Source organism: Phoca vitulina, unplaced genomic scaffold, assembly GCF_004348235.1.
Source record: "Phoca vitulina isolate PV1807 unplaced genomic scaffold, GSC_HSeal_1.0 scaffold28, whole genome shotgun sequence".
In the NCBI taxonomy this organism is placed as follows: Eukaryota; Metazoa; Chordata; class Mammalia; order Carnivora; family Phocidae; genus Phoca; species Phoca vitulina.
This window is the reverse complement of record NW_022589731.1, coordinates 7,580,157-7,702,052: the sequence shown is the minus strand read 5'-3', so window position 1 is coordinate 7,702,052 and position 121,896 is coordinate 7,580,157. Positions and strand designations below refer to the sequence as shown.

Here is a 121,896-nt window from a genome sequence, read left to right as displayed (position 1 = left end):
GGTGATAAGCACTATGGAAAAAATACAGCAGGGTAAAGGGGATTAGGAGTGGGAGTGGAGTTGCATTTTAAATAGGGTGGTCAGAGAAGGTCTCTTTGAGAAGGTGGTATATAAGGCGCCTGTGTGGCTCAGTTGGTTAAGCGTCTTCCTTCAGCTCAGGTCATGATCTCAGGGTGTTGGGATGGAGCCTCGCATCGGGCTCCCTGCTCAACGGGGAGTCTGCTTCTCCCTCTGCCCCTCTCCCTGCTTGTTCTCTCTCAAATAAATAAATAATTTTTTTTTTAATTTTAAAGAGGGAAGGTGATGTGTAAGCAAAGACTCAAAGGAAAGGTGAGAGAAAGGTGAGGAAGACAGCCCTAATATTTGCAGGAAGAGCAAGTCCAAAGGCCCTGGGGCGAGTGTGCCTGGTTTTTCCAAGGATAGCAAGGAGGCTAGTTTAGCTGGAGCAGAGTGAACAAGGTGAGAAAAGAAGGAAGTGAGGTTAGGGGCAGATCGAGCAGAGCTTTTGGCTTGAGTGACACGAGGAACCATCAGAAGGGCTCAGCAGAGTAGCAACAGGATCCCAGAGCTGACAGGGCTGGCGCGGCTGCAGCGTTCAGGCGAGACTGTGCAGCGCCGCCCGCAGTAGGGAGGCCGGTGAAATCAATCATACAAGTGCGCCAGACCAGAATAGGGGCTGTTGGGGGCCGGGGGGTGAGAGGGGTCGGATTAGGGATTTATTTTAAAAACAGGTCAACACGATTTTCTGACCGACCAGATGCGGTGTTTGAACGAAGAGGGCAGGGATGACTCCAAGATTTTGGCCTAAGCATCCTGAAAGAATGGAGTAGCCACTGACTGGGATGGCCAAGACTGGTGGAGCAGTTTTGTTTTGTTGCTTTGGGCCGGGAGCGCGGTTCAGACATGTTAAGTTTGAAGGGCTTGTTAGCTCTCCAAGTGGAGTGGCCAGCTGGATTTGGACGTTGCCTGGGGAAGTGATTTTGAGGGACATCTCTAAAGCCTCAGGAAGTGAGACCCTGCTGAAGTACTATCAGAACTGGCTTCGTCTCTCTCCTCTCTGCCCTCCTCAAGGCCGGAACCTCCCTGGAGGGCAGCTCTTCGGGCCACAGCCCTTTCAGCCGGCAAAGGCCCTTTTTGCTCTTTGGGGAACAGTGAGAAAAATCAACAGAAATGGTGCGCCGCGGCACGACCTCCACCCCTTAACTCGCGGCAGGGAAAGAGGCAAAGCCTGCTGGGGTGGAAAGCAGACCCGCCTGCTGCTTCCCGCCTCCCTGACGACCCCCCGGGAGCGCCGCGCTGGTGGGCGGGGCCTGCGGGTGGGCGGGGCCGCGGCGCGAGCGCACGCCGCAGAAGGGGGCGTGGCCGCTCGGCTCGCGCGCTTGTAGCGTGCGCGCCGGCCTCGCTCCTTCCTGCTCTTCCCAGGGTGATCAGCTGGTCTGCGCTCCCCTGACGTGGGTCGGGGCACGTCACCGCCGAATGGCAGCCTCCAGAAAGGCACCGCGAGTAAGGTGAGGGACTCTGCCGGGGAGCCGGCTTCTGGGTAGTGCGCGATCCCTGGGGCCCGGACGAGCATGTTGCACCCCGGAGGGCAGGAACGAGAGGGGGAGAAGCGGCAGGCGGCCCATCACAGTCTGGAGAGGGCTCCGGCTTGCGGGAGCCGCCTGAGCGGGAGCCCCCTGAGCGGGAGCAGGGGGAGGGGGCCATGCAGCCGGGCAAGTTCCGGTTCGTTTCAGGAGGGCCGCGGGCATCCTCTGGCAGCCCGATCCCGGCCCCCGGATGCGTGTGCCCGCCGAGCTGCCGCGCTCAGCCCGAGGGGCGGTGGCCGTGTCCCACTTCTCCCCCTGGCCTGGCAGGAAGGCCCCCGCTGTTGCAGGAAGTTGGCCCCTCCAGGCGCCTCCGGTTGTCCGGGGAAGTGGGTGAGCCCCTGCCCTCGCCCCTCTTCCCGTGGAATATAATATTCAGATTACAACCTTGACAATACACCAGCAGTTCGCCTTATTGATCTGCCATGGCCAGGAAGATAGGCACCTGCGGGCCCATCCCCACCCACATGGTTTCAGAGGCTGTCTATAAGGGAATACTTTGGCATAATCTCTAGAAAGATCCCACCAGTAACCTGTCCTGGGCTCTCCCTGGGGGTAGGGAGGTGGGAAGGATAATCTCCTGGTCTCAAACACATTTCAGCCTATACTCCCCCCACAACTAGGGTGTACTTATTACAGTAGCTAACAAAGTGGGAGACTGAGAAATGTTTGGAGATCACAAAGGCTGGAAGCCAGAATCCCTGGCGATCCGCATGGGATCAGGGATCCGCATGGGATCAGGGATCTCACCCCGTTGAGATTTGAATGAATATACTTGGCAGCATGGCCAGACTCCCTTGCTGAACACAGACCATGGCTTGTACTTGTGATTGTGAGTGGACAGATTCCAAGCTGACCTTGACCTGGCCTTGGCCTTGCTATGTCAGGTTGGGGATGAGTAGAGAACCAGACCTATCTTGGTGTAAGGATGTGGGGAGGTGTGGCAAACCTAGTGTGGAAGGAGTTGCCCCTATGTTAAGTGCTGGCAATGGGGTTAGGCAAGTGGATAATGATGAATTAGGTCCTAGGCACATGAGTAGCTTTGAGGACCAAGATTAGATTTATAGAATCACAACATTTTGGGGGCAGAAGGGTCTTTTGGCATCAACTGCAGAGCCTCCTTATCCCGCACAGAAGGCAACTGAGAGGCTGAGAAGGGCCATTTGCCCCAGGCCCTTCCCCTAGTGGCAGAATTTAAGTGCTATTCAGTGTAAACATGAGAACTTATTGCAGTTCAGGTAAAATTGACTTAGGTAAAAAGGGGTTGAGCTGGCTTCTAGTGCAACTGAGTCCAGGAGACCAACACTGGCATCAGACTTGGCCTCTTTTTTTGCATCTCTTGGCTCTGATTTCTTAAGGCTTCGTTCTAAGGCAGACTTTCCTTCTGGGAGGTATGACCATTCTGTGCTGACAGCCCCAGCAGAAATAGAGCCCTCTTAACTAATGGTTGGAGCACAAATCCCAGATCTGATTTCCAGTGGGCTGACTTGACCTTATATTTATTCCCGAACCAGTCGTGGCCACAGGGATAGATTGGGTCCCAGAACTTGGTGGGTTAGGGGATGAGATTCATCCCAACTCTGTGGACTGAAAATGGAGACAAGACAGTCTCAGATGGAAACCATTGTGCTTTGACCAAAAGAGGGAGGGATAGATTTGGGGTGGGAAAAGACCACATTTCCCACTACACCCTATAACTTGTTTCAGTCTACCCTTATCTGAACTCCTGAGGTGTGATTGAGCAACGTGGTCCTTGTTTTGCCCTGTCCCGAGTGATAGATGTGTATGTTTCTCATCATGGACCAGGGAAAGGGGGATGATAAGCACAACCCTGCTGGGATTTCTTTAAAAAGAGAGACAGAGAAAGATGTGCCCTTCCCATCTTATGCAAGGATTGAACAGGAAGTTCTCTGCATGCTTCTTACCCCTGACCCACCTCCTGGCACATGGCACATCATGACGTTGAGAAGGTGTAGGCTGAAGAAGTCCTGGAAGGGGGAAGAGCACTGTGCTGGCAGTTGGGAGGCCTGGACTGTAGTTCTAGACTAGCTCTGTCACCAGCTAGCTGTGAGGCTTCCAGCAAGTTGTTTGATCTGTTTCTGTTTCTTTGTCTAGAGGAGGGAGTTGAGTTGGATGGTCCCTAAGGTACATTGTAGGTCTAACATTTAAATGGTAGTCCTGCTTCAACTGAGAGCCTGAGAATGTATCTGTTCAAGTAAGTGAAGGGCGGCTGGATCTTGGATTCTGCAGAGACCAGGGTAGGACCGGAGCGGAACAACTATAATGTTTAGCTGCTTCATGGCCCCTTTGATCTTGATAGGAAGGTAGAGGTAGTGATGCTAAGGGAGAGAGCTTGAATTCAAATTCTCCCATGAGCATCACATGTCAGACCTGATTTCTTGTCTTGGCTTTGCAGCTGAGGTGTATGGCTTGTGGCGTCATCTTTGTTCTCTTGTAAAGTGAATGAATAGAGCTACTTCTGAATAATTTCCCTCCAGCTGTCTTGCCTGTGTCTTAATTAGTCACTGGGACCAGTTAACTCCGAACATATAGAGAAACTGACTTCCTTGGCTTACCATCTTGTCAACAGGTATATGAAGTCAAAGGAAAGCCGGTGACAATGTTACATGGATCTCTGTCCAAAAAAAAGAGGTTTCTTACTTTGTAAATATTACAACAGCTTTCTTAAGATATAATTCATGTACCACACAATTCACCTTTTTAAAACATACATTTCAGTGGCTTTTAGAGTATTTGTTAGAGTTGTACAACCATCACCACCGTCAGTTTTCAGAACATCTTTATCCCCCTGCCAAAAGAAACCCTGTACACGTTAGCAGTCACTCCTCATTTCCCCCCAGCTTCACTCTAGCTCTAGGCAATGGCTAGTTAACTTTCTGTCTCTATGGATTTGCCTCTTCTGGACATTGCATGTAGATTCATACAATATATGGTTTTCTGTGACTGGCTTTTTTCATTTAGCATAAAATGTTTTCAGAGTTCGCTATATTGTAGCATGTTATCATTACTTGATTCCTTTTTATTGCCAAATAATATTCTATTGTATGGATAGGCCACTTATTTATCCATTCATCAGTTGATGAACATTTGGGATGTTTCTACTTTTTGGATATTATGAATAAGCTATGAACATGTGTATATAAGTTTTTTTTTTTTTTTTTTAAAGATTTTATTTATTTATTTGAGAGAGAGAGAGAATGAGAGACAGAGAGCATGAGAAGGAGGAGGGTCAGAGGGAGAAGCAGACTCCCTGCCAAGCAGGGAGCCCGATGTGGGACTCGATCCCGGGACTCCAGGATCATGACCTGAGCCGAAGGCAGTCGCTTAACCAACTGAGCCACCCATGCGCCCTGTATATAAGTTTTTATGTGGACTTAATGTTTTAAATTTCCCATACCTAGTGGAATTTCTGGGTCATAGGATAATTCTTTATTTAACGTTTTGAGGAACGCTGGATTATTTTCCAAAGTCACTACACCATTTTATATTCCCACCAGCAATGTTTGACGGTTCCACTTTTTTCCACATCCTTACCCATACTTGTTATTGTCTGTTTTTTTTTTTTATTATAACTTTCCTAGTGGATGTGAAATTATATCTCATTGTGGTTTTGATTTGCATTTCCCTAATGGATAAAGATGTTGAAAATCTTTTCATGTGCTCATTGGCCATTTGTTTATCTTCTTTGGAGAAATGTCTATTCAGAAATGTCTATTCAGATGCCCTTGACCATTTTAAAATTGGGTGGTCTTTTTATTGTTGAGTTGTAATAGCTTTTGATATACTCTGGATGTTAGACTCTTACCAGATACGAGTTGCAAACATTTTCTCTCATTTTTTTGTTGTCTTTTCACTTTTTTGATGGTATCCTTTGAAGTACAGAAGTCTATTTTTTTTTTTTTTTTAAAGATTTTATTTATTTATATGTCAGAGAAATAGAGAGCACAAGCAGGGGGAGTGGCAGGCAGAAGGAGAGGGAGAAGCAGGCTCCCCGCTGAGCCAGGAGCCGGACGTGGGGCTTGATCCCAGGACCCTGGGATCATGACCTGACGCTCAACCATCTGAGCCACCCAGGCGCCCCTCACACTGTCTTGATTACTGTAGTTTTATTAGTTTTGACGTCAGGAAGGATGAATCCTCCAACTTCGTTCTTTTTCAAGATTGATTTGGCTATTCTGGATTGCATTTTCATGTGAATTTTAGGATCTGCTTGTCAATTTCTGCATATACAAGCTAGCTGAAATTTGATAGGGATTGCCTCCAGATTATTTTGGGGAGTACTGCCATTTTAACAATATTGAGTCTTCTAATCAATGAACATGGACTGTCTTTCCATTTATTTAGGTCTTCTTTAATTTCTTTCAACAATGTTTTGTAGTTTTCAGAATATAAGTTTTGCATCTATTTTGTTAAATTTATTCCTAGGTACTTATTCTTTTGATGCTATTGTAAGTGAACTTTTCTTAATTTCATTTTTGGATTGTTCATTTTAAGTATATAGAAAAACAATTTATAGTATATATTGATTTTGTATCCTGCAGTTTTGATGAGCTTGTTGGTTCTAATTTTTTGGTGCAGATTCTTTAAGATTTTCTATACTGAAGATAATGCCCTTTGCAAGTAGAGGTAATTTTACTTCTTTTCTAATCTAGATGCCTTCTATTTCAATTTTTGCCTAATTGCCCTGGATAGAACCTCCAGTACAATGTTGACTGAAGTAGCAAGATTGGACACCTCTGTCTTGTTCTTGATCTTAGGGAGAAAACATTCAGCCTTTTAACATTAAAGATGATGTTAGCTGGGGATTTTTGTAGTATTCTTGATCAGGTTGAGGAATTTCTCTTCTGGTTTACGGAGTTCTTTTATCATGAAGAGGTGTTGGATTTTGTCAAAGTGCCTTTTCTCTGTCTGTTGAGGTGGTCATGTAGTTTTTATTCTTTATTCTATTGATAATTGTGTACTACATTAATTTTTGTATGTTGAACCAATCTTGCATTCCTGGGATAAGTCCCATTTGGTGATGGTGTATGATCCTTTTTATATGTTACTGGATTCAGTTTTGCTAGTATTTTCTTGAGGATATTTGCACTTAATTTATAAGAAATATTGATATGTCTTACTTTTTAATGAAAGAATATATGATTCCCTCAGTAAAGAACATCCCATTCTGTCCAACAAAATTAAATTCTCCCTCTGAGAATAGGCCTGGAGTGATTAGTGAAAATGTCTGGTCTTCTGGTTCTCTGTGTGGTAGACTGAGCTAATGCGTGCTCTTCTCCCTCTACTAACACATAAAAATGTGGTAAAATTATAACAGAATTACTTTTAAGTTCATAACTGAATAAAATCCAAACCCTTTGTATAACCTATTACAGGCTCCTTGTTGCCTCTCTGATCTTGTCTGCTAACCACGTATCTCCCCACCTGCCAACACACTGGCTCCTTGCTTTCTCTGATGTATACCAGGCATACTCCTGCCTTAGGGCCTTTGCACTTAAAATTCCCCCTTTCTGGAACGTTCTTTTCTTAGACATTCACATGGCTTGATCCCTCACTTTTTTTTTTGGGACTCTGCCAAAATATCATCTGTTAGCAAAGAGACTAATTTTCATACATAAAGTAGTCTCTACTGAAGATAAGCTCTTAATAAAAGATTACAAAACAAATAAGGAATAACTTACTGAGGGGGAGCCAGCAGACCCAGCAAACTTGAAGATTACTATCCCAAGACCTTCTAATGGGAAGTCTGAAATGAATTTTAAAATAAAGGCCCCAAATAATTAAAACTAAGAGAAGGAATAGAAACCATAGTGAAAGAATGGGACACCGTGAAGAAAGAGCAGGCAGATTTAAAAAGAACCAAAAGAATTTATACATGTGAAAAATACAGTCATTGCAAATAAAATCTTTTTAGACTAGTTAGGAGATTAGACATAGCTGAAGAGAATTCAAGAATTAGAGGTTAGATCTGAGAAGGTTTGCCTACCATGGTGCTGTTTTAGCTGCAAGTTTTATCTGAAACTTTTACTTATTTCGTTATGATACTGGGGTGAGAGTCCTTCTGAGTCACGAAGGAAAATTGCTAAGTCAAGTAGATATACTTGCTAACTAAGCCTTGCCACGTTTCCTATGGTCAAAGTCTGCAATATCCTCTTCTTTCTCTTCTTAAGGGCGAATCATCAGGATTTTCAGCTGAAAAATTTAAGAATAATTGAGCCTAACGAGGTGACACACTCAGGAGACCCAGGTATGGAAAGAGGTAATATTTTGCTTATTAATTAGATGGAATGTCTCAAAAGAATTTTAGGTTCCTGTACCCTAACCCCAAGTTGGGAGAGAATAGAGGGTAAAGGATTAATAATTGCTCATGGCTGGGACTAAGGGGACATGTATCTGGAAATTAAAGACCACTTTATCCTTTAGGTTCTGGGTAGTTGGTTACTCTTTGTATATTTACCACTTTTTTTAGGTAGTAAGTTAGAGAACTGTAATTTTTGTATGTCCTATTTCTGGGGCTTGGGCAGTGGTGGTGGAGGAGATAGGTTATTACTGAAAATGCCCTATTCTAGGGTCTAGGGGTTGCCTGGGTGGCTCAGTCGGTTAAGTTTCCCACTCTTGATTTTGACTCAGGTCATGATCTCAGGCTTGTGAGATCAAGCCCTGCGTCAGACTCCAGGCTTAAGAGTCTCTCTCTCCTTCTCCCCCCTCATGCACACGCTACCCACCCCCCCAAAAGCCCAATTCTAGTTTTTCTCATCTCTAATGTAAACTTTTATTGATTACCTTAGAGGTTGGCTTTCAATTTTTGTCATAAGATTTTGAAAAGAGAAAAGTTAAGAGTATATTACTCTGCTGTATAAATTATGCATTCAGGAAAATCTTTTTTGGGAAAATTTCTGGAACCATGCTCTCTTCCCAGAACTGGTTATTTGTATTGCTGGGTTGCCAGAAACCTGTATTCTGAAAAGTGGTATATTACTGTATTTCTATCCCTTGAAAGCTAGTGCTTTTCTGTAGGCCACCCAGGAGAACCAGAGCATTTTCTTTTAGTTGACTAAAAAAATTGATTACCTGAAGTTTATAAATCATGACTGGTCTCTCTTTGGAAGAATAATGCTATAATTGCATGCAATTAGGTGTCTTTTCTTTAAAAATACAGATATCCAACATATTGTGGGCCATATTAGGAGGGAGGAGAGGAAGAAGGAAGAAGGAAGGGGAAAAAAAGTAAGGAAAGGTAAACAGTGATAGAATTATCAAATGTAGAATTTAAAGAGAACTTCTGTTTAGTTTGTATGAAGAAATAGAGGTTCAGGGTACATCAGTTGTCTGAGGTTGCAGATCCAGCTGGAAAGTGGAGTCCACTTGTTTTGAGTCCATTGGTCTTGGGATATTTTAAGAGAGCCTCTGTCATGTCCTCTAGATCATATGGTATAATAGAGCATAGACTTGGGAGTTGGATAGATATTGGGTCCTGGTGCTTGATAATCCAGTTGGCTGGGGCGAGTATTTAACTCTTGTTTCTTTATCTGTAAAATGGGAATACTGAAACCTCCCTTGGGAGGGTTATTTTGAGAATTAACCACTAATGTGTGTAAAGCCCTTGGTCCTCGCTCAGCAGTGAGAGAGAGAACCAAACCACTGTCCCTAAAGCTATTGTTGCTGGAAGAGCAGCCTGGCATCTATGTGTGTGTTAAGATGCTGAAATTGGAGTAAACCAGCCCCTTCTAGGCTTATAACAAGGCACGTTAGAAACCCAGCTGGTGCTGCAGATCCAGATTCAAATAATATTTCTTGAGCTTTTATATGTACCAGATGCTGTGCATGGTGCTTTCACACATGTTGTTTCAAATTGAATTCTCCTGCCCACCCAGTGAGGTAAATACGGTGTGCTTTTCATGCACTTGTAAGCAGTGAAAAGTTTTGTTTATGATAAAGGCTGAAGGTTTCGGAACTTATTTCTGAAAGCAGGCCCACATATGCAAGAGACTTTGAAATGAGTCATTCTCTTTAAAGCATGATTTAAAAATACCTGGCAGCGTATGGGCTAATGTTACATCATGGACTAGGCTTGTTGCTCTTGGCCTCCTACTTCCCTGCACACCCTGATTAGCTCTTGGCTGCTTCTAAATTTCTGAAAGTCATGGAATGTGGAATGAGCAGATGCTGTAATACGACGTCGTCTAATATCCTAGCTCTCTTCTTTCACTGAAGAGTCATTACTGTTGATTATATTGAGTCTGAAGAGATCATGACACGAAGGTGGGACATTCCCCCAGTCATCTTTGAGTGAGTATACGTAGGTTTAGGTGGCGGGCTAGATACCTGGATTCAGGAATGAGGATGACATGTCCCTGTCTTAAGGAGAAGCAGTATATATACCTGTTGCACTATTTATCACTTTGCTTTCATGGCTAGTTAATTGTGTATCTAACTCTATGCATTAAACACACATAACATTTCCTATGTGCCAGGCACTGTGTCTAAGTGCTTTGCATATGGTAACCCATTTGATCCTTGTAAGACTCATCTGTCTCTTGGCTGCTGCTTGTAATTGTATCAGCTTTGTCCCCTCCTCAGCTAGCTGCTCACCCAGTCGGTCACTTTCACGGCCTCTTGTGCTTGTGGCTACAGCTGCCCCAGCCATCTTTGGGCGTTGTCGCCACATTGGTGGAAGCTCTCTCCACGGCCACAGCCCATTGCTTTGGCCATTGCCCATCACTGTCTTCTTCACCTTTGCTGTGGATGCTGCTGCCGCTTACCACGTCCTAACTGCAGGTTGTGGTATTGCGAGTTCTTCCTTTGTGTCTGATATGGGCGACAAAGAAGTGGCTGCCTCTGACCCAGGGGGCCAACCAAATGTGAAGGGCATGGAGGAGGAGGGAGCAGGGGCAGTGGTGATGGCAGGCGGCATTGTTTAGGAAAGTGTGAAATGCCACTGTTTAGAGTAAGGCCAGTCAAGAGGAAGAAGGTGATGGTGAGGCAGGAGACGGTGATGAAGGCCAGAATGTGGTGGTGAGGCGGCAGGTTCTGGTGCCCAGGAGCCAGAGGATGCCTTTGACCAGTTCCATTTCACCTTTGATGGTTTTCAGTTTGTAATTGAGGATTTTGTGCTTGCCATTGGTTCTGTTGACTTCATTGATGAAGTCAGTGACTGATAATGTTGATACATACTATAGTCAGTGCTGTAAACACCCAGTCAGTGCCATCGAATTCCTTACGTCAGAATGTGCCCAGATAGAAGCCAAATTCTATAAGGAAATTAATGATCTTGACAGAAAATACATTGGCTTCTATCATATATTTGCTTTTTAAGATTCCACATGCCCAGGCTGTACTCCAGACTAATTAAATTAGAAGTCCCCCAGGTAGTTCTATTTTGTAATCAGGGTTGAAATACTGCTCCAGAGGAAGTCTACATTTTGGCTTGACTCTTTTTTTTAAATTTATTTTTTATTTATTTATTTTATTTTATTTTATTATGTTATGTTAATCACCATACATTACATCATTAGTTTTTGATGTAGTGTTCCATGATTCATTGTTTGTGTATAACACCCAGTGCTCCATGCAGTACGTGCCCTCTTTAATACTGTTAACTTGCTTAGAAATTTGGTTTGAAACCCCTGGAAATGTCCTAAAAAAGTTTCAGATGCTGGCAAGCTTACGAGATCACAATGGGCTTTATTCTGAACCTAGTTGGAGGTGTTGACATATAAACTTAGGTTGGATAAGATAATTGTGATCTCTCTTTCTTAGATGAGAAATTATAGGTTCAGTAGATTAGACAAAAGGAGAGGATGCTCCTCTGTAAAGTATTCAGAAGCAGCTATAATGCAAGGAACATGGGCATGTTTGAATTGTGACTAAGACCCTTTCCCATGACTCTGTCTTTTAAGTACGTCTGTCCTTTGGAGACTCTGAGATGGAGTTCTGAGGCTGGTGGTTGAAGCTACCCTTGCAAATTAAGAATGGGGCACTTTTTCAGTGAGTCCCAAGATCAGTATGGTACCTCATAGGGGAATCTGTGGGAGGTAACCATCATGACTGAGACTTCTGTAGCCCCAGATGCTGGTAATGATGGAGAAGAAGCAGATGAAAATGTTGAAGAGAAAGAAACTTAAAAAGATCCATACCTAGCAGAGTTCAAGCTACAGTGAGTCAGGGTGTCAATCCTTGAAGATAACTGGTAGTGTAATGGCCCCAGTGTAACTCTGTGTTACTTACAGCACTGTATGTTAGCATGCTTTTGGTTAAGTAAAGTATTTTTATTTGTTTAAAAAAATGAGTTGGCAAAATCTGAATGCTGGTGAGGAAGTGGAGCAATAGGACCTGTCATTCATTAATGGTAGGAATGCAGAATGGTGCAGCCACTTTGGAAGACAGTTTGGCAGTTCCTTACAAAACTAAATATATTCTTACCTTATGATCCAGTGGTCATGCTCCTTGGTATTTACCCAAAGGAGTTGAAAACTTACGTCCACACAAAAACCTGCACATGGATGTTTATAGCAGCTTCATACATAATGGCCAAAACTTGGAAGTAACCAAGAAGACCTTCAGTAAATGAATGTATAAATAAACTGTGGTATACCCAGACAATGGACTATTATTCATCACTAAAAAGAAATGAGCTCTCAAGCCATGAAAAGCCACAAAAGAACCTTAAATACATATTGCTTAGTGAAAGAAGCCAATCTGAAAAGGCTGTGTACTTCTGTGATTCCAGCTGTTGGACTTTCTGGAAAAGGCAAAACTATGAAGACAGTAACAAAATTAGTCATTTTCAGGTGTTGGGGACAGTGAGAGGAGGGATAAATAGACTGAGCAGAGAGGATTTTTAGGGCAATGAAAACTATTAAGCTATTTCGTATGATACTATATATTGGATACATGACATTTTGCGATTGTCAGAACCTATGGAATGTGCCACACCAAGAGTGAATCCTAATATGAACTGTGGATTTAGGGGGATAATAACGTGTCAGTGTAGGTTCATCAGTAATAACAAATACACCACTCTGGCGAGGGATCTTTTTTAAATAATTTATTTTATTTTTTTTCAAGTTTTTATTTAAACTCCAGTTAGTTAACATGTAATGTGATATTAGTTTCAGGTGTACAATGCTCATCACAGTAAGTGCACTCCTTAATCCCCATCCCCCATCCCCTCACCCACTTCCCCTCTGGTAACCATCAGTTCTCCGTAGTTACCAGTCTGTTTCTTCGTTTTCCTTTCCTTCCCCACCCTACCCATGTTCGTTTGTTTTATTTCTTAAATTCCACATATGAGTGAAATCATATGGTATTTGTCTTTCTCTGACTGACTTATTTCGCTTAGCGTAATGCTCTCTAGCTACATAGGTGGGGGTCTTGATTGTGGGGAGGCTGTGCGTGTGTTGGGAAAAGGGAGGTATATGGGCACTCTCTGTATTTTCTGCTCAATTTTGCTGTGAATCTGTAACTCTTTTAAAAAAATAAAATCTGTTTAAAAAATGAGCTGGAAAAAGTCATTATTCTACCTGAATTCTAATAGTATAGTTTTGTGCTACTGTATGGGATATAGGAAAATATGTATGGTCACTGTTTTATAATTGGCTTTTTGTGAAGTGTTTTGTTATACACCCATGGGACTATAGCTAGAGATAGTCCTTACGTATTCATTTATCTGTAGTTACCATACAGTATGATTTATCAGAACTGTTCGCTGATATCAATATTTTTTGGAGAAAAGGTTTTTTGAAGAACCAACAAAAATGATTTGAAGGTCAGCTTGCATCATCTGTGCCTTTATCACATAGAAAGTCTTCTGTACTCACTAGGAGGCAATGCTCTTGTTGAGTACATAGAAATTAGTAAAAGTTTAAGAATTTCTAGTAAGACTACATTTATCATTTTCTTTTTAATGATTTTCATATTTCTGTTTCTATTTTGTATTTTCTGGAGCTGGTGACTCTATCCCCAAAAAGTCTAGCTTTATTGGGATAGACTCCTAGGGACCCCTGTGACTTTTTCAGGGCTCAGTCCGAAAACCCTGGATCTACTCTGCTCCCACCATATTTTAGAGTGGTGAACACAGACCACCACTAAGGCCCCGATCCCCTTCTCCTTGAGGTTGCACGCCCTCAGTTGATAGTAGGTATTCACCAGAGCACATGACTTTGACTTTGATTTTTAGTGGATTGACCTTTCTACTCCTAATCAGTGGTTGGCTATTTAACAAAAATGTAAAACACACCTCTTTTAATGCAGTCAAACTTAAGCAGTAAGACACCAGAAAAAGAAAATAAAAATCATTCCAAGGTGCCTGGGTGGCTCAGTCGGTTAAGCGTCTGCCTTCTGCTCAGGTCATGATCCCGGGGTCCTGGAATTGAGCCTCACATTGGGCTCCCTGTTCAGCGGGGAGTCTGTTTCTCCCTCTCCTCCGATCCACACTTGGGTGACTGGCCTTCTAGAAACTTCTCTGTGCATATGCACATACAGAATTTTAAATAAGAATAATCTATATATCTTCTTTTGTAATTTTTTTTTTAAGATTTTATTTATTTGAGAGAGAGAGACAGAGATAACGAGAGAGAACAGAGCAGGGAGGAGATTTATCTTTGTTTATAGTAAAAAAAAAAGTGGGGGGGAATACGTAATTGGGTAAATGAACTTTAATGGATGCAGTAGTACACTACAAAACAATTTATAGGTGATCTCTAGGGCTCCCTTTGAACTAGTCATTGAGTTGCATGGGGCAGGCTGGTTTTGGAACTAACTCTCCTGTTGTTGCAGACGGCGGAATGGCTCCAAAGATCACCTCCGAGCTGCTTCGGCAGCTGAGACAAGCCATGAGGAACACCGAGTATGTGGCAGAACCAATCCAGGCCTACATCATCCCATCGGGAGATGCTCACCAGGTATTGAGTGGAGCTGGGCCGGTGATGGATCTCATCAGCCTTTCATCTGTTTTCATTCTTTTCCCCCATCTCCAGTGTGATTGTATGTGTTTTCATTCTTTTCCCCCATCTCCAGTGTGTCTGTAGGATTCTAGTTGTCAGTCCACAACTAAGCATGTCCTCCAGGGCTTGGCGCAGGGACCTGTGACTAATAGGGTCTTACCGAACGTGTGTTGATTTGTCCCTGGCTTCCTTATTTCTGGGGAATATAGCCAGCTTTCAATAACTTGTGGAAGCATTAATGGACAACTGAAGGAGCAGAGGTCTGGGCCTTTGTGTTGCTGACACACTTTACCCCATCTCTTCTGCCACACCCTGTCCTTACAAGAATTGTCTGTCCAGCCTCCCTTCTTCCCATCCAGACTGTCCCATCCCTCTCACATGGCCGGAGAAACAGCCAGAAAGTTGTCATGGATCTCTACCCCAGCAGATTTTAGGGATAATTCTGAATACCATCCTCTCTTCTCCTTCCACCCACAACCATTACCTTTGATGGAAGCAACTCAGTAAGTGTTGCTTAAGTCACTGAGAAAACACTAGTGACCTAAATATGGAGGAGTCGGGTTTGGAGAGGTGGAGACTGCATGTGATGGGGCCGAAGGGCAGAACGGTGAAAGGATTCTAGTATCTTCTCTTTTAGGTCATTGAGTCAGCAAGTGTTTGAAGGCCTATACCATGGCCATGGGACTGCAGGGTTCCAAAGATGAATTTATGATTGAATTCCTGCCCTCACTATGCTTATGGTTTGATGGAGGGATGAGACAACATAAAAAGTACTATTCTTCCATAGAGTCATCTGTACCTATATATTTTATAGCCTTTGCTTATGTGCAAGGCACTGCCCTGGGTGTGGTGCAGGACAGGAAGATGAGAGTGGTCCTGTTCTCAAGAAGCAGACAGTTGAGTGATGGAGTAAAGACATGTCTGTATTACGAGGTGGAATGTGGAAGTGCCATCAAGAAAATCCGGACAAAGCACTATGGAAGTTTGAGGGTGGGAGGGAAGATGATGGAAGGTTTCATGAGCAGGGGAGACATTTGAACTGGATGTTGAAGAATGGGTAGAGTTGGATAAATAGAGGAAGTGGAAAGGATTGTAGGTGGGAAGGTTAGTAGGGGCAAGGGCGGAGAAGCAGGGAAGGTTGGAGTGCTTTTCAGAAACACCATAGCAAATTCCCCTGGCAGAAGCCCAAGGAGGGCATAAGCAATGGGAAATACAGCTGGCTGGTGCTGTAGGATCCTTTAGTTGCAGGTAATAGAAACCGCCTTGAGATCCTTTGAACAATAAAAAGGCTTTATAAGGGTTTAGGGGCAGGGCCACTGCTTAGGCAGAACTCCAGCTTGTGAATGGTGGTCTCTGGACTTGTGGAATGTCAGGGCCTCAGATTGGGTGTCTCATGGAAACTGAGGGCAGGTGTGCAGCTGGCCCAGAACTACTGGGACGGGAAGGGTTTCAGCTCTCGCCATAGATCTGTTTCTCCATTTTTTAGGCAACAAGGTAGATAGTAAATAGGGGGCCATCCAACAGTTCCCACATTTATATCTCTTGATCTTTTACTTTCAAGATACCAGATTGGGCTAGAACCTTAATCCCAAATCCAGAGTCCTGGGTGAGAACTTGATTAGCACAGTAGCTTGGTGTTTACCCTTGGTCCTGGTGTGTGTGTGTGTGTCTGTCTGTCTGTGTGTGCATATGTGGGATGGCATGTGGTGCAGACATGACTGATGAGGGTCTACCATGATGGAGGGGCGGCATGTAAGAGATTACTGTAAGTTGAGCAGTTGCCAAAAGATGTCCACTTTAACTGGCCTCTTTTCTGCCCCTCCCCAAAGGTGTCAGACCCCATGGTTGTGACAACAGCATTAACCTGGGATAGCAGGAAGATTGGACCCCTGCCTGGAAACAAGATTTCCTGGCCTCAGGAGCAAATGAAGGGCTGAAATGAATAACAAGTTTAACATTCAATTTATCATCTCAACTATTTTTTTTTTTTTTAAAGATTTTGTTTATTTATTTATTTGACAGAGAGAGAGAAACAGCATGAGAGGGGATAGGGTCAGAGGGAGAAGCAGGCTCCCCGCCTAGCCGGGAGCCCGATGTGGGACTCGATCCCAGGACTCCGGGATCATGACCTGAGCCGAAGGCAGTCGCTTAACCAACTGAGCCACCCAGGCGCCCTCAACTATTTTTTTTTAAAGATTTTATTTATTTGAGAGAGCGAGTGAGAGAGAAAAAGCAAACACAAGTGGGGTGGGGTTGTGAGGAGGGGCAGAAGGAGAGGGAGAAGCAGACTTCCCACTGAGCAGGGAGCCCCGGGGAGCCCAACCCGGGGCTCAATCCCAGGACCCTGGGATCATGACCTGAGCTGAAGGCAGACGCTTAACTGACTGAGCCACCCAGGCGCCCCCATCTCGCCTATTTCTAAGTGTACAGTACAATAGTGTTAACTGTGTGCACACTGTTGTGTAATAGATCTCTAAAACTTTTTCATCTCGTAGAACTGAAACTCTATACCCATTGAACACCCCCTACCCTTGCCTCCCACCAATCACCACTCTACGTTCTGTTTCTAAGAGTTTGACTGCTTTATATACCTCATAGAAGTGGAATCATACAATTGTCTTTTTGTGACTGGCTTATTTCACTTAGCAAAATGTCTTTAAGGTTTGTCCATGGTGTAGCTTATGACAGGATTTCCTTTTTAAAGGCTGATAATCCATTGTTTGTATATACCACATTTTTTTTTACATACCACATTTAAAAAAATCTTTTTATGAACATTTAGGTTGCTTTCAGCTCTTGGCTCTTGGGAATAACGCTGCAGTGAACATGGGTGTATAATTGTCTCTTCGAGATCCTGTTTTCAATTATTTTGGATATATACCAGAAGTGGGATTGCTGAATCATGTAGTAATTCAATTTTTTTTTAAGTAAACTCTGCCCCCAATGTGGGGCTCAAACTCAGGACCCCAAGATCAAGAGTTGCATGCTCTATGGACTGAACCAGCCAGGCGCTCCAGTAATTCAATTTTTAATTTTTTGAGGAACCTCCATACTGCTTTCTATGGTAGCCGTACCATTTTACATTCTCACAGCAGTACACAGGGGTTCCAGTTTCTCCACATACTTGCCAACACTTCTTTTTTTTTTTCAATAGTGGAATCCTAACAGATATGAGGTAATATTTCATTGTGGTTTTGATTTCCATTTTCATGATGATTAGTGATATTGAACATCTTTTCATATGCTTGTATGTCTCTTTTGGAGAAATGTCTATTCAAGTCCTTTGCCCTTTTGAGCAAGTTTCTTAACTGCAGGACTTCTCAGGGCCTTTAATGTGCACTGTGCAGCTCTAGGGAGAGGTTGAAGTATTCAGCATTTTCTAGACTTAAATGACCATGGAATTCCCACAGTCCTCTCAGGGGTAGGCTCAGGGACTCAGTGTTCCATGGAATTCCTTGGTCCGTTGATCCACAGCGGTACTTTTCATGCTATGATGGGTCAGAACTTGATCCTCGAAGAGGTGAGAGGAATGGGAGATCCTTGTGAGGAGAGGAGAAGCCACCGAAGACTAGGGTTCTGCATGTAAAAGTGGGTGAAGGGGAGGCGAGAGAGCGCAAGATGTGAGCATTGGAGAAGTAGCAGATCCGGCTGGAGCGGGGTTTGGTGGCATGTGAGGAAGCTATGGTAGTGGGGTGCATTACTGTTAGATTGAATAAGCATGGGGAGGTGGGGGGAGGTGGGTGCGGTTTAGGGTGGGGGTTGATGACAATTCTTCCATTCACCTCTGTTCTCTAGGATAGACGAACAAGATTCACCACCTTCATAGGAATGAAAGTTTCATCTTGGCTGAGGACTAGATGAATAAGTAGGCTGGCCAACACAGCCTGGGCCTGAGTCGTGAGGTCTAGGTAACAGGCACCCAGCATTTAAGAAGGGCAGACTCTAGTCTTGTCCCTGAGGAAATGCCCCCCGTCCCCCCACCCCCGCCGCCCTCCTGTCAGGGCCAGGCTTTAGCCTCTGGGCTTGGGCTTCATGTCGTGTGGATTCTGTGCTGATGTACCAGTGGTGTTTTTAATTTTCTGCCTTTCAAGCATCAGGCAGTTGCCCTGGACTGATTTGATTGCAGCTATTTTATCTCAGTATTGAGCAGGATGGTGGTTCCTGTGGTGGGAGCCCCTTATATGGCAGTTGGTATGGGGTCTTCTGTAAGTCCCTCAGTCTGGGTTCTCCAGAGAGACAGAACCAATAGTATATATAGAGATATCTACGTAGAGAGAGACTTATCCTGAGGGATGGGCTCCCACATTAGCTCCCCTGGTTCTCAGGCCTTTGAGTTTGAACTAGAACTGCACCACCAGCGTTCCTGGCTCTCCAGCTTGCAGACAGCACGGATGGCGTGTGTCCCTGTCTGAGTTAAAGGCCCGAGAAGCAGAAACGGTGATCTCTGAGGACAGAAGACAGATGTCTCAGCTCAAATGAGAGAGCCAATTCGACTTCCCACCATACTTTTGTTCTGTTCAGACCTTCAGTGGATTGGATGCTGAACACATTGGTAGGGCAATCTTCAGTCTGCTGATTCAGATGTGGTCTCTTCCATAAACCACCTCACAGACAGAGCCAGAAATAATGCTTTACCAGCTACCTCTCTGGGGGTGCCTTAACCCCCAAGGTGACGCAGAAAATTCACCATCACAGTCCCCTAGCACTCTGTCGTGTGAAATCGGGTCTCTCCTCCGAGAGGGTCGCCTAGCCTGTTGTAGAGTCCCAGCCAAAGACTCCTTACAGTACTACTACATTTGTGAGCCTTCACCTCCAGGGGAGGCCTCGGTGTAGGAAAGGCTGGACTGTGAATGTTATTTGAATTAGTAGTTGAAAGTTTCTGGTTAAGGGTGGGTTGGGATTTCAGTTTGTATTCTTCTGCCTGGAGTTAGGATACAATCTATATGTTTACTAGTAGGGGATGTCCTTGTAGCCAAGATAAGCCAAGTTTATTTTGATATTCTTGGTTCTGGGTGCTGTTCGTGAGCCATTTTTTTTATTTTTCCCGTCATTATAAAGCTGTTTCTAGTCTGAAACCCTGATTGGGCCTAATATGCCCAAAGCAGTTCCTTGTTAAACTGGGGAATGGCAGTGAGACTGGCCAAACCACAGGTGATATTCCAGGCTCTTCCCAGCTCTTCATCCCCTGCTAATGACCCCAGAATTTTAGAATTGGATGGCTTCTCCCTGGATGAGGAAACCGTGAGTCAGGAATTTAGGTTTTTATCAGATAGTAGGGACCCATTGAGAGCTTTTGAACAAGAGAGTGACATGATTAATCAAAGGAGTAGTGTTTAGTGTGGAATGGAGAAGGGACATACTGGGAACTGAGAAGCCATTGGGAGACCATTGCAGGATCCTGGCGTCAGGGTACGGAGGGCTTGGACTTGGTGCTGGCCTTCGGAGCGGAGAAGAGGGGAAGGATTTGGAGGAGAAGCAGTAGAACATAGATTGAGTATGGACCTACAGGCAGATGGCAGAGGGGCTTGGGGAGGTTGGAACCTGGGAGGGTTTGTGGTGCCATCCAGAGAAACAAATGAGAAGTCCTCAGTTCCTTGTTTCAGTTCCTTTGGCGAGGTGGGGCATAGTTGGGGTGACTGCTAATTGGGACTCTGGGGCCTTGCCAGGACCGTGAGGACAAGGAGCAAGGGTTGGCTTTGTGTGTGACCTGCCGCAGCAGCCTTCTCAGTAATAGAAGCTACTGTTCTCTGTGGCTCTTGTTCCTAATTGTTTCATTTCAGGCTAGATTCAGGGTTGATGGAATTTCTCCTAAGGGTGGGGAAGGGAGGGTGTTGGGGAAGGAAGGGGAATCTTGAATTCTGTCCTTTGTGTACTTTCCAAAACATAAATACACACACCCACACACTGTTCCGTGCTAGCGAGAAAATGCACCCCAAATGCATAATTACGCAAGGCCCGGGCACTCCAGTTGCTGTCCTCTGCAGCTCTAAGGGTTCGTTCTTTGTAAACCCAGAACAAGGGTTGTGGTAACCGTGAGTTTGGGCCCAGGGGCACTTTCACAGTGAGGAATTGTCCATTCTTTCTGGTAATCTGGATGCGTTCGTGTACCATCTAAGTCAAACACCGAGATTCGTCGGGACCACTGGCTCCAGACCGGGAGAACCATTGGTTGGGCCCGAGCTGTACCAGCGCTGCCTTTTGGAAATCCCAGTTCTTTATCCTCCGCATCTTTAAGGCTTCATATTCTGCTCTTGGGCGTAGTGCAATCAGAGGGTCATGTTCTGTCAGAGGTGACTCTGCCAACTTGAGTTTTTGGCTATTTTTATGATTCCTCCTTCTGGAAGACTTGAATCAGATTTTCCTAACCTCTGTCCTACTCCCATTCTTCCTGGAGTTGGCTTCCTGTTTGGTATTTCTTAAACAGGCTCTCTCCTAGGGTGGAGTAGTGATTTTATCCACTGTATTAATTAGAGTATTGCTACTGTGATAACACCTCTCACGGTTTCAGTGGGCTGGTGCTTGTCTCTTGTTTATGTAGTGGTCTGGAGTGGGTGTTCTTGGTGGTGGGTGTCTTTCTTCTACTAGGAAGAGAGTGAATCAGAGATCCAGGCTCTTTCCATCCTCTGATGCCACTATTCCAGCTGGTGGCAGGAGGAGGAGTATGGAGAGGCCACACTGCTTTTTAACTGTCCTGACCGGACATCACTTCGGCCCCACATTCCATTGGTGAGAACTAGTCATGTGACCCCACCTCGCTGCATGGGGACCTGGGAAATGAAGTCCTAGATGGGAATGTAGTTGTTGGCAATAGTAGGAGTTTTGTTTTCATCACCTAAGGTAGGGCATGGATAAATGCCCGTGTGGATGGTCCTGAGAAATTCTGACACATGGGAGTTCTCTGAGTGGAGTGGGAAAGCTTTGTGGAAGAGGGCATGTTTGAGCTGGATTTTGAGAGGTGGCTAAAGCTTTTTTTTTCTTATTTATAGATGTGCTTTATTTGACTGTGTATTATTTACATTGTTTGTATTTGATGCCACCACTTAAAAGTTAGGTGATCTCTCATGAACACACATATATTTAGCTTCTGAAATACTAAGGGGTGGCAACACGTGGCCTGCATTCCAGCATGAAAGGAATCAGAGCTGAGAAGAGCTGCTCTCTGGAAAAGTCTCTTCCTTATCCTGCTTTACTGGTTTACTTTGCTTGCGTGTACCCCAAGACATTTGAATTTGAAACCACAGTTACAATCCCTTCTGGTCTGAATAATATATTATTTCCTACTGCTGCTGTGACAAATTACCACAAACTTAGTGGCTTACAATAACACAAATCTATTATCTTACAGTTCTGGAGCTCTGGAGTCTACAGTGGGTCAGTAGGGCTATGTTTTTTTCTTGAGGCTCCAGGGTCAATCTATTTCATTTCCTTGCCTTTTCCAGTTTCTAGAGGCCACCTGCATTCCTTGGGTTGTAGCCCTTCCTCCATCTTCAAAGAGATGGCTAAGGTTTTAACTAGATAGAGGGAAAAAGGTTCATCTTTTCTTTTTTTTTTTTTTTAAAGATTTTATTTATTTATTTGACAGAGACAACAGCGAGAGAGGGAACACAAGCAGGGGGAGTGGGAGAGGGAGAAGCAGGCTTCCCGCAGAGTAGGGAGCCTGATGTGGGGCTCGATCCCAGGACCCTGGGATCATGACCTGAACTGAAGGCAGACACTTAAAAGACTGAGCCACCCAGGAGGCCCAGGTTCATCTTTCCTTTTGCTTGTTCGTTTATTCAGCAGATATTGGTTGAGGACCAATATGTGTTACCTATGCTGTGATGAGAAGGAGCTAGCCAAGCCACGATCAGAGAGAGCCTCTGATAGGCACAAGAAAGAGCATGTGCAAAGGCCCTGAGGCAGGAACGAGCTTGGGAAGTACAAAGAGCAGAAAGCAGGCGGTGTGGCTTTAATGTCTCGAGTGGCTGGGAGAGTGGAGGAGAGCTCTGAGAGAACAGCAGGGCCTGGTCAGGCAGTGCCTTGGGGACTGGGCTGGGGTTTGGATTTTACCCTAAGTATGATGGGGAGCTATTGGTGGGTTTTGAGCAGGATGCTAACATGGCCTATATAGACATTTGGGAAAGCTCACTCTGAGTGTGTGTGAAGAATGGATTGTTGGGTCCCTGGTCCAGGGGCAGATGATGGAGGCCTGGACTGAGTGCTGGTCTTAGAGATGGAGAGAAATGGTGGTTTTGGAGAAAAAGCCAATAGCTCTGCTTCCTTGTTTCTTTTTCCCGGCATGCTAAGGATTTGGCTTATTTTAGACCTTTTTCTGTTGTCTGGGGAGAATGTTCTTGGGTTTTGCCAGCTTCACAACTGGAGGAAGAGTGGGAGGCCCAGGCCCAGTGCTTGTCTGGACTCTGCCTAGCCCGTTGGTGTGGAGGTGACAGCTTCGGTCAGTGACGGCTTCCTGGCGTGTTGACTACTTAGGTCATGTCTAGACATTCTTGCCCAGACCTTGTCTTGATCCCAAACCAAACACGTTCACCTGCTGTTAATTCCACCTCCCTTTGGAGAAACCTGCCTCCTGCCTTTGCTGATAGGCAGCTCCTTTGAGAGGCCCTGTCCCTGGAGGAGGCAGGAGAGCTGCGTCCCTGCGTGGAAGAGTCTCACTGGGCCAAGATGAGCAGGACCTTCTCTGCCAGCCCTTTGCTGGCATCCTCACTGTATGTCATAGGTGGGTGAGCCCCAAGCAGGGGGACCTCCTCTTCCATCAGGAGTGTCCCCTGTGTCTTCCCCATTGTGTACCCTGAGTTATAGCACGAGAATTATTTTTGTTGACCTCATTTGCCCAGCCTCTTGGTGGCTTTTTCACGCACGATTCAGGAAGAAACTATCTGTTCCATTGCATACATGCCGCATTCTCGGCTTCCTGGTGAGTTGTTCCAAACACTAACTTAGTCTTCCTCATGACAATCCCGGGAGAAGGGTGGGAACTCTCCTCTGCCCTCCATTTTTCTTTAGTCTTGCACCCAGTGATTACTGGGTTATAATCAAATGAGAATTCTGCAGCTCATCAGTGCTGCTGGCGGCCATTTCTTGTTCTTACTGCTAAGATCAAGTGTTCCTCTGTGTTCTGGGGTAAAACATGTACCTGCTCTTGTTCACAGCAGTCTGAGGAGAGCTGTTTTAGATGAGGAACCCAGCCGAGAGGTGCAGTGAGACTTAGCGCAGACCACCTAGCGGGGCCTGCTGGAGGGCAGGGGTCCCCAAGAGCTCTTCCGGCATCTCGTGGGTAGCGGTCCTTTGGCTGCAGCTGCCTCGGTGAAAGGGGCAGGAGTGAGATGTGGGTGCCTTCTCGCCCCTCCTTCATGGTGACCTAAAAGTGCCTTGGTCCGGCAGCGCCATTGTCCATCCTCAGCGTTCCTAACCCTGCCAGGTGCTTTAGCTTGGGAGAAAGCTGCCAGCACTGGAAGGGGCGGCAGCTCTGGTTTCCAGTACATCACATCCGGGCCTGCTCCTGACCTGGGAGTGGGCACGTTGCTTAACGATTCTGGCCTCACCCCTCAGTGTTCTCATTTGCCAGTTGTCTTACCCTGCAGAGTCGTTACAAGGATGAGAGATAATGTGTCCTGTGGGAGCAGCGTGGCGGGGTGCTTCAGAGCCCAAGTTCAAAGCCCGCCGCTGCCACTGTGTGACTTTGGGGAAGTCACTTCACTCTCTGTGCTTCCTGGCTGTTGGCAGAAGTACCCCGTGGCCGTGTACCCTCTGCACGGGAGTGAGGACCGCCTGTGTTCTTCAGTTTCCCAGCCCCTTCCATTTAGAGGGGAGGGATGGCAAAGACCTGGTTTGGGACATGACGTTTGCTTTTGCTGAAGCCTCCTGGATCGGAGGAAGTGTTTCCATTTATTCCATAATAGGAAGGGACAGGGTCTACATGGGAGCGATTGGTGATGCTACCTTGGAGGGGAACGCACACAGGAAGTTCGGAAGCAGGCTCATGCCTAAGGAGATCTCAGAGAATTATTGGCACCTAAAACAGAAATTCAGCCTTTCCTTTCAGAAAAACAACAGATGCCTAAATGTCAGTGGCAAAGGAAGGGGGAAGGCTGTTGGTTTGTTTTTTGAGTAAGATCTCAGTGAGGAAAGAGCAGTTTATTATGTTTTGTCTTGATTTGCTTTGTTCTCTAGAAGAAGAAAGAGAGGCTAGTGGGAATAGCTCTTTAGCCCTTACTTAATTAGGGTCTTCTGCAGTGTGTGCTAATTTTTTTTCATGTGCAGCTTGACTTTTAAGCTAGACTGTTCCTTGAAGGTGCCAAGGCTTCGCCAGCCTCTGTGTCCCTGCTGGGCCTCGCACACAACTGAGCACATGGAGAGCGGTCGGTACGTGACGGGTCCAGGTCCACTTCTTCCTTTTTGTTTTCCAGAGCGAGTACATTGCTCCGTGTGACTGCCGGCGGGCCTTCGTCTCTGGATTTGATGGCTCTGCGGGTGAGTTGCTAAATTCTCTCTCTGTTCTTTCTGTACTTTTGTTTGCTTCCCAAAAATAACTGGGCCAAGTTTCAGGCTGTGAGAGAACCAAAAAGAAAATGTAAACCAGACACTCCCCCCTTGAGCCTCTGCAGAAAGGTGTGAACTCCCAGCATCCCCCAGCTCTCGAAGTTCACCTTTTAGTGGCCCTTTTCTCAGTGCTTTTGCTATTAAAGTTTTATTTATTTTTCTTACTGTTGTTTTTTTTTTTTGCTAGTAATGTTTTAAAACATTTTTATTTAAAAATATTTTGAACTTTTGACTATAGCATACATACAGAAAGCTGTATCAATTAAACTGAAAATACCTGTGTAACTAGCAAGAAATGGGACACTGAGAGCACCCCAGGTCCCCTGCCTTAGCTTGCTGGTCCTGTGTAATTCTCTCAGTGCTTGGCTTTGGGGCTCAGTAATTTCACTTTCAGTTTAAATAACAAAGGTTAACGTCGAGCTACATTGGTGCCCTGCCCTAACTTGTCCAAAACTGTTGTGCTCTTGAGGTTTAGTGTGATTTCCTCCGCCCCTCAGACTCCCATCTGTTGAGCTAGCTAGGCTCGGCAAGAACTGCTTCCTTTCCGATATGTGCTTGTGTTGGTTGGCACCTCAGGATTGCTTTTGGCTGGCACCTCTGCTGAAAGCCCGGGGTTCTGTCAGGCCTGTAGGAACTGGGCAGGTAGGGGTGGGAGGTGTCAGCTCCCTGCTGGTGACCAGTGAGTCCCTGTGAGTACTTAAGAGTCCACTTGGTTTCTCTCAGAAAGGTGAAGCAGTTCCCTTGGGGTATTCGGTGGAGCAGAAGGCTGTGATCACTGTGCGGGAATCATTTTCACCTCTGTCTTGTTGAGTATGAGGCTGTTTGGAGCATAGGTGCACAGTCCCCTGTTCTGCTGGCCTTGACTCGTGCTGTGCAAATGGGGTTCTGGGCTGGGACCGGGCAGCCGGGGCTGCCTGCAGCCTGAGTCCTTCAGAGCTTGACCCACAGCTGGTTCTCAGTGGCATCGTCTTCCCTTGCCTAGAGTTTTTCCTGGAGTCGAAGGCCCATCTGTCCCACTAGAGTGAGTGCTGGTGGGAGGCTGGGCCACACAGGAGCCGGTGCTTCTCACGTGCTTGCTGGCCTGTTGCCGCTGTGTGCAGCTTCCGTGTGGTCGTCAGAAACCTTTCGCTTTCTTTGGCTCCCCTGCTCCAGGCACGGCCATCATCACAGAAGAGCATGCGGCCATGTGGACTGACGGACGCTACTTTCTCCAGGCGGCCAAGCAGATGGACAGCAACTGGACGCTCATGAAGATGGGTGTGTAGAGGCCTATGGCCAGCCCAACCTGAGCTGGCCAGCTTTGGGAAGGGACCCTCGAGGGCCTCAGGGTTTCTGGATCTTAACCTTTTGATGAGGTCAAGGACCCTTTTGAGAATTCAGGGTGGGTTAGTCTGCTCGGGCTGCCATAGCAAAATACCATAGATTAGGTGACCTAAACGACAGAAATTTGTTTTCTCAGCTCTGAAGGCCGGAAGTCGGAGATCAGGGTGCCAGCCTGGTCAGGTTCTGGAGACAGCCCGCCTCCTGATTGACAGACAGCCGCCTTCTCACCTGGCAGAGAGAGAGCTCTCTCTTCTCCTACTTAAAGGGCCACCAGTTCTGTCAGATGAGAACGCCACCCTTATGCCTGCAGCATACGAATTCTGGGGGGACACGATCCAGTTCATGGCCCAAGAAAGCCCTCTTTCTCTCACATATACATGCAGACACACACACAGAGGCAGACATTTGTTACAAATGGACAGGCTGGCGGAGTTTAAACTTTTTGATTGCATGCCTCTGTTAATGGTTCGTGCACCCTCAGCATACATGTGTACTTGTTTATAGGGTTATACACACGTACTGGTGTCCATCTGCATTTCACATGTGAGCAAAGCTTAATTTCTTTATTTTTTAGAAAAAAAATACAAATACACATCTTAATACTTTCTGTTTGCACCCCAGTGGATCATTCAGTGTACCCCTGGGGTGTGGGTATCTCTCTTTGGGGCCCACATCTCCAGCTGTCAGCACTCTGGGGGTCAGAGTGTCAGAGAAGCGAATTCTGTCTGCCTGTTCCTTACATGGCGGCCCCGGGGGACGAGTCCTCCTTCCTTCCAAGTCCCTCTCTACTTCGCTGTGTCTTCCCTAAACCCTCCTTTCCTCAGGCATCTCTCCTGTGTAGGGAAATTCTGGTGGGTTTGGTTGGGGAGTGATTCATCCCTGGGATTTTGCCAGATATCTGTCTGCTAGGAAATAGCATGACTTCATCCTATAAAAGTCATAGTAGGGGCATTAAAAGAAACTTCATTAGTAAGTGGCTTTTTAGCAGTTTGGAAAAAAATAGCAAAGAATCAAATAGCAAAATAACAAGTCAGTGCCAGTTTTTAGGCAGTTTTTTGGAATTGAGATTCATGAGCTCATTTCTTTATAAACCTTTGAACTTCCCCTCTGTGGTTATGTGGTTATCAGCAGTCAGTAGGGAAAACAGTAAAGATAAGTACTGTTTTAGAATATACGAACTTTCACTCTAAATATAGATCTGTTTCACCAAAATGATAACTTTTTAGTAAAAATCTGATCAGTTAAGAAGCATACATCCAAACGTAGAAGGTATTGGCTTAGATTAAAGAAAAACTGGAACATCAAAAATAATTTCAGTTCCTCTGCTGAAGCTTATTTGGTGTCCCAGGACTAGTCTCTTGGAAACGGGAAGGGCTGTTTGCTCTTGGGAATTGGGAAGGCAGGGAGCCATCGTAGAGACGATGGTGACGGGACCTGTGTGGCCCTCTTGTAATCTTTCGAAAGATTTCTTTGCTTCTGAGACTTGTGTTCAGCCATCCAGTCAGGCCTGGTTCAGGGGTGGGCGCCTCCTGTCTGCCACCCACCCTGCCTTCCAGTGAGGGGAGAGCACCGTGGCCCATGTTTCCCTTACCTGGTGTGGGGTGTGAGCGAGGTCCCCAGCTCCCAGCCTTCACCGGTCGCCACCCAAGTGCTCATCAAGTGCCCAGTAGTGGTAAAGTGACCAAAGGCTGAGAGAATGTTCTTTGCAACGACACATGTACCATTGTTGCAGTGATTCTCAGGATGCCATTTTTACCAGGAGTCGAATGAAAATCTTGCCTTTTCTTCCTTTCCTTCTCTTTTTTTTGGTCTTCTTACCCCTATGCTTTTTTTTTTTTTTTTTAAGATTTATTTATTTATTTTAGAAAGAGAGGGGGAGAGCACAAGTGGGAGGGGCAGAGGGAGAGGGAGAGAGAATCTCAAGCAGACTCCATGCTAAACACAGGGCCTGACTCGGGGCTCGATCCCACAAACCTGAGATCATGACCTGAGCCAAAACCAAGAGTTGGATGCTTAACCAGCTGTGCCACCCAGGTGCCCCATCATACGCTTTTAAATATACCATCTTACTCTCCTTGCATGCTTCCAGGATTAAGGAACGTTCAGATTTTTCAAGTGCTGCCAACCCACCTTACAGAAGGTGCTTCATAAGGACCCTGTTATCATGTTGTTGGTGGATTGCATCCTTCTGGGTAGAACTATGAGCTTGGGTCCATTGGGAATTGTTTCTTCTATGTTCTTCCCTCTGTAGGTCTGAAGGACACACCAACTCAGGAAGACTGGCTGGTGAGTGTACTTCCTGAAGGATCCAGGGTTGGTGTGGACCCACTGATCATTCCTACAGGTGAGTGAGCTGGAGTCCTTCCAGCGTGGGTGAGGAAGTGGCTTCTAGATGGTTCTCCATACTCTCTGTTTGCTTGTGGGACTTGGATCATTTGGGGGCTCAGCATGACTTGATGTCATGATAAAGGTCAAGGTGAAGAAAAGAGTTCTGGCAGAGAGGCAGGGGAAGGCTATGGGTGGTGAAGATAACCTTTTTATCGTTCCTCACCCTGCAAACCCAGCACTGGGCCACGGGAGGATCGCCTTTCCGAAGGCACTGCTGCCTGCCTCAGCTGAAATGGCGTTCGGTTCATGCATGGCTGGGCCACGTGTATTTCTCCCCAGATTACTGGAAGAAGATGGCCAAGGTTCTGAGAAGTGCAGGCCACCACCTCATTCCTGTCAAGGAGAACCTCGTGGACAAAATCTGGACAGACCGCCCTGAGCGCCCGTGCAAGCCCCTCCTCACACTGGGTCTGGACTACACAGGTCAGAACCCTGCTGCGCCCATCGGGGGGCTCCCGGCCACCGTCCCCTCCACCTGTCACCGTTCTCCCCATCCCAGTCCTCTGCATCAGAGTTGAGCTTGAGCTGATGGCAGGATTTGGCCCCACCCTGGCACAGTGCGGCATTTGATGAAAGCAGGAGCTTTATTTGTTTCCACAGTAGCCACCTACTTGCCACTTATTTTACATAATTTATTCTTGCCACGCTCTTCTGGGCAGACCTTTGGCTGCTGCTAAGATGGCTTTCTTACCACACTGCCTCTCTAACATATCTGATACTGGAAATGGCCGGGGCAGGGGTGGGTGCGGGTTTCTAGGTTCCATTTCCTTTCCTTCTGCCCACATTTGTAGATCTACCTTCCTAGACCCCCCCCACCCTGCATCTAGTACCTTCTGCTTTAGAGCCTTTGGGCGTGGGTGGGTTTCTTTGGCCTGTGTGATAGTGGTTGGTGAAGAGCGAGCGCTGTGAACTGTTCGTGGGAGCTGAAAGTGTGGATTTATGGAACAGCGAGGGATGCAGAGAGAGGCCAGGGATGTGGGGCTGTAGGGGAGGGAGCCGTGCAGTAGAAACAGAAGAGGAGAGGTGGATGGGGGATGTCTGGAATGCAGGCAGATTGCCCAGAGGGGTCCTGGGAAGAAAGCATTACAGCCCAGACTCTTGCCAAGTTTTAAACAGCATTCCGGAGCTGATCTTCAAAGCGGTGTTGGTTGTGGGGGCAGCCCCCAGCTTGCTTTCCCTATGACGGACGCCCTCACCGGAGGGTAGTGCACACTGAGCGGGATAGGTCCAGTGAGTGGCCCAGGGTCAGCTAAACATTTTCCGTGAGAGTGTTTTGAATTGTTTTTAACTGAATCAGAGGCTTGGACCTATTACTTGTAGGAGAGGGGAGAGCAAATGTTGGGGGTAAGACATTTGTTCAGCAAACATGAGTGCCTACTACGTGCGGGACACTGTGCCAGGTGCTGGGTGAATATGGCAGATGGTTACCCTGTTCCCAGGGGTTGTAACCTGAGTTGTAAGTGCTGTTTCATGGGGGTGGTGGTGGTGGTGGTCATGGTGGTGATGGGGTGAGCTTCTCCAGGGCCACAGTTTCATCTGGAGAGCCATAGGGAGACCCTGGCTGTGACAGGGCAAGTGTGATTTGGAAGCATTAGTCACAGCGAGTCAGATGGCAGGGAGTTCCTAGGTCTTGGCACCAAGACGCAGGAGTCTCTGGGCTCCAAGAATGTGAAGGGGTGGGTGGTATTCCCCTGGCCTCCAAGACCGGCTGAGTTTTCTCTGCCAGGCAGTATGTTCTCATAGCTCCCTGTGCTTCTGCAGCTGCGTCAGTCTTTACACAGAAGTATAGCTATTGCTGGATGAATTGTCTGTCTTACAATCTAGAAGATTCTAGATAGATTGTAAGCCCCATGAGGGTAGGGGCTGGGCATTGCTCAGAGCTGGAACTACAGTGACCAGCACAGCGCCTGGCAGATATCTATGCCTGGGAAGTCTAGATACTTCATACACACTTGTTGGATGAACAGATGCATTAATTTTGTGGGTGAGGCAGTCAGGGCTCCAGAAAGTCAACAGGCTTGGACAGAGGCTTGAATCAGGCCTCCTGTTTGCTCAAGTGATATGCTCTCTCTAGGATGTGGTTCTGGTTAGCAGTGTTCGAGATGGGTTCTTCCACTCGGCTCCCGTGGGTCCCTGGAGCGAGAGTTGCAAGCACGTTTGTTTCTTGCAGGCATCTCCTGGAAGGACAAGGTTGCAGACCTTCGGTTGAAAATGGCTGAGAGGAACATCGTGTGGTTTGTGGTCACTGCCCTGGATGAGATTGCATGTAAGAGCTCTGGCTTTAGTGTTTGGGCATGTTACCCAGTCTCTCCCTGGGTTCTCTGGGAATCTGTGTGTTCAGGCCAATCAGCTTTCTGAGTGGCCAGGGAATAAACAAAAGACTGTGTCACCAAATGGGTATATGATACACCAAATAGGACGGAGAAGGAATTATAGAGAAAGCAGAGAGGAATGTGGCTTTTCCCAGAGTAGTATTACAGCTAGGGGCTGACGTTAAATCAGTGGTGATGCCCACCCCTGGCCAGTCTCTTCAGCACTGTGACACCGCTGAGGAAGGACATTTCTTCCTAACATTTTGAGTCTATCGACATTCATGTGTGTCTCTATTTGTAGAAGTGGCATCATAGAAGATTATTTTTTTCTCTACACTTTTCCTCTAGTTCCCTAAGTTCTTTACAGTGAGAATGTTCTAGAAATACTTCTACGTCAGAAAACTCAGGAACTAAAAATTCTTCACCAACCTTTTTGATACAGTAGCAGTTTGTGAATCTTTATGTAACCCTTATGTAATTGTTTAGTACCTTGTCGTCCTCCAGAACCTGAAGGAGTCTGGTTGAACCTTCCTATCCTGTCTTCTGTTTTCTGATTGGATTTGACCCAGGGTTAACTGAGAATGGGCACTACCTTATCTTTTTATTTTCTCACTAGAGAAAGAGACCCTACTACACAGTGTCCTATCTTTCCAATCCCCAGCCCCAAAACTTTGTCAGATATGAGTGATGCTTGACAGGTGTGTCGTGTATCAGTGATTGATATCCTTAATTAATTAACAACCTTGACATTAGAGAAAATAGCATATATAAAGTTAATTTCTCCCTTTGATTTTAAGAAAACGCATTCCTGTTGTGGAAAACCTGGAAAATGTAGAGGAAGTAAAAAGAAGAAAAAAATCACCTATAATTTTGTTACCCAGAGATAGTCACTGTTAATATTCTGTGCGTATATAGATTTTATAGCTTGATTTTTCCAATGTATCAGCGTACTCTAAGCATATATAATCATAATTTAAGTTAATATAAATATCCTATCATCTGGTTATACCATAATTTATTTAACCATTACCCTAAGGATGACCATTGAGTTATTTCTGATTTTCCCATGATCTTATTATGATGCTACCATCAAAATCTTAGTGCATCAAAATCTGTGTCTTGGTTTCCGATGATTTTCTTCTGTTTGTGGCTGGCTTTTAGGGGTGGTATTACGGTATTAGAGGGTGTGTGCGTGGTAGTGCTTTGGACCCATCTTGCCATTTACCTGCCAGAAATGTTTACGGTGGATATGAATATGCCTGTCCTGCCACACCTTCCCAGTCCCAGGTACTGTCGTTTTTAAAAAGTGCTAGTCTGATAGGTAAAAGAAGTTGCATTGCTTTACTGTGAGAAGCCATTATTCTAAAATGGAAGCAGTACTTTTCTCACCAGGGTCTTTTTTATACTGTGTTCTTCAGGAGAGCAAGCATCAGGCTGTGCTTTCTGCTGGCCCCCGTAGTTTTTTAAACATGCAGTGACCTCCCCAAACCCCCCTTGACACTGGCTGTAGGCGGGTCCCCCACCCTGGTTCGGTACCACGGCCTGCCCTTGGGTGGGCTCGGATTTGGGTTTCATTCATGGGCCTAAGCCCTGCTGACTCACTGCTTTTGTTCCTGTGTTGGAAGCTCCGCCTCCATGGGGCTCCTTGACTCTTAGCCAGAGGGCCTTATTTGGGTTCCCTCATCGTGGGTGGGTCTCAGTTTTTCTGCCCTAGTCGTTTGCTTCAGAAGGGAGAGGGCGCTTGGCTCTTTTCCCTTCACTTGGGAGTGCCAGAGGTTTTCCCCGCGGCAAGGCCAGGCCCGGCAGGTCACCACCGGGTGGACCGTTTCAACTCTTTGTTTGGAGGGTAATTCTCAAGTTTTTGCCTAACCTCCACTCTGTTCCCGGGACAGTGATGTGGCAGCTTGAGAAACAGTTCTGGTGCCATCATTTGGTGGACATGAGCAACTGCAGCTCAGTGGGGGAACCAGGAAGTCAGGTTTCCTGCTTTTCTGAGAGATGCCGCCGAATCCTTCCATGGAAGCCTTCCACGGATGCCAGAGTGCTTCCCTCCCCCTCTAATCTACCTGTTAAAATCTCAAGTCAGGCAGGTGACAGGGTCTTTTTTTTTTTTTTTTTTTTTTAAGGGCTGTTCAATCTCCGAGGGTCAGATGTGGAGCACAATCCGGTGTTTTTCTCCTATGCAATCATAGGATTGGAGACGATCATGTGAGTGTTTGCCCCACACCGGAAAGTCCTTCCTTCCTCGAAGCTCCTCAGATGGCCTGTCTCCCCTTCCTTGCTGGTCAACCCCATCACTGCCTGAGGTCCTCCTGGTGTGCTGCTTTTCTTCTGCCTTTCCCCTTTGCTGCCTCTCTCTTCCTTTCCCTCTGGTCTTCCTAAACACTAGGTATTTTTTACATCCTGCCTCTCTCTTAATTCCCAAATGACTTGAAATCTATGGAAGTATCTCTAGTACTAGGAGATTAAAAAAAATAAGTAGGCAGGAACATCAGAACAAATACCAGAATGAGGTTAGTTCACAAAATTTCTGCTGCAAGGTCTTGGTCAGGCCACGTTTGATTTTGTTTTGTAGCAGCCCGTGCAAAGCGATATACAGGCTCCATTATTCAGTCCTGGGTCCACAATTCACATAAACCCAGGCATTTCGAAGGTCAGAAATGACACAGGAAAACCCCCTCAGTTGTGCTTTGTCGAACTGTCTATCTGTTAAAGAATTGCTGTGGCCTTCCTGTGGTTGCTCTTTGATTTGGATGGCTCTCTTTATTCTGATAACGTTTATTAAGTGGCTAGGGTCTCTATTGGGTGCCAGGACGAATGAGGCAGGCAGGGTCCTGGGCTAGAGTTGGGGAGATGAGTGTCTCTTCAGGGGATTCAGGCATGTAAGTGGGCACTGACTTGACAGTGGGATGGGTACGGGTATTATCGGAGGGGCCTAGCCCACACTGGCGGGGGGTGTTCCGAAGAGACTGACAAGTTATATTGAAGCAGAGATCAAGGGCACATGTGAGTTGGCTGGGTGAATGGGGAGCAAAGGGAATGGTGATCTGAGCAGAGGGAACAGCATTGGCGGTGGCTCTGGGCAGGAGAGAGCACAGTGCCTGCAGAGGGCCTGGAGTGGTTCAGTGCAGTTGGAACGTGGAGTGTGAGGCCGGAGCGTGAGCAGGGGCCACGTAAAGGAAGGCCTGTGAGCCAAGTCTGGGAGCTCGGACCTTTATTCTGAGGACACGGGGGAGCTATTGAATGGATTTTTCACAAGGAACCACAGGATCAGGTTGGCAAGTCATAAAGAATACTGTGGCTGTGCAAATGGGATGGCTGGGGGCAGGACTGGGTGCAGGGAGACCAGCTAGGAGGCCGTGGCACTAATCCGGTGGAGAGTTGGTGCAGCCCGACTGGGGAGGGCTGGAGGCAAAGCTGGACAGCTTTGATGGGGGTTTAGACTGTAGGTCCAGAGATCTTAGTGGAGGGAAGGAAGGACATCAGGGACAGTGCCCAGGTCCTGGCTGGGGGAATGAGGTGGACGGTGATAACATATACAGGGATAGGGACACAAGTTGGAGAGCAGGATTTGGGAAAGGCATGGGGAGGAAGGAGAAGCTGCTTGGTTTTGATGGCTAGAAGATGGAGCTGGTTGTGTATCTGTGGGTCCGTGTTCCCCCAGCGCTCGCTCACATGCTCTCCTTTCTCTGTCACCTTACCTCTCGCCCCTCTGCAGGCTCTTCATTGATGGTGACCGCATAGATGCCCCCAGTGTGAAGGAGCACCTGCTTTTTGACTTGGGCCTGGAAGCAGAATACAGGATCCAGGTGCTTCCCTACAGATCCATCCTGAGCGAGCTCAAGGCTCTTTGTGCCAATCTGTCTCCAAGGGAGAAGGTGTGGGTCAGCGACAAAGCCAGCTATGCTGTGAGCGAGGCCATCCCCAAGGTTGGTAGCCCTGCTGAGGCCCATGCCCATTCAAAGCCTGCCACATTCCAACTGCCAGCCCCTTCCCAGTTCCAGCATCCTGCAGCTTTGTCTTTGAAACAGAGGCTGTTCTGGAAGATCTCTGGGACTAGCTGTCAGATCAGAGATGCCCCCTCCCTAGAAGAGCCCTTTGGGCTGGAGCCATATTCAGAGTCTGAGGGCCCTTAGAACTCATGGAGTCCTCTGTGTTTTCCAGAGTGTGGCATGAGAGTTGATTTTAGGTGGTATACATGCAAACTTAGGTTTATTTAAATGTTTTCTGTTTTAAAAGCAATTTAGTCTATACTAGAAAACACATTTCTAGCATTTGAGACCATGAGGTTATAAAAATTATTTCTTGAGACAGGGTTTAACAGACTAAGTTGATCTAAAGATGGTCTAAAGAAAAGTATTAAGTAAATAGAGGTCGAGAGGGTAGGCAGCCAGGGTACGAGCTGCGTAGGTGGTAGGAGAGTGCCTGAAGTCTGGGAAACACTTCGCGTGCCCCCTCCCCACCACATTTTACAGCTGAGGAGACTGGAGGCCCAGAGGGGCTTGGGAAGTTGGGGACTTGTCGGGGGTCAAATGACAGTGATAGCCTTGCCCTTTCCTGAGCCCCTGCTGGGTGGTGCTAAGCAGTGGACACCTGTCTCCTCATTTTAACTAGGGCTCAGGGCAGGACTGGAATCCAAGCCACCTTGGATGTAGCCTTTTCGACTGTCCTGCCCTGGGCCTCTGGCTGCCAAGGGGATATCCAAGCCCAGGGGTATCCTCTCTTCTCCGTCCTGGGAAGAGCCTAGGCCTGGCCCACTGGCCCTTCCACTCTCATGCTGCGTGACCCTCAGTTACTCAGAGATTTGCTTCCTTGACCTGAGTTAGGGGATCATGCCTGCCTTCTCAGTTTCGTGAGGGATATGCATGTGAGAGCGAGGGAATAGGAGAGTGGAGAGAATGAGTACCTTTCGACAAGCTCTGTGCAAGTGCAGGGTCATCCTGAATCCCCCTCTCGTAATGCAGGGTGGGGTTCTAACTTGTTCTTAAATCGGGAAGGGTCTTCCTTAGCCCTTTATGATCAGACCATGAAGAGTACGTGATGTGTGATTCCTGAGCAAGATGGAGGAAGGAGTGGGAGCCCTTCCCTCATCGGTCATGTGTGTCCCCAGACTATGGGAAAAAGCCTCCTTTGTGCGGCAAGGAAGGGGTTATTTCGGTCAGGCTTTGATCGTTAGTGAACTCTGACCATGACCATGGAGGCTTGAAAAGCAGTACCTTCCTGACGGCTGGTGGCCAGCAGTGTCAAAGAGCTGAGGACGTGGGGGGGAGAAGAGAAACACCTTGTTTGACGTACTCTATCTTTCTGGAAGAGCCCCAGCCCCTCTCGTCATGCTCAGAGTCATCAACCAAAAGGCACAGCTGGGGGTCCTGAGAGGGAGCTCTTTAGATGATTTGTCCTAAGTGCGATGTGCCCGGTGAAGAGGTGATTGCCTTGGTCTTGGGTGTGTGGAGCCAGGCTCGATTTCCCATAGTACCCCTTTTGCCCCTAGGATCGTCGATGCTGTATGCCTTACACCCCCATCTGCATCGCCAAAGCTGTGAAGAATTCTGCCGAATCAGAAGGCATGAGGCGAGCTCACGTGAGTCAAGCAGCCTGTGCAGAGGAGGGGTGTATGGTGGTCGGAAGGCCCAGGCCCTCGCGTGCTGGGTGGCTTTGAGCCTGGCACAAGATGGGAAATTCTTTGAGCCTTTCAGCGTTAATGAGAGCATGAAATAGAATACTCAATAGGCTAGATCTTTACGAAGTATAGCATACCCCCCCAAAAAAGGTGATGATGATGATGCTTCTTAAATGGCCCAGAGTATGTTTCAAGGCCAGCAGTGGGTCTGGACAGATGTGAGGCCCACAGATGGCTTTTGCCAGCGGCTTGCCTTCCTGCTTCTGGAGGGCGGGAGTGAACCCGCTGAGGGATTTGCCCCTGCTCTCCGGTAGGCCCTTTCCTGGTTGTGCCTGAGCTCCTCAACAGCCGAGGAGCCCTGTCCCTGCTGGTGGGGACTGCTGCAGACGTGTTTACAGGGCGTGCCTGCGTGGGGAGCCCTGATTGCCGGTGGTCGTGCCCCGCGGCTCCAGCCGTCCCAGTCCCATGTTGGGGCTGGGCTCTGAATTTGCCCAGCTGATTTTCAGTAATAACTTTTTAAAAAATGTCTCCGTTGTTTGCACAGATTAAAGATGCTGTTGCCCTCTGTGAACTCTTTAACTGGCTGGAGAAAGAGGTTGGTTCTTAGTCTTTGTTTAACACGTGGATTTCGGTTATTCAGAAACTGTCAACATGTGATTCTAACCGTGGCCCCTTCCGTGCTCTGGAGACCATGAGGTCCAAGGTCTTGATCTAATTTTAGGACTCTTCTCTTGGTGGTTCTTTCTGGAAATTTGGTGTGTATTTAGAAATTTTTTTAATTGTAGAAAATAGTAACACAGATGAAGGAAGAATTTCCTTAACTGAGAGGATCCTTTTTGGGTCAAGGCATTGTCTTATTAACTAAGTGGAATTTCGTTGTAAGGAAAAGTGGTTCACAATAATATTATCGGCAAGCTGACTGTATTAAGAGAAAAAGATCTTTGTGTACATTTTGGACTTCAGTTTAAGATGTAAAACTTTTGATAGTAAATTGATTCTTGGCCATTAGTTTCTTGCCTTTTCATTCCTTACGGTTGACAGCAGGGGATTTCTTTGTGCTGTTATTAAACAATCTCATGTTCCCTTTAAATATTCTATAAACAACTCTTTAAAAGTAGCTTAAAGTGGAAAAAGAATATCACGCTTACTCCCACCTATGTAACTAGTTTATTTCCCTCTGGCTGTTGTTCTTCTATGTAAATCATTTTTACATGTCTCTCAGTGTATAGATATGGTTTTGTATTTTATTTTATTCACTTAGTACCATAGTGTGAGCCTTCTCCATGTGCTTTGAGGCCTTTAAAAAAGAATCCAAATTGTGAAAGCGTTGTGTGGTGACAGATGGTAGCTACACTTCTGGTGAGCACAGCGTAACACAGAGATGCTGAATCACTGTTTTGTACACCTGTAACTAACATAGCATCGTGTGTCAGCTCTACTTGCATTAAAAAAAAAATAAACAAAAAAAAGGGATCCAAGCAGAGAGATTGCGTTTGGTGCTTAGACCAATTTGCCATTCCTCCTATTTTCAAGTGTTTAGATCATTTTTAATTTTTTTTTTGCTATTATCAGTCAACCTGTAATAATATCTTTGCATTGGTCTTTTTTATTTATTCAGGATGACTTTCTTAGGATGATATCCTAGCAGGAGATGCTTTTGAATTTTTAAACTTAGCTGGATTAAGTTTGGGGGAGGCTTTAGGATATAACACTGAGACAAATAGTTGAGTGGAAAATTGAAAGGATAGAAATCCTTCTACTTTAGATAGCTCTGATGAGAGTCTTTGGAAATTCCCTCCTGGTTAAAGATGAGACATCGGCTGTGTCCTGGAGGTGGGATAGTTGGGACATGGGAAGTGAGGAAAAAATAAGCTTTTACTGCATCCCCTTTAACTTGTATGAAGCACATGAATTTATCACCCCACATGATTTATAAGCAACTCCCTTGTAGGTGCCCAAAGGTGGCGTGTCAGAGATCTCAGCTGCTGACAAAGCCGAGGAATTTCGCAGGTGAGGATCCGTGTGTGTGGGGGGGCCTGAACCTTGTGGGCATTTCTTTGGCGAGTTAAATGAGGCTGAGAGGGCCCCTGTTCTTGGCACAATAAAATCCTTCACGCCGCTCTGCTCTCCGTGTCTTTCTGTTCTAGGCAGCAGGCTGACTTTGTGGACCTGAGCTTCCCAACGATCTCTAGTACGGGACCCAATGGCGCCATCATTCACTACGCGTAAGGCATGCGGAGGAGCTTGCTGCCTGGCTTTGCTGCTGCTTCTGCAGGAGCCCGGGGTGGGGGGGAAGACAACACTAGTTTACCAGGGGCCCCAGTGCCCACCTCCCTGTGTCTGTTGAGACTGTTCTTAGATGGGAAACGAGGACTTGCTTTCTCTCGTTTCCTCTAAATCTCCAAGTCTCTGCCTTTTGGGAGCCTCTTCTTAGGCTCAGGTGTATGGTGTTGACCTTCTCCATGAGGTAGTCAAACGGATTGTCCCCCTCTTTCCTTTCCGAGGCAACAGGAGGTGTATTCATAGCTCTTGATCATGGTGATCAGAATATTTTAGTGTTTGTCTTTCCTGATAATGGCAGCCTTCTTGATGCATGAGTCCAAACATCTTGTGAGCTCCATCACCCCCATACTGAAAAACTTAGCACTAGGTTGTTGAGCATCCTGTTGTGGTGAGGGAGGTAATCAGCACCCTTTCTTCCCTCCCTGTGGGCTTAAAGCTGGGTGCCCAGCCTGTGGGGGATTTCAGCAGATGACTCCAAGAGCCTGTGGACTCACAGAGTGGAGCATTCCCTGTGCTGTGAGACGGGATGGGCACTGATAAGTTTAGGATTGATCTGCCTGTGGAGACGGTGGGAAGTGGAATGTGGCTTGCTCATTGGACGCCAGCTTCAGATTTGCCCAGGCGAATGGTTTTGCCTAGTGTCGGGCATTTTGAGTTCTTTGCTCTGTGTGTATGATGTACACAATCAGTGGAGGGACACTTGGTCTTTCTCACTGTGCTGTACACAGGCAGGGGTCCCCCCTCCCCGCACACTCTTAATAATTGCTTTTAGAGCTTTTAGTCTTGGGGCACATTTTGAACCTGTGTGTGGGAGACAGTCACGGATGTGATTGTGCAGTTCTCTCCTATTAATGCTTCTGTTCTAAAATTAAAATATAAAAAGGACTTTCAGTTTTTGTCTTATGTTTAATTCAGGTGGTGAATTTCTTGGCTGGATACTATCCTAGAATTTTGCATGTAATTAACACATTAAAAAATTTCAGATCAAGGTGGGAGAAGTCTGCTTCTGCTTTGGCATTTTTTCGCTGTGGGCTGTTGGAAGCCTGTTGAGAAGCAGGGCCTGGAGCTGGTTCCAGTCATTTGGCTGGAGTGACCGCTGATGCCCTTCGTGCTGAAGAGAGGGGGTGGCGCCTGGAAATGAACGAGTCCCTTTCTCAGCTGCAGGATAGAGACTTGGAATGCCCTTACTCCTTCTAGCATTTTCCAGTGCAGTGGTACTGTCTGGAAATGGCATGGGGGAATCAGATCACTTTTTTAAAATACTTCATGTTCATTAAAAAAAAGTGCTATGGCATAAGAACATTGTGATTCACTCCTTTTCCTAATAAAAACCCCTTTACTTTTTCTCCCAAATTGAGACATTTACCTCCTGTCTGTCTCTTGGTCTGGGAAGCACATGGGGCCTGGGACCCCACATCCAGAGACAGGTGCCTCCTGGCTGCTGTATTCCCAGTTCTCAAGACTCTAGCTTGGTCCTCTCGCATCTGATGATGATTGTTTTTGTAGCTTTTACAACTATTTCATTAACCTGTTTTGTTCCAGACACAAATGGAGATAGATATGAGGAAATATGTTATTCTTCCTTCTCTTGAGCTCTTTATCCAGTTGGGGAGATAGGTTGACTGGGTCTTTGAGTAGTTCTAGAAGATTAAATTATTTGGAATAATCAATTTAGTGGGTAACTTTAAATTTTGATATATTTTCAGACCTATGTAAATTGTAAGAATAGTATAAGGAACTCTCATATGTCTCCTCCCAGATTCAGCAAGTACATTTGTGGAATAATTAAATTTTAATTAACTTTCTTAGGCCGGTCCCTGAGACGAATAGGACATTGTCGCTAGATGAAGTGTACCTGATTGACTCGGGAGCCCAATACAAGTAAGTGAACTAGGGCTGCCATAGAACGGGATGGTGTCGGGTCAAAAAAGTTGAATAGGGGGCAAGCCAGGCTCCAGCGGAGGGTGCCCAGATGGGAATCTCACTGTGCACCAGCCCCTAATGGAATCCTTCTCATGTCTTGTCCTTTTTTTCACCCCTGCTTGAAGTTGTCCAGTGGTGACTCTTCCCACAAAAGACCGTTTGATAGAAATGTTTAGTTCTTGGCCGGAAGTTGTTAAATACTAAATAAATAACTGAAAGCAAGCTTTCAAAACCGTTGGAAAGCCTTCTGCCCTAGTTCATAAACAGCCTGCTAGTTCTCTGGACTCGTAGCGCCCTCATCGCCTTGGGAAGTGAGGGATTAACTTTAAATGAGTAAATGAGAAACTGGGGTTGCCCCTGAATTTCTGAATTTCCATCTTCATGTCTCACTCCTGTCCTATTCATCCTCTAGGATGTTTCTCAGAGGAGAACCCAAGATTTGGCTGGGTCCCAATGTGGAACCCACGAGAAGGTGCTGGAATAGGTGTTGTCTGCATGAAGATAGCACGAGCAGTTTTAATGCTCCGTTCCCATTGCAGTTGGGACTGTGGCTGATGGAGAGCCTGATTATTTTTTTATTTTTAAAGATTTTATTTTATTTTAGGGAGAGAGAGAGCGAGAGCAGGGGGAAGGGCAGAGGGGGAGAAAGAGGGAAAGAATCTCAAGCAGACTCCGCGCTGAGCGCAGAGCCTGACGCAGGGCTCCATCCCACCACCCTGAGATCATGACCTGAGCCAAAACCAAGTCAGTTGTTTAACCGACTGAGCCACCCGGGTGCCCCTGGAGAGCCTGATTATTAAGCGGGCTCCACCACATAGATGGAAATCACAGCCTAGCCTCGGGACACATGGGTCGGTATTCATAATAACAGCTTAGAGCTCAGGGTGTTGAGATCGTTTGGGTTCTGGTGTAAATTTTGGTTCACGTCTAAATTTTAGCAAGATTCCAGAAGTTACCCTTTCTATGTCAGGGGTGTGGATTAGTGCATTCTAAGAGATGTCTTTGGGTAATTGTAGGGTCCAGTCCTTTGCTGTCCTGATGGGAAGAATTAGAGGTTGGCCCTCTTTTGATAGAATCAGGCTCCTACTTGCTCCTATTTCCTTTGTCCTCCTCCTTCTCGTTTATAACCCCGTGTAGTGTCACCCATGAAACAGTCCTCACACTGTAGACCAAGAGTGTGTGTGTATCAGGGCCTGACTGAGTCCACTCTCACTACCTCAGGCCATCCTTGCTTTCATACTTCGTTTCATTTTATTTATTTATTTAGAAAAAGATTTATTTATTTTAGAGAGAGCACGAGCAGGAGGGTCAGAGGGAGAGGGAGAGAGAATCTCAAGCAGATTCCTTGCTGAGTGCCGAGCCCAACATGGGGCTTGATCTCACAACCCCGAGATCACGACCTGATTCAAAACCAATGTTCACATGCCTAACTGCACCACCTAGGCAGCCTGAGCCAAAGCTTATTTTGAGTGAAAACTAATTTGTCCTTTCTTTTGGAAAGGGATGGAACGACAGATGTGACACGGACCATGCATTTTGGGACCCCTACAGCCTATGAGAAGGTAAGGTGGGGCAGGAAACTGGAGAGCCCTCTCTGCTTTCTTAACAACAGCATTGCTCTTAGGAAAAGGAATTGTACAATGAAAGAAAATTTATATGTGGGATAGTAAAATAGCTCATTACTGTGGAGTCAGGCTTCTCTGCTTTATGATGTCCATTTAATTAATTACTGGAGAAATTTTAAAAGCATTCTGTCTGCTAAGGTCAGAGTAACTCAGATTCAAGTTTAAACAGCGTCAGTATTCTCTTGAATCAGGAAATCTCTTTGGGGATGGGAGTAGGGTAGTGAAATGTATACTTTTTACGAACAGCGTCTAGATTTGATTCTGAAAGCCACCCCCCCTTCTTCTTTCAAGTTCAGCATTTCCATTTATAGGCTTAGCTCAGGAAGCCTCTAAAATGGTATACACTGCTCAGTTTCTGGTCTGCCTGGCATGGAGAGGAGGAGATTACGGTGAGGTAGGAGTCTGGACACTGGATTTCAGGTCTTCTCTGCTGTTTGCTGGCTCTGTGGCCTGGAGTAAAGCACTTAGACACGTCCATAAAAATGGGGATATGAGTACCTGCCTCCAAGGCTGGTTATAGCGGTTCCAGGACCCTTGCAAGTTCCTGGATCAGTCACTACCCAGCAGATGTTGCTTGAGTCCCTGAGTGAATCTGTTTTTCTAGGAGCTCCTACAGGAAGAGAGTTTTACGCAGTGCAGCAGAACAGATTTCATAGTTTTAGTCCTGCACCTGCCCTGTTTGTAGGCACGAGCACCTTAAAGAATCTGACCTCGGCTCCACGTACCTTTGGTGTGACTCCTTTCTGTGCTGGATAAAGAGCTCCAGGCCAGACGGAAGAGTGTGGGTTCAGTGCTGGCTCTGCACCTTACTGGCCACTAACCCTCCAAGCGTCACTTTTCTTACCCGGGCAGTAGGGATCACCCCTGAGTCTAACATGGGTAGGGGACAGATGTTGATCCTGGACTCCTGGCTTCAAGGCCAGATGCCACCACTTACGAACTACACCACCTGGCAGGCTGGTTCATCTCTCTGCCAAGTGAGGATGACAACAGCATCTCCAGCACCAGTGTGGGATGAAGTGCTCAGTGCTTAGTACCATGCCCGGCACAGAGGAGTAGCTCGGTAAATGTCAGCTCGCGTCATCGGTAGTTTTATGACTTCTGCTCGTCTTTCTCAGGCTCAGCCAGAGTGTGTCAGAATGTTCATTACAAGGGGAGGGCCTGTGGGGTCATCTCTCTGACAGTTCCTTTTAACTAAATTTAATTTCAAGATTTTCTAGAAAATTGGTCCCATGGCCAAGCTTTTTGTTTTTCCACCAGAGTTTTTTCTTTTTACTCTGATTTTCTCTATGGTATTCCTAAAAACCTTTAGAGGCAGGGTTTTCTGAGCTGCCAGGAAACTCCAGGACTGAAGCATCTGTCCTCGTTCTGCAACATGCCCCTGGGTTTTCTTTGGCAGGAATGCTTCACATATGTCCTCAAGGGCCACATAGCTGTGAGTGCAGCCGTTTTCCCGACTGGAACTAAAGGTAGGTGGGTCCTTCTGTCATCTGGCAGGCTTTTCCTTGTTCAGGCACCAGACATGTCTAAGTCTGAGCGGAAGAACATGTCCTTTGTTTCCTGTCAGCCCTGGCCCCTTCAGGCCCAGCCAGGGCAAGTGCTGTGTGGAGTGAGTCTCCTAGACCCACTGACTGAGCTCGGCGGGCTTCCCAGGGAGCCAGGCTTCGGTTTGGGCTTAACGTCAGCGGTGGACCTCTCTCCTGACCACCTGGGGTGTCAGATGACACAGGCAGGTGGCTCCCAGGAGAGGGCGGCCAGCGCATGAAGGCCTCCGGGCCCAGGTGGAAGTTGGTTGGTGCAGCCTCCTGTCTGTCCTGCCTTGCGGGGCCTGTGCCTCCTTTTGGGACCCTTGTCGGGATTTATTTTACTGGGAACCTGACTTCAGATACATGCCGGTCTGCTCGAGGACTGATGGATGGGGCATTGGACGGGAAGTTGACAAGACCTGGGCCTTGAATCTGCTTAGGTTAGGTCTGCACTCATCCCCCTGGGCATCTGTTTCCTTAGAGTCTCATCTTTGTAATTCTGAAGCTGCGGGGTCCCAGAGCTGGGAAGGGAAAGTCTGCCTCAGCCACACCCTTAGTGCTGCAGGCGTCCAGCCCCTTTACTGGCTTCCTGGACACAGTCCTCCCGCTTTAGACTGAGCTCTGGCTGGCGGGGGCGCGGCCGTCTCGGGAGCTCGCGTTGTTAGTTCTTTCTTGTGCTGGCTTGAAATCAGAACCCTCCAGTCACTTTTACATGCTGGTTTCTGTTCTGGAGCCAAACATAATAAATCTAATCTCTAAAGTGCTTTGCAAATTGAAAAGTACTGGACAAATATCATCAAGTGGTTCTTTATGTGTCTTTCAGGACACCTTCTTGACTCGTTTGCCCGCTCAGCTTTATGGGATTCTGGCCTGGATTACCTGCATGGAACGGGTCACGGTGTTGGGTCTTTTCTGAATGTTCACGAAGGCCCTTGTGGCATCAGTTATAAAACGTTCTCCGATGAGCCCTTGGAGGCAGGCATGATTGTCACTGATGGTAAGTGTCGCTCACATCCAGGGTGTGCATGGGTCTTCGAGCCTGTTTGAAGGCTCTCTGTTGTTGCTTATCTTTTGATTATCTTAAAGTAAATTGGATATAATTTCCCCCTCTTGTCACCTTGAATTAAACAAGAACAACAACTTTTTATGATTATAAAAGTGATACGTGTTCATTTTAGAAAAGGTGAGGCCGTGGGACAGCATGTGGAAGAAAGTGAAAATCACTTATAATCCAGCCGCTCAGGGGAAACATTGCTTCATGTTTTGATGTATTAGCTTTTGGTCTTTTATATGCGCATACATCTTTTGTTCTCCTCATTCAGATTATACTGGATGTATTGTTTGTATTCAGCTTGCTTACTTAATGTACTTTTCCCATGTCATTACCAGATCTCTGTGCATAGAGTTTGATGCCTGCTTCGTTATGTCTTATGAATGGGCACCGTGACTTATTTGGTGGATCCTCTGCTATTGTACTCCCCACCCTGGCATCAGTTTTCAGGGACTTTAGAACCTTTCTTTCTGTTCCTCGAGTACCTGTTGGAAGTGGCCGTGTGGGAGGAGGCGGCATCTCTGGGCTCTTGTCCCCGGACTGAGTGGGCTGTTTGCTTGTATCCCCTCCTCCTTCAGGCTGGGGCTGTCATCCCGGGAGCAAGCACTTCTGCTCTGCGTGTACGTGCTCATCACGGGCTGCTTCTCATTTCTGGGTTTGATTTTTTTTTTTTTTTTTTTTTTTTTTTAGAGCCAGGGTATTATGAAGATGGGGCTTTTGGAATTCGCATTGAAAATGTGGTCCTGGTGGTTCCTGTGAAGACCAAGGTAGGTAATTGGCTGTTTATTTATTTTTAAATTTTCCTTATTTTTTTTAATGAGGGAAGATGAAGGTATTTGTCTTTGGAGCCAAGAGTGTGCCATTCTGGGGCCAAAATGGAGCTTCCTCCCCGATATAAGGGAGTCTCCTAGAAATCAGTCTCCTCTGCAGAAGCCAGAAAGAAAATCCGTAATGAACTGGGACCCAGAACTGGGATTCCTGGGGCACAAGGCAGGCCCCTGCCTGATGGGATCTGGGGCTCTGAGTTTACTAGAGGCATCTCCTTGTCATGATGCTGGGGGTCGGGGAGGTGCTTGTTTAAAGGCCCCTCCCAGACCCGGGGCCACGGCCTGGAAACTGTGTTTTCAACAAATGCCTCAAATGATTTTTATTGGGTAAAGCTGAGGAACCCTTAGTTATACGGTAGGTCAGGCCCCACAGGCTGGTGATGAGACGGGTCTGTTGCCTTCTAGAAGACAGGCACTTCACCTTCTCCCCATCACTATTACCAAGAGGTTAGAGGGCTTAGGTGTTAGGCTTTACCTAGAAGACCCGTTTATTGCTCTTCTGTGGGTGACGGTGGAAATCGAACAGTTGGAGGGAAGTGGCTTCCTCAGCGTGCGGGCCTCTGCTCTCTGCTTCCACATCGAAGTCACCTTGAGAGTGGCCTCTCACCTCGCTCCCAGAGGCCTTTCCAGGAACAGAGACCCAGCATGCTCTCAGGTGCCCTGGCCAGTCCGTACTCTGTAGCGTGGATACACCTGCTATCTGTCACCGGATGGGACTGGCTGGTCGAGGCAGGACACGTGGTTAACTGTTAAATAAAAGTGATGCTGGGGACTTGCACTCTGGTCAAGTCTTGAGAACCAAAACCAGTGATGCCCCTCATCCAGACACCGCCATGCTCTGCCCCCACTGCTTCTCCGTCACAGTGGACGTTAGCCCGGGGACCTGCTGCTCAGAGCCCCTCGGCTTTCCCCGATGGTGGCTGTTGGCGCAGCGGGGCAGCTCTAGGACAGTGGCATCCAATGGGTTCGTCGTGCCTCCTGGGCCCCCTGAAGATGCTGACCAGCAAACCCCTTCTTGGTTCCCATTCACACCTGCCCTGGTGGGTGGTCATGGCTGGTGGGAATGACCTCATGGTGGTTCATTGGGGTAGATCGGAGTAAAAGCCTCTGTTTTCTTCCTTTTCCAACAGTATAACTTCAATAACCGGGGAAGCCTCACCTTTGAACCTTTAACTTTGGTTCCGATACAGACCAAAATGATAGATGTGGATTCTCTTACAGACAAAGAGGTAATGAGGGTGGCTTGGAGGAGACAGAGTGGGAGTGGGGGTGGAGAGCTACCTTACATTCTCTCATCTCTTCTCACTTTGTAATTTAGAGATCTGTGCCACCTGAGTCTGAAAATCCAAGGTCTGCTGAGGACTGTAGATGCTTTTCCTGTATTTGTTGGCTCTCTAGGTAGAGGTAGTCCTCCCTGCACCATTGTGGGGCTGTAAGGTTTCTTGAGTGGGACTAGTTCGCCATTGCTTTCCTTGAGGGCACGAGCCATGGCTGCACTGAGCGTTTAGCAAACCATGGGCCATGTGTCTTCCTAGGAGGAGCCAGATGGGTGGTAGGGCCTGTTGGCCACTGCATGTACCAGATTGTTTTCTTGTGTTGAATGAAACATTAAGGGAATGAAAAGCGAAATCTATTATCATACGCCCAGTTTTCACACAGACAAGGAGAGAGGCGGTGCCTACTCTTCTGGTCACTCCGGGCTGTGAAGCTCTTCCTAAAGCTAGGAGCACAGTGGGGCTCACTGTCAAGCTCCGAGGGATACAGGTCTTGAAACCCCTTCAGTCCTGTGCTGGGTCCCCAGGCCCACAAGGCCAGGTGAGGTGACGGGCCCCGGGACCTGGGTGAGTAAGGCTTGAGGGATCAGGCAGGTGATCAAAATCGGAGCAGAGATGGGTCAGAAACAGGGCGGGAAGAGTTAGCACTGGACAGACCAAACAGTTCCTGAGCCAGGGAGCCAGAAGCCAGAAGGACACAAGTTTCAGAGCAAGGCAGGTGGTCGGAAGTCCCTGCAAACGGCAAATGAGTGGCGGGAGCCAAAGGCAGGACGAGCCTGGCAGGTCCCGTAGGAGTAAGTTCCTGTGGCCAGAGCAGCTACTGACCTCACCCCGGCCACGGGGAAGCGCCTCTTGAGACGTCCTCCGCGGTGCCCACCTGGCCCCATGCCCGGCACTAGGAAAGGTGCCTCTGAGGCGCGGGGAGGCCCCTTCTGCTGGACCGTGGAATGGGACTCTCCCAGCCAGAAGCCTCTTCTCCTGACCCTCTCACAGAGGGGTGACAGCAAAAGGTCATCCGCTTCCTGCTTAGTGTGGGCACCTCTGCTTACCCGTCAGTGTCCTTGACCGGCCAGACATCCCCGCTCATGGCCCCTAAACGAGGCGACCGTTGTGGGTTTATTCAGCTTGTCGAGGGTGCCGGGCAGGAAACTGCTTGTTAGCGGCACAGTGTCCGGTGTGGGCCTGGCAGGAAGAGTCCCTCCAGCGGTCCCTGGCTTAGGGGAGAGGGGACAAGAACACATGAGCGGACGTGGAAGCCACCGGCTTGAGTCCTTTGTGCTCCGTAGGAGCCAGGGTCTCTTCTCATGGTCTTGGGTACAGCTTCCAGGGTCTTAGCAAGGGGCTCTCCCGTTCGAAGTCACTTTGCTCTCGGAAGCCCAAGGCCGTGGCTTCCTACCATGAAGCTCCAGTCAGGCAGTCCCTGCTGTCCACATAAAGTGTGCTCATCAGGAGGCTTCCTCCCAATGACATTCCACCTTATCCACAGAAATAGTGTGTGAGGAAGGTTGAGTGAGGCCATTCTTCCTTGAGGGAGGACTTTTGTTAACCTGGCTCCGTCCACCCCATGACATTGAACATAGACCAGTGGGCTCTGTTGTACTCAGTGGTTCATTACTATACCTTGTGTGGCCGAAGCACTGAACTCTTCTTTCTGCCGATTAGTTTTTATAGGGCAGATAATAGCTTCTTACCCTTAGATCATAAGCAAGTTCCTACAAATAAACAGTAGATGTATTTAACATACCAAGCAGAGTACATTTATTGTCTCTTTTAGCAAAAAAAAAAAAAAAAAACCTCCTTCCATATACCACTTAAATCTGGGGCCTCATTCTGTCAGAAGGCACAGTAATGCCCCACAACCAGATTCTGTCTATTTGGCTTTTAAAGTACTCAGTCATGCCCCTTACCACCTCCCAAACTGACAGTGTTTTTGGTTACTTTAAGGACTTTTTGGATTGGGTTTGCATTCCCGTCATTTATCACCAGATGGCAGTTGAGGACTTTGGTCATGAACGTGGGCAGCTGCAGACTTTCGGGGCCTTTGGAATGTTGGTCAGGCCCCCCTGAGGCTGCGCGTACAACTGAAAGGGCCTCGGGGGTCTCACCTTGGCTCCGGGCTTGGCTGCTTTGGACTGCAGGCTGTCTCGTAGCCCTGCCTGGCCCGCAGCAGTTTGCTTGCTTTTGACTCCCTGTCCCGCTCCCACCCCCAGCAGGGGCCAGTAGGCTCTTACGCGTGGGGAGCGGAGCCCTGGCTGGGTGGAAGCCCTTTGACAGTACGGCCGTGTCCGTCTGCCCATCACAGCCCCGGAGCTCGTCCTTGGTACCTGGTCCGGACTTGGTACCGGGTCCCCGGTGCCCGTGCTTCTGTAACAGCGCTGCCTTCCCAGATGGCGTGTGGCTCGTGGCAGCAGGGGCGCGGATGGCGGGGTCCGTCTTGCCAACTTCGCTGCAGCTGAGTGTTGGGTCGGGCCCACTTCATGGCCAGTGAAGAGAATGGGTGGTCGTCCTCTGGGAGAACTTGCTTCGCTCCAGCCTTCACACCTGCCCCACCCCAGGGAGGGGAGAGTTCACCCTTTTACGGCCGCGGAACTTTCACCGTTAGGCCCTTGTGGATCCGCCCCGACCCAGGCACCACGTCCTGTCAGACCTCCTCCCTTCTTACCTCTTTTTAAAAGATCTCCTGGGGCGGTGGGCACATTCCATTGAGTGTCTGCAAGTGAAGCTCCCGGCCCCACCCTGCAGCACCAGAGTCCTTGGTCCCCAGGGACTTTGGGGTTCATCTAGATAGCCACACTCACAGGACCGTGGGGGCTTGGCGGATCCCAGTTTATTCAGCTCTGTCAGTGGAAATGGGTAGGAGGCTCAGTGCATTGGTGCGACACCTTCAGGTGTGTCTCTTAGCAGGAGTTTCACCAGCCCTCTAGGGCTAGTTTTCAGCCCCCCTCCCCTCCACTGCCACCCCGAGATGGCTGAGGTGTGAGGGAAGGAGGCCACATGGGTGGGTGTAGGACCTACCAGACCCCCTGCCCCGTTCCTCTGAAAGTGTCCTGTGAGTATGGCTTGGGGGTCCTGTTGGGAAGGATACCTGGTTACAGGTTACTCTGCACCCAGGGAAGCCCGAAGCCATGACTTGCTCTCAGGTATTTATAGTTCCTTCACAGTCATTGCCAGTCCACCTGCAGTAGACTGTTCTGGAAGCATTTTACCGTAAGCAGCATGGCCTTGTCCCCTTGATTTCCAGGGAAATGCAGCCCAAGGAAGTTACTCGTCCCTGAGCAGGGGGAAAAGGTTTTGTGTATCTCTGCCCTCAACTCATGATCTCCGCACCCGGGGGCCTCTCCCGGTTTGCCCATGTAGCCTCTGGGAGAGGTGTGAATACTGCCTGTCTTTCTCCCGTCTTGCAGTGTGACTGGCTCAACAATTACCACCTGACCTGCAGGGACGTGATCGGGAAGGAATTGCAGAAGCAGGGCCGCCAGGAAGCTCTCGAGTGGCTCATCAGGGAGACGCAGCCCATCTCCAAGCAGCATTAATCCTCCCTGGTTTTTGTTTTTGTAAAATGCTCTGGGGAAGGGAAGAAGCCTGCCAGATCCCTGACATCTGTCCCCTTTCCTCTCTTCCCTTCCTTCTTCCCCTTTTTACTTTGAGATTCTAAGAAGAACTGAGAAATCTTCTTATCCTCTTTGATATTTTCTTGCAAACACTCAATCTTTTATGATTTTTTTAATTGTTGAGAACGAGCCGAGAATAAAATTGCTGCACCAGAAGGAGGGTCCCCGCAAAGCTGGTCACTCGCTCAGGGAGACGCCCCGAGCAGCCGCAGTGAGTTCTCTGGCCAGTGATGGTGAAACACAGTGCTTGCTCTCTGATGGTCAGGTTCCAGGTGCTAGTACATTATTCATGATCACCTTGATTCATGAGACTGTATTTATGATCAATGAATAAAATGTCAGAATGTGCTTTGTCTCAGCTGTGTCTTTCCTCTCAGCACTGTCCACCCCGCATGTTAGGCAAGCTCATCTCCAGGACTGGTGGCCTTTGGGGGAGACATTTTCTAGATAGAAGGTCCCCTTTCAGGAGAGATCCCTGGCCTCCCCACATATTGTCTGGCTTAACTGGAAAGCCTTTTTCTTTTCTCTGGAAAACCTAATATTTTGGTGAGTATAATGTCAAAAGTGAGTCTTCCATGGTCCACCATGTGTTACACATTGTGGAGTCTCAAATAGATTTGACTATTTTTTTTTTTTTTTAAATTTATTTATTTATTTGAGAGAGCGAGAATGAGAGAGAGAGAGAGTACATGAGAGGGGGGAGGGTCAGAGGGAGAAGCAGGCTCCCGGGGACTCGATCCCGGGACTCCAGGACCATGACCTGAGCCGAAGGCAGTTGCCTAACCAACTGAGCCACCCAGGCGCCCCTAGATTTGACTATTTTTGATATTTCGTTGTATGGCTAGTTCTTTTTTTAAATAGTCTCATTAAATCTTAAACCATATCTTGGATTTGGATGGCTTTGAACGATGAATACATATAAGATACTTCGGCCATCCACCAAAGCATGGTTGGCAACGTCCATTACTTTGCAGCTGGGGAAGCAGAAAATGAAGTGAGCTAATCTATTTTTACCATTCAGAACCAGGGTGTCAGCAGGGAAAGTTTCACCGATATGATGAGCCTAAATTGACAAGAGCACCTTAAAACCCTTGCCAACATTTCCGTTGTCCCTCCTCTCTTCTTTTCTCTGAAGGATTGTTGGTTCCAGCTTGCTGTGTGGAGGAAGCAAGATACACGGCTAGTTCTCAGGTTGTATTTGTGATGCGGACTCAGTAACAGGATGTATTTTGATCCACCAAAGATCCATGCTCGAATGTGTTTGTTTCGCACTTGCTCCTATTTCTATGTCCCACGGGATTGTTCTTAAAAGAAGTTTCTCCTTGAATGATAGGATGTATTCATCGTGTTTCTCCTCCGTCATCCCTCTAAAAGTCAGAAGACCTCCCCGTTAGGACTCAGACCATCATCTCCTCTGCTCCCCCTGAAGGTTTTCCTCTCCCAGAAAACGGGAGCTGTGAATTGCAGTTGGTTTGGGAGTTCAAGCAGACCGAACTCAAGCATGACAGCAACTCCACTGTTTGTTCATCAGGCTCGTAAACCTGTCCCTTCCCAAGGCAGCCTTAGAGCAAAGTTTGATTTAATTGGCTCAAGCCCCAGAAGCAAAGGTTCCTGGTGCCGGGTGCCTGGAGTTTCCTGCCTGGATCTGCATGTCTTGGCATTAAGTCCAAGAGATAAAACTAGGCAAGCTGATCCCAGAAAGATGGAGAACTGGAATAAAACTGCAATGTGCAAGTGCCCAGAGGGAGGATGAGCTAATCGAGAATCAAAAGACTCTTCCCTACTTTTGAATAAATGATTAAAAAAAAAAAGTTTGGGTGTAAAAACAGGCAGTATGCTAAATTTATGGAATAAGTCCAGGGAAGCTGATTTTCTTGCTCAGTTTATCCCTTGGTGAAGTTTGATGTACAAGGTAGTGAGGATTCCAGGAGGGGTACAGATGGGGGGCCTACACTGTGGACCCGCTGCCAGGGGCTGACTTCCCTCTGGTAAAATAAATCCATCCGTGTCACGTGTACAGTGCGAGGGGCCTGCCCGCCACCCAGCCCTCCGTGCTGGTCCAGCCTGAGGGCCCGTCCTGGCATCAGCTGCCTGGTACTGAGAGAGGAGTGGGCAACTGTGCAGGAGGTGAGGTTGTACCTGTGAGAGCCGCAGAGGAGGTTTTGCCCTCGTTTCCCCACGGCGGGGGGATTTATGCCGGCAAGGACGTGAAGGCTTGACAAGAAGCACTTTGTGACACGTTTCATGCAATAGCTTGAGTGCTTTTGGCTCAGAGGGGAGATGCAGGGGGGCAGGGGGAAGGTCGGCAGAGGGGAGGCGGGGGTTTGGCAGGTAGAGCCCATGCTGTGAAAATATTGCTTGGTGTGAAAGTATTGGGAGTACAGCTTGGTGTGAAAGTATTGGGAGTACAGCGTCAGGATTCAGTACACAGCGTCGGTGTTTACAAGCACAAATGCAGACCTTGGCAAGGTGATGGCAGTTGTGTTGTAGTTTGTGGATCTCCCCAGATCACGCCCTAAAAATGGGGTTTTGCTGGGATAGCTCATGAGGAGCTCTAGACCAGACAGAGCTCATGGAGGAGATCTACACCAGAGGGAGGTGACAAGTATCCCCACAAACCCTTAATATGAGCATGTCATCGGCGTCTGTGCAGGAGGAAGCCGAAGGTCTGGTGGACCCAAGAACCCCCAAATAACCATCAGGAAGTTGAAATCTCAGTGAGCCAATTTGAGAGCAGCCCCTGGAACTGGGGCTTGGTTTGCCCACCCCAGCAGGTGAGCAAGAGGGATTTGCGGTAAGGCCTCCTGGGGCTCGAGCGGTCAGTGTACCAGGAATGCCTAAGGCAAAGTCCCACGCCGAGGAGAAACTGCCAGGATAGGATCCCGAAGGAAGCAGCGCAGGCGCAGGAGACACAAAGGAAAGACTCCTCTTTCCCTCCAGTCAGACGGAACAGAGCCAAGACTTTGCAGAAAGTAAGAGCTGTATTTTTTAACACATCACAAAGTCAACAGCAAAGGGGGCTCTAGAGCCCTGAATAAAACTACCCTAGTTCAAGTCTCTCTTCCAGAAGTTCAGAAGAATTAATTTCACCTAAAAATGGGCAAAAGAGAAAAAAGATTGAGGTAAAGTGCTATTGCAAACTTAAAAATAATGTGCAGAATGACCTGCCTACAGTGAAATCACATCATCAGGACATGCCCATAAAATAAATGAAAACAATAATGTCTCAAAAACATATCTATAGATTTAAAAATAATATGCAAGAACAACATAAGACAGAATTAGAAAAGATGGGAAATTAAGAACTCAGGAAAGAATTAGAAAAAGCAATCATTTAAAATATGAAGGAACAACCAGGAGGAACATGGGAATGAATCAATGCAACGATGTTTGAAGAGCAATAGAAGATGAATAAGGAGAAGAAAAATAAGAACAAAATGAATAAAAAGGATTTAAGAGAATGTGGTAGTTATAAAAGATGGGTAAAAAAATTAACATTTATGCAATAGGTTTCCCCAAAGAAGAAAACTAAAGCAAGGAAATAGAACAAAAATTAAAAACTATAATTTTAGAAAACATTCCCAAGATTAAAAGAAAACCAAAAAGTTTGAAATTACACATTGCAGTAGAATACCCCAAAACTGAATAAATAGACCCAGAATGACCACCAGGACATATTGTAATAAAGTTATCATACTTAAAAAGAATAAATCCTTTAGTATTCAAACAAATGATCCAGTAACTTAACAATAGGAAAAATGTGGGATTGCCATCCAGAATTGTTATTATTTTATTATTTTTAAAGAGGTAGAAGGGACACAGGAGGAACTCAAGTCAGATTGTAGGCCCACAGCAGTGTGGCCCCGATTCTGGGTCTCCTGGCTCTCCATCCGGGGCTCTTTCCACCAAGGAGAGCTGCTTCCCCAATTCCTGACCCACAGGCTGTGGGCTCCAGCCTCCCTGCAGGGGGCCCCCTCCTGTCCTAATTCCTTCCCTTCTTCAGAGTCTCTATGAAGTGTTTCCTGATTGCTCCAACTGAAAGTCCCTGCTCTAAATTTCTGTTGCACTTTCTTCACAGACTGTAGTGGATATTCTCTTCATAAAACCAACCTTTTCCCATGTCTCTCCAATGAGACTTGTAGCTCGTTCGGGTCCAACACCAGCTATTGCCAGGACTGGGCACACAGTAGGTACTCGTAAATATTTATTGATGGATATAGTGGTGAAGACATTCCAAACATGTTTACAACAGCAGAGTGAACCACAGCAGTGAATTGAATTCGGTCCCGCCTCTTAATTGTTGGTGTGGGGCAAGTTATATATCTTCTTTGACCTCATCATCGTCTGCAAATAGGGATGATATGATATTTACCGGTAGCACATTTGTGAGGGTTACGTGAAAAATTGAGCACAAAACAGCCTAGTGCTAGGCAGGTAAAGTAGTAAGTACGCAATTAGCTGGGACACCTATATTTTTCAGCAGAAGGTGAGGTGCCCATTTTGAATTCTCTGCTTATTTCCCCCTATTTCTTCCTTCTCTAATTTTCTCATATCATTATTTAAAAAAATAAACTTTATTGTTTAGAACAGTTTTAGATGTACGGTGACGAGAGTATAGGGAGTTCCTTTACACCCTGCCCCTGGTTCCCCTGTTATTAGCATCTTATGTATTATGGTACATTTGTCACCATTAATGGACTGATGTTGATGTATTATTAGTAACTACAGACCATAGTTTACTCAGATTTCCTTAGTTTTAACCTAATGTCCTTTTTCTGTTCCAGAATCCCATTCAGGATATCACATTGCATTTTGTTGTCATGTCTCCTGAGACTCTTCTTAGCTGTGTTTCTTGGACTTTCTTTGTTTTGGGTGACCTTGGCAGTTTTGAGGAGTACTGTAGAATGTCCCTCTATGGGGATTTTTCACATGACTAGACTGTGGTTATGGGTTTTTGGGAGGAAAACCCCAGAGATAAAGGGTCATTTTTATTGCATCATATCAAGGGTACAGACTTAGAACATGACTTTCCCATTGTTGTTGACCTTGGTCATCTGGCTGAGGTAGTGTTTGTCAGGTTTCTCCGCTGTACTCAACCTACCGTTTCCATAGTGCCTTGGGAAGGGAGTCACTATGTGTAGCCTACTAAGCTATGCTCAGTTTTCTTGAGGGTGGACTATTTGCATCAATTATATGGAATTCTGCGTAGAAGATTTGTCTCTTTTCTCACATTTTTTCAATCATTTCATATCCAAATTGACTTATGCTTTGGTTTATAACTAATACTACTTATTTTGTTGCTCACATTGTTCCAGCTTTGGCCATGGGGAACTCTTTCAGTTGGTTCCTTTGTCTTTTTGATACACTTCCATAATTGTGTGTGTGTGTGTGTGTGTGTGTGTGTGTGTGAAGCATGTTCTTACTTTCTGGCACTCCAGGAAGCCCCAGGCTCATCTTGTATATTTCTCACCTCAGTTCTAGAATCAGCCATTTCTCCAAGGAGCCCTCGTTCCTTTTATTGGAGAAAGGTATTTAAAATTACCATCTGGGCAGCAGATGGGTGCTTTGCTACTGGGCTGTCATTGTTTGTAGGCCCTCTCAGTGAGAGCAAGGAAATGTATACATGCACACTAATGCATCTCTATCTATCTATCTATCTATCTATCTATCATCTATCATCATCTATCATCTATCTATCTATCTATCTATCTATCTATCTATCTATCTATCTATCATCTATCATCATCTATCATCTATCTATCTATCTATCTATCTATCTATCTATCATCTATCTATCTATCTATCATCTATCATCATCTATCATCTATCTATCTATCTATCTATCTATCATCTATCTATCTATCTATCATCTATCATCATCTATCATCTATCTATCTATCTATCATCTATCTATCTATCTATCTATCTATCTATCTATCTATCTATCATTTATTTACCTACCGATTTCTATATGTAACCATCTGTGTCTATACGAAGCTAGGTGTGAGTTTGTACTGATGTCTCCGGCTCTAATCCATGATCACCTCCCCCTGCTTATCTGGTACCTCCCCCTCTACCTATGAGAAACCTGGCTCCCGCCATCCCCATCCATTTGCCAAACTGTTGAATTCTGATGTGTGGCAGTATTAGGATTGTGAGCCTGTGCCACTGTGGGAAAAACTCTTATCAACTCGAGTATAGTGTTTGTGTGCAGTTCCTTGTGCTTTGGTTTGCAGACACCACTCATTTCCAAAGTGACTTAAGTCAGCACCCTCCCCCCTCTCCCTTCAGGGAACTTGTTTCACACATTTGAATATAGTTAGTGTCTTGTCGCAGTCTGCGTTCCATCCTGGGATTCTCCCAACCTCTTAAATGATTTTCCCAATGTGCATATATTAAGATTCACTGTTTGTGCTGTATGGTTCATTGGGTTTTGGTGCATGCACAGTGTTACATATCCACACCTACAGTGTCATACAGAATAGTTTTACCCAAACCCTCAAAACGTCCCCGGGGCTTCACCTGTTCGGACTTCCCACCTCTTCCCCTGCTGCTGGCACCCACTGATCTGTTCACTGTCTCTATAGTGTTGCCTTTTCTAGAAGGTCATATATTTGGAATCATACAGTATGTAGATTGTTTCAGACTGACTTCTCTAACTTAGCAATATATAGATTTATCCATGTCTTTTTGTGGCTTGATAGCTTATTTCTTTTTATCACTGAATAATATTCCATCAAATAGATATGCCAGTTTGTTTATACATATATTCATCTATTGGAAGATGTCTTTTTTATCATAAATTTTTAAAAGATTATTTATTTGAGAGAGAGAGCACGAGCAGGAGGAGGGGCAGAGGGGGAAGCAGACTCCCCGCTGAGCAGGGAGGCTGATGCTGGACTTGATCCCAGGACTCCAGGATCATGACCTGAGCCGAAGGCAGATGCTTAGCTGACTGAGCCACCTAGGTGCCCATCTATCATAATTTTTTTAATAAGAAGGAAAGTTTTTTTCTTTCTAAGGGAATTTTTATTTTTTCATGATAGGAATAGCATGTGAAAGGCAGGGTACTGTAGTGATTAGGAACCTGGTTCCAAAGCAGATGGTACCGGGTACTCACGGTGAGTCCTTGGGTAAGAGCGCAACTTCTCTGAGCCCCGGTGTCCCTTTCTGCAAAGGGAGATTAGTGGTGGCCTCTTCCTGTCCTTTGGTTGTGAGGACTGATTGGGAAAGCTCCTGCAGAGCATGTCTCCAAATGTAAGCCCAGCCTGGATGCCCATGACTTCCAACCCAGCCAGAGAGACTTGTTTTTGAAATTGCAGTTTATTGAGATATAATTCACACAATATGCAATTCTCAATTTAAAGTGAGACGTTGATGCTTGTGCTTTCTCTCGATCTCCCCAGAAGGTATCAAAGAAGGTTTTCACACAGAGACATAACTCTTAAGATGCATCCTCAGGTCTGAGTTGTTAGAATGTGTAACAAACCTCATTACAGAAAACCTGACTACATCTGCTCGGGTGGTCTGGGGCTGTGGTAAAGCCTCTTGCAAAAGGAGTGAGTGGGAGATGGCTTCTCCACCACCCCATCCTCTCTTCCCTTCCTCCCAGGGTCAGAAGAGTCTGCAATATGCTCAGGGGGACAGGGGAGAACACACTTTACTGAACAAGAGAAATTTTTTAAAATTTCTTTTTTTAAGATTTTATTTATCTATTTATTATAGAGAGAGGGATGGGAGGAGGGAGAGAGAGAATCTCAAGCAGTCTCTGCACTCAGCACAGAGACCAGTGTGGGGCTTGATCCCACGACCCTTAGATCATGACCTGAGCCGAAATCAAGAGTCAGATGCTTAACTGAGCCACCCAGGCGCCCCAAGAGAAACGTTTTTGAAGAAAAGGATGAATCGCCCAAGGAGATGCTTGGAAAACCAGAAGGGAGAGATCCTGGAGTTTCCAGAGTTGAGAGTGTCGCACACCAGGGCTTAGGCGGGCATTACTCTGGGAATCAAACCCTTCGACTTTGGAGCAAGCCTCTGCAGTGCGGGCGGGCACCGCGGCGTCCGAGGCCCTCCTGTGTTCCGCCAGCAGATGGCAGTGTGGTTCTTCAGAGAGAGCGGAGATGGCCAGCCGCGGAGGAAGTGCATGGAATCCTAGGTACTAAGAAAGACCTCCGGAGCACCCTCATGTGCTCCCAGGGCTGCCACTCAGTGTCCCCTCAGAAATCAATGTGCCCAGCCCACGTCTGTAGACAGGAATGTCAGTAGAGTTCATTTAACAAAGATGGACTGAAATGACAGCTCTGATGGGACCTTCGCTGGGTGTGATGGGTGCAGAAAGATGCGTCCCGTGGGGCCCCTCACAGAGCATGTGCGTTAACGGAGACACATGTCCAAGAGTGACTACAGCACAGGGGGGTTTATAATGTGAGTGGGGCAGCCAGGAGGTTTCTATAGAACCTCTCTACCCCCCCCCGCTCCCCCCGCCCCGTGCTCTGGCCCTTTGGCACGTCCGAACTTCCCAGCTTGTGTGAGTCCATCCAGCTAAAGTAGCCGACCTCTGCTAAGCTGGCTCACCATGCCAGATGCTAGAAAAATCACCACAGCTTTGCTCTCCGGCCTTTTAAAAAAAGACTTAACTATTTTAAGAGAAGTTTTAGATTCACAGCAAAATTGAGAGGCAGGTACAGATTTCCCATGCACCCCTGCCCCCAGACATGTGCTGACTCCCCCATTACTAACACCCCCCCCGCAGAGTGGTACATTTGTTACAATTGATGAACCTACATGGATGCATTATAATCACTAAAGTCCATAGTTTATATTCTGTTTCCCTCTTGGCGCTGTGCATTCTGTGGGTTTGGGTAAATGTATAAGAACATGTATTCATCATTATGGTATCATACAGAATTTTTCACTGCCCTAAAAATCCTCATGCTCCAGCGATTCATCCCCCACTCCCCGACCCCTGGCCAGCACGGATCTTTAATGTCTCCATGGTTTTGCCTTCTCCAGAATTTCCTAGAGTTGGAATCACACAGTATGTAGCCTTTTCAGGTTGGCTTTTTTCACATAGCCATATGCATTTAAGTTTCGTCCATGTCTTTTCATGGTTTGGTAGCTCATTTCTTTTTAGTGCTGAATAATATTCCATTGTTGGGAGCTACGACAGTTTATCCATTCACCTTCCGTAGGACACCTTGGCTGCTTCCACGTTTTGACAAACATCAGTAAGGCTGCAATTATGAGTTAAACATTAATGTGCAGGTTTTTGTGTGGACGTGTTTTCAACTCCTTTGGGTAAATATCAAGGAGCACAGTTGCTGGTTCGTATAGTGAGAGTATGTTTGGTTTTGTAGGGACCTGCCAAACTGTCTTCCCTAGTGGCTGCTGCCTTTTCATCTTTGCCATCAGCAATCTCACTTCCTTTCCCTCTCCCTCTGGGACTCTTACTTTGCAGCCCTTTGTGGCTTTCCCCTGACTGTGTCCCTTTTTGTCTTGAACTAGAAAACTCCATGTGGATTTCATTATCTGTAGCAGGAAATATACAGCTATGGGTTCCCGTCTACAGTGCTATTTCCTATCTAAGCAAAGGCTAAAGGGTTATGTTCTCTCCGACCCTAGAAACTTTTTCTGCCCTCTCCATGTGTTGCGATTTGTACTCTGTAGCCTCAGGACTCAGGAAGTCTGGTTAGTTTAGTGACTTGGAGCTCAGCACCAGTAAGATCAGAATCCTTTGTTTCGAGCCCAGGTGAGCCAGTAGATTTCTTTTGTTCCATGATCATAGCCAATACCTTCAAACTTGTCACCATTGTCATGGTGTCCTGGCTTCTCCTTTTTTATCCCCATCTCTTCAGTCTAAAAATGAGGTCTTTTAGCTCCCACCTTCAGGCCTGGCCCCTTCCACACTCCAGGACCATACCCATCCTCTGCCCAGCTGAATGCTGAGCTGATTCTGAGTCCTTTCTTGTGCCAGTTGGGTTTCTCCCTTGTGCCCACTTCTAGGACAGGGCCTGGGCTTCTGAGTGATCCTGCCTGCTTGAGGTCCAGCTTTTGTTTCCTGCTCAGCCTTCTGGTGGCTCCTGGACTTCACAAGGGCAGAAGTACTAACCTGGTGGGGGTGGAGTAGACCTACCACTTACCCACTGTATGACCTTGGCTTGGTTCCCTGGCTTCTCTGAACCAGTTTCTTCCTTTCTTAAAGGGATGGGAGTGGCTAATAACCTTGCCTGTACAATCTTCCACAAAATATAGTTGCCATTTTCCCACTTCCTCTGTCTTTGGGTTCCCGGGACCTGGAATGTTCCAGCTTGATTGGTGCCAACTATTTGCCCGTCCTTCTCACGCCCAGACTACAGAACCCCATGTTCCTTCATACCTGGTGGGACAGTCCCCTTTTGCGGGACTCTGCTGAGATGCCACTAGCCCGGAACACTGCCTCTCACTCCGTCTCCAGCACCATTGCTCTGCTGCCTGCCCCAGGGCTGGGTCAGTTCCGATCCCTGATCCTGCCAGGCCACTCCCTGCTGTGGTTTATCCTTCTCTCTCAAGGGCATCAGAAGACACATGGCTTACTAACTTCTATAGCACTGGACTTGGTTGCAACCAGGTGAGGGAGCCTGGATGCCAATGTAGCCCATCACCATCCTGGGTGCCTGGTTCAAAGAACATCTGGTAAGGAAGGTGCATTGCTTGTGAAACCAAACCAAACCAAACCAAACCCAACCAAACCCTGACATTGATGACCTCTGGGTCTATCAGTTTCCGGTAAAGACTGGCAGAAAAATCTCTACCAAGTACATATATTGGAGGTAGAGCGATAGAAAACACTTATTTTTCTGAGTACTTCCTACGTGTGGGTCCTCTTCTAAGTACCACATATTTCTTCTTTCCTGTAATCCTCCCCCCAAACCCTATAAGGTGGGTACTACTAAGAGTCCAATTTTGTATGTAAAGAAGCTAAAGAGGAAATGAAATAAATGACTTGTTCATGATTGCACAGCTAGTAAGTGATGGAACCAGGAATCTCACCTGGCCGTCTGACTTTGGAGACTATGCTCCTATCTGAGAGGCTACACTGCCCTCATCCCCACCCTCACGCTGATCCCAGGTAGGCAGCCGATGTTTGCAGAGCTGGACACACTCCTTGCACAAGTTGGATGTGATGGGAGGTCTTGGGGGCCTGGGGGAGCACTCTGAAGGGAATTATATTTGCCATGATCATGGGCCAAGGAATAGCATCTACAGATGCAGATGTAATATTCCAGCTGTCCTTTGGCTCACATTTGGTGACCAAATGTGAGGTGCCAGTGGGTGAAAACACCCCTGTGCATGAAGTGAAAGGGAAGTCATTACCTTCTACCCCCCTACCCCAGGGTGCAAGCGCAGAATTAGAGGACATGGCTATAAGGTAGACCTAATGCTAATTGGCAGAAATGTTTTCATTGCCTTATGAAGCAAGGTTCATTAACTAAAACATAATGTTCAGTGTGACTTTAAAATTAAATACCTAAGACATAATGTCTCATGAGGCGGACATGAAGTGGAGTTATTTATATTCTTGCACTTTAGCATGTTAACTTATTGTATTATTTAAAACCAAATCTACTCCGGGAGATTTAAGGTGCCTATTTGGCCTCTTTTCAGGGAACTTCATACTAAGTTTTGATACCTTGACTTGTGAGGTCATCGAATCCCTTTCTCTTTCTTTTGTTAGTATCAGTGAGTGTTGCCCAACCCTTTCATTGAGCATCTATGGGAAGAGATAATAGAACATGTCTCTACTATGGAAGAATCTGTGATGTTTTGGAGATAGAGCTTATTGAGCGGACATATGGCCACATTATACATGTGGTAGAAACTGTACCAGCTGGGTTCCCATTTGTAAGAATCAGAAATTGACTCTTTCCATATTTAGGGGAAAAAAAGTGGAAGGAGAAAAGGTTTATGGAGGGTGGTTGGTGGCACTGGTGTTGGGCATCAGGAACAGATGGTGCCAAAAGGGTGCAGTCCTGTGCTGAATCTGCCCTTCAGCATTCTCTCTGACTTAGCACCACGTGGCCAAGGCTCAGGGTCCCAGGACCCTGCCCTGTGAAGGCCGGGTTGCTGGACTGCCTCAGGGGGCAGTGGAGAAACAATGTAGCCCCTTGGCTTCTGCTAGTATAGGAGGCCGTGTGAGGTGGTAGGGCCTGGACTGACTTACCTTCTGCCAAGGCCTTGAAAGTTGGGGAATTCTCCCAAACGGGAGATGGAGGGGCTACCAGAAATGGAATGGTGGGTGTTGAAGCCTGTGTAGCCAACAACAAAATAAAACTGCCCCCTGTTGACCCAGTGGCAAAACACCAAGGGTAGAGAGCTACTGATATATATTTTGCTTTATGCAATATGTAGGGTTTTTAAAAAAGTTATGTTTGTAAGGAATCCTATGTCAGGTGGACCAGGATACTACCTATAAAAAGGAGCTCTTGGTGCATCCTTTTACAAACTAGTGATGTGAAACATAGCCTCAAATTGACTTGATTTGAAGTGGATTGCCTTATAATGGATTGTTCTGAAGGAGATTCAGCTGCATACGTAACTGCGCACCTGTGGGGATGGTAGATCTGAGGTTTCCCGTGAAGACCCCTCCCCTTGAGTAGATCTTGCTGGAAGATTCATCACAGGCTCCACAATCTCCTTAAGAACTGGGCACCCTAGGATTTCCATTTTTTCTTTCTTCCATGTTTATCCTATTGCCTTCATGGCTCCCTTCAGGGCAGTGAATGAGCCTGAATGGTTTTTCTTTAAGGGTTTCTTCATTGGGTGCTCTTGTTGGATGGAAGGTGTTGCAGATGGACTCAAATTCCATCACAGCTGGTGTTGTTTGCCGCAGCACAGGATTTTCTTACCCCTCTGCCAGTTAGTGTAGCAAGTTTTTTTTTTTTTTTTTTAATTAACTGAGTGCCTGCCATGAGGCCCTGCAGGTTCTTCAAGGTCCCGCTTCAGCTCTGAGGATCTCCTAGCACACAGCCCATGGCCTCTCCTCTTTCCTGAACTCCACCTGGGCACCAAGGCGGGGACACTCAGACGTGACTTCATGTGGTCCTGTTCTGTTCTCTGGTCCTGTCCTATAAGTGGGTTACACACCGTTTCCTCAGGCTGCCTGACTAAACCTCATCTGGTCTGTTTTAAAGAGAAGTTGACACTGTTGTTTACTATCATTGTGTGGACACAGTTTGTGTGGGCTATACACCTCCCCTCCCTCTCTTCATTCTCCTCTTAAGAAAAGTCCAGAGTTTTAGTTCTGCAGCTTCTCAGGCCCCAATGGGCGTCTGTGGACCTCTCCACACTCAGCCATCTGGGGGGCTATAACCAAGAACCCCAGAGTCTTGAAGAAGCTCTGCCCAGTGAATCACAGCACCCAGAACCCTGGAGTTCATTCATACCAGCAGGGCCCACGTTTGGGGATTTCTGGGCCCAGCCAAATTTCAAGATAATATAATTTAGAGGCTGAATTTGCTAAACAGGGACAAAGACAAATGTATCAACAAAAGAACAAAACCAGCCAAATTATGGAAGTAGCCCAAGTGTCCATTGATTGATGAATGGATAAAGAAGATGTGGTGTATTTATATACAATGGAATATTATTCAGCCATAAAAAAGAATGAAATCTTGCCATTTGCAATGACATGGATAGAGCTAAGGAGTACAATGCTAAGTGAAATAAGCCAGTCAGAGAAAGACAAATACCATATGATCTCACTCATATGTGGAATTTAAGAAACAAAACAAATGCACAAAGGAAAAAAAAGGAAAAGAGAGAAAGAGACAAACCAAGAAACAGACTCTTAACCATAGAGAACAAACTGAAGGTTACCAGGGGGGAGGAGAGTGGGGGGATGGGAAAAGTAGGTGATGGGGATTAAGAGGACACTTAGCATGATGAGCACTGAGTAACGTATAGAACTGTTGAATCACTATATTGTATACCCAAAACTAATATAACACTGTATGTTAACTATATTGGAATTAACACTAAAAAGTTAATTTTAAAAAAGTGCTTGGTATGGCTCCAGGTACAGAGCGAGTGCTCAGTGAGTAGTGCTCCCTTCTGGGAGCCTCCTCCCCCTCCACCCTTGGACTCCCCATAGTCTCTGCCTTGCTCTCCAATGCTTTCTAGGCACCTTCTCTGGCTCTTCATCCTTTTCTGCCCTAACCTGCTAGAATTCTATGATTTAGCCCAATCTTGTGATGAGGGGTGTGAACTGCAACAATGATGCTCTGGTTCAAATCCCAGGGCTGCCATTTAGCAGCTGTGTGTGCATGGGCAAGTTGTGTAACTTCTTGGTGCCTCAGTGACCACACCTGCAGAATGGGGATGCCCACTTTGTGGGTATGAGGATCCTGAGGGCTAAGATGTGCATCAGTGTTCAGCACAGTGCTTGGTACCCAGTAAACACCCAGTAAATGTTACTATTCCCAGCTCCCCAGGAGTCTGTCCTCTGTGACACCCTCTGTGTGGAATCTCGTTCGTTCTACCTCTTGGGGCCCTCACGACCCTCTTTCCCTTCCTGAGCTGCTGGGTGGGAGCTGCCCCACCCCCTGTTGTTTCATTTTGTTCACTTTGTTCATTTTGTTCTGACCTACTCAGACCAGCATCCCTGCTACAAGTCTCTTTCCTTTCTAGTACATTTCCCATGTAAATAGCAGATGAATATTTTCTGAAGCACATTTCTGATTGCACCACTCCTCTGCTCTAAAACCTCCTATGACTCCCCGTTGTCCACAGACTAGATCTCAAACCCCAGTCCTGTGGTTCAGACACCGCCCATCTGGACCCCACCCACCTAACCACCTTCATTCCCCTGCTCCATCCTTCAGATGATGCACCGAATGGATTTGTTCTTTCTCCCTTGTGTCTTCCCCGTGGTTACTCACCTCGAGGCTTTTGCCCTTGCTGTCCATCTGGAACACCCATCCCCTCCCACATACCCAACTTTTACCATTCTTCAAAGCCCAAGGGGAAATGTCACCTTCTCCTTCTAGCCTGCCCCAAATTGGAAGGATTCTCTAGAACTTTGTCTGAACCTCTCCAGTCACTGCTCCACTTTCTACTCTGCTTTTTGTTGGAACATAATTCGTTCACAGCGGGCTACCTGCCACTGTTCCTGTGTCTGCTGGTCTCCTGCCGGCTGTCCGTAGCCACGCAGCCTCCCTCAGCCTCCCTCAGCGTGTCCAGGCCGGGAGCTACTGAATGTCGCCGCGTGCAGAACCTGAGCGGGGCGCTGCGAAGACCGGCCGAGCCTCCTCTGCGTGGAGGGATCATGAAGCCGAGCTGGGGGAAAGAGTGAGTGCGTGCGCGCGTGCGCACATGTGAAATGACAGGAACATTCTCAGAGCAGCACAGGACACAAAATGGAGCGGATGAAGGCGAGTGCCCCAGGGAACTGGCCAGTTCTCCAAGGCTGCAGGGCAGGAAGGACTCAGCCTCGTGTGTGATGGGGGAGGCTCCGAGGAGGGGGCGGTTTGCACAGAGACTTGAAGGCAGGGAGGCGCGAGGGAGGGCTGACTAGCGGGAGACTGCGGCCTGGGGCGGGGGCAGCAGTGTCTATGGCGTCGCTGGGTGAGGGACAATGCCTGTCCCAGTTGCTGGAGCTCCGAGTCTCTGTTTCCTCTTCTGGCTGCCACGTGGTGTAGGGACCGAGGCCCCAGGCTGTGGTAGCAGAGTGACTTACTGGAGCTGAAATCCTGGATCTCCTAATGGTTGACTGAGTGACCTTGGGAAAGTCACGGGAGCTTCAGTTTTCCCATGCTGACGGGACAGCAGGAGGTACAATGACCCAGCGAGCCTAAGTGCCTGGAAGTTCACATGCGCTCAGTTCAGCTCAGGATGCAACTCAGAGCGTCACGCTCTTCACCTTCTTGGAGGACTGTGTGTCCCCCGCTGGCTTCTGCAGGGGCTGGGCACACAGCACTCCCTGAAGGCGCAAGTCACCTCCCAAAGCAAGATGTGTCTGGGGTTAATTAAAAACCCTTAACCCACCTTATTTAATTAATTATCCTCCTATACTTCTAGAAAGTGTGAAGGGATATATTAAAAAAAAAAAAAAAGCCATGATTTTCAGACACATGTCAAATGAACATGTGTCAAAGATTTCACTTAACTCATGAATGAGGGGATCCACGCTCTCCCCATCATCTCAGCTTTTGCCTCATTGATCATTTTAATTCCCTCCCATGGCTCTTAGCTCCTACTCTACAGGTTGAAACGAAATGATGTGTGAGCATGGGGGTGGGGTAGGGAGAATAACCTTGGTTTTAAGAGGGTATTTTCCATTTTATAGTTATAGTGTGTTTTCTTGTTAATTTCCTAATTAATGGCAAGTCCTAATTAGTCCTAGGAGGAAGGAATGCTATGGAGAAAAGACAGACAAAACAGAAAGGAAGAAAGAGCAAAAGACCTTGCCATGGAAATCCAGATGAGCCATGCAGGGAGCTATAAACCTAAAGAAAGCTTCATTCATCAGCATTTATTTTTTTTTAAAGATCTTATTAATTAATTAATTAATTAATTTATAGTACAAGCCAGAGGAGGTGCAGAGGGAGAGGGAGAGAGAGAGAAGCAAACTCCCCACTGAGCATGGAGCCCAACACAGGGTTTGACCCTGAGATCATGAACTGAGCTGAAATCAAGAGTCAGACATTTAACCGACTGAGCCACCCAGGTACCCCCATTCATCAACATTTATTGAATACTTACTGCATGCAGTGATGCAATGTGCTGTACCAGGCTGTGTAGACATAATACATATTACATACATAATTGTGACCATGACCCCATTTTCACCGGGCTTGTAGTCTAGTTAGAGGGAGAAAGCCACTTTGAACCAGCCTGTTGAGCACCTTGACTTCGTGGTCAGAGAAGACAGACCAGGATAGTGAAGCAGCTTGGAAATTTGTCTTGGAGAAATTGTAGGGGAAGGTGAGGGTCCTCAGTGTCTAAAAGCGTGTTATGTGGAAGAAGGCAGACTTACTCCATGTGGCTCAGAGAAGCAGAGTGAAAACTCAGCATTCATTCATTTAACAAATATTTATCGAGTGCTATTCTGTGCCAGGCTCTGTTCTAGACACTGGGATACAACTAGTTAAAAAAAAAAAGGCAAAAATGCCTGTCTTTAAGGAGCTGATTTTTTTTTCCCAATAGAGAAGTTGCAGGGAAGACAGGCCCAATATCAGGATGAATTTCTACAGCCAGGACTGTTCAAAGATGGACTTTTTCCTTGACGGGATAAAGAGGATATTCAGGGGCGCCTGGGTGGCTCAGTTGGTTAAGCGACTGCCTTCGGCTCAGGTCATGATCCTGGAGTCCCGGGATCGAGTCCCACATCGGGCTCCCTGCTCAACGGGGAGTCTGCTTCTCCCTCTGACCCTCCCCCCTCTCATGCTCTCTGTCTCTCATTGTCTCTCTCGCAAATAAATAAAATCTTAAAAAAAAAAAAGAGGATATTCAGGTTTACTGGATTGACCACTCTTGGTAATGATATAGGTAAAAAAAAGTCAAATTCACAAGTGACAGCCAAATGCTTGTTTTATCGATCCTCTTTTTACAGCTCAGTTCTGGCCCTTTGGAAGACTTGGACATGCCTTCTTCCTGGGTGGGTGAGAATGTTTTGGCATTGGATAGCTTGGTGCTCTATAGTGTCCATTCCTGGAGCTGGGACTGGCGGAGGCAATGCATTGTTACTCTCTCCTATCAGCTTTTGAGATTGCACCCATAAATATTGGTTAGAAATACCAAATCTTTACCGTATTCTTTCTGTGTGCTCCCTTCTGTGCCCGGTGACTGAGGAATGCATGCAAGACCCAGTCCTTGCTCTTGGCAAACTCAAAGTCGAGCTGGGAAAACAGAATGCCTTCTGAGGGGTGGATGTGCCATCCTATAGCTGTGGTTCAAAGAAGCAGCAACCAACTTTTGTAAAGATGTAGGTTAAGCTGTATTTTCTGCAGCTGTCTCTTTTAACATGGAAATACATCTGGGAAAGGGTAACATTGTATAGCATAGTTTACTTTGATCATGGTGGCAAGGCATACCAGAATCACTTTCCACAAATATTTGTGGGGTTTCTACTACCAACCAGGCATAGTTCTGGGTACTGTGAGTACAAAGATGAGAGTGGACCTAATTCCTTAGCATATAAAGTTCTGTAAGGAAAGCAAAGAGCAGCTTACATAAATAAATAAGTCCCCTGTATACAGTAGCATACACACACCCATTGCTCTCTTCAGTGATTTTCACACATTTACACACTTGAGATTGCAATTCTCTCATTTTTGTAGGCTTGGATTCATCTTTATTATTATCTTGGCAATAAGAAGACCCAGCCTCGCTGATGGAAATAGCAGCTCAAACATAAGAAATGTATTTTCCTACATTGTTGAGACAGCCTTGGGAGGACAGGGATTAAGTTTGGGGCTCTCAGGGACCATCTACATGTCAGTTAAAGCTCAACTCAACACATGGACCACCCCCTGAAAACTTCAGCATGCAGTAGATGCTCATTGTTGAAGCTCCTGCCTTCAAACAACTTACCACCTAGGGAGTGTGTATGCGGGGGCATTGGTCTAAAAAGCTAACTGTGTTCTAAAAGCTTTGGAAGATTTGGAGAAGAAAGCTATCATGGCCCCTTGAGGGGCAGTAATCAGGAAAAGCTCAACAGAAGAGGTATTGTTAGAAATATGGACCCTGATGATTGGTGGAATTTCAACCAAGAAGAAAAGGGAACCCCTGCAGGGTTGTGCTTGGATTTGTGAACATAGCAGATTTGACAATCAGTGAGACCCCCTCCCCAGGACCAGGCTTTTCAGTTTCATTAGGAAGATAGAATTGAGGATAAAGGTTCAGATTGTTAGGTAGAATATCTTTGATATTTAGGGAGTCTTCCTAAATAAACAGTAGTCCCAAAGTTAGTCCTGTAATCCACACAAAGATGATTAAGCACACAAGTTGATAGGGTTCTCATTTCAAAAGCCTCCTCCCTTATTAGACAGTTCCCTATTATGTACTAAATCTCAAGGCTTAGTGAGGTGTCACTGTCACTAAAATACCCTAGAGGGAAAGCAAACAGGGCCACTGGTTCATATACAAAACGAATGTGATGGACCTATGACTTAAAGTCACATGCTCAGAGTTCCTGCAAGAGTGAGCTGGCATGTGACTGAGGTCCTTGCTCAGTAATGGTACAGTTTGGAGCTGGCTGCACAGCGACATTGTGCTTCCCAGTGGCCCAGGAAACTGCACACCATGTGGCCTCTGAGCACTTCACGTGTGGAAATCCAGTGAGTTCATGACTACCACTGGCCCCAGAGGGATGCTCTTTCTCCCATCATTTCCATTAGTGCCTCTGAAGGCCAGCAAGTTAGTGCAGGAGGGTGGGTTGGCAAGGATCTACTTGGAGATGATTTCAAATAGATTATTCCTCTAGGAATAATGGTCAATTTAGCACTGAGAGTGGGACACAGTAAAAGCTCAATCACGAAAACATATTGTTAATATTAGCCTTCTGGTTACTGTTTCTCTCCCCTCACTGGGCAGTTCTGCTGCCCCCTCCTCCTTTGGTATCAGTAATTTTCACATTGGTTTTGAAACCTGAATCCAATTATGTCAACCTTCTGCTCAAAATCCTCCACTGACTTCTGAGGCTCTTAGGATAAGGACCTTGGAATGTGGAGCTAAGGGCCTGCTGACTTGACATAGTCCTCCCTCCCTAGGCTTCTCTCTCTTCGAGCTCTTTCTAACTCCCTTTGCTCCAGCCCTACAACCTGACTTTCAGCCCCTGGTAACTTCCAGACTCCTTCCCACAGGCCTTTGCACATGCCACTAGCTCTGCCTGGAATGCTCACCTCCTCTGTCTCCATCTGTCAGCTCCCACTCACAAGTCAGATCTCAGTTCGAGCTTCATTGTCTCAGGGAAGTGCTCCCTGACCTTCCTGACCAGCTCAGAGCAACCTTCCCCACCCAAAACACCCTCTTACCACCGCACCTGCTGCTCTGTGTGGTACTTACTGCACCTGTAAGCCAACATTTATTTTGTCATGATTTGACTGATGCTCTGTCTTCCCCACCAGACTGTGAGGTCCACAGTGTAAGAGGCCCTATTTGTTCTCACAGTTTAACCTCTAGGCTCCTAGCATTGTACCTCACACGTGGTAACAGAGTTTCACAAATACTTTTCCATTCATCCAACAAATATCTACTGAACACCTATGGACTGATGCTAGTGACTATTTGTACAAAGTGAGAGAAGGAAAAAAAAAAAAAAAAAGCCCAAAACATAATGGTGGTGGAATCACCAGAGAGGGAAAGTTGCAGAGACAATATGATTTAAAGAGGCAAATGGATGAAGTATGGCGGTTAGTACAACAGTCTCTCAGTCTCCGACAAAGCAAGGCTCTTGACGTGCCACACTTCCATTCGTGTCTACTGCCTGGTTTGTGGTTTTCCAGGATGACGAACTCCCTGAGGTAGCCAGCACTTCCTGAGAGACATCAAAACCGTGGTGGGGGGTTGTTCCAAACTCTGGGAAATTCAACGGAGAATTTTTATTTCATTTAGCAAATACGTACGTAGACGTAGCCTTTTATGGGGCAGCTCTAACCTGTTAGGGGCAGCAGGAAGAGCTTCGCCTGTTCAGAAACGAGTCAGTCACAAGGCAGAATGTACTTTGATGGCTGTAGGAAAGAGCTCTGGCTTAGATCGATTTATGTCATCTGAGACATGTCTAGAGAATACCATCTTTCAGAGTGAAAGTCAAATTCTGGAGATGAAGAACTGTTTTTTAAGGAAAGTTTGTTTGCCCTGACATGATCACTTGAGAGCATCATCTTGCGTCTTTGTATCCAGAATTTACTGAACTGTAGAATGGATATACGATGTATCATTTGCTTTAGGCAGTGCACTGTAAATATTTCATGGCTTTAAATATGTGCCATGATTAGGTATGTGTTTTAGGAGTCAAGAGAATAAGGGTTTAAAGCAATGAAATGGAAGTATTTCCTTTCAGTTCAACATGTTTTCATCTGGGAGCTGTAAAAACATGTCACAAGGAAAATTCTCCAAGGCTAAGGTTCTCCTGATGATATCAGCAATGGGAAAGAGATCTTGAGTCTTGGTCTTTAGAGCCTCCATTTTTTTTCTAGAAGAAAATTCCCTAAAAATGTTCATAGAAGGGACGCTTGGGTGGCTCAGTCTGTTAAGCATCTGCCTTTGGCTCAGATCATGATCCCAAGGTCCTGGGATTGAGTCCTGCATCCGGCTCCCTGTTGAGATGCCTCTCCCTCTGCCTGCCACTCTCCCTGCTTGTGCTCTCTCTCTCTCTGACAAATAAATAAATAAAATTAAAAAAAAATTCATAGAAGTCCATAGCTATTTTGCAAATTTGTTTTGGTATTAGATAATATTACTCCAAAAGCCAGTTTTAAAATAAACTAGTGAATAAATGTAGAAAGAGAGCTTTAATGTTGAAGTGGTCTTAAAATAAAATGAATAAGCAAAGAAATAACATTCAACAAATATTATTGAACACTTACTATGTATTGGGCTGTTTAATATCCAAATTGAGATGACAATTCGTGGCTCTTGGCGCCCTAAAGATCAAGATAAGATTGGTTTGAATCCTTAAATTTATGTCCTGTGACAATTCCTCTAGCCTTAAAGGGATGTACCGTTTAAGAGGGGAGCTAAGGCAAGTTCAGGAATAATTATAGGAAAGAAGTAAAGTGTACAGAGGAGAAAGAGAGAGAAGCCCTTGCATCTGGAAGAATCAGAGGATGCTTCTCAGAATTGTGGAGGTATGTTTAGATGAAGGCAGAGAATGCAATTATGGACCAAGGAAATAGTGTGAGCAAGGATATGGTGTCAGGAGAGTGTAGGGCAGGTACAATTGTCCTTTGGTTGACTGAGGCATGAGGTACCTGAAGGGAATAGTAGTGAGGAAAGGTAAGAGTGGGCAGATGATTTGGGACTTTGGAAGTTAAGAGTTTTGTTAATGGTGAAATTATCCAGATGTCTTGCCTAAAGATTTGTTCTTATCCCCTGACACTAATGACATCTGTGTACAATGATTTGTTTGAGGACCTGTTTTCAATTCTTTTGAGTATATACCCCAAAGTAGGCAAACTCCATTCTTAATCCTGACCTGATGGATGGCCCCATCCCATTTTATAGTTTGATCTCAGATCCAAATCCTTCCTGCAGAACTCAAAAGCACCACTTCCCCATTCTGCTTGAATGTTCTCTTTATTTATTTACTTTTACTTTTTATTTTTAAAAAATTATTTATTTGAGAGAGAGAGAGAGCATGAATGAGGGAGAGGGCAGAGGAAGAAGCAGACTCCCCACTAAGCAGGGACCATGAATTGGGCCCATCCCAGGATCCTGGGATCATGATCTGAGCCACCCAGGTGCCTCTGAATCTTCCCTTTAAATAAGCCTTCTATTCTCTTTGTTGAAAGGCAGTGTGGGATAGGATTGAGGACACGTGGCCTGAAGCCAGAAGACCTGCAACCTAGGACCAGAGCTATCAGCTGGTTAGCTAAAATTGCTCAGCCTTTAGTTTAGCTAAAACTCAATTTACTCAACTATACCCTTCATTCCTCTTGAAGTTGTGATTAGCATGGAGACAACTGCTGTTTTGAAGAGTATTTTCCAAATGTCAACGATTCCTCCATATAGGTATGTACTAGGTCCTTAAAATTTCAAGCCAGAAAGGATTTTTAGAGTGAGCATGCTTGGAAATGCTGTTATTGGACTAATCTGAGGCCCCCAGGGGGCGCTATTTGGGGGCTGAATTGTGGGGTAAACTCCAGATCTTCTGATGCAAGTCTGGGCCTTTTCCACCTCCCCACAGCCAGACCTCCCTCTGAGGCTCAGTCAGATCTTTTGTCCTTTCTCCTCTGGTTGAGAAAAAACAAGAGCAAACGCAGTACCTCTGAGTTATTCACTGAGTCAGTTGAGCTCAGATTTATCTCCAAAGTCTGGCTGTTCTGTGACCTTTCCTGAATTTCATTCTCCAGGCGTGGGAGTGAAGCCAGTCCTTCCCCTGGCTCCTGCTTAGTATCCTTGGGAATTCTCTTATTTGTATTCCTGTCATGCCACTTTTAATGCACCAAAGCCTGCGTTTAAAGCAATAACCAGCCTGACGTTTATGAAATAAAAGATTGATATCAGCTTCATGAAACTCAGGCAAAAGCAATATCTTTTCTATATCTTGCTATGCCCTTAACTCCAGGAACTTTTATACTCGGTGGCCACTGAAAAATGAAATAATAATAATGACAATAATAAAAAATAGCGATATCTTCTAAGAACCACAGTTTTGAGTAATGTTTTCTTTAATTTCTTTATTGATTTAATGACAAGAGAAGATTAGACTTATTACTTTCTTCAGTGTCCAAGTACATTTTCACTTTTAAAAAAAAGATCATAGTGTGTAGCTTAAAGGTTGACGTTTTGTTTATCTCCTGGCTTCTTTATGCGTTTGTAGCTTGGGCAGCTGAAATGCATGACCATGACCACCCTGTTTCCTCATGAGGAAGGTGAGAAGAATCAGATGGGAGAAAGCTTTGCTTCTCTTATGAAATAAAACATTCTGGAAAATAAGTCAGCTTTATACTTGTTTTTCCAGAAGGTCATTCCATTTTATGGGGTGGACTATTTATTTGCACACAGAGGCACAAGTGCCTAAAGTAAGTATAGGACTTGACATCTGTGACCCAACATAATTTGGCTTCAGTCAGACTTCCTAGTCGTATCACCCATTACGTAACTTTCACACCTGATGAGTTGGTCAAACTGGACATTTCTCATTTCCCATGTAATTATTTTCAATTTTATTTTTATCTAGTCAGACAATCTCTGCCCTTTAATTGGAGTGTTTAATTTATTTACATTTAACTGGGTTTGAGTCTACCATCTTGCTTTTTGTTTTCTATTTGGGCCATCTGTTCTTTGTTCCTTTTTCCCTCCTTTCCTGCATTCTTTAAGATTAACTGAGACTTTTTTTAGTATGTTATTTGATCTCCTCTAACGGCTATTTTAAAGCCCTTTCTGGTAATCCCACCATTCCTTTCATTTCTGTATATGTTCCTATTGACTGATTTCTCTCTTGGATTTGGGTCACATTTTCATGCTTTTTCACATGACTAGAAAGTTTTGGTTGTATGCTGGATGCCACAGTATGATTATCTGTATTTTATCATTTTCCTTGTTAGAAGAGTTAAATTTGGTCCTGGCAGGCAGTTAATTTACATGGGGCTCAAGACTTGTTTTAGGGTATATAGTGAAAAAAGGAGGAAAGTGACTAAAGGTTAGAAAAATATTTAGGGGCCAAATCATCTAGAACTTTGTAGACCCCAGTAAGGAATCTGGATTTTACTTAAAGTAAACAAGAAACCAGTACAAAATTTTTGGCTAAAGAATGATACAATCTATCTTTTTAAAAAGACTGTTTTCTGGGTTCAACTAAATAAACACTTACTGGAGACCTATATGAGCCAGGACATGTGATAGACAATGGAAACCAGACCATGGATGAATATATAGGACACTTCTGTCCTAGAAGAGCTTGCAGAGTGACTGAGGCTATTATGTGTAAGCGTCACGATGGAGGCAGGCATGAAGTATTGGGAGACAGAACGAGTGCCTCAGGGATGGTGTCCTAGAGTAAGTTACTCTCAGCTGGCTGTTTAGAAATGACAGGACTTAGCCAGGTGAAAAGAGGAAAGGTACCAGCGGCAGGCAGATTACCTGGATTAAAGGTATGGAGAGGTGAAAGAGCTGTGTGTGGAGAAACACGGAGTTCAGTTTTGCTGAGTGTGAAGTGTGAAGCTTTGTTTACCCTCTTCCTCTTCCCTCCAAAGTGCTTCCCACCCCCAACCTGAGTTCCACATGTGCATGTGCCTCTACCCATTCTTCAGGTTCAATTCAATTATCACTTCCTTCATGAGCAATTCCTGATGCCTACAGAGAAGTGATTAATGTCGCCACTGCTAGGGTCTCTGTTATGCTCATATTTAGCTATCCATGTCCAATTTACCCATGTTTCAACTACAGAGTCTAACAGCGATTGGCCTATAGTGCTCAATAAATATTTATTGATTAATAAATTCAGTAAATCTCCCGGGATGCTGATGTCTAGGTTTATTACTAACCCCATTGTCTTTGTCCAGATTCATACATCTTTTCATCACATTGGGCTCAACTCTTCAAATAGTTGCCCCAAATCACCAGGCAGCCATAACTTTTATTTGTACCGCACTATATTCACTGACCCCTTTCAATTCAAATAATGGGATATCTACTTTTTCTTCATCTTGTTGTTTCAAGTGTCTGGTACTTTGAATCTTAAATCTGGAAGAACTCTTAAAAATCATCTAGTTTGTTGATTTTTAAACTTGGCTGCACATTAAAATCAAATGGGGGAATTTTAAAAAACATCTGTGCCTGGGATCCACTCTCCAGAGACTGTGATTTAATTGGCCTGGGTAGAGGCCTGGACATCCTATTAAAAAAAGAACAAAAAAACCCCCAAACAGTTCTCCCCAGGTGATTCTAATGTATAATGAGGAGTTAGAACCACTGATCTAAGGCACATTCCTTATATATGACAAAACTCATTATCTGTTACAAGGGAAGAAACTCAAGTCTGGAGAGGTCAAGTGATTTGTCTGAGGGTCACACAAGGAACCTAATATACAGCAGATCTTCATCTAGAACCAAAGTCTCCTTCCTATGCTGCTATTTATTAATTTATTTAATTCTTTTTTAAAGTTTTTATTCGAATTCCAGTTAGTTAACATACCGTGTGATATTAGTTTCAGGTATACAATATAGTGATTCAACACTTTTATATATCACCTGGTGCTGATCACAAGTGCATTCCTAATCCCCATCACTTATTTCACCCATCCCTCCACCCTCCTCCCCTTTGGTAACCATTGGATTGTTCTCTAAAGAGTGTTTCTTGTTTTGCCTTTCTCTTTTTCCCTTTGCTCATTTGTTTTGTTTCTTAAATTCTACATGAGTGAAATTTTTCTCTGACCTCTTTTGCTTAGCATAATACTCTCTAGTTCCTTCCACGTCATTGTAAATGGCAAGATTTAGTTCTTTTGGTTGAATAATATTTCATTATGTATATATATACCACATCTTCTTTTTCCATTCATCAGTTGACGGACACTTGGGCTGTTTCCATAATTTGTCTACCTTCTCCTCACATTACCAACTTATGAGCAGTTAATTCTCTTTGAATTCTGAACTCTGACCCCCCTTCTCATGAGAACAAAGCCATTTTCTTCAGAGCCTGATGAGCTTAGATTTGAGGAAGAGCATTTGTTTTCATGACAGTGTCCAACTCCTCTTCACAACAGAGAAGCTTTTATTTGTCCAAACTTGATAATCATTTGGCCATAATTTCATTGGAGAGTTTTACAAGGGTAAACTTGTACTGGATTGTCTCACTCTCAGGGTTGTTGTGAGGTTCAAATGAGATAACACACATACCGCATTTAATGTTGGGCTTGTGGCAGAGTGTGTGCTCAATAAACAGAAGTAATCAACAGTGTTATTATTACTATCATAATTCCTAATCAGTGCTGTGTTACAACCCTAATTAACAGTGATACTGATGTACAGTGGTTGTGGGTAATTGCACATATTTTAACATCTTCGAGGGATTGTACCAGGCAGTTTACATACATTGTTTCATTTAGCCTTAAATTATTATCTCTAGTTTACACATGAGCAAGCTGAAGCCAGAGCATCTAAGTATCTTGTTCAGTCTCACTGATAAATGATGGAGATAGGTTTGGGTCCCAGTGTGGCTGGTCCCAAAGTTTATGTGTTTTTGTTCACAACTGACTGCCTTGTTTGGTCACAGCATTTTGCAGAAGGGGTAATGGAAAGGCAATGGAAAGTTAAGGCTCCCATGTTGCATTCTTGATATTTCAGGTCAACATTACAAGGGGCAACAACCATGACCTTCCTCAAAATGGACATTTCTGATGTTCCTGCTCTTACCTGTCGTAGCCTCATAACATAAACACATCTTGTTAATCAGGTTGGCCCCATGGTCTCCCCTCTGTGTGTCCATTCCCATCCCTTTGCCTCTGGTCCTGCTACTCTCACCGTCTGTGACTTTTTCCTCCTCTGCCTTCCTCTCCAAATATTTCTAATTTCTTAATGCCCCACTTGAACCCTCATCTCTGTGACATCTCAGGCTGCTCCAGGCTGTGTAGACCTTTCCTTTCTTTGAATTCTTACTGCAAGCAGGGCCTAGACTATGTAGGTGAGCACTTGTCTAAGTCAATGTCCTTTGGTCAAAAGTAGCAAACGCCACTCCAACCTCGGGCATATGAAGAGAATGTACCAGAAGGACGCAAAAGTATCTCCTGAAACTGAGGGGCAGGTCATGTAGCTGGGCCTTATGAGGGACTTGAAAGCCTTCAGGAAGCAAGGTTGCTCCTCTCTTGTGGGTCTTAGATTCTCTCTGTGTTTTGCTCCATTATTTCCATATAAAAGGTTTTCTGTGTTATTTCATGTCCCTTACTTGGTCAGCATCCCTCTGCTCTTACATGTCCTTTTAGTTCAGGTGTTTAAAGAGACACATAGGAATTTCAATGTTGTGGGAGGGACACTTTTTTTTTTTTTTTAAGTAGGCTCCATGCTCAGCATGGAGTCCAACATGGGGCTTGAACTCACAACGCTGGAGTCAAGACCTGAGCTGAGATTGGGGCGCCTGGTGGCTCAGTCAGTTGAGCGCCCAACTCTTGATTTCAGCTTTCAGCTCAGGTCATGATCTCAGGGTCGTGAGATCAAGCCCCATGTCTGGCTCTGCGCTCAGTGGGTTATCTGCTTGAGATTCTCTCTCTCCTTCTCCCTCTGCTCCTCCCCCTGCTCTCTTTCAAATAAATAAATAAATAAATAAATCTTTAAAAAAAAAAAAGACCTGAGCTGAGATCAAGAGTCTGAGCCACCCAGGCACCCTGGAAGGGACACTCTTATTAGCCCATTTTGGTGTTTACAGGATACCACTGTGGTTCAATCAGCTGTGACCCAACCAAGGGTACATGTTGTGGGTGGGGTCAGTTTCTCTGACATGGGAATGGGAGGCAGTGTTAGCTGGGCAGGAAACTGGAAAAATGCCCACTTCAGCACTTGATAAGACATTGCCTTGGATAATTCTTTAATTGATAGAGTAATTACTAGTGACATTGCCATAAGCCTCCCTGTGGAAGTGACACTGTCTGTCCTATCTTTTTATGCTTCTCTCTCACTACGCACACTCAAAATGCCATATCTGATCGTTTATGAACTGATTGAAACAAGGAGCAGGACATACTTTATTTAGAGAGCTGCTATTGTCCCTGGTTTTGGGCACAGAGCTCCTAAAAACCTTGGAATTTGAGTGATGAGGGTGATAGGAAGCTCTTTTGTTCTAATGAGGTGACTCTTTCTGGACCCCTAGATAGCTTCAGGATGGGGGCTTGGTCCAGAAAGGCCAAGCCTTGATCAGGAACTTGGAACTTTCAGCCCTAATCTCTCAACCTTTGGGGAGGGATGGGGGCTGGAGATTGAATTAATCACCAATGCTCAGTGATTCAATCCATCATGCCTATGAAATGAAACCTCCGTAAGAACCCCTAAATGACAGGCTCAGAGAGCTTCTGGGTTGGTAAACAAACGCATCAAGGGGTTAAGAAGCTGGCACACCTGGAGAGGGCAGGGGAGTCCTGTGCACCCTTTTCTTTATGCATCTTTGCTCTGTGTCTTTTCCACTTGGCTGTTCCTGAGTTGTACCCTTTATAAGAAAGTGCTCATAGAAAGGAAAGTGCTTTCCTGAGTTCTGTGAATTGACTTAGCAAATTATCCGCCCTGAGGAAGGGACTGTGGGAGCCCCTGACTTAGAGCCTGTTGGTCAGAAGCACAGGAGGTCCAGGACTTGCAGCTGGCATCTGAAGTGGTTGGGGGCAATCCTGTGGGACTGAGCCCTAAACCTGTGGGGTCTGCACTCACTCCGGGTAGTTGAGTATCAGAGTCGAATTGAGTTACTGAGTACCCGCTGGTGTCTGGAGAATCAGAGAATTGGTGGTTGGGGGTCAGAAAAACTCCAAAAAGGCCAAAGGGAGAAGTGCTGCATCAAGGAGATAAGGAAATTCTCACAACGACTGAGCTTCACAGAACACGCTGGTACCCAGCGGGTTAATCTGCTCAGACCGCATGAGAGAAGAAAATTAAAACAAAAAGAAGAACAAAAACCTCTCTAGATTAGTCTGGAAAAGTTAGAAACTGGTGGTACCACTGGGTCAGGCAGCAAAACAAGCTAGTGAAGTTTCCCAAATGACACTCAGCTCAGGGAGAGCAGCTGGTGGAGATGTCCAGTGGCCTTGGCATCTTCTGAAAGCTTTGCCTCAGGAGGACCAGGCCACGTGGGAACGGGGCTTCAGCTCTGGGCTTTGCTGTCCAGCTCAGTTCTGATTTCCCTGTGAGTCAGCACTCCCGGTCACAGGAGAAAAGTGCCCCAGCACTTCCCAAACCCACACCCGTCTCTGGGGAAGGCTTTGAGGGTGCCCATTCCACTGCCTCTAGGGGCCTTGCATTTTCACAGCCGCTCCTAGAGTAGGAACCTTGGATTTAGCTCCACACACCTTGTGGCTCCTGGCACAAGCCTGGGCACATGATGGCCATTCCCCAAGTTGACCATGCCCTGATTCCATGTGAATCTTATGCCTCCACTTCGTTCAGCTCCACTGAACGGTGACAAGGGCTGGGAGAAGGAGGAGGAGGAGGACCCTGGCTTCCAAGGCCAAAATGAATCCTGGTGTGAAAAGCTTCGTTCTCTATGAACAAAAGTTCAGCCTTCATCAGGCAAGTGGAAGAGAACTTTTCTTTCTTTTGACTGAGAATTAGCATCCACCTGTGCTGTCTTTGAGCAAGTTGGCCTGCATCTTCTGGGTCTGCGGGTAAAGTCTTTCACCTGCCACACTAATGACAAGGGCAGCTTCTTAAAAATCCCGGAAACAAATAAACCTTGCTGTGCTCCCACAAAATGTTGGGAAGTACGGCTATATCCCCTAATAAGATACACCATTGAAAGTTGACTGAAATTCAGTCAACTAATAACAATTGAGTACCTACTATATGCCAAAGACTATAATAGGTAATGGGGTATTAGAGTTAAAAACAGCAGGGCACCCCACCAAATAGCACAAGATAAGAATTTCTGTACATACAGGCTTATCTTTTTTTTTTTTTTAAGATTTTATTTATTTATTTGAGAGAGAGAGAGAGAGCACAAGTGGGAGAGGGAGCAGACTCCCCGCTGAGCAAGGAGCCTGATACAACTCAGGGCTCGATCCCAGGACTCCCAGATCATGACCTGAACAACTGAAAGCAGATGCTTAACCGACTGAGCCACCCAGGCACCCCTCCTTTTTTTTTTTCTTTTAAATAATTATACCCAGAGCTGCTCATCTACTGTTTGTTAGGGATAAACAAATTGAAACTTAAAAAAGAGGAGGGACTTCAAACAAAGCTTGTTTTTCAAAGAACTTCTTCACCTTAGAACTCTTTTCTTTATGGCTTATGCCTTCTGTTTGCTCTTCAGTCTGGGCTAGAAACACATGGGCACAAGCTCCATGCCCCTAGCAAGAAAGAAATCTTTAGCCAGTTCCTGCGCAGGCATCACTCTTTTGTCACAGGCCCTACCCAGTGAGCCTCAGGTATAGGTGGGTGGTTGCAGAACAATAGGGATGTGGGGTTTCAGCTCCACCGAACTGTGGTGATGGCCAGTAATGGACCACCATGGGGTCAACAAGGATCACGCCAAACCTTCACGATTCCCTGGCTACAGCTCTTCAGATCACAGCACCCTTGACCACCATCAACACCCAATACACACATGCAGAAACACTCTTTTTTTTCACTGCTTCTCACACCTTCAGTTGCCAGTGTGATATTTATCCTGCAAATTTTAGAATCCAATAACCTCGAAAGCAATTCTTCCCTTTGGACTTTCTGTCTTCTCTCTAGTTCTTCATTTGAGTAGGTCACAAATAGAGAGAAGAGGCAGGAAGAGAAAGCAGGAATAATCTTTCTTTGAAGAGACCACTGGCCAATATAGATTGATATATTGAAGATATATATGTGTATATATATATATAATATGTATATACTCTCTACAAAGCATTCTCTCTCTCTCTCTCTCTGTGTAGCATATTTGCTTATTCCGTTTCATAATATTAAACTTTACCTGAGCTCATTGCTCCTGGAAAACAGTGACAGTTAAGAAATCTCCCAGCCTTTTGTGTTCCAGTAAACAGTTTACCATAAAGAACTACCCTCCCCGTGTGACTTTGATAAGACTCAAAGTCCACTCTTTCTTATGGCTTGCATAAGACATGGGGGTGCCTCCCTTATTTACCCAGGGCAAAGCCAAACACAGCCCTCTCCCTTTTGTCTGAACCTGCTGACAAGGCTGGACACAGCCTCTCCAACTTCCTGTTCTTTGTCTCATGATTGATTAGCTGAGATTAGAGCTGTTTGTCCCCCTGAAACTAGCTAACCACAGAGGAAATCATTTTCTGGTCTGATAACTGACTGAGGCTTGTCCTGCTCGCAAAACAACCCCAACTGTAAATCACCTCACTTGCAACTTATTCACTCTCCTTCTGCTCCCTTAGAAGTTTAAGGCAAAACCACCTGATGGAGATGTCCTGATCTTTGGATCAGGTGCTCTTTTTATTGCAACAGCCTGAATGCAATCAATCTTCTTATTCATTTGGTGTTTGCCTCTCCCCCCAGATTTACTGAGATACTACTGACCTGTTTTTGCCTTTGACAAGCTACCCAGGTTTTATTGAACCCCTATTGTACATGGGGGAGGCAGAGATAACTATGGTACTCTTTCCTGTAAGAGCTCAACATGGAATAGATAAAAGACACACAAACCTGAGTAATCCTAGTACCTGGAGGCTGTAATAGGCACTCAGAGAGGTGAAGAGCATCAAGGTAACTGTGGAGATGGAGATGGGGTTTTCAGTTCTGTGTGCCTCCCTCTCCTGTGGCTATGTCCCTGGTTGTCAATAAAATATTTCCTGGGCTCCTGGACGAAAATGCTGCTGGGAAATATGGAATTTAAAATAGGTATGGAAGAACAGAGCAACCTTCCCAATATGTGGTCCCCTGTGGGAGGTACAGAGTGGGGAGAGCAAATCTAAGCACACCTGCATCCCCTCTCCCCCAGCCCCTCCTTTTTTTTCCTTTTAAATAATTATATCCAGAGCTATTCATCTACGGTTTGTTAGGGATAAACAAATTGAAATTCAAATAAGCACACAATTGCAGTCAACCCAATGTTCTTGATATGCAAGCTTCAAAAAAGTCTTCTGGCCCCCACTTGCAACCAACCAGACAGCTTCTTTCTGCAGAGAAAATCAGTGGCAGACATTGTCTGCTTTCAAGAGTCTGAAAATGACCTGAGCAGCTGGAATGACACCAGCAGACATGGGGAAGGAGAATGTGGTATCCAGTCAGCCTCAGGAAAATGATAAAGGGACCAACCTGCTGAGCTGATTGCTGCATGAAGGTTATTTACACAAACCCAATCTGGTCCTGGCCAGTAAAAAGTGGATTGAAGGGAACTATCAATTAGTAGTTCATCATGACTTGAGCCTTGCCTTAGTATGCAGAGGCTCAGATTGCAGCCAGTGGGTTGTTTTCCCTCCCTTTCAAAACTGAGGAATGGGGAAGGGGAGATAAATTGCCAAACAAAACCAGATTGCAAAGGGGGCAGTCTATCACAGCTTCCAGGGAATCATAAAGGGCATCATCTTTATCATAAATCATAAATGTGCATAAACTTAAATGCACATTACAGTGGCTGAAGCCTAGCTTAAATTGGTGCATTTTTGTTTCAATAGCATGTGATTATTCTTGTGATGTTATTACTATGATCATAACTATTGTAATTTGCCAGTGTATTGAGATAGCTTGTCCAAAGAGATGCAGCTTGAAATCATGAATAACAGAGGTGATTTGCTGTGAGCACCCATTGAGAGGGCACCTGGTCAGGCAGAATTCCATTTGGGAATGGAATGTTCAATGATGAACACAGCTCAGTGTGTTAGGGAGAGCCTGGCTGCTTACAAGTGGGGAGAAAGAGATGGTGGAAAGAGAGCTGACCTTGATCCCCAACCTTGATGCCGCAGGATCTTGGAAAAGTCACTTTACTACCTCCCCACTATGAAGTTCCATAAACATGCTATAATGCACATTAATGCGCCAGATCTTTGCATGTCTTGTTGCCTCTTTTCCTCAAAGGTCTCACTTGGTAAATTGTCTTCCTTCAAGTCTCTGCTAGAATATCTTCATTAGATCTTCCCCTGCTCTCTCCAGGAAGAGCAGATGACAGGACAACCATCAACATTTATTAATATCATGTATATAAGATAGTATGAGGGTGGTGAGGCTCATGTATCACAGAGTATTATAAGTATTAAAAATGGGAGATGGGTCTGGCTCAACTTTATATCCACTGCACAGTGATGGCACTTGGAGGACAATTAGTAAATGTTGGCTGAATAAGTTTCTTCCCCAGTATAATAAGAAAAGTTCCCATAGAATTGTAGCAAGGATCAAGGGAAATTATAAGTATTAATATGCCCAGTAGTGAACTATACACAAATCAAACATTTTCAAATCAAACTGGACAAGAAGAATCTGTATGAGAAATCACATGGCTGCTCATAAACCCAGCTAGCGTCTGCTAATCTGTCTTTCAGAATCCAAGTCTCCTGCCTCAGCAGCTCTTCAGAACAAGAAAATCCCATTTTATCATGAGTCAAAAAGGGAAAGATGTTGCCATTTTTTTTTTTTTTTTTAAGTAGAGTATGGAAAGAGGTAGTGAATGGCAAGATAGAGCGATGCTTTGGAACACAATCTACCCACCAACAGTTGTATTTGTAAACATTGATTGTGCTCTACTCTTCAACTTTAGGTGGCAGGTTGGCCTCTGACGTCTAGGGTCTTCTCCTTCTTAGAAGGCCCAGGGGGAGAGGAGGGCTGCTTATGGTGCTTCCTCCTTTAACAGGATGGAGGGAAACATGAAGCATCAGGAAGACCAGAAGAAGGGGTGTGGCTCATGGAGGGAGGCAGGGAGAGGAAGCCACTTGGCTGAGAGGCCCTGGGGCCACACTCTGTTATGGCTGGTCAGGACGTTTGGCCTTAATCTCCATCCTGCCTTCACACGTTGCAGGGAGAGGTGAGGATACACCACCTAGAAATAAGGGGGAAAAGTCTTTAGGATACACAAAGCCCCTGAGTCTCCATCTTAGCACCAGGACTCGTTCTCCTGAAGTTTGCTGGAGGCTTCATCATCATCAGGCAAATATTTACCCAAATGATTAATTTCTAGAGCTTCAGTTCCACTGTTTATTGTTGATATATTTTATTGTAGTTGGGGGCAGGACCAGAAAGGAACAGTTACTTTCTCTCATCAGGGAGATAGGACTGAGCAATCTCAGCTGCTGGGCATGGGCAGGACAAATCATTTTCTCTGTCATTAAAACTCCTCCTGGGGTGAGAATTAGGATGGAGAATGCACATTGAGTGTCAAGTGAATGGACACCATTCTCCCTGCCTTCTTGCTGGACTAGACTGTAACCTCCCTGAGGGGAGAGGCAATGGCTCAATTACTTAGCTCTGTATTTCCATCAACATGCATAGGATAAAAGTGAAGGAATGAATGAAGGAATGAGCTCTCTTTAACACCACCCACAAAGACAGATGAGTACTCAGTTCTGTTTTAGGGGAAGCGTGTTGCAGGAAGCTGGAAACAGGGTGGGAATGGATGTGACCTGGCTCCTAGAGAAGGACCACGCACCATCACCCTGGGGCTGATTTCTCCAGAGAAACAGCAACCAGAGAATCTTGTCCCCCCCCCCCCCGGTTTTTTAAAATTAATTAATTAATTAATTAATTAATATTATGTTCAGGTAGCCACTGTATAGTATATCATTAGTTTTTGATGTAGTGTTCAATGATTCATTAGTTACGTATAACACCTAGTGCACATCACAACACGTGTCCTTAATACCCATTGCCCTGTTATCCCCTCCCCCTACTTCCTTTCCTTCTGAGACTCTCAGTTCATTTCCTGGGGTCCATAGTCTCTCATGGTTCATCTCCCTCTCTGATTTCTCCCCTTTCAGATTTTCCTCCCTTCCCCTGTAGTCCTCCGTGCTATTGCTTATGTTCCACACATGAGTGAAACCCTATGATGATTGTCTTTCTCTGCTTGACTTACTTCACTTAGCATAATCCCCTCAAGTTCCATCCATGTCGATGCAAATGGTGGGTGTTCATCCTTTCTGATGGCTGAGTAATATTCCATTGTATATATGGACCACATCTTCTTTATCCATTCGTCTGTTGAAGGGCATCTTGGCTCCTTCCACAGTTTAGCTATTGTGGACATTGCTGCTATGAACATTGGGGTGCATGTGCCCCTTCTTTTCACCACATCTGTATCTTTGGGGTAAATACCTAGTAGTGCAATTGCTGGGTCATAGGGTAGCTCTATTTTTAACATCTTGAGGAACCACCACTGTTTTCCAGAGAGGCTGTAGCAGCTTTCAAGGGAATCTGTTTTTACCTCAAAGGCCAGACTGAAGCAAATGGGGTTGGGCAGGCTCCCCTCTCCAGGTTCCACCCTGTTGTAGGTCAGAGGAAGAGCCCTGGAAGAGGAGAAAGGGAACCAAGCTCTGGCTGTGCCCATAGACCCAGTATGGACTGGACAAGTCCCTTTCATTTCCTGGGTCTGTCTTTCCATCATCACAGAATTGGTGAGGAATTGGTTCATTCTGGGCTTCTCTGACATTCCCCTGGGTACATCTGGTGGCAGAGAGGAGAGAAGACCTGTGGGTTTGGAGCAGCCACTGCAATCGGTAAAGTTTTTTGACAAGGCCTCCTTAAAAAATTCTGGCAAATTGCTCACTTGACTTAATAGTATATCTGTTTGTTTTAATATACAATAATGTGTGTGTAGGAAACCTTCTAAGTGCACAGAATTATCTTAGAAGCTGAGCCATGTTTGCCTTTGATTCTTTGTCTCTGTGGGCATTACCACCTCATTCCTGAGTGTGGGGAACATCAGAGCTACATGACCTGAGGGTCCCTTGTAGCTCCTAAACCTCCTGAGGTTTAAAGAAATTTGGAGTAGATGGTTCCTCTCATTTCCCCCAAACAAACCCACATTCCCATTCCTTGTTTCACAATATTCTGATCTGAATGTCGTCCTTGATGAGAAAGTTAAGGACACAGCAAAATTCTATGGAATTCTTTAGTAAATCCTTGAGTTCAGGAACTTACCTTCTTTGTTTGATTTATTTCTTCCTGGCCTACTTCTTAATATCCCTGATAAATTTAGATGGAACACATTCAGGAAAAAATTCCTTTCTGGATATGTTTTCTCTAAAAGCATGCCATAACCCCCTTAGTGCAGGTCAGCTAAACTACTTGCTTCTTGGTAACAAGAAGGTGGAAAAACTGCAGGGACAATTATTTATTCATTATTTTCTTCTTCTTTTTCTTTTTTTTGGTCTTAATAACTAGTTTTGTAATTGCTAGACCTCTATTGGCTCCAGTAAACAACTGTTTGCCATTTTAGAAGCATGCCTGAATTATAGGGGATTACTAGATGTTGACAAGTGCTAGAATTATGTGGCAGCAATAATATATAATATGCCCCTGGTGTCCCTGTATGCAATTTGCCAGCTTTTCTGGTGCAGCCCTAACAAACTCAGTGAAGGTCTGCTCACTGCTAGGGGCCAAAGAGCAAGTCTCCCTTGGTTGCAGCCACTGGGAGAACACATTGGTTATGCTGACAAGTACCTTACTTGGTCCTTAAATCAGAAGGCTGTCTTCGTCCCTTGGGATGGCAAGGCAGGAACTGCCATCCTTCCAACTTTCACAGCCACAAAGACCTGAGGCCCCTTTAAAGGGCTCTCAAGGACATATCTCAGGCATTGCTTTTGACAGTCGATGTCACTAACAGGAAACTTCTAGCTCAGAACCCGGGCTTATCAGCACATTCAGCACACTGTCTTTTGGGAGACCCACACCACATGAGAAATGGGAATTAATCCGAAGGGGAAAAAGTATTCTTGTCCTGACGTCTGACTCTTCATTTTTTTTTTTAAACAACTTTATTGAGATTTAATTTTCCTGTAATGAAATGCACTCCTTTTAGGTGTACTGTTTAATGTTTTGGCAACTATGTATACCATGTGACCATCATAATCAAGATACAGAACATTTTTGTCATTCTCCATAATGCCTTCATGCCCTTTATACTCAACGCCCCGCATGGACCCTAGCTCTGGGCCATGATGGCTTTCTGTCATTAGAGATTAGTTTTACCTAATCAGGAAAGTTAAATGAATGGAACAATATGGTGTGTATTCTTGTTTCTGGCTTCTTTTGCTTAGCATATGGTTTCTGAGATTCAGCCACGTTTCTCTGCATGCCAGGAGTTCTTTTTGTTTCTGAGCAGTATTCTGTTGCATAAATATACCACAATTTGCTATCCATTTACCTGTCGATGAGCATTTGGGTTGTTTTCAGTTTTTGCCTTCTATGAATAAAGTTTCTATGAACAAAAGTCTTCTTCGTAGACATACATTTCTTAGAAGAGTATGAATACAACGGCTGGATCATATGGTAAATATAGATTTAAATTTTTTTATTTTATTTATTTGACAGAGAGAGACACAGCAAGAGAGGGAACACAAGCAGGGGGAGTGGGAGAGGGAGAAGCAGGCTTCCCGCTGAGCAGGGAGCCTGATGTGGGGCTCTATCCCAGGACTCTGGAATCATGACCTGAGCTGAAGGCAGACGCCTAACTACTGAGCCACCCAGGCGCCCCTAGATTTAAATTTTTAACAAACTGCCAAATGGTCTCTAAAGCATGTGTGCTATTTTACATTCCCATGAGCAATGCATGAGAGTTCCAGTTGCTCCATATTGTCACCCACATGGTATTATTAGTCTTTCTTTTTTTTTTTTTTAGGATTTTTAATTATTTTAAAATAATCTCTACACCCAATGTGGTGCTTGAACTCACAACCCCAAGATCAAGAGTCGCATTCTCTACTGACTGTGTCAGCCAGGTGCCCCAGTATTGTTAGTCTTAATTTTAGTCATTTTAGTGTATGTGGAGTAGTATCTCATTGTGCTTTTATTTGTATTTTCCTGATGATTAATAATGTTGAGCATCTTTTCATGTACTTTTAGTCATTTACATATCTTCTTCTGTGAAGTGTCTGCTCAAGTATTTGGCCAATTTTATTATTTGTCTTATTATTTTGTAAGTTTAAAAAATTCTAGATTTGTCAGATGTATATAGTGTAAACATTTTATCCTGGTCTGTTTGCATTTTTATTTTTAATTAGTGGAAGTTTTAAATTTTGATTAAGTCTGATTTTCCTTTTTTCTTAAATCATTGCCCATCTCAGGGTCATAAAGATCTTTTTTTCTTTATCCATTTTTACCTAGAAGTTTTAAAGTTTTAAATTATCTATAGAAATCTATGATCCATTTAAAGTTAATTTTTATATATGAATTATATATAATTCATATATATTTTATATATATATGAGGTACATCAACATCAGAGTCAAGGTACGTTTCCCTGTATTTATATTTAGTTGTTCCAGCTGCAATATTGAAATGGTTATTATTTTCCCAAGTGAAGAACCTTGACACATTGCCAAAATTCAATTGACTATAAGTGTGTGAATCTATTTCAGAATTTTCTGTTCTAGAAAATTTGTATGATTATGTTTATACCCATACCAGACAATTTAATTACTGTCTGAAATGATGTAGTATAGGCTTCTGTATTTATTGGTTTTTTTTTCAAAATTGTTTTCTATAGCAGTCTTTGGAAATAGCTTTTTATTTTTTTAAATACAAACAAGGCTTTTTGGGTTTTAACTGAGATTACATTGAATCTACATGTTAGTATAGGTATATCTTCCATTTATTTAGAGTTCCTTCAATTTCTCTCAGCAGTGTTTTATGATTTTTATTTTACAGGTCTTATATATGTTTTGATACATTTATCTCTAAGTATTTCAGGATTTTTGATGTTACTGTAGGTAGTGTTTTTTATTTATTTTGTATTTCACTTTCTAATTGTTTGTTACTTGTGTATAGACATAAAATTGATTTATGTATGTTGACTTTGTATCCTAGAAACATGTTAGACTTACTTGTCAGTTATGGTAGCTTTTTTTTTAATGGATTTCTTAGAATTTTCTACGCACATAATTATGTCATCTGTGAGTAAAGACAGTTTTACTTTTTTCTTAACTGTATGCCTGTTAGTTTTTCTTATTATTTATTTATTTTGGTTTCTCTCATTACCTAGGACCTCTAGTACAATGTTGAATAGTAGAAGTGATTGTGGACATCCTTGTTTTGTTCCCAGTCTTAGGGCATTCAACCTTTCATCATTCAGTATGATTCATAGATGCTTTTTAAAAATCAGGTTAAGGACATTCTCTTCTGTTCCTAATGTGTTGAGAGTTACTATTATGAATGGGTGTTTAATTTGGTAAAATATTTTATGCATCTAAGCAAGTGATCATCTGCCTTTTCTCCTTTATTCTGCTAATATGATAAATTATAATGATTACATTTTGAATGTTAACTCAACTTTGCATTCCTGGAAAAACACCAACTTGGTCATAATTTATTGGCTTATTTATTTATTTATTTTTAAAGATTTATTTATTTGAGAGAGACAGAGAAAGACAGAGAGAGAGAGAGCGAGAGAGTGAACGTAGGGAGGAGCAAAGAGAGAGGGAGAGAAAATCTCAAGCAGATGCCCCTCTGAGTGTGGAGCCTGATGCAGTGCTCCATCCCACGATCCTGAGATTATGACCTGAGCCTAAATCAAGAGTTGGAAACTTGGGGCGCCTGGGTGGCTCAGTTGCTTAAGCATGGGACTCTTGGTTTCAGCTGGGGTCACGATCTAAGGGTTCTGGGATTGGGCGTGTCTTACTCCACACTCAGCAGAGAGTCTACTTGGGGATTCTCTCTCTCTGCCTCTCCCCCGACTCATGGGCTTGCACTCTCTCTCTCTGTCTCAGATGGGTAGATAAATCTTAAAAAAAACCAAAAGAATTGGAAGCTTAATCAACTGAACCACCCAGGCACCACAATTCATTGTCTTTTTTATATATTGCTGGATAAACTTTCTTAATTAAAAAAAATAATTTAGGGGCGCCTGGGTGGCTCAGTCAGTTAAGCATCTACTTTCGCCTCAGGTCATGATCCCAGGGTTCTGGGATCGAGCCCCACATCGGGCTCCCTGCTCAGCTGAGAGCCTGCTTCTCCCTCTCCCACTCCCCCTGCTTGTGTTCCCTCTCTCACTGTGTCTCTCTGTCAAATAAATAAAATCGTTAAAAAAAAATAAAAATTAAAAAAAAAATAATTTTAAAAAATCTATTCTTCACAGGGGACGTTGGCCTGTAGTTAGCTTTCGTTTTTTATAATATCTTTGTTTCTGGTATCAGAATAAGTTGGTCTCATAAAATCATTTCAGAAGTGTTCCTTCTGTATTTGATGAAAAAGTTTATTTAATATTATATTAAATTGCTCTTAAATATTTGATAAAGTTTACATGAAGCTATTTGGAGCTTGAATTTCCTTTATAGCAATGTTTAAAGAAGGAATTCAATTTCCTTAACACATATAAGATTGTTAATGTTTTAATTTCTTGTGATGATTTAGTCTTTCTAGGAATTTTATCTTTCTAGGAATCTGTTCATTTCACCAGAATTTTGAAATTTAATGGAATAAAGTTTTCCACAATATTTCCTTTTTATCCTTTTAATATCTGTAGGATCTGTAGCAATTTCCCCTCTTTCATTCCTGACATCAGTAATTTGTGTCTTACCTTCTTTTTTTTTCCTGCTAAACCTGGAAGTTTATCAACTGCACTGAGCTTTTCAATGAGCTTTGTTTATACTGTATTTCTTTATTCCTTGGCTTTTTTCTGTGCATTGGTTTCTGCTTGTCTTTATTTTTTTCTTAATTTTATTCATTTTGGGGTTAATTCGCTTCACTTTTTCCACTTTCCTAAGATGACAACTTACACCCTTGATTTTTATACCTTTATTCTTTTTTAATGTGAACATTCAAAGTTATAACTTTTCCTGCAGTCACTTCTTTAGTTGCATCATAGATATTTTGATATGTTGTGTTTTAATTTTCATTCAATTCAACATTTTTCTCATTTCTTTTATGGTTTTTTTCTTTGACATATTGGTTAATTAGAAGTATGTTTTAAATTTTTAAATATTTAGAGATTTTCAAGATATCTTTTTGTTTATTTCTAATGTAATTATATTTTGGTCAGAGAGCATACTCTCTTTAATTTCAGTCTTTTAAAATTTATTGAATCTTGTTTTATGGCTTACCATCTGGTCTATTGTGGTGAATGTTACATGAGAAATTGAAAACAATGGGCATTCTGCTGTTTTCAGTGTGATGTTCTATAAATATCTATTAGGTCAAATTGGTTGTAGAACAGAATAAGAGATTGGATAAGTCATAGTTATTCTACTATGGCCAGAAGCAAAATCTCCTTCTTTTACATTTGACTGTACATGCTATAATTAAGCCAGATTGGAACAGGTCCTCAAAGCCAGCTTGAATCAAATGTAACACTAATCCAATTTTAGAGATTGTTACTGATCCAATGCTTTCAGCTCATTTCTTGCTAAAAGGAATAGTTTCTTGGTATAAACATAATTTTTTTGTCTTTGGCCACTGAAAATAAGTAAAACAAGAGGTCCAAATTACTTACCTCTGGCTTTGATACTATAGAACTGTATATTTAAAAATGGCCAGAGAAAAACCTATAACTTTTAGATAATATTATACTTTGTATAGAGAATTTAATTTTATTCATGGTCATAATTCAGAAATTATTTATTATATGATAAAGAAATTAAAAATTATGGTCAAGACAAGTTGTTTCTTACCTCTATACATAGTCTAGAATCCCAGTAAAAGTACCTTTATTAGGTACAAATGTCCAGTTACAAAATATGTAAGTTTTGGGGATGTAATATAAAGCATGGTGACTGTAGTCAATAATACTGTAGTGCATATTTGAAAGTTGCCAAGGGAGTAAATCTTAAAAGTTCTCATCAGAGGAAAGGAAAATTTTGGGGTGCCTGGGTTACTCAGTTGATTAAGCGTCTGCCTTGGGTTCAGGTCATGATCTCCGGGTCCTGGGATTGAGTCCCTGCGCCCAGGTCCCTGCTCAGTAGGGAGTCTGCTTCTCCCTCTCCCTCTGTCCCTCTCCCCCATCCCCCTGCTTGTGCTCTCTGCTCTCTCTCATGTTTTCTCTCTCAAATAAATAAATAAAATCTTAAAAAAAAGAAGAAAGGAAAATTTTGTAACATTTTATGATGATTGGTGGTAAACAGACCTATTGTGGTGATCATTTCACAGTGTATACAAATACTCAAGCATTATGTTGTACCCCTGAAACTAATATAATGTTATAGGTCAATCATACATCAATAAAAAATAACTCTATTAACTCTATTAACATACATCTCTAGAACCTGCGAATTAAATCTGATCTGTGATTGAGTTTATTGACTAAATAAAATATATTCTGCATTAAATGATAGTTGTAATGGTGTCTGAGAAAAAGGAAGGAAGAAAAGTCAGAGAGAGGAAATAAACAACTATTCAGTCTTTTTTTAAAAATTTAAACAATTTTTTTGCTTATGTTTAACTACTCCAAATTACACATGCTTGTTTAAAGCAAAAATAGTAACAATGTTTTGTGAGTTTATAGCATACATAAAATTAAAATATAGGACAACGAGAGCATAAAGGTCATGAGGGAGTAACTGGAAACAGGAGGGAGTAACTGGAAACTTTAAAAAGATCCTTAACAAGTATAGTTCAACTGTATTTCCACCAACTACTTTTATTTTGAATCCTGTGTTGTATGCATTTTACCACAATAAAAAATTGGGTAAAAGAAGATAGGCTATTTTGAAGACTGGGGAAGTTAGATGTAGATAAACATAAATCTGCAAAATCTTATCATCTTAAAGTATTTGAAGGGGGAACAGAATTTTTATTGTTCTTTTGTGGTTGCACTGACATTTTAAATGCTTTTATTCAGTGTTTCCAAAGGGCCATTTTCTGAAAGACTCAGTATTCAGTCTTTCTTGAAGAGGGAGCAGAAAACAATGACCATGCCCAGCTGCAGGCAGATGTCCCATATAAGTTCTGAGATGAGGCTTACATAAATTTTACAAACTTAAATTTTTTATTAAAATTTTTTTCTGTATATAAACACATATACAATATATACATATATACAGAAAAGCACACTTAAGCACCAGATCAATGAATCTTCACACACAGAAACGTCTGTGTAAACACACCCAGATCTAGAGCACAGCCGGCAGCTCTGGTGGACCTCCTGAGTACCTTCCAGGTATCATTCCTTGAAGAGAAAGCACTATCCTGACTTCTAACTGCATAAATTCATTTTGTCTATTTTAGTTCTTTATATTAAGAGAAGCATTATAGTTTGCACTCTTTTGTGTTTGGTTTCTTTTCCTTAATGTTATATTTCTGTGGAATTTGTCTAAAGTATATGATTTCAGAGAGTTCGTTCTCATTGTGTATATATAATAGAATATTATCTGTTCTGCTGTTGATGGGCATTTAGATGGTTTGAATAAATTTAAAATTAAAAAAATGTTTTATTGAACCTTTTAAATTATGGGTTTAAAAATTCACATTAGGGGCGCCTGGGTGGCTCAGTCGTTAAGCGTCTGCCTTTGGCTCAGGTCATGATCCTAGGGTCCTGGGATCGAGCCCCGCATCGGGCTCCCTGCTCGGCGGGAAGCCTGCTTCTCCCTCTCCCACTCCTCCTGCTTGTGTTCCCTCTCTCGCTGTGTCTCTCTCTGTCAAATAAATAAAATCTTAAAAAAAAAAAAATTCACATTATACAGAATACTATGTATATATTAAATATTCTTTGGAAAGGTTTTGGGGGAATATATCAAATATTAACCCTTAATTATGCCTTCAATTATTATTATTATTTGCCTTTAATTATTTTTAATTGTCTTTCTTCCATCTGTACTTTCCAAATTTCTCTAGTTAACAGCTATTTGTTCAGTACTCAAAACAAACAAACAGAAACCACCTCATGGGATTAAAGACTTAAGCTTTGCCAAGTTAATCTGGCCATAAATTATTGGCACTACTAATATTTGATGACTCACCAAGCCAAGCCCATGGCACAGAGCAAAACCAACTTTTTGAGTTGATGAAAGCCAGTGAACAAAGGACTTCTAGGCTGGCCCATGTAACTAAAGGTTTACTGATCATTCTGAGTTCAGTTTGCTGAAGAAAAGTAGATCATTAGTCAAATTCTCCAGTCTACTTATTAGGAAAGGAAAATCTGTTCTTAACTTATCATAATGTAGCATATGGAGAAAAAGCAAAGGCACAGCAAACAGCAGATGAAAGTGGAGATTCTGTTACAATGCCAGCAGCAGCTCTGGCTCTCTGGGTGCCATTATCGTGGAGTTGCCTCTCTTCAAGAAATGGTACCAAATATTTACAGGGCTTAATTACCTACGCCCCCCATTTTTTTTCTTTAATGAGAGATCAGAATATATTCTTTTTTCTTGTATCTCTCTTTGTAAATACCATTTGTCCAACTTCTCTTCTCTCTTAGAGTGTTTGTTAACTTTACTCTGCAGCCTTAGTAGGGAGGTTATGTCTACACATTGGACAGAGGACACGACATGCACTACTTCTTTTGAACCTTCTCTTCTTATGAGCACACAGGTCCTTTCAAGTCTATTCCAATAATCTCCAGCTGTCTTCCAAAACACTAGGGTAGATAGTGTTACCAAGTTTTTGGGAGAAAATTTTCTACGGTCTAATATATTTGAGAAATACCAGGTTAAAACAATCTGAACAGGTTTCTTTTCTGTAATGTTTCTAGAGTCTTAAGTGAATTGTGATGCTTCAGGTGGCTGAGGATTTATTATGAAGCATTTCCTAATGTATGTCACTAAGGAGACACTGTGTGTGCATATATATATATGTGTGTGTGTGTGTCTGTATGTGTGTGTGTGTGAAATGCATGTTAGCATAACATGGAAGTGGGGATTCTAAGAACATCTTTGTTACATGTTGATTTGAGTCATAAAACTCCAAAGCCTACAAAGGTTGGACGGAAACTACAGTTAAGTAGGGTCTGGGATGGGGGGCGGTGTGGTCTTTCTGAATTGGGCAGACACTTCTCAGTTCCAGCTGACTGTTGCAATGCTGGAGTGTAGCTTCAGGAGTTTTGGATCTTCTGATTTGTCAAGTGAAGAGAGAAATCTAGATTTTTATATAAAATGCCTTAAATTTTAGGTGTTGGAAAATAATTTAAATGTTTTTTAAAACACCATGTGGATCACATAAAACATGCTTGCTAAGTAGATTCACCCTATAGGCAGATGACTTGCAAACTCTGAAAAGGCCATGCATCCATCACTTACCACCCAGTGCTTTGTCCTATCTGATATATTTCAGTTTTCCATGTGTGATATTTAAATTGTGCATTATATTGCATTGGGTTTTCATGTATGTAATGATAAGAATATTAATTCATTCACTGAATAATGCCAGATATGGTGTTAAGGACTCAAACCTAAGGTAATTAGCTGAATCTTTGCCATATGAAGGCATGTATTAACTACATTTTAAGGTGAGGAAATAGAGAAATAAAAGAGATTAAGTATATCATTCTAGGTCAAAAGAAAGTGGTGATAAGTGGGTGGGCTTGACAAGTCCATATGCTTTACCACTAATTCTATGTTCAGATCTCTTGTCTTCAACTGGGGAATTCATAATAGATAGACTGTAAATTCTTTGAGAATGGGAACCACATCTTCTACTTCTGTTGGGTAGCCAACTATTTACAGGAGGGGACCCATACAACTAAACACATAGTTGGTTCTCAAAAATCACTAATAGATTTTTTTAAAATTTTATTTTATTATGTTATGTTAATCACCATACATTACATCATTAGTTTTTGATGTAGTGTTCCATGATTCATTGTCTGCGTATAACGCCCAGTGCTCCATTCAATACATGCCCTCTTTAATACCCATCACCAGGCTAACCCCTCCTCTCTAGAACCCTCAGTTTGTTTCTCAGAGTCCATAGTCTCTCATGGTTCATCTCCCCCTCCGATTCCCCCCCCCTTCATTTTACCCTTCCTACTATCTTATTTTTTTTTAACATATAATGTATTATTTGTTTCAGAGCTACAGGTCTGTGATTCATCAGTCTTACACAATTCACAGCGCTCACCATAGCACATACCCTACCCAACACCTATCACCCAGCCACCCCATCCCTCCCACCCCCCACCACTCCAGCAACCCTCAGTGTGTTTCCTGAGATTAAGAATTCCTCATATCAGTGAGATCATATGATACATGTCTTTCTCCGATTGACTTATTTCTTTTAGCATAATACCCTCTAGTTCCATCCACGTCATTGCAAATGACAAGATTTCATTTTTTTATGGCTGCATAGTATTCCATTGTGTATATATATCACATCTTCTTTATCCATTCGTCTGTTGATGGACATCTTGGCTCTTTCCATAGTTTGGCTATTGTGGACATTGCTGCTATAAACATTGGGGTGCACATACCCCTTCGGATCACTACATTTATATCTTTGGGGTAAATACCCAGTAGTGCAATTGCTGGGTTGTACGGTAGCTCTATTTTCAACTTTTTGAGGAACCTCCATACTGTTTTCCAGAGTGGCTGCACCAGCTTGCATTCCCACCAACAGTGTAGGAGGGTTCCCCTTCCTCCGCATCCCCGCCAACATCTGTTGTTTCCTGACGTGTTAATTTTAGCCATTCTGACTGGTATGAGGTGGTATCTCATTGAGGTTTTGATTTCGATTTCCCTGTTGCCAAGCGATGTTGAGCACTTTTTCATGTGTCTGTTGGCCGTTTGGATGTCTTCTTTGGAAAAATGTCTGTTCATGTCTTCTGCCCATTTCTTGATTGGATTCTTTGTTCTTTGGGTGTTGAGTTTGATAAGTTTTTATAGATTTTGGATACTAACCCTTTATCTGATATGTCATTTGCAAATATCTTCTCCCATTCTGTCAGTTGTCTTTTGGTTTGTTGATTGTTTCCATTGCTGTGCAAAAGCTTTTTATCTTGATGAAGTCCCAATAGTTCATTTTTGTCCTTGGTTCCCTTGCCTTTGGTGATGTTTCTAGGAAGAAGTTGCTGTGGCTGAGGTTGAAGAGGTTACTGCCTGTGTTCTCCTCTAGGATGTTGATGGACACCTGTCTCACATTTAGGTCTTTCAACCATTTGGAGTCTATTTTTGTGTGTGGTGTAAGGAAATGGTCCAGTTTCATTCTTCTGCATGTGGCTGTCCAATTTTCCCAACACCACTTGTTGAAGAGACTGTCTTTTTTCCACTGGACATTCTTTCCTGCTTTGTCGAAGATTAGTTGACCCTAGAGTTGAGGGTCCATTTCTGGGCTCTCTATTCTGTTCCATTGAGCTATGTGTCTGTTTTTGTGCCAGTACCATACTGTCTTGATGAGGACAGTTTATAATAGAGCTTGCAGTCCGGAATTGTGATGCCACCAGCTTTGCTTTTCTTTTTCAACATTCCTCTGGCTATTCGGGGTCTTTTCTGGTTCCATACAAGTTTTAGAATTATTTGTTCCATTTCTTTGAAAGAAGTGGATGGTATTTTGATAGGAATTGCATTAAATGTGTAGATTGCTCTAGGTAGCATTGACATCTTCACAATATTTGTTCTTCCAATCCATGAGCATGGAACGTTTTTCCATTTCTTTGTGCCTTCCTCAATTTCTTTCATGAGTATTTTATAGTTTTCTAAGTACAGATTCTTTGTCTCTTTGGTTAGATTTATTCCTAGGTATCTTATGGTCTTGGGTGCAATTGTAAATGGGATAGACTCCTTAATTTCTCTTTCTTCTGTCTTGTTGTTGGTGTATAGAAATGCAACTGATTTCTGTGCATTGATTTTATATCCTGCCACTTGACTGAATTCCTGTATGAGTTCTAGCAGTTTTGGGGTGGAGTCTTTTGGGTTTTCCACATAAAGTATCATATCATCTGCAAAGAGTGAGAGTTTGACTTCTTTTTTGCCGATTATAATGCATTTTATTTCTTTTTGTTGTCTGATTGCTGTGGCTAGGACTTCTAGTACTATGTTGAATAGCAGTGGTGATAGTGGACATCCCTGCCATGTTCCCGACCTTAGGTGGAAAGCTCTCAGTTTTTCCCCATTGAGAATGATATTCGCTGTAGGTTTTTCATAGATGGCTTTTATGATATTGAGGTATGTACCCTCTATGCCTATACTCTGAAGAGTTTTGATCAAGAAAGGATGCTGTACTTTGTCAAATGCTTTTTCTGCATCTATTGAGAGGATCATATAGTTCTTGTTCTTTCTTTTATTAGTATATTGTATCACATTGATTGATTTGCAGACCAACCTTACAGCCCAGGGATAAATCCCACTTGGTCGTGGTGAATAATCCTTTTAATGTACTGTTGGATCCTATTGGCTAGTATTTGGTGAGAATTTTTGCATCCATGTTCCTCAGGGATATTGGTCTGTAATTCTCCTTTTTGATGGGGTCTTTGTCTGATTTGGGGATCAAGGTAATGGTGGCCTCATAAAACGAGTTTGGAAGTTTTCCTTCCATTTCTATTTTTTGGAACAGTTTCAGAAGAATAGGTATTAATTCTTCTTTAAATGTTTGGTAGAATTCCCCTGGGAAGCCATCTGGCCCTGGGCTCTTGTTTGTTGGGAGATTTTTGATTACTGCTTCAATTTCCTTATTGGTTATGGGTCTGTTCAGGTTTTCTATTTCTTCCTGGTTCAGTTTTGTTAGTTTATACATCTCTAGGAATGCATCCATTTCTTCCAGATTATCTAATTTGCTGGCATATAGTTGCTCATAATATGTTCTTATAATTGTTTGTATTTCTTTGGTGTTGGTTGTGATCACTCCTCTTTCATTCATGATTTTATTTATTTGGGTCATTTCTCTTTTCTTTTTGATAAGTCTGGCCAGGGGTTTATCAATCTTATTAATTCTTTCAAAGAACCAGCTCCTAGTTTCATTGATCTGTTCTACTGTTCTTTTGGTTTCTGTTTCATTGATTTCTGCTCTGATCTTTATTGTTTCTCTTCTCCTGCTGGGTTTAGGCTTTATTTGCTGTTGTTTCTCCAGCTCCTTTAGGTGTAGGGTTAAGTTGTGTTATTTGAGACCTTTCTTGTTTCTTGAGAAAGGCTTGTATTGCTATATACTTTCCTCTTAGGACTGCCTTTGCTGCATCCCAAAGATTTTGAACAGTTGTGTTTTCATTTTCATTGGTTTCCATGAATTTTCTTAATTCTTCTTTAATTTCCTGGTTGACCCATTCATTCTTTAGTAGGATGCTCTTTAGCCTCCATGTATTTGAGTTCTTTCCAACTTCCTTTTGTGACTGAGTTCTAGTTTCAAAGCATTGTGGTCCGAAAATATGCAGGGAATGATCCCAATCTTTTGGTACCGATTGAGACCTGATTTGTGACCTAGGATGTGAACTATTCTGGAGAATGTTCCATGGGCACTAGAGAAGAATGTGTATTCTGTTGCTTTGGGATGGAATGTTCTGAATATATCTGTGAAGTCCATTTGGTCCAGTGTGTCATTTAAAGTCTTTATTTCCTTGTTGATCTTTTGCTTAGATGATCTGTCCATTTCAGTGAGGGGGGTGTTAAAGTCCCCTACTATTATTATATTGTTGTCGATGTGTTTCTTTGCTTTTGTTATTAATTGGCTTATATAATTTGCTCCTCCTGTGTTAGGGGCATAAATATTTCATCTTATGGTATCACTTATCTCTCGAATTCTGCCCACGTTATCCAGTAGTTGTTTATCTCTCTTTTGCTCAGCTTCTTTATTCTCCACCATTTGGTCTTCTATATCACTAATTCTCTCTTCTTCCTCATTTATCCTAGCAGTTAGAGCCTCCATTTTTATTTTTTACATTTTTTTTATTATGTTATGTTAATCACCATACATTACATCATTAGTTTTTGATGTAGTGTTCCACGATTCATTGTTTGCATATAACACCCAGTGCTCCATGCAGAATGTGCCCTCTTTAATACCCATCACCAGGCTAACCCATCCTCCCACCTCCCTCCCCTCTAGAACTCTCAGTTTGTTTTTCAGAGTCCATCGTCTCTCATGGTTCGTCTCCCCCTCCGATTTCCCCCCCTTCATTCTTCCCCTCCTGCTATCTTCTTCTTCTTCTTTTTGTTTTTTTTTAACATATAATGTATTATTTGCTTCAGAGGTACAGATCTGTGATTCAACAGTTTTGCATGGTTCACAGCGCTCACCATAGCACATACTCTCCCCAATGTCTATCACCCAACCACCCCATCCCTCCCACCCCCCACCACTCCAGCAACCCTCAGTTTGTTTCCTAGATTAAGAATTCCTCATATCAGTGAGGTCATATGATACATGTCTTTCTCTGATTGATTTATTTCGCTCAGCATAACACCCTCCAGTTCCATCCACGTCATTGCAAATGGCAAGATTTCATTCTTTTTGATGGCTGCATAATATTCCATTGTGTGTGTGTGTGTGTGTGTGTGTGTGTGTGTGTGTATATATATATATATACCACATCTTCTTTATCCATTCATCTGTCGATGGACATCTTGGCTCTTTCCACAGTTTGGCTATTGTGGACATTGCTGATATAAACATCGGGGTGCACGTACCCCTTTGGATCCCTACATTTGTATCTTTGGGGTAAATACCCAGTAGTGCAATTGCTGGATCGTATGGTATAGAGCCTCCATTTTTGACTGCACCTCATTAATTGCCTTTTTGTTTTCGACTTGATTAGATTTTAGTTCTTTTATTTCTCCAGAAAGGGTTTCTCTAGTATGTTCCATGCTTTTTTCAAGCCCAGCTAGTATCTTTATAATCATCATTCTGAACTCTAGTTCAGACATCTTCCTAATGTCCGTATTTATTAGGTCCCTGGCAGTCGGTACTGCCTCTTGTTCTTTTTTTTGAGGTGAGTTTTTCCATCTTGTCATTTTGTCCAGAGGAGAATAGATGAATGAGAGAACAAAATGCTAACAGGGTAACAACGACCCCAGAAAAAATATGCACTAAAAAAATCAGAAGAGACCTGAAACCGGGGGAAAAGAAAGGGAAAGAAAGAAAAAAGAAAAAGAAAAGAAAGAAAGAAAGAAAAAAAGAATATGATCAAATATGATCAGGCTGGTGAATAGATCAGTGTCACACACTAGATTTTGGGCGTATTTTGGTCTGTTAGAAGAAACTGCCTCCCAAAATTTTAAAGAAAGAAAAACTTATATGTGTACAAAAATAAGGGTAAATATGATGAATGGTTGGAATATGACTGTAAAGATGAAAATTGTAAAAGATTTTATAAAAGGAATTGATAAGATAAGAAGTTGGTTAAAAAAGAAAGAAGAGAAATTAAAAAAAAAAGGGAGAGAATGTGATAAGGTGGGAGACTAGAACAAAGCCATACACTAGAGATTTAGGGTATGTTTTGGTCTGTTAGAAGGAACTGAATCCCAAAATTTTAAAGAGAGAACAACTTATATATATATACCAAAAAATAAGATTAACTACAATGAAGGGATAGAATATGACTCTAAAAATGAAAAATAAAAAAGATTTAAAAAAAGGGATTGATAAGATGTTAGTTGAAAAAGGGAAAAAGAAAAATTAAAAAAAAATAGAAAAAGAAAAAAAAGAATATTAAAATTAACTTTGGAAGACTAAAGAATCATGGGAAAAAAAGCCATGAATTCTGTGTGCTGTATTCCCCTAGTGCTGGAGTTCTGCCGTTCTCATTGATCGGTAAACTTGGTCTTGGCTGGCTGTTCTCGCTGATCTTCTGGGGGAGGGGCCTGTCGCAGTGGTTCTCAGATGTCTTTGCCGGAGGCGGAATTGTCCCACCCTCACCAGTCTGGGCTAAGTAATCTGCTGGGGTTTGCTCTCGGGAGCTTTTGTTCCCTGTAAGCTTTCCGTACAGCTTTGGAGGACGACAGTGAAATGGTGGCCTCCCAATCTCCGACCTGGAAGAGCCGAGAACTCGGGGCCCTGCTCCTCAGTGAGCCCCCAGAGAAAAGCAGTCAATCACTCCTGTCTCCCTGGTCTCCGGCCGCACTCCGTGCTCACCCGGCCTGTGACCGAGCGTTTCTATCTCTGGCCCCCGACTCGGTGTGGAGTCTCCAAACCCAGTAGATCCCTGCGGTGCGCTCCCGCGCAGCTCCTCCCGGGGGAGGAAGGGGAGTCTCCCCGGATCTGCTGCTTGTTGGGTCCCTGCTGGAGGAGCAGTGGCCTGACTGTGCCGAGGACCATGGTTTATGGCAACCCCGAGCTGAGAGCCCGCTCCTCGGCTCTGTCTCTGCAGCCGGCTTCCCTACTCCAACATCTGGGAGCTCTGCTGCACTCAGGCACTCCTGGTCTTTCTGTGACCTCGAGGGTCCTGAGATCACACTGTCCCAGCGAGGGTTCCACCCCCTGCTTGGCCACTGGAGCGACATCCTCAGCAGAGCAGACTTCTAAAAGTTACGATTTTGTGCTCCGGGGCTCTGTCACTTGCAGGTAGCGGCTGACGGAGGCTACCCGCCTCCCCCTCCCCCCCGGTCTATCTTCTCAAATACTGCCTGGGATTCACTTCTCCGCAGGTCCTACCTTCCAGAAAGTGGTCGCTTTTCTGTTCAGAGAGTTGCTGCTGTTCTTTTCTTCGATCTCCTATTGAGTTCGTAGGTGTTCAGAATGATTTCATCCCTATCTAGCTGAATTCCTGGGACCAGACGAAAATTAGGTCTCCTACTCCTCTGCTGTCTTGCTCCTCCTCCCCACTAACAGATTTTTAATGTATTATTGAAGTAGTGTGGAGTACTGAAAAAAAAAATCACTTGATTTCAAGTCAAGAAATTTGATCTTGATATATAGCTTGTCACCTACTGGGCTTTTTCCCAAAGTGTTGTAGACCTTAATCCATAAAGTAAGCGTGTTGGACTAGAAACTCAATGGGTTCTTTCTAGCCTAAAAAAATCTATAACTCTGATTGATATATGTTATTGTGGAGATCAACCTAGGAAACTAGACTTTTGGTCTGAGTCCGTCGGTGGCAGTATATTAGGCAAGTAACAGACCCCTCCCCCCCACCACACCCACCAGTTATCTTAAGTTAAAGGGAAATGCACTGGCTGAGAACTGCAAAGTCTAGGGCTCTCGTTAGCTTCAGGTGCAGCTTGAAACAATGACCCCTCATCCTCCATCTGTCTGCTCAGTGTTGTGCTCCTCCAAGTGTTGGTTTCATTCTTATGCTCCTCAGGGTCACAGCATCTACAAACATTTTATCATTTTAGCTTTACCTCCAGCTGGAAAGAGAGAACTTTGTCTCCTTCTCCTCACCCTTCCAAATAGACAGGTGTTTAGCATCAGGGTCTCTTAGATAAGGTTGAATTCCTATCTCTGAAGCAATCACTATAGCTAGGAGCATAGGTTATGTTGATAAGATCAACCAGTGCTTCTGTATTCTGGCTTCACAGTAGAGTCACCTAGAGTTGCTAAAAAATATTTATGTTGTTTCCATACCCTAGAATTATGACGGAATATCTGGGGATGAAACACAAGCATTAGCATTTTCTAAAAGCTCTCCAGGTAATTTCACTGTGCACCCACGTTTGAGAACCAGTGACTTAGACTTTTCAGTATCCACTCCTGGAAGGGTGATTGAAGCCAACTGTAGTCAAAACCCATAGACTAAGAGTATAGAAGGGGTGATGTATCAAAGGGAATTTAGACAACTGTTTTATCTAAAGAAGGGTGAAGGAATCCTGGATGGTAAGAAATAATAGATGTCCTCTAATTGCAAGTGAACAAAATTTGATTCCTCTTTCTTCTCTGTTTGTATTCATATTTTGCCCTAAGTAAGTAACAGCTGAGGGGCTCATAGGCTTCTAAGGCTTCATGATTCAGCCATTCATCTAATAGCCTGAGGGTCAGAACCTCAAATCCTATTGGGTTTCCAATGGGTAGTCACCTTTTCCTTTCTTGACAGTCCTAACAGGTCATCAGAGGATAGGGTGTGGCCTTTTCCCTGGAACTACAGGGGGCGGGGGGGGGGGGTACTGAGACCTTGCCTTCTCCTACAGATACCTCTGCCTGTGAATTCCATCCCTAGAATTCATACCATTTCCATTTTCTCTTGAAATATAATACTTGCTATGGCCAGCCAACCTGTTGTCCCTAAGGAAAATGCATTCCCAGCTTCATGAAAATAGAAGACATTAACTCCAGGATTCATAAGCCAGCCCTATTCCCAGGCAGTTAAGAATGTGAAAGAAACATAAATCACTAAGAAAAATAAGATTAACCTAAAATACTCCCCAGAGCCCTGACTTCATTTTCCAGGAGGCAGGGACTCTTGCCAGAAAAGCCCATGCTGACCAGACTCAAAGTCTCAGAAGTTCTGCAGTGATGCTGTTGAGTGTGAACTTGACCCTCAGTCCTTCTTTCAGTGTCCCAGCCAATTCCTGCACAGTCCTGAATGCCACGTGTCTTAGACCATGCTTAGGCCTGGCCTCCCAGGTACCCTCATTCTTGAATTATCCCTGTCCTCACTCTGTCATCTCATTGCCCTGCTCTCTACAAGAATCTTCAGGGAAAGAGGGATGTGATTAGGAAGAGAAAAGAAACTTCTTTTTGCTAGGCCCTGTGTCAGATGCTTTACATATCCTCACATGTTCCAAGGAAGTGGGTATTTTTACTGTCCTCAGAGGGTGAGGTGACTTAATTGTTCTCAAGTCATACGGCTGGTACACCACTGAGTTTGGATTTGGTCCCAGGTTTTCCTAACATATCAAGCTCAACGTGTTAACCTTTCTGGGAATATACTTTTCCTTCCCAGCAGGATCACCAGGGTCACTAAGAGCCTGGCATTGTTTCTTGCACATTGTGGAGCCCTTGAACCTCATCTGGTTCCTGGCCCAGAGTGACTGCTTAGGACATATGTGTTAAGTAAATTACATGGGCTAGGGCGCCTGGGTGGCTCAGTTGGTTAAGCGACTGCCTTCGGCTCAGTTCATGATCCTGGAGTTCCAGGATCGAGTCCTGCATCGGGCTCCCTGCTCAGCAGGGAGTCTGCTTCTCCCTCTGACCCTCCCCCCTCTCATGTGCTCTCTCTCTCAAATAAATAAATAAAATTAAAAAAAAAAAATAAATAAATTACATGGGCTAGATATTTTTGACTTGGAAAGGAGGTTTTAGCTTCCCCATGAATTATACTTAACTCTTTCAGTTCGTTGACCAATTTTGTTGTGCCCATATTCCTTTTGGCAAGATAGGCATTCCCAAGCACCCCTCTATACTTGCTCTCAGAGCAAGAAGGTGGTGAGGATATTTCCAGATTTGTACAATCACTTCTTTTGTCTTTTCCCAGACTGCCCGTGAAAGGATCTCATTATACCACACGGATAAGGGAACCTCGCCAGAGTGACTCCAGACCAGGGATATTTGCTCCTGTAAAAACCCATGGAAGAAGGTACAGAAGGTGCTCAAAAATATTGGGAATCTTACAGTATTAAAGGATAAGTTACAGCAAAGTTAATTTGGTTCGTCTCCCTCATTCATTACCTCTCCAAATCATAAAAATACCAAATACTGTGTACTCTATTAACTAGTTTTCCCTCCAGCTTTATTGGTGTACAATTGACAAGTAAAATCATAAGATATTTAAAGCATACAACGTGATGATTTGACATAAAAATTGTGAAGGTATTCCCTCATTGAGTTAATTAGCACATCCATCACCTCACATGTTTACCTTTCCTTTTTTTCTTTTTGATTTTTTTAATTTTTAAAATTTTATTATTTTTTTAGAGAGATAGAGACAGAGAGCATGCATGAGCGGGAGGTGGGGTGGGGTGGGGGGGAGGAAGGGGCAGAGGGCGAGGGAGAGAGAGAATTCTAAGCTTGCTTCAGCGGAGCTGCTCAACCTCACAACCCTGAGATAATTTCCCCAGCTGAAATGAAGAGTTGGATGCTTAACTGACTGAGCCATCCAGGTAGCCCTACCTTTTCTTTTTTTTCTTGAGAAAACATTTAAGTTCTACTCTCTTGGCAAATTTCAATTATACAATACAGTGTTATTAACTATGATCACCATGTTATACATTAGATCCTCAGACCTTATTTATCTTCTAATGGAAAGTTTGCACCTTTTACCAGTGTCTCCCTATTTCTTTCAACCCCTAGCCCCTGGCAATTACTTTTCTACTCTGTTTCTTCTACTCAGTTAAGTTATAAGTGATCCCGTGTGGTGTTTGTCTTTCCCTGCTCTATTAATCAGTTTTGGATAGAGGACAGACACCTCTTCCTACTTCTTGTTGGCAGACTGGAAATCAAGGCTGTGGGGTATGTCTAAACCACTTAACTATTTAACCCAAAGAGATAAAAATTAAACATGAAAGTTAAGAAAGAATCTTGCAAGAGTCCTACACTTGGTCCTGATGCTCTGATCCCTTGGTGACCACTGATCATTGTCCCTGCTCTGGACAATGGAGAATTGAGACACCCTGGCACAGAAGGAAGACTGTGGGAAAAATACTCTCATCAGGAACTGGGTCAGTGTGGTCCATTACAGGAGGTTCAAGTCACTCTTAGGCACTATGGTTGCAGACCCTAAGGTTTGCCTCTTGCAAGATTAAATAATACTCACATGTTAAAAGACTTAGCAGCTAGGGGACTGTAAGATCCTTTTGGTTCACCTATAAATTGGGTTTTATGTATTAAATAAGTTCTGAAATCAATATGTGCTCAAATGTAACCTAATTAGGATGCTGACACCTAGTAGAGAATCACCTGGCAGTAAGTATGAGATATAGATCCTCATCATAAAGATAATAAAAATTGGTAAAATAATAATGGCTAAATGAAGGTGCTAAAAGTTAATGAAAATTGATAAAATAATATGGCTAAATGGAAGTACTTACTGACACTGATCAGAACTTTCGGACTGTACCCTGCCTGTGTTGGGCACTGCATAAGGTGACTCCCAATGAGTTGTGTTATTGTATTCTCTTCCCTTGTGTGTGTGTAGGACTGGTGGTTTGCTTCTAGCCAATAGAACATGACAGAAATGAAGTAACTTTTGAGGATGCAATTAACATCCCAAATCAGTTGATTTTGAGTTAATCAAAAGGGAGATTATCCTGGGCAGGCCTGACTTAATCAGGTGAAATCTCTTAAAATGGGGTCTCTCCTTGGGATCAGAGACTCTCTCTCCTGCTTGTCTTGAAGAAGCTAGCCACCGTGAGTTCTACAAGTGCAAGCAAATGAAATCTGCCAACAACCCTAGGGAGCTTGAGCAGATCTTTCCCAATGTGGTGGGCATTTTGACTGCAATCTTGTGAGACCCTGAGTAAGGGACCCAATTAAGCCATTCCCAGATTCCTGCCCCACAGAAACTGTGAGATAGTAACGGGGTGTTGTTTTAAGCCTCTAGTTGATGTAGTTTGCTATGCAGCAACAGTTCTGGTTTGGGAGACAGATCCAGGGTTGTGTTCCAGCCTGCTCTTGCCATCTCTGTGTCATCCATTGAGAAAATCGTTTCCCCTTTTGAGCTGCAGATCCTTCATTTGTAAAATGGACTTAATATTCCTCAAATTAAATTAAAAGAGTGGGTATTTATGAAAGAGCTTATAAAGTACAAGTGCTCTATGTATGAAGTACGACCAAATTATCAAATCATGGTAGATTTTTCATTGAAATTTTGGGTAAAGTCAAAGGATATGTTTATCTGAGCATGCTACAATGCTTCCTTGGACCCTAGAGTGCTAAACGGTAAGGATATTGATCTGCCCCCATATAGTAATGCTCATATTTCACATGTTTTGATTTTGAAAAAATTACTGCAAAGTTCTGCAAGGCTGTACACAAAAAAATAATAAATGGACTTCAGAGAAATTACCATAAACCTAACACGGGAAAACAGGTGCTATTTGGGGGATAAAGCTTTACTTGTTGATGGGCAAGAATTATGTGCGGACACTGCGGGAAGCTAGGTATAACATAGCAGTTTTTACCACAAAATGTTAGCAGTATTTACCCTCCTCTCTTTAGAAGATTTTCCCTTTGATCACAGAGTCAGGAGCAGGCCTAGAATGAAAGCCCTGCATTGATTTGCTCCCCTGGGACCAGGGTGTTTTCTGATAGTTGAAGAAGGGATTCTTTAATATCCCCCTCCCTAGCTTTTGTTCTAGTTTCTGATGAATTTGACCATAGAAAAACAGTGAATCTTGCTGTCTTTGGATATAACTGATTTCAGTGTGAGTTGAAGAATTCAGCCTACAGAAAAAATAAGACAAGGAGAGAGAAATCCTATTAGGATCATTTTCTTCATTCCAATAGGGCTGAGACTGGGGCCTTCCTGCCGGCACATCCTTGGAGACTTTGTCCAGTTGATTTTTAAATAACTCGGGTGATTGTCCTCTTATTTCTCCTGGAAACTCACTCTACTATGTCATTGAGCTGACTCTTAGGAAGTTCTTCTTGATATAATATTATTGTGTACAATTTCTTCATACATTTCCCTCTATTCAATTTCATTCCATAAAGAAATCAATAAAAATTAAAAAAAAAAAAAGAGAAAAAAATATGGTGAGGAGATAGACTGGGTAGGTGAGGAGTAGTTGCTGGCTGGTAGGGGTGGGGAGAGCAAGCTAGGCTGTGCCAGGAAATGCTGACACAAAGACTACTTGGGGGAAAATGGCCCCCCAGAATGGATCTGAGGAGGCAGAAGTGGCTCAGGATCAACAACAAATTTCCTTCTTAATATTGAGCTCTTTCGGGGCACCTGGGTGGCTCAGGCAACCAGTTAAGTGGCCAGCTCTTGATTTCGGCTCAGGTCATGATCTCAAGGTCATGAGATAGAGCCCCATGCTGGGCTCCATCCTCAGCAGGGAGTCTGCTCTAGGATTCTCCCTCTCCCTCTGCCCCTCCCCCTCTAAAATAAATAAATAAATCTTTAAAAAAATATTGAGCTCTCTCTAAACTAAAGTGTGCCTCAAGATGTTGATTTCAGTAATCTGTATGGATTCGGTCAATTTTTAGGCTGCTAACTTCAAATCGATAGTTAATCCATTTCAAAACCCCATAGCTATTCATGTTAACCTGCATAACCCATGTTTTTAACACCTATCCTGGGAGGACAGGGGAGTGAGGGAGAGGAAGATAGCATTACTCTCCTTCATGTTGTGATTTAGACGCTGTTTTCCCTATTACAGACCCAATCCATCCTCTTCTCCCTCATTCACACTCCCACGCTGCTTTATTTTGGAACTTTGGCTTACAAAGTAGTCGATTCTGAAGTAAACACAAGAGGGCAGACATGTAGCACACAAGAGGTCTCTGCTGTCACCAGAAAACAGAAGCGGACTCATCCGCCATGCTGCATCCTGTCAGGGCAGTTTAGAGCACAGATTCCAGATGGATGTTGAGAAGATAAAGGCCTCACATGACATTCTTCATTTGTAAAAAGGAATACACAAATTTGAGAAATATTCAAAGAACTACTTCTTCCTGTCAGCCAAAGGTAAGAATGATTTAAACATTCAAGTCTTGCTCCATGTTCCATAGTTAAATCCACACCCCACAGTGACTAGCCATTGTTCTTGAAATAAAATTCAGAATTGTCTATATGAGCCATAGGACTGTGCCTGATCAGTCCTGATTGGTCCTTGTTTGGCTTTTCAGCCTCATGACTGGCCAGTGTTGCCTGCGTCCTAGCCACATTGACCACTGTCCATTGACTCAAATGTGTCACCCTTTCTGTGCTAATGGGCCTCCAGACGCTGCCAACCTGTCAGTCCCTTTCTGTTTCTCTGATTAATTCTTCTTCACCTCTTATACCATCACTTAGTCACCCCATCATCAGGGAAAACTTCTCTGACCACCTCCCTTCCCAGAGGTTGGGTCTCTGCCATGAACTCTCCCAGGACTTTGCCTCCAGAACAACTATAATGAAACACATAATCACGTGGGTACACATGCAAATGTGTTCACTCCGCTGGACCGTAAACTCCATGACAGAGACCTAGGGCCTGCTAGTATCTTGTGCACCCTGGGAATATACTCCTGTCTGTAGGGAAAATGACTGTAGGTTACAGCCCATCCTCAGAGACAGGCTATTTATAGCAAGCTGTGACCCATCTGGGAATGGCCAAGGAATAACCACCACGATCCAGAGACCTGGAAGTGGTTGTTCAAAGGGATTAAAACAATTAACTCTGACTGTTTAAACTGAGTAAAGGAAATCTTTTCAGTTGGAAATGAGTTTGCTACCAGTTTAAGTCATCCAAGCAATGCTCCAAGGGTCTCACAACTACCTTCTGGTGGGTTCCCAGGTTTATGAAACACATGCTCAGAAGCACACACCACTCCATGTACCTTGAACACTCATACAGAGTAATTACCAATCTCCTTAGTATTTTATTTCCTCTCCTGTTATACTTTCCCTGACACGCACACACACACACACATCACTGAGAAGGGAATATATCTCTGTTTCTTCACGGTAGCTAGTGCACTGTTAAATAACACTTACAATAATACGTAAGAGTAACAACCACAGCATATGACTTGGGAAAATTAGGAGGCTCTTAGAGAATCTTTTTATTTTTCTTATTTTGTGGATAGCTCACTGGGATATTTAAGTCCAAGTTAAATGTGGTTAAGAAGAGTGAAGAGATGCACTGGTATTATATAGATAAGCACAAATCACTGATACTCCAGAAGCCGTATCATTCAAACGTGCGATAGAGGGAACAGGTGAGTAGAAAGCCCAGTGCTTGCAGGAGTCACTGAAGCCCAGGATGATTTGTGAGTCGTCTTGAGGCGGGATGGGGAGGGGAGGAGACTATTGCAGAGGCATTGTTAGGGAAAAGGAAAATGAAGAATTGAAGAGATTGGAGTGAATAGTGTTTTCTGAGAGAAAGACAGGGGGCCTGAGGAGTGTACAAGCAGGACTATGATACCAGCCACAGTGTATTGTGTTAGGGTTGAGTTGGTGAAGAGCTTCTCATACAGCCTCTGCCGGTGTTGGGGACACATGGAGGTGGCACAGAAGCAGGAGCTCATGTTCCAAACTTTTCTGTAAATCTTGAGTAGGAACACAAAGAGGTCGGTAGTAGATGATGCTAGTATGGCCCAAAGTGAGCTATCAAGGTTAAGACCCATGAGCCCAAGAGGAGGTGAGCAGGAAGTGGGAGTTGGGGCCCTCCCTCCTAAGTAGAGTCCTCCTTCACTCCACCCCCAGAGGTCTCTTCTTAGCTGGACTCCTTCAGCTCTCACTGCTGTTCTACCCACCTAGCACTGTGGTTTGCTGTTTCTGGCAGTCAGTACTATTAGTGTGGGGCTGCTTTGGCTCTCCAGTTAGATCAAGGAGGCCATGGTCCATCTTCAGGCACTGTTTTGGCCACCTCAGTGCACGGTTGCTGAACAAACCTGACATTTGGAAACAGTCTTACTCTGCATCCAAGTCACACATGTAGTAATCTTTGTGTCCATTTTACCAATCTCTCCTGATATCATTTGGCTTTAATGTTGACCTCCCAATGGAGCAGCTCTGTTCTCAGGCCTGGCTGCTTGTTGCAGACATCCTGTGGTGGAACATCAAAGAAATCATAGCATGCCTCTCTTGGAATCAACTACAATAGAGGAGTTTTCTTTACTTTTTCTTCTCTCAATGCTACAGTTATTTGAACAAACACTGGTTATTGATGATGCAGGTGGCCAGCTTCATACCCTGCTGTGTGCTTTAGTTAGCCTCCTTTCTGGGTCATGTTTTTGACTTCCTATTGGGTGTTCTTGGATGTAGAACCATGTGCGTGGTCTGGGAGGGCTCCTTACTGAATTTTTTTCCTTACTGAATTCTGCAAAGATTATTGTTTTTAAAAACATGTTTGAGATCCACAGAATTGTTTTGCTTTTGCTACTCTGTGAAATATATCCATGATCATGCCTGTTCCATTATTCTCTGATTTAAAAACTTAGGTGCATAATCTAGAGGCAGGATTGAGTGGGAAGAAAAATCAGTTTCTTTCCCATTTTTTTTTTAAGTTAAAAATTTAGCAGGAAGGTAACCAAGGGAAAATTGTGGTGTCTTCAATTTCAGCTGTTAGGTAAGATAACAGAGTAGAAGATGGACTGGAATAGACTTAAATCTGTGCTTTGCTACTACCTAACCAAATGACCTTGAACGGGTCATCTCAACCTTTGTGATCACTGTTTTTTCATCTATAAAATGAGAACATTACATTAAATGGACCAATGCTAAGGCCCCTTTTGGTTCTAACATTCCAGGGGGACATGGGGCACAAACTTCAGAGGCTTATAGAGAAATGAAAGTGTTCTAGTCCAATGGGGGATTTGGACATGACTAATATAAGGATCATTAAAAACTGGAAAGTCACAAGGTGATGTCCTTCATTTTCCCCTATGGAAAGAAGTCTCATCCAGGAGGTACCTGTGTGCAAGATTATTACACAAGGCAAGTAAAAGAGAAAACGGCAGGGGAGACAAAAAGGTACTTACTTTACATAGAAAGCACAAGTTATTTTATCATAATTTTCACTACTCTGTAAGGTAGACATTGTCCTCTCCACTAGACAGATAAGAAAACAGAGACCTAGAAAGGTTGAGTTTGCTTTAGATTACAAGATACACAACAAGTAAGTTGTATTTTTAGATTCAAATCCAAATCTTTCTGATTCCAAAGTCTCTTCTCCAAAACTCCATTTAAAATAAGATGAAACACTACAAAACAACATGAACAAACTCCACCCTCCCAAGCTTGGATTTATTGCAAACATTATTGGAAGTGATTCTGCAAGGATTCTGAGTGATGGGCAAGAGGAGAGAAATGTTGCCTCATTTTTGTAGTAGGGAAGATTCCTTTTTTAAAAAAAATTTATTTATTTATTTGAGAGAGAGGGAGAGTGAGAGAGAGCATGAGCAAGGCAGAGGGAGAGGGAGAAGCAGACTCCTTGCTGAGCAGGGATCCCGACGTGGGGCTTGATTCCAGGACCCTGGGATCATGACCTGAGCTGAAGGCAGATGCTTAACCGACTGAGCCGCCCAGATGCCCCTGTAGTAAGGAAGATTTCTAAAGGAGATGGTCTTTTAAGAGGTTTTTCCAAGTCTCCATCGTGATTCATCTCATTAATGATGAAGGACATGCCTTTCCAGTGGGATCATATCATCAACATCATCATCATCACCATCACATGGGAGGTGGAGTGTATGAGCCAGTTCCCCACCCCCCATCTGTGGAAATTGCCTTCCTTTGCTGATTAGGCAAATGCAGATAGACTGACCTTCAGCCTGGGACAAGGAGTTGTCAGCGTAGGGAAGGAAAACACTTCCCTTCTTCCCACCTAGGTTCTTTGGCTGGCCTAATAATTACATTGACATAAGACTAATAGGAGAAAACCAAATTTAATTTCATATGTACAGGAGCCCATAAAAATATGAGACTCAAAGAAGTCACCAAAGCAGCCATCTTTTATGCCTTTTAGTCAAGGAAACAATAAATTTGTGAGGAATTGACAAAACAAAGGAGTTTGGGCTTGGGGTAGCTAATTAGCGAAGAGGTAACAAGGTCTGTTTATACAGCCTTCTCGGCCCTGAATACCCTATCTCTGGCAATAAGGATGCCTTCTATCATCTTGATATAGGGAGGGTACCTTCACATGTAATTTATTTTCTGCTTTCAGGGGGCAAAGGAGGTCAGAGTGTCCTTCTTGAATCGGCTGTTTCTCAAGTAACTTTAATTCAAAGTAATCAATATGCCAAAGTAGTGTATTTTAAGGTGGCTAGTCTGCTCCCCTTTACCAGTGGATGGTGAAACTTCTGACTGCATGAGGAAGAGTTCGGAAAAAAGGGCACGTTCTCAAGCCTGCTTGCTGTGACTGTGTAGAAAGCACAGATCCCCTTGGTCCACAGCAAGTTCGCCAGGATATGCCCTCCAGCTGACCCTGACTTCTGACTCCTCCACAGGGTGTGGCTTGAGTGGAGAACAGGTGGAAAGCACATGGTGTGGTCTGTGCAAGCAACACAGGACCAATGCCACATCCCCAGAGGTGAGGAGACCTCAGGGACCACCCTATGCTTCCTACTTAGCTACTAGGTTTAGTGGGATGCACAGGTTCTTCATCTTCAGGGAGCACCAGGATCCCCTGGAGGACTTGTTAAGACAAACTGTTGGCCCCACTCCCAGTGTTTCTCATTCGGTAGTTCTGGGGTGGGGTCCATACTTTGTATTCTAAAATGTTCCCAGGTAATGTTGAGAACCACTGGCACGCTTAGTAGGGGATCCCTTGGCCCATTTGGTGTAGGAAGGGAAGTTTCATGTAGGGTTGTATAAGAGAATTAGAGGCACATTTTTCCATCCACAGAGTAGCTCCAGCTGAGTGGGAAACAGTCATGCTCATGTAAGCATCAAATCTTATGATGGCATCACTGCTGCTGTCAGTCCTTTCCTAGGACAAAGTGCCCCAAGTCCCTCACCTCATTCCTAACCATCCTAGTGGTGGGAGTTGACAGAGAGTAAGGTTGGCTGGTTGACTAGTGGCAATCTCCTCATGATTGCCCTTAGCTGACTAGAGCTGTCCTGACCTTCCTCAGGCCTATGGCCTGTGACCCATCACCCAGTGGCCTTTCCACAAATAATGCCCAATGATTCCAAAGAAGGCAGAGTTTAAAATAGAAACCTAGGACAGCTCTAGAAATTAAATCATCAGTGGGTATGGAAAAGTGATTCTGCTTTATTTATCAAACATATGAAGTCCCAGAAAGACAATTCCACAGCATCTAAGCAACTTTCCTCCATGTGATGTAGATAAAAATAATCCCGAGTCACGGGCATCCTCCTTTCTTCCATTTTCCCTGATACTTCTCCCGAAGTTTGAATGGGAATAGAAAAAGTGCCGAATATTACATTGTCTGGAAGTCATATCACAAAGCCAGCTCACAAAGCCTCGGTGACTCTAACAAAAGGAGACTGATATGAATAGCAAGAAAGGGGAGTCATTACTACCCAAAATATCTTGACAGGTGAATGCGGCTGACCTTCTGATGCAGAGTCCTAAAAATTGTCATAGGGGATGCAGCCCCTTGAAAGAATGTGCTGTGCTATTCAGCCTAAAGCAGTAGCTCTCTTTAGCTCTGATTGCGTTACAGGCTCCGCGGCTCTGTCACCATTCTCTCAGAAGCAGCTGATCTGAAGAAAGGCCATTGCTCCCAGAAGCCTGCTGAGCAAGGACTGTCCAGGGTTTTCTCCATCTGGTCCCCCGTCCAAGCTACCTACCCTCCTTTCTCGTGATTCGTCCCCTCCCTGGGGCCCATTTTCCTTCTATCTTGGTTCACTCCCTAATGGGCAATGAATATACTATACCATGCCATTCACTCACCTTCTCTGTGGTCAAATTATTCTTTAGGTCCAAAGATACCTAATTGAGTTCTTTAAGTGGTGCAGAGTGATCCTCCTGAGTTTTGTTGCATACAACTTAGAGTTTCTTGGATGACATTGCATTGCATATAGATTAAAATGCAAAATATCTCCCACAGCTTACAGTGTCCTGAATAGTCTATTTTGGCTTCTTTTTCATGCAGCATCTCATGGGATCCCCCTGTATCTCACAAGTCTCTAGCCACACAGGCTTCTTTCAATACCTCAAAAGTGGGGAAGCCTCAGGGCTTTTGTTTATCCCATTCTTTCAACTGAGAACAAGTGTCTCCCTATTGTTCATTTGCTCAATTTCTACTCTTCCTTCTCATAGCTTAAATGTAGGCTTGCAGAGGGGTTAGTGCATGCTGCATAGGCAGAATGTCTGGATTTGTATCTGATTTCTACTGCTTACAATATTTGGCCTTGGGGTATTTGCCTAACCTCTCTAGGCTTTACTTCCTCATCTATATAATGGGAATAATAATGGTAAGTACCCCAACCCAGAGGGTTGTTCAAAGGCTTGAACAGATAACCCAAGGGATTCTGGAAAAATGGCAGTGGTGGTATGATTTTGTAATTTCTCCACATACATCTATAAATAAAGCAAAGCAGTTAGCTAGAACTACCCCTCCCCACTCCCAAAATCTATAGTCAATACCCACAAGAAAGCTAATTGACAAAGTATCTTCATGAACCCTAAATATGAGTAGGTGGGGACAAACCACCAACACTCCAAGACCTGAATTATATCAACATCTGTGTTGGAGAAAGCAAGGGAGAGCAACAGGACATCTGATGGATGCTATAACCTCCACAGCAAGTAGACGGGTAGTCACTGGAAATGTAGTGGGCCGGCTTGAGAACAATGGCTGGAACTGGAGGAGGTTTTAGACTCCACTAGGCTGTGGGCAAGCTATGAGATCTGAAGGGCCTGGTAGTCAGGGCCCCACAAGTCCTCAAAACTAACCAGACAAAACTCCCTTCCAAGACGAAGCCCCACAGTGAGTGGAAACTGCTGGGAATAAGATCCAATAGAGAAAGGGGTCAACAGAGACAAGGAGAAAAGAAAGTCCAGATGAAAGAAGGGAGGAGAGCAGAGATGGATTTTTAGACCCGGAAACCTATTGTGGACATTTCACAAAAGCAGCAGAAGAGGGAGCTCTAGGGCCATGATGTTAGGAAGGAAAAAGCAACCAAAATCCCTATGAAAATGAACAACAAAAGGATTGAGATCAAATTCCACAAAAAGATGTTAAAAATAAAAAGAAAGGAGAGAGAGAGTAAGGAGCAGAATAACATTCCTATAGACAATTAAAGCATTCTAGAAGGAACATGTTTTCAAAATTGATGGGAAAATAGTCTCAGGTGTAAAGAGAAAACGGGACGTGGTGCCCGTCAGCGCAGAGATGGAGTTTGCTAGTGAAGCCCTTCCAGGGAGGGGATCGTGGGTGTTTTCTAATCCTCTCCTTCATGGAGAACCAGGCAGAACCAGGTGGGGTGCCATGTCAGCCAGAGGCTTAGTCCCACGGCACTAACTGGAGGAGTGAGCACATCAGAGGGAATCCAGAGCAGAAGGCATGATCTTGCATGGACCATGGAACCCTGAATCTGGACCAGAGCAAAGAGTGTAGGTGCTGAGCAGAATTCCACAGGGTGAGAGATCAAGCAGAGCAGCAACATGCAGGATGTGGTTTGGGAAGGTGTTCACAAATGGTTTTGGAGCCTTTCTGGCGCTCATGTAATGGTTGGCGTGTAGGCAACCCACAGGCGCATGGAGCTGGTTTAAAGTTGCAGAATGTGTAACAACCGTCATGGGAGGACAGGTACCTAAACAGGAGGGAAGATATTTTGGAGCAGAGCAACACCAATGCATAGCAAAGGCTTGGGACTGGAATGTGTGTGCTTGCCTAACGAGCTAAGTCTGAAGTGGAGGTCTCTGCCTCCTCAGATCCACTCTCAGACAACCATCTCTGGTCCTCCCACCTCGCCTACTCTAGAGCTCCCGCTGTGGCAATTACATCACCTCATCGTGATGTTCAGCCCTCCGTTTCTCCTATTCTCACTGTTCTCAGGTCCTTCTTCCCCTGCTCCCCCGGACTTCATGGTTCCATATGCTCACTCACTCGCAAACATCACTGATGCCAGCCCCCTCCTTCATTGTACTTGGGCAGCAGCCTTGACCCTGGTAAACCTGTCTATAGATCAATGATCGCAGGGTCTCCTTTTCCAGCTCTGACTTTTCCTAGCAGACCCATCTGCTTTCTTGACATTTGCACTTGGATATCTAAAAGAGTTTTCAAGTTTAACTCACCAAAACAACATCAATTTCCCTCCCTTACCTACTCCTTCTGTCTTCCCCATGTCAATAAACAATGCCACATTTACTAGTTACTCAAGCCACAAACTGATTCTTCTCTTTTCCTCAAACACTACATTCCATCTTTCAATACATTGTGTTATATCTTCTTCCAAAACACACACTGAATCCATCTACTCTTCTGCACCTCCCCCAAATACCCCTATAGCACAGTTACAGCCCTAGTATGATAGCCTTCCAAATGATCTCTCTGCTCCAAGGTTGCCCCTATCTCCTTCCACACAGGAGCTGGAGTAACCATTCACAATATAAATCAGATTGTGTCACTCCATTGCTTAAAAGCCTCCCGTATTTTCTGATTGCCCTTAGACTAAAATCCTGAATTAAGCTTTTATGGGCCTGACTAATTTGCGTTTCTGACTTACTCATCCCCCCTTCCCACTATATCCCCAGACACACTGACCCTCTTTAAGTAGCTGGAAACTGTCAAGCTTGTGCCTTTAGGGCCTTTAGGACAAAGAAGGAATGAATGATATGTGCTGTGGAGAAGTCATGCATGATGCTGGGGAGCCTAGAATAAGGAGACCTGACTTTGTCAGGGGGAAGCAGGGAGGATTTCCCTGAACAAGTGACATTTGTGCTGGCATGTGAAGGCTGAGCTGGACTATTAACTATGTGAAGAGCTGCAGGGGAGAGTTCCAGATAGAAAGGAGAGCATGTTCAAAGGCCCTGGGGTTGGTGAGACGGTGGTGTGTTTGTGGGGGGAGCTAAGTGTCACAGGGATAGGATATGTTAGAGATCTGGGCAGAGACTGGATCTTTCAGTGTCTTATAGGCCATACCAAGGGTGACTTCACTGGGGCCCACCCGACTCACAAGGCTGGCTATTAACTAAAATCCCACCCTTAGCAATTCATTCTTTTAGACTTAGGGATTGGACCCCATTAAAATGTGAAAACAGAGGGGAAGAAATTTCAGTGATATCTTGGTGTAAGTGATGTCTCTGTGAGGTTATATTAGAGGAGGAGTGGATGCTTTCTCTCCTGAGAGCTATGGGTGAGAAAAATAAGAATACTAGGGGGCTGCTTCTTACTTCAGTCTCTAGAGGTTCTTACAGCAATGCCTCAGTGGGAGCAGAAGAGGGAAATACCTCCCAGTTGTTCCTACTGGCCTCCCTCCTCTCCAAGGGGGCAAGGCACTCATGGATAGTTCCTGAGGGTCAGGAAGCAGCGGGTTGCCCCTGTGCGGTCAGAAGAGCCAGTGGGAGCTCAGGTCAGTGGGACTAGGAATGTCTGCTGAGCTGCCCTGGTGCCTGGTTTTCCATTATTTAATTACGGAGACAGGACACCGGTATCTCTTAGAGTTCCTGAGTGTTTGAAAATAAAAATGGCATTAGACTTGGGCCAGGTTTGCCAGAGTGCTGAGCAATTACAGACACATGATGACTCTAGGGTTCAACCTAGAGTCCCTTTGGTTCGTTGATTAGTAAATACTTTCTTGTTTCTTCATTGGTTACTTCTGTCTCTTGCTTGCTCTCTTGATTTCCCTTCAGTCTCCCTTTTGCAAGGGGATTAGATAAGCCAGCGCAACATCCCCAGCTTGCTCACCAGGCTTCAATCTCCAGATCTTATTTCTGGCCACAGATATGCACACTTCCCCATCCCCTGTGGGAACAGCAGACCTGATGAAGGACAGACATCTCTTCCCCCCATTTCCCCTACATGAACTTATCTTGTACACCCCTGTTCCTTTACAAGCCTTGAAGCCTCGGAGGCAATGAGAAAGTTCCTGTCTGTGCCCTGAACACCAGTGGAGAGAGACGCAGTAGCAGGTGTCCTTGGCCCAGACCCTCCATTTCAGTGAGATGGGCTGACAAGAGTCCGGAGGCCAACGGCTCACTTTAATGGGCAGGACGTATTTTCTAGTGATTGATCACTTCCTCCATAAGTTATGGATATGCATCTCTACTGAGGCCAGTGACTTATTGAGAAGCCTTTTAAGCAGTAAATCCCCTCTGTCTCCATTCTCTGGGTGGTAATGACATTGCTCAAGTTACAGAGAAATACAGGGCTGCCTTTTGCAGGGAAGGTACTTTCTTAAAAAACAGATTTTCACTTGTTACAGCCTCAGCAGGGAAGCTTCTGGGGAGGATCAGAAACCTCAGTCTGAGCAGCGTTGCTTGCCTCAGCTCTCACGTAGCAGGGAGGCCTGGCTGGGACCAGGGCACCAATTTGCATGAACTGAAATGCATAACTTTTGCTTTGCTGTTATTATTTTTTTGGCAAGAGAGTATTTGTTTGTGGGCTGACACAGGAAGAGAGAGAGTAGGTATCTGAGGGAAAGGTGTGCCTCCCACCCCATTCTTGGTCTTGTTTTGGTTTGTGGGGAAAGGATTAGAGGCCACAGTGAAGGAGCTGTGGAGGGGGCTCTTTGAGACTCTGGGCTCAAGCAGTTTCTCTTTGGGATGCAGGAGAACCAGTGATGCTTGGAATTGAGACAGGACCCTTACCCAGTTTCTGTAGGGAATGCCTCCGGCACCTCTAGCACTGGCATCTTAGGGAATGATCTCCTAGGCACAGACCCTGGTGTCTTTCTGAGCACAGGACGTGGGCAAGAGGGACATGGAGTAGAAGTTTCTGCATAAACAAGGTAGTGTGGTGTGTGGATTAATGACAAAGAGTGACGATTCTGGCTTCAGATTGCCTAGACCAGTTGTTTATCATGGCTCATTTCTTAATTCCTTTCTGCCTCAGTTTCCCCATATGTAAAAAAGAAATAATAGAAGTACCTATCTCATAGGGTCAACCTAAGCAATCTGATATAGAGAATTAGATAGGGCCTGGCACATCATTAGCATTCAATAAACATGAGCTGCTTTAATTATTAGAGATCAGACTCGATGAGTGGTTCAAAATTTAGAGTGTGCACTTAAATCACTTGGCATTAAAAAAAATGATCCAGGCTCCAACTACAGAGAACCTGATAGAGCACAT

At 44.4% G+C, this 121,896-nt stretch overlaps 1 protein-coding gene across 2 annotated transcripts; it reads left to right on the top strand.

Annotated features, from left to right (window-relative positions):
• The first annotated feature begins 1,395 nt into the window (after positions 1-1,395).
• XPNPEP1 (X-prolyl aminopeptidase 1) lies at positions 1,396-51,198 on the top strand. Of its 2 annotated transcripts, none has more exons than XM_032423267.1 (21): positions 1,396-1,508; positions 7,775-7,863; positions 14,382-14,506; positions 24,955-25,018; positions 26,240-26,344; positions 28,662-28,754; positions 29,078-29,221; positions 30,969-31,064; positions 33,237-33,318; positions 34,829-35,039; positions 36,602-36,691; positions 37,275-37,325; positions 38,682-38,740; positions 38,878-38,955; positions 40,823-40,894; positions 42,438-42,498; positions 43,961-44,030; positions 44,911-45,084; positions 45,829-45,905; positions 47,096-47,194; positions 50,644-51,198. In XM_032423267.1, exons 1-21 carry the CDS (start codon positions 1,477-1,479, stop codon positions 50,770-50,772), a joined length of 2,001 nt encoding a protein of 666 aa, XP_032279158.1. In that variant the 5' UTR covers positions 1,396-1,476; the 3' UTR covers positions 50,773-51,198. The 2 variants fall into 2 exon arrangements, with proteins under 2 accessions (XP_032279158.1, XP_032279159.1); XM_032423268.1 differs by having other exon boundaries at positions 1,399-1,508; positions 7,775-7,851.
• The last annotated feature ends 70,698 nt before the right edge of the window (positions 51,199-121,896 follow it).

What these genes read in the sequence shown, in the direction of transcription:
- XPNPEP1 (XM_032423267.1), top strand. Translation starts at nt 1,477, where the DNA reads ATGGCAGCCTCCAGAAAGGCACCGCGAGTAAG. An exon ending in CATCGGGAGATGCTCACCAG is followed by an intron (nt 14,507 to 24,954) that starts GTATTGAGTGGA and finishes TTTGTTTTCCAG; the next exon opens with AGCGAGTACATTGCTCCGTG. An exon ending in GGCGCCATCATTCACTACGC is followed by an intron (nt 38,956 to 40,822) that starts GTAAGGCATGCG and finishes TAACTTTCTTAG; the next exon opens with GCCGGTCCCTGAGACGAATA.